Here is a 144,179-nt window from a genome sequence, read left to right on the forward strand (position 1 = left end):
AGCAGGATATCCAACTGGTGGATTTTGAATGACTCATAATGACTTCTTTATAAAAGACTGCAGTTCTGTATACACTGTTCTATTAGGCCTTTTTATCCCCCTTGCAGTTGCTGATACACTGCTTCTCTCTCTCTCTCTCTCTTCTCACTGAAGATTTTATAACTATTCACTTCCTAGGACAAACTTGGGTTTATTGACGTTTCAGCACTTTAAGGTTGCACCAACAACATGGCCCTCGCTCTCAGCAGGGGATGTCTTTTTTATCTTTCCAACACAGCTACTCCAAGCAGACACCTCATTCTCCTGCCTTTCTTTATCACACCATTTACACGTGAGACACATTTGCTCCAATATGTGGTCATAAAGTGACTCGAATTGCAGTTATAGCACCTAAGTAGGTCTGGAAGTGGCTTCAGAATCCGAGTCTGAAGCCTGTGAGCTGTGAAAATGGACTCGATTGAGTCAATTCCGGCTGGGAAAGACGACACAAATACAAGATGCCGGTTCAGGAATTGAGGTCCAAGCTCAAATGTTTTCAACAAAAAGAGCCAATTATATTCAAATCCCACTGGTTAAAATCCAGAAGATGATGGGTTCCCCTCAATGTTTCTTCCTCCTGTAGTCTCAAGGTTTTTTTGTTTGTTTGTGTGTTTATTTATTTATTTATTTATTTATTAATATTTTTGCCTCTATTGCCTCTGGCCTGCTCTTCAGGGATCTAAATGTACATTCAGAACCAATGATATCAGGAATTTAGGGTTTCCATCATTACATACTCATGAAAATTATTTTCATAACCATCAAGATCATAACCCAGAACCATTAAAGTAAGATGTAAAGATTCATTTTGCAGTCGTCGATCAGTGGGACGGGGAAGGCAACAACCAAGGCTAATGCTAGGGTTGCTCCACACTCAAAACAAACACCTAAAAACAATCCAAACATGCATCCTTCATCTGGAGCATAAACGTTGTTCTAAAGGACTTTGTGTGGTATTGTGTATAGATGATGAAGAATTTGACTGTGCAACATTCATATCGTCTTCGATGCCAAAGATAACCTCCACAGTTATTGTTTATACTCTGCATTAGTGAACTCTCCTCTGAGAAGTAACTAGAGTTAATTTGTTGAATGTGATTGAAAAAAAAATGTGAACAATGTAGGAGGTATTATAACGAACTACACAAACGCTACAGTGTTCATCTTAATAAAACAAGTTTCCTCGTGCTATCACTTACAGCCAGTAGTCACCCAGCCTCCATGTTTTCTCTTTCGTGAAGTTAAAATGACAAGATATATGCAAAATAAGTTTATAATTTTATCAGGAAAGTGGAAAGAGAAACACTCCTCTGGCCTGAAGACTTTCCCATGGCGGAAAACTTACTGACACTAATTAAAGTGCCGCCACTAGAGACTCCTTCATTTGAAGTTAAATAAACATCACCTAACACAATACTTTACCAAATCAATATGTTGTTAAATAACATTTGTTTATTATTAGTATTTACTGTTACTACGGAAACTATAATGTACAAAAAGCGTAATAACATACAATAACAATTGCGATTTAAAATTACTGCCCGAGCTGCTTTTAATCAACACCGTCCAACCAATCGGATTCGAGAATTCAAATATGCTGTGGTTTAGTGAGTAATATTACATATATTTGCCTATATTTAGAATGTTTTCACTAAGATAGCAATTGGATGGTTCTCAATCAATCGGAGATAAAACTTGGCGTTATTATTGTTATTACTCAACACTGTAATGAAGCCTCCACATACTGTAACTACTTAAACATTCTGCTCGTAAACCAATGGAAGTGCAGGACTGTTCTTACAAAAATCCTCTGGATCCCTAAAAAAAAAAAAAAAAAAAAACTATGTCAGTGGAAAAGGCGTATCTTTGGAGATGCCAGTAGCCTCTAAAGCAATGAGTGAACATCCAATTAAATTTTATCCAATTAAATCAAGAAACCCGCTAGGTATTACTTGTTATAGAGAGGATCCTAATCCTTGGGGTCATAAGTCTAGTAGTGATGGGTCTCAAAGGAAGAGCTAATACCGAGTTCCTGCCCCCTCTGCAAATCTCGGGCAGGTCCCGACTCGCATAGGAGCTGGCTAGGTATCTCCTACAAAATAATACAACTGATGGAAAGAGAAAGAGAGAGACAGTATAGGATTAGAAGGAGACACAAAGAGAAATAGAGACAGAGAGATAGAGGCAGAGAGACAGAGAGACAGAGAGAGAGAGCAAGAGAGAGAGAGCAAGAGAGAAGGTAGGCTAGTTGGGGGATTTTAAATCTGAGAAAAATAAAGATATTAGAAAGAAACACTGGTGTAAAATATGCATCAGTCAAAAATACCCCCCCCCCCCCCCAAAAAAAAAGCTGAATCTTCAGTCACATGGAGCCTCCAAGAATCTACCATGTAACTCAATACAGAAGTAAAAGTGCTGAAGGACACTACCTACAGGTGATGAGTGACACGGACACGGTCTGAAGGACACTTTAGTCTCTCATGTGTTTATTTAGGGCTGGTGGACTGAACATTTCCATCTGGCAAGAAGCAAAGCAAGGGAATGGATGCGAGACTAGAATAACAAACATGCCAGTGTGTGTTTGAAACAGAAACAAATTCCAAACTCTCTCTCTGTCTCTCTCTCTCTCTCTTTTTAATAAACTGCTATGCACATAGATGCACATGAAATCTGAAATCTGATTTGCTTTGGTTAATGTATTAAAACCGACCCGTATATTCTTCACCCGTATATTTGTTGCTCATCAGTTCTATGAACAAGAGATACATGATCAAACTAGTGTGCGTGTTTTTTTTTGGCTCAGTGAATACATCGAAAACATAAAAAATGCAAACCAGTTCAGATTTACTTTTACTTACACTAATGTTGGGTCAAAAAAAAAAAAGAAAAGATTTCCTTTAACAGCAGTATTTGGTATATAGACATGAATATAAAGATAAAATATATTAATATGAGGTTTATGTGCCATATTAGTATGATTATTAGGATATAATCTCTGCTCTTATATCCTAAAATTGTCCAGACAGCACCTGGATTTATGGCCGTGTTGATAAAGGGGCACAGGTCAAAGGAAACTGGAAACAATCGAGAAGAAAAGGAAGCTTTAACATGAATGCCTTTTAAAGATACTTCAAGAATGTCACTGTTAATGGAAAGATAATAACGTCTCGGTTTACAATATACTTGTATGTACAGAAATGTAGCAGTTTCTCTATAGCATGACAAGGAGATCGTTTTATTTATTTATTTTGTCTTTTTTTTTTGAGTGTTTTATTCTTTACTTATGTTGTACGCATTGTTGAAAGTACTGCTTTCAGGGAATGGAAATCTTTTTTTTTTTTTTTTAATTATTATTATTATATTGCTGACAAATAATGTTTTTTTTTTTTTTTTCCAATTGAGAAATACAATTTGACCAAATACTGTCTTCCTACTGGACTTTTAATTTTTTTTTATTCTTTATTCAATCTGAAACCTATTAAACAGAGCACACAGTTTCATCAGCACTGTAGATCTACGTTTGCGTTTGAATAGATATATTTAGTCATTATATCCTCAATGCAGACCTTTCATTACTGAACCAAGCATTCTTTAAAAAAAAAAAAAAAAAAAAAAGATAACATTTTCGGAATACTTTACTCTTGTCATAAATCTCATGAGGCATTGCAATTAGTGTAGTGCTGACATGAAGCATGTGACACTGATGGATGAGACTTTAAAAGCATAGTATAAAGCAGCATTTGGGCCAAGAGTGAAATGAGAAAAGAGCGAGCTAGCGAGAGAGAGAGAGAGAGAGAGAGAGAGAGAGAGAGAGAATCAGAAACCCAATTTACACACTCTTCATGGCAGATAAGTACCGGGCTTCATCCCTTGATGTTGCTGATGCATATAAAAGACTCATCCCCAGAACACCTTAGTAGTTCTTAACAAAAACACACGGGCCAATCTCCCTTCATCTCCTCTGTCCCACCCCCCACATTACCATGATATAATCTCTGCTCTTATATGCTAAAGTGGTCCAGAATTTATGGCCATGCTGATAAAAGGGCAAAGGTCAAAGGAAACAGACTACATTGTGAAGGAAAGGAAGCTTTAACACAATAACTGATGCTATTTCACTGCTGGAAAAGCTACATGTCTACCATCTGCCTGCTATAAAATGACCTGAATGACAACATTTTGCATATTTAGAAATGATCTTAAACTTTACTCTGCATGAGCACGGTACGTTTTCAACGCTGAAGCCGGATCCGAAATGTTAATACCGTACTAAGGATTGTTTTTATTTGATCAGTTATTGCATCTCATTTTACTCGGTCAACTTTAGTTACTTGACAAATCTTGTGAAAGGAAAAAAAAAAAAAAGATTGAGAGTTATACTTTTTAACATTTTCTTTTAAATTACTGAAGAATTGAACACTGTTAAGACCAGCTCTTGGTTAAAGTGCTTGTAGTACATGACTGCAGGCCTTATAGGCCATGTGACATCACGTGATGGATATTCCCTTTCGTGACCATAGAGTCGGTGTTTATAAAGCGAGCGAGTACGCGAGAGGCCCGACCTGTTCGATCGGTTCGACTATACGCCGTACTTCTTTGACATCCCCGGGGTTTGCGTCGGCTATGTTGGTTTGTTGTGTATTTTGCACATGAAGGCCCCAGAGGAAATGAAGGAAAGGAGAACTGCTTATTTGAAGTGACTGGTGCACTGCGGGAATTGCCAACATTCCAGATGGCTCCAGATATCTAGGGAAGTTACTCCAAAAACAAAACGATCTAAAAACGATCCCCATCTTTAAACAAAGTAAAATAAGAATCGAATGAAAAAGGTTTGTATTCAGTTTTTATAACGGATACAACACCTATTATACTTTTTGGCTCAGCTTTTACTCCAAGTTGGAATTTACGTCACTCAGTAGGAGCCAGTAACTCAGTTGTGAAGTCTTTTTACATACACACTGTGGTATTAGCTAACAGCAGCAATGCTCAGTAGCTTATCATAAATGACACACACACACACACACACATTTAGATCAACTGATGACACACAAGTTCTCTATTTTGCTAGAAAGTACACCAAAATCTGACTAGCAGTGTTACAAAGTACTAAAGTACCACCATACTTACTGACCTAACTATTGCTAGTTATACAAGACTTAAATGACCAAGACGATCTTGCAGTTGTTTTTTTAGGATTCTGCAATGAGCCATTACTACTAAAAAGAATAACAATGGTTATGCTCAGTGGTGAGATTAGTAGTCTTTAAAATGCAACAAAATTGCCCTCTTCCTTTAAAATACCTACAAACTTTGCGTGAGATCGGGTTGTTGTGACTGCTTACGTAATGTTATGTACATTTTCAGTACAGTTCAGCCTAAACAGTGACTCTATCCGGGATCTTGTCATGCTGAAAACATATATTTTTACTATTATGCCATATTAAGTCAGATCTCCCCAAGCAGTACGACGCAGAGTGGATAAGTCCGCACGCAAGTAGCGGTAACCAAGACACTGAGGAAACCGAATCTGTCCATCATCATCATTTACAAAGGCTAATGCTAGGAGGATTACAGTTGGGCCATGTGACCTAGCATTTGCCCACACACACACACACACGCATCCACACCCAAAGCAGCCTTCATTTTCCCACGAATGCTTAGAGTAAACAGTAATTCCTAAAACAGACGGCTGTGGGATGGCGTCAGACCGTCTCCTCAAAGTTAATTGTTTAGCTTCTGTTGGCATCATGTCAGTGTTCTCACCTTTGCACAGGTGCCAAGCTAATGGTAATGGGAGCTGAAGGCAAATAAACAAAAAGCAGGGAGTGCTGTTGGTGTTTTGGGGCATTTCCACTAGCAATCAGTTAGTCCATCTATTTACTGTTCGACAATTCTGTACTAGTTGGCTGCTAACCAAAACTGACACAGAATAACAATGTAGTAGTAACTCTTCCAGTGAAACCAGTTATGCTAAATAATATCAATGTAAATGGATTGTTGTACATATTTCAGTTGTTGTACATAATTGTTATAAGGTCTTCAGGTGCAAAACTAACGTATTTTAAGAGCCCTACTCGCTTCGTGGATGGCAAGAACAGCAACGTCCGAACGGCACTGTTTAATTGATGCATTACTATGTAACATTCTCGACATTTGTAGCAAGGAAATGTGTTGAAACAAAGAAATCTATGCAGCGGTGCTTTAGTCCTTTAGTCAGTCCTTCCAGGAATTTGCGATTTTGCAAATCACAGAAATCAACTCAAAATTAACTTGCAATTTAAAAAAAAAAAAAAAAGGACTGCAGATTTGGGCCAAGATTCTGATGGGTCATGTGACGTCATCAGAACGCTCATTCAGCCAAAGCCTTCTTCGATTCACGTGTGCTGAACATGAGTACAGCTCGTTTACAAACAAACATCACCGCGAAAGACAATTCTCTGCAAAAAAAAAAAAAACAAAAGCCCAGATAAGCATTAGAGATGAAGCTTTGGAGGAAGTTGTACAGAGTAGAATGTACAGATATGGAGTTGAGAAGGCTGGACTGACTAATCAATGTGACGTACTGGATTTCGCAGCGTTTTTTTTGATTGTTGCAGTCAGAAATCCTTGATTTGGCTACGGCTTTTTTTCAGCAGATTGGCCCAAATCTGCAGAAATCCTGCAGTAATTGTGAAAATTTGTAAGCGCCTACTAATATTTCCATGATTTTGCGTTCATTTCTCCGATCGCAAAACTGCAAAATCCTGGAGGGACTGGCTAACACCTCCACCTTGAAGATTACCAACTAGCCAAGCCAAGTCTCTGCCATACCTGGGTCAGGTACTTAGCTGAATTTACTCCAAAGTATCCTCTATTTCTAATAATAATACTAATAATACTACTACTACTACTACTAATAATAGATTTAACCTCAGGAAACTGAATTGATTGAAGCTAGGAGGGAAAACGTTTTGGGTAGCCTACCAGATGCGATCTAAAGTAATAATATGAACAGTGACACAAATGACAACAACTGTATACAACAAGGCATACATACAATTATAGAAATCTGTATATCCAGTGTTGCTGCCATATACAGCTGAGCCAGAGCAGACGGGGAAACGTAATCCCTGTGTGATCCGCAGCATTTTTAATCCTGGCAGCTTTAAACAAATCCAGGGAGGAAAGACGACTGTCCTAATGCTGCAATCTTCTAGAAGCTTTCCAGGCATTGACTGACTTTTCAGTCATCTTGTGGGCGCATGGTTACGGACGGAATTTCTGACTTCACTGCACAAAACGAACGTAACGGGAAGCTGAAATTACTCAGCTTACTTGAACAAAGCTGATCAAATAGGCTGTGTATACGTTTATCTCATACACAACCGTGAGTGCGTCAAAGCATTCAAAAGCACGGAAGCCTCGTCATGTCCAGGGTGTGTAAAGGATTTCATCAGGAGGAGGAAAATGGCTTTGTTGTTATAAAGAGGGCAAGACGATATTAGTTAACTAACTAATCATCTATACATCTATTTTCTATACCGCTTATCCTACACAGGGTCACTGGAGAGCCTGGAGCCTATCCCAGGGAACTCGGGGCACAATGCGGGGGACACCCTGGATGGTACGTCAACCCATCTCAGGGCACAATTGGAAATGCCAATCAGTCTTTGGAGTCGGGGAGGAAAGCAGAGTACCTGGAGAAAACCCCCAAAACATGGGGAGAACACTCCGTGCACACACAGTGGAGGCATGATTCGAACCCCCAACCCAAGAGGTGCAATGCAAACGTAGTAACCAACCAACTAACTAACCAAAGTGGAGGATCTGCTCCACTGCTGCTTGTCGAAGACGCATGCAGTGAAGAGTATTAGAGCAGACGATTAGAAGTGCAAATGGCGATGCAATCATCTTAAGGAAGCACGTGGATGCAGTCGGTCCTCAAAATGGCAGCGATCTTATGGTGTGAAGTATGACCTGAGCATGTCAATGAAACCTTTCTTATTTACCAACTGAACGACAGCTGTGTCGGTTAACCGCAGACACGCAGTTACAGCTCATCTGTAGCGTTTAAACCTACTTCGTCCCAAGGCCTTTCAGCGTCCTCAGCCCGTCCGCACAGTAGGCGACACCGGGAGGCGTCGAAAATCGTCTCGCTTCCTGTTAAGTGTTCCACAAAGAACCATGGTAACCCACAATGTGTCCTCCAGCCTGTAGTGTTTACAGAGACAATACCCACAGAGCCTATAAGCCTTCCTATGTGTGCCTTTCTTGAAGGGCTAACTCTTGTGTCTTCTTAAAAATGTTCGTGAATGCGATTCCTTTTGTATTTACATCGAGATGTCAGGTCATCACAATGGCAAAATAAATAAATAAATGAATAAATTAAAAGAAGTTTCTCAAGCACTAACCGGCAAGTGAGAACACAGCACGAGATGATTCTCGAGCTAATGAAGCATTGTAAGTCAAGCGAGAGAGAGATTTTGATCATGCAGAACGTAGTTGTATTTTTTCAACTGACTATGAAATGACCTACAGACTACAGTAATCCTGGTGTGCTTGGGCCTGCCTGTTCTGACAAGGTAGCATTGCAAACTATGCATTTAACCCTTCAGGAAAAGTGTTAACCCATCTCTGACAGCAATCTCTCTCTCTCTCTCTCTCTCTTTATTGTTTAATTAATCATCACTTTTCAACAATTTCAATAACAGGGTTGTACAATATCATTCAAAAATAAAGAAGAATAACTAAATGAACTTACTTTTCCTCTTACTCCATGACCTTCATGAATTTCAGATGATGCAACTTCCTGCTGAACATGTAACTTGTTTGGAATGCTCCAAATATTTCTTAGGGGTAAATGGGTTAATTTAGAGGTGTTAAGTTAAATGTTGTGAACGTGTGACAGTGGCTACGTGTCTTGATGTCTTATGTGATGTATATGCAACATGAATAAGATGCAGTTTACAAGTCAGCATGAGGTCATTTTTGTGGATTGCTAACAAGCAAAAAAAGGAAAATAAGTGGTTAATTAAGTGCTGCTGTTCTAAATTAGCATGATGTCAGGCGTAAACACCCTGCTAATTAACAACTGCTGCTTCTCTAAGTGATTAGCATGATGTCAAACACCACACACACATCCCACTCTACATTGCACAGCTTGATAAGCATCTGGTAAACTCCCATGCATGACCAGTTCTGGCTTGTGTATGTACTGTACAGTATATAATGTACATGTATATAACCAGATCAGACTGGTTTGAGCTGGCAGGAACGCAAATAATCACTCTGTACAACTGTGGTGAGCAGAAAAGCATTTCAGAATGGACAAAATGCGGAAATTGATTTCATTTTCTCTTCTCCTGAACAGCCAATCAGAGAATGTGCGCTCTCTCTCTCTCTCTCTCTCTCTCATTTATACCCATGCTAGCAAAACTGTTTTCCAAACACGCAAATACAGGAGCTGGAAAATTGCTGCGTTTGCTCCAGACATTCTGACCCAGCCCATGACTCATTCACTTTTCACCGTCATTAAGTCCTCGTGCTTAAAGACACCCCAACGGTCTCGCACGTAGCCTGGACACATTCAGAAACATTACCCTGGAAGCATTTTTTTTCCTTTTCTATCTCCACACTACAATCAGCTAACTCAGCTACCCAGGGGGTACAGCACATTGCACTTCAACACTCATTTACATGCAAACACGAGGAATGTACACAAACCTCCTCACTCCAAATACACCAATGTTTGAACCGATTGTTCTACTGTAAAACTATGAAGCTAACGATTTGTAAGACTTTCTCCAGTATTGACTAATTCTATAGACCCTCTATATCGAGCAGGTTTTCAATACGAGCTCAAAGCTCGTATTGTTTTTATTATTATTATTATTATTATTGATCAGAAAAGATGGCTTAGTTTTTCCTCCAAGATTTATTAACCTGCCAAGACAGCTATGATCTCATGGCTTTGTGGCTCTTTGTGACTCTGTGTGTGTGTGTGTGTGCGTGTGCGTGAGAGAGAGAGAGAGAGAGAGAGAGAGAGAGTGTGTGTTATCAGTCAGCCCCCATGCTGAGGTGCAAAGGGCAAACACGGGCTTTTTCCTAAATAAAAAAATAAAAATGATTAAAGCTAGTCCACACCCCCAGCAGCCTGCCCAGGAGGTCTGAGAGTTAACACATTACTGGAAGCAGTGAAGGAAGAGTAAACATTCACTCACTCTGACCAACACACACGTGTATGCCACAACCACCCATACTGGGTCTTTAGGTGTAAAATGTTAGCACGACTCACGCATACACACTTAATCACACTAAACTGCATGTTGTTATTTTTGCATCACAATAGCGCTGTTCACTTTTTGAACCCACCCACACACACACATACACAGACACACACACACCTAAATGGTATTTTGCTGCTCGGATGTTTTCGCATGCGAATATTGCTAACTTTAGTGTTGACAGAAGTCTTAGTGAAGGCATGTAATTAACTCTTTAGACATGTGCGCATGCACCTGCGTGAGCAAGATTGTTCACAGAGTCATCAGTGTATCTTGTGTGCAACTGGAGGATTAAAAGCTGTATACACTAGGGGGCACGGTAAATGGTCTGCTTTTATCCAAAGCGCTTTACACGGTGTCTCATTCACCCATTCACACACACACTCACACACCAATGGTAGCAGAGCTGCCATGCAAGGTGCTAACTCTCCATCGGGTGCAACTTGGGGTTCAGTGTCTCGCCCAAGGACACTTCGGCATGTGGGGTCGTGTGGGCCGGGAATCGAACCGACAAGCCACAGCCGCCCGTGGGTAGGGTCCAAACACTGGTATCGGTGGACCATTCAAACTTTTTCACCAGCCCAGATGTTTGATAACTAGTGGGCAAAGCTTACCATCAGTTCAACACTCCTTTCTCCAGCATTTTCCATCCATATTTTCCATGTCATGCCAAATGTTCTGTTCTGCAAGCATTTTTGTCGCCGTGACGCTGCATTTATTTACGAAGGCTTTATTAGCTCCCGTTCAGAACTTTCAGCCACTGACGTCGTGTGTACTGTGTAGTATTATGATGTCACACCGTTTACGTCGGTACTGCACCATGTATTGCGAAATATTTCGCCATTGCTCATCTTGCTCATTAGGTATTGACTCGAATTGAATCGATATCTTAACCATTTCAGGGATGGGACTACCGTTTCACAAGGCAGAATTTCACAGAATCACGTGGCTAGCAAAAGCGACAAACAGAAGCTAATAAATGTTTGCTGAGAAATGATGCGACGCCGCTAAGTCAAAGTAAACACAAAAGCGCCTCTGTTTTTTCGTCTGATCGTGCAAGGATACCACAAAACGCTCGGAAAAGCGTACGTTAACCGGAACGACCTTTTAACGTATTGGACGCTTGGATGAAACTCAGCGAGAACCGTTTTGGTAAGACTTTCTCTCGTGTCAGCCATCTCAAAACCGTTATCGAGAGAGTGTACGTTCTGAACAGCGAGTTTTTGGAATATATTAACATCAGCTCGCTTCCCACGTCATCCTCGAGCTGTGTGAGCTCGTACGGGACGTAAACGAGAGAAACGTGAACCGAGTCCTGTGACGTGAATGTCACGTATTTGAACCCAGACACCGATCTAATCTATATAATCGGAATCATCCAAAAGGAGTTCATCGTTCTTTCAAAACACGGTCGAGGTTCAGGAGCAGGTCAAAGGATTCGCCATTGTGAACACACCTCTTTAAGCTCCCGTTACACTGGTTCCAGTTACTTTTATTCCCCTATGAGAATTCTGATCTGCTTCTTTTAAAGAGGTCGAGGTGAGTGACCTATTGGTAGGAGCGTCTACTGCCTCCGAGCCCCTCTGGGCATTCTAAATCATGGGAGGGAGGAAAGAAAGATGTCTTAGCCGTTTCCTCCTGTGGACGTCCTTCATTTTCTGGGTAACTAGAAGAGCACTAAAAGTGAGCTTCGGTGATGACTCATGCAGGCTGATTGAGAGGAAATGCCCATGGGAGTGTTTTTGGCGAGACACACACACAGAGAATGTTGTTTTCTAGACTCTTAAAAACCTCGAGCTAGCAGGAGTTTAATTAAAGACAAGATTGTTAACAACTGCACTCTTAACCCAGCATGAGAGGAGTCACGGTATTGATTGCTGTCTGGTTGTTTAGCGCACACGCACACAAATAAAATGAGGCCGGTTGTCAACAAAACTGGAGCTATTATATTCCAAGGTTTTGGCAAGAAATTTACCACTATTATCACTGTTGAATTTTCAAATCTGAAGTGTTAATTGATTTCATATAACATAGAACATAAGGGACAGCAGAACTAACTTGATAATCTACAACATTCAATGTAACTATGAACAAATAAACCGTGCGTGTCGTTCTTTAATCAGTCCGAACAGGATTTCACTGAGGATTTTTTTTGTGATTGTTGTGGCCCAAAATGCTTTATTTATTTATTTTTTTACATTTGCGAAACAATTTGCGTATTTATTTATTCCTTTTTTGCGAAAATCTACTTGAATAGGCGGAATCGCAATCGCACGATATTGTTTTACACTCGTCTTTCGCGGTGATTTGCTGGTAAATGAGACCTTTTGGCTGTATTCATGTTAGGCGCGCACGAATCGAAGGAGACTTTGGCTGAATGTGTGTCGAGATGATGTCACGTGACACGTTTTGGCCCAAATCTGCGTACAATTTTGAAAAATCGCAAGGTCCTCCGAAGATTGCGGATTTTGCGTTCATTTCTGCGATCGGAAAATCCTGGAGGGACTGATTAATAAGGCAGTAAGACGTCCCAGTTCCCCAGGATAATCAGTGTTCGGAGACTCATTTTTGATGTTGACCCTCAACTGGGGAAAAAGTGCGGGGTGTTTAGCATGAAGGACATTTCAACCGATAAAGCAACACTAGATGAGGATATCTATAAACCATGAATACAATGGCATCCAATGGAAAACACATACACACACATACACACACACACGAACATGGCATGTTTAATAAAATAGATAATGTCTTGGGATCTGTGTATACTGTAGCCCCATCTCTGCCCATGTCTCTCTGCTTGAGGGTTTATGGCCCATGAAGCTGTAAAGCAGCAGACCTACTGAACCTGCTATGCATCGGGTCGCCTTTACGGTTCTGTTTCTTTGTCTAAAATCAGGCAGCCATGACATGAAGTGGTCTGGAATCTACACTATCACTGGCAGGGTAAAAATACTCGATCTCTCAATCCTCTTCCAAATTCAAAGATGATAACATTAAAATGGCATTAATTATTAATACACATGAAATTGCTTGTTTTTTTGTTTTTTTTTAGAGACTTCTATCTCATACAAACATCACAATAATATACAGCTGATCACCCTGTTCAAATTATAAGTTTACACCCAGTATACGTATAATTAATGCATCGTGTCGCCTTCTTGAGCATCGGTGAATGTTTGGACCTTTTGTAATAGCCGTGTACGAGTCTCTCAGTCGTCCTCAGCGTGAAAAGACGGATCTGAACATCATATAGACGCTGCTGGAAAGGGCTCAAATATGCAGAAGATGCTGGAAAAGTAAAGAATGTGCAGGACCTGGAGGATGTTTCTGAAGAACAGTGGGCAGTTTAACATCTCAAGACAAACATTTTTTTAAAAATTATTAACATTTTGCAGATTCTATGACCTCAACTGTACCATTATATCAGTTTATCACCACACTACTAGATATTTACTGTTATTACTGTTAATGAGGTGATGATTATGTGTGTAAACTTGGCCATAGATCAATGTCTGGGAGTGAAATAACAAGTTATTACATTGTTGTTGTGAAAATAATTTGGAGTATATGATATGCAATGAATTCCTGTAGAGTCTTGTTACAGACCACAGGATTTTCTTACTCACTCTCTCTCTCTCTCTCTCTCTCTCTCTCTCTCTCTCGCAGTGCTAAGTGTGAGAGCTCACTGTGGTTCATCTAAAGCTTAGTTTAAACCTTGGATGCCCTCTGGTGTTCTGATAATGTGTTTCTGTGTGTAATACAGTACATTTCAATTTATCAGCTAGATATAATATATTTTATTTAGTGTAATCATAGTCAGAACAGTGAAAAATAGCATTAAATTATCTGAATTTAACATGTGAATGTGAATGATATGTACTAAATATATATTTAATTTGACTTAAAGACATACCACCACGATGGATTGTTGATTATTTTCCTGTAACCGCATGCCCCTTTGTGTTTTATTGCAAAATTAAGACTCATGTTTGAATATAGTGTAGATGTATTTACGGTATCTAATAGATAGCAGGCTTGAGGTTTTTCAACATTTTGCAATGTTACAATGAGTGAAATGGATTTAATTGGGATTATATGTCATGAATCAACACAAAATCTAATGCTGAGTTGCTTGGGAAAGTATTTTCAATACATCCATGACACTCCTAGATAATTTCCGGAGCAATGATTTGCTATTATAATTTGCCAATAATTCGTTGAATGGAGTTCACCTTTGTGCGATTGTCACATGATCGCATGATGAGGGGAAGTGGTGGGAACGGCCATGGGAAAATGTATTTTACAGGAAATCACTTACATCACAAAGAGTAAAACACAGCATGAGATCTGGTGCATAGATATCTACATTTGTTTGCCACCAAACGATTAACAATAAAGTGCCGAATGACAATTCGATCGGAAACAAAAGTGTGATCTCTGAGTATTTCTCTCTGAGTGTTACTGTAACGTCGTTATAATCATGCCGTGTTGCAAAGTCAGAAACGGAGACAGAAATAGGCCATCTGATTTGCTGCATTTTATTAACGAGAAGCTTTTTACATCAATAAAACGTTTCATTCACGAAGAGTTTATGTTTGCCGCTTGTCGAATGCTTGTGCAAGCAGTTGGGTTAACGGGGAAATTAGTTTCAACCAACTAACAGAGCCGAAAGAACTTGTTACTGTGTGTGTATGGTTGTGAGTCTGAAGAAAGAGAGAGAGAGAAAGAGAGAGAGAGACAGAGAGAGAGAGAGAGAGAGAGAGAGAGAGAGAGAGAGAGAGAGAGGAAGAAGCCATGCTATTCCTTGACCTACCACCCCGACAAAGCTACAACAACAACGGCTCTGATGTCGGTGTCTGATACTGTAATTTACACGAGCAATAAGTGTTTGGTCCTGTTAAGCCTTCAGTGGAAAGGATCCTGAGAAATACCCAGTGCTATATTTGCTCCCTTAGGCATGGCCATACCTTTGGTGTTGCTGTCTAAAGCACAGTTTATCAATCGTTTTACTTGTAATATCATTCATACATACACTAAATGGCAGTGCGGGTTTCCGTTCGAATAAGATTAACCAGATACAGCTTGTTTTTATGATGCGAAGTATACAGTGGGAGTTTGAGTAAAGTTCAGCGTTGCTTTGATAATTAAAGGACGAGGAACAAAAAATATGGACAAACGAGAAATGCTCGAGTGGCAAACTTTCGAATGCTTATAACATCTGACATAGAGACATACCGCCATACAAGCAGACATGAAAGCTCATTACATCTACATTCAATTGACAATGAACGCATAATGAACTTAACAAAACGTCTCATTACGTGAGTGGAAATTACCCAGGAAGACGTGGGCAGAAAAAGAAAAATGTCTATGAGGGAGGAAAACTAGCCCAAGAGACATAAAGACGTATAGTTCTGAACATCTGATGCTTGTGTGCTAATGCAAAGATTTGTCACTTTTTATTTTAAATGATGGTACCATAGTATTATGTTGTGCTAACCAATAAACACAAACCATAGAGATCACTTCAGATTCCTTCCCATTTGCACGTACAAGGGCCACGGGAGAAAGAAAGAGAGATTACAAGCAAATATAAGGCTACATTACAGAAGTGTATGGTGTGTTTTTATGGTTAAAAGAGTCTGGCTTTCTTCTTCATGTCGTTGCGCTTCCATAGAGGTAACTTGTCGAACTCCTGAAGCTCCATCCCAAAGATGTCAAAGAACACTTCTGGAGCCAGGTGCCGCTGAAAGGAGCATGAAGACAGAACAGAAATCCTCTCAGAAATTCAGTCAGGTCGGGTAACGTTTGCTAGCTAGCGTTAGCAGTGAAGATTAGGAACATTTAGGAATGTAGCATAATACACCTGTCAGGTTAGTTAACTCTAGCTGGCTAGCTAGTGTAAGCAGGGAAGATTTATAAACGCTTATTTTAATCCAGATTAGCATAACTCCAGTGTTTCTTTAGGCTCAAGGCCTTGCCTTTCAGTCCTACTAGGGAATTGAACCCTGGGTTTCAGCACCATAGACATGTTGGCCCTTAACCCTCTCTGCTCCAGGGGCGCCGTATCATGGCTGACCCTGCGCTCTGACCCCAGCATCCTGACAGGCTGGGGTATGCGAAGAAAGCAATTTCACTGTGCTCTACTGTATATGTGACCAATAAAGACTCGTTATAGACATGCACTAAGGCCAAATTCAAATCAGCAACTGCAGGGATGTGAGGCAAGAGCTTTCTCACGAAACCACAAAGCCTCGCATGGGCCCGCCTGTTTTTAAAGAGTTTATCCTGAATACCGACAGGTAGACGCCCTACAAACTCTTTTTCAATTAGGAGGAACAGGAACATGCCTAGATTCCAACCAGCACGCTCAGGGAGAGGAGGCCAGAGCATTCCCACACAGCCCCAAAGCCCCATATGGTTAGGACTGTTTTTAAAGAGTTAATCCTGAATACTGACAGACTAACCCCACACAACCTCCTTTCATCCCGTTCTTGTTGAGGATTTGACCTTAGGCACGACTCATAACACTTGCTCTGTGTCTATACTGGTGGCTCAGGGTGATGATTATGGTTCAAGGCTGGGCTCAGGGCCTTCAGCAGCTATAAGTCAAGATTCTTTCTTTATAGGATAAATATAAAGAAAAATAGTAATAATTATGAGTGGATTGATTAGTTTGAGCTTCACTACCGTCAGAGCTGCTGTTATACAAGGAATAAAACACAATGGGTTATGCTGTAATATGATAATAATCAATGCAACGGTGAAGCAGGATTGCTGTTATGAAAGCCCTAAATGTCTTTACCGCTACATGAAACTTCCGTAAACACATTGGAGAACTGGAGGACCATTACCTCCAGTCGGGTTCTGTCCACGTCTCTGGGCAGCTTGGCTCGGCCACGGCTGGTGACCATGAGCATTTCGTATGGATATACCTTCAAAAGAGATACCCATCAGTCAAGAATCAGAAGTGCAAGCATTTCTTGAGGTAATGCTTGAATTCTAGACTAATAAGCTAATAAGAAAATGCAGAACAACATGGTTATGTTAGATGTACATGTTGGTATACAGTCTGAGCTTCATTTCATTATGATTATCCCCTTGGAGTTAATTTCCAGTCAGGAGTGATATCATGTGAACGCAATATTTTCAAAATTTTATGAATCGCAATTCTTGAGGTCTCCGACGCTATCCACCTCATCCTGGCCCCTGCTACTTAACTCTCCAAAGATCTGTATTTCCACCTGGACTCTCAGGCCCACCCCATCAACTTCTTGGAGCTGTCCCCCTGGTCCTCCCCTCTCAACCAAAGTTGTTTTCCTTCCTGGCCCTGTCCTCTCAGACCTCTGACTGTGTTTATCTGGCCCCACTCCCTCAACTACATGGAGCTGCCCTCTTAGCCTTATATATTTTTCCACCTACCTTGCCCTCTCAGGCTTCTGAACCTGTCCTCCTAGCCCCACCCTTTCAACTACCAGGGGCTGTCCTCATATCCCTGCCTTTTCAGACCTCTGGAAACCTATCCCTACCCCCTTCAAGTTCCAGGATCTGTTAACCTGGTCCCACCCCTTCAACTTCCTATCTCTCTCAGCCCTCTAGACCATTTCCCCTGGCCCTACCCTTTCAGCGATCTGAACCTCTCCCCTTGGCCCAATTCCCTTAACTCTCTGAAGCTGTCGAGCCCTGGTCCTCAGCTCTCTGGAGATGTCTGCTTGGCCCTATCCCTTTGGTAGCTTTGGAAGCAAAACCATTCATTTCTAAATGGTACCACTGATCTGTAAGTACTGGGGCAGAGATATCTCAGTTAAGAGTCCATGAACATGATGGGAAGATTGTGAGTTCAAATCCCAGGACTTCCAGCAAGTTGAGCAAGGTCCTTAAACCTTAGTTGCTTTGGCTGGGTCCCCACTTGAATTTAAGCCCCTTAAGATAAAAGCATCCATGATCTGGCTATAGTACAAGGATACAATCATATTCGTAGATTTAAAAAACTGCTTTCAAAAAACAATTTAAAAAAGATGTATTTTTATACATACAAATACTTTTGAAAGAAAAACGACTTGTTCAAGTCATATCTAGATTTCATGATTTCAAGATTTCACTTCAGACTAATTGTCTAATTGCTGTTATTTATTCACAGCAATAAGTACATTTTAACATTGAGAAATTGTGAGTTTGTTATTAATTGTAAGACCTTGTACAAGATAAAATATTCAAATATGGAGAATGTAATCATTCGTAAAGTTACATTTAATCCCACTAACCATTACTTATACAATTAGCTAGCAGACTATTGGCTAGCTACCAAATAGGGTACCGTAATGCAACTTATAGCATTCTCCCCTACACAGCAAAATCCCCGGTGTTGATTTAACACAGTGTTTATATAGTTCAATTGGACTAATTGGGGTGTTTATTCAACACTAGGGATTTTACTGTGTAGTAACAGAATATCTACGTCCACTGTTAAAGACATTAAAGACGTTATTTTAAGCTTGTATGATGATTTAAACAGCAGCATTTGGGCTAAGTCCATGACAGAAGGAAACTGGATGAGTAATGTGGCATTGTGGGTTATATGTGGGAACTTGTTTTATTATACTAGCTAGCAGTTTGCTAGCCATGGTAGACTACTAGATCAACTGAAAAAAACAACATTTGAACACCCGACATACATCCGCGTATCGATTTTAGGTAAGTGAAAAATGTTTGAGGTAAATGGAAAAGTTGAGACGATGGTTTTATTAATATTGATCATAAGGATGGCATGATTAATGGTAATATAGTCAGGTGTAGATGCAGGTTAGCTTATGGTAATAAGATTTGGGATAAGTTTGAACATTTTCCCTGATGATGATGATAATGATGATGCAGTACTATCAAATAGTTGTGCATGGAAGAAAGAGTAGTAACCAATGCACAGGTTTGATACTTGCTTTTGGTTCCAGCATATTAGGCATCGAAACCCCCCTGTCCATTCTGCTGACAGGCCGATGGCCATCCTGCAAGGGCTATGAACACACAAATGGACTGACTGTCAAAAACACCACAAAACTTGATTTTAACGTTCATGCAAGTCAGTAAATCCAAAAATGAATGGTGAAAAATTGTTTTTGTCAGAGTTTATTTGAGAAACAGATCTGGCAAGAACATTTTTTTTTTCGGGGGGGTGGACAGATCAAATGAAATGAATCAAAGTTATAAAAATGATTAACAGCAAAAGCTAAATAAAAAATAGATGCCAACAACTCTTCGACATTTGAGTACTTGGGCCATCCTCACTATAATGAGATCACTCACATAATGAGACACTGTCCATCACCAATCAACAAATTCTCTACTCACACAACCATATTAACTTGCATCTGTTGGTGTCTATAGCTGATTAATAGAAATGCTAAAATAATAATGGCTGATTAATAAAATCGCTAAAATAATAATGGCTGATTAATACAAATGCTAAAAATAAAAGTGTAAAGCTGAACACAGATTATATGTATATGTACATTAATCACAGTCATATCAATCACACTAAAATAGGCATATAAGTAAAGGCCAAATGTCATAAACGTGTAGAAAAGTTTCTGGTCTGAATGAGTCTGGTCATGTTACAGATAAAGACACAGTATAATGAGCTACAATGTTCAAGTCAAATCAGTCAAACGATGACAAAAATAAACATAAGAATAATTTTAAAAACAGTAGCAGAAAATTCACTCGAATCCATCTAACACCCTCAGTAACTTCCACCAAATTATTTTACCGTATAGAATTCATCTATACATGACAGCTGTCGTATCTTCGTTACTTATTTGTGCTAGCTAGTTAGTAACGACTGTTCTAGGTTTAAAGGAAAGAGGTTGCATCAATCGCAAACAAAACCAAACTGTTACATAATTAATCCTTTCATCATGTTGTGAGAGGAGGTCCATCAGGACATGTTATAATTCGTGTGGAATTGCAGTGTGTAGGTTTTGTAGCAACTGATGCATTCAGGACAACTGAGCCAAATAATTTCAGCTAGATTCAACTGAAATGAAATATGAAAAATAGCGGGATGTAAGGCATCTGATGCTATCACACTTACCTGAAACTCTGCAAAGAAGGAAAGCAAAGAAGAAAAAAAAAACACACATCAATTCAGTATTCAGCAAATTTTAATTTACTATCTAACGAACAGGATTGATCTATTTACAGGCAGTAAGTAGTTTGTTAACTAACCTCGTCCTCCGCCAGAGACGTCTCCGTAACTGTCGTACTGCGTAAAGTCAGTTGACTGAGGCTGCAGAAATGATGGAATGCAAGACCTTTAGTCTTCTCAATGAGGGGGTTAAAACAGAAACAGACTGACTGCGGTCTAAAAAAAGAAATATGTTGCTTACCCGATGCAACCCGCTTCGTCCATAGCCAGGGAGTGAGCCTGTTTTGGCAGGAGAATTTGGATCTGCAATTTCAAGAATACAATAAGTAAATATTAGGAAAACAAGACATCATTAAAAAAAAGGAGGGTTAAAATCTAATATCTATCAATAGCATTACAGTTACTGTACACTATAAGGGTTGCGCAACGCATTATACAACATTATACGAATCGATGTTCACTGTACAGTTCGGCTCAACCACACTCGAGCCGACCAGGACGGCCAGGAACCTTGGGGTGATCTCAACAACTGCACGGTCCTGTAGGTTCATCCTGTACAACGTCAAGAAAATCAGACCCTACCTCACCGAACAGGCTACACAACTACTAGTCCAGGCTCTTGTTATATCAAAACCGGACTACTGCAACTCACTACTCTCGGGCCTCCCGACCAGCTCCATCAAACCCCTTCAGGTGATTCAGAATGCAGCAGCACGCCTCATCTTCAACTAGCCCAAGAGAACCCATGTCACACCCGTCTTCATCTCCCTCCACTGGCTTCCTGTAGCCGCCTGCATCAAATTCAAGGCCTTGATGCTCACCTACAAGACCTTGTCTGGAACAGCACCCTCCTACCTCAACTCTCTCCTGAAGGCTTACGTTCCCTCACGCAATCTGCGATCGATTAACGACCGACGTTTAGTAGTGCCTACTCAGCGTGGCTCAACTTCCCTTTCAAGAACCTTCAAACTAACTGTTCCTCAGTGGTGGAATGACCTTCCAACCTCAATCCGGACCACAAAATCTCTCACCATCTTCAAAAAACAGCTAAAACCCACCTCTTCCGTGAACACCTATCCAACCCATAAAAAAATAAAAATAAAATAAAAACTCTGGCACTTACACCTCTACTCTGCGCACTTTGCTTCTTCTGGAACTCAATTAGCAGATCCTGTACGGTAGCACTACTCGTATTGTTCTCTGCTTGATGTATCGCTTTGCTTGTATTTTCTCATTTGTAAGTCGCTTTGGATAAAAGCGTCCGCGAAATGAATAAATGTAATGTAAATGTAAACGTAAACGTATGGAAATGTACTAATTCAACAGCAACTGAACAGTGATGCTGCCAGTTCAACACCGTGGGACTGAATTGAATTCACTTCTGAGTCTCCTTGTTTTGCTAATAAACATGCTCGAATCTACTATATTCATTCAGTGCTTTACTTTGTTAATATTCAAAGTATTTTTAAATAAGTAATGTGGTTATATACACCTTACTGAATATGTTTACATTTCGAGCATGGTCTGATTTGATGGTACAGCATCAAATTCTTCACTCGAGTTTAAGTAGCAAAGTATTAACTTTTAAATTTACTTCAAGTGTGACAGTAAACGTAGAAGAAAGTTTCACAAAATGAAAATGATTTTTAATTATCGATGATATGTTGGTGCCTGCGTCTTTGACCAAGGAGCATGCATTAACTAAGGCTAACTACTGTAAAAAATGTGAGCTAGCGTGACAATAACTCTGACCCTACAAACTAGCTGAATGCTAATAACTAGCTAGCGTTTGAGAGATTAGGAAGTAAAGCGGCTGCTACGTAGACTTTGTATTCGTCAAGGCGGTTTGTATTGAGACAGCTAGCTAATAACTTTAATCTGATGTTTTAGTCATGCTAGTTAAGTACAGCTTTAGTTTTGTTAAACTAACTAGCTGAACAGAATGCTAGCTGTGAAGTAATCAGCAGACAGATTACTGTGATGGTTATTCGTTCGAATAATCTTTGTTACAAGTTTAGATTTGTCAAAAATGTAGGTTTCCTTGAAGCTGTCTGATGCTAAAAAGTCATGTTATGGTTTTACAAATGTAGGATTCTAGTGAAAATGCAGTGGGTAGAATGTGGAGATACTGAGTGCACACCTGCGTTGCCATTGGTGTGCCTTTGTGCAGACAGACTTCGTGCGTGACGTTCTTGAAACAGCTGCTTTTCCTTTTCCTCCTTCAGGATGAGCTTCCCAAGACCGGATTGCATCTGTTCTCACACACCATACAGTTTCATGTACAGAGTTGAATTACGACCTATAGTTTATAGTGAATGAACCAGCTGAACACAGATGAAGGAAAATTTGATTTAAAAGGACAATTAACATTGGTAGAGTTGATTCAGTAACTCATTTCGATTAACGACGTGTGAAGATTTGATCAAATATTCATCATCTACCACCTCGTTCTGCGTTTATTGTTCATAGGTGGCTCACTATAGGGACAGGATAGGCAGAGCCCTATCAGCCATTTAACTAATGTTAATTTCATAAAGACCTCATTCAGAACTCCATAATTTTAAACTCCATTTATATACTAATTGGCGTTTTTGCATGACCGAGGATTTTAAAGAGTGCTTCTGTTAGACAGGTGTAAGCCGATGTTCTGTTGATTTGCTCGCCTTTCTAGATGTTGTGCAACTGTGGGGCAGCAACAGTACTGCCCCACTTAGCTTCCACAGAGTTATTACTGCATCTAGTGGTCAATTTGGAACTGCAACAAGTGTTAATAGAGGTCCACTGGGGAAGGGATACGCCCATGCTTTTCGGTAGAGGTAGAGCAGTGGACAAGACAGTTAACGACAGGGTTGCCAGATTGGGCTAGTTTAAAAATAAACGGCGGTGGACGTGATTTTATTTTATTTATTTTTTTACAAAAAAAGCAAAGTGTACGTGCAGACATACACTTTCTATTAGAATATAGTATATTGCACAGATTGGGATTGGAAAGAGAGATTATGGAGTAATGTCAACTGGTATTTTTGTTATTTCTGTCCATGTTTGAGGTTACCCTCGTGAGATGTTCTTCCTGGAGTTGTCTGCGTTTCTGGAGTTCCTCCTCATCCTCTTCTCGGGATCTCCTTCTCCCCCCTTCAGAGCCTGAAATAGTAACAGGAAATGTCACAAACCCTGGGTTCGATATGATTTTTAACACACCCTTGTCGTTTGTCCGTTTGAAGCAGATCATTTTAAGCGTTTGTGATTGGATTTGAAGTACTTGATTCAAAAAGAAACCGGCATCAGATAACAATTCCCATTTGGTTCTATAGTCTAGGGAGAGGACTAGTCCACAAGGGCATGTTAAAAAAAAAAAAAAGTACACTATATTGCACCTCACTCTTCATCCTAATTAACTTTCAAATCGAAATGCATAACGTTATCCCTACAGCTTTATGACAATGAATGAATGAATAAATGGACGAGTAACGACACCATAAGTGTGTTGGGGGCAGGGGGTGGGAGAGATGAAATAAAGACAAGCAGACTGATGATAACTTGGTGTTGCAGGAACTTCATGGAAACGTTATTTCTTGTGAAATAGTACAAAAAAAAAAAAAAAAACCCCGCAAAGCAGCTGCAACAACAAGAATACACTCTTAGGAAAAAAAAAGGAGTTCCTCAAAGGTTCCTTGCATGATTAATGTCTTTAACTGAAGAACCCTTAAATGTGTCAAATGCATTTTTTTTTTCTTCTAAGAGTGTGGGAGTTTTCCCGTCTCTGTCCTTGCACAATTTTTCCGGCAACTTTTGGTGTCACAGCCTTTAAAGTTTCACAAGTGCAGAGATTAAAGAAACCAGGTATATGTTTACACATGCAGTGATCAGTTTTCACCTTCAAATGAACTTGTTTAATACCTTTTGACTTTGCAACTGTCAGGTAAATACTAGTTAAACAAATCTGAACGTATTTACCAGACAGACTTTAATAATGAGATGCCATTACAGTGCCTTACATAAGTCCCCCCCCCACCCCCTTCGTTAACCATTCAACATTTTTCACTGTTACAGCCTGGGACTGAAATGAACTTAATTGGTATTATATGTCATGGAGCTACGTAAAATTGCCTATAATATTGAACTGGGGGATGAAAATCAAGGCAAAATAAACGTAAATTCTGTTTACTAATTACAACAGCAAACAAGAGGCCAAGGAAAACGCTCAACATGATGCTGCCATCACCATGCTTCACAGGATGGCCTTCTCAAGGTAGTGAGCAATGTTTTACTTGTAAATCATTTTGCCGACTATGTTGATTTTCTCACCAACTTCAACAAGTTTACTGTGAACATTCTTGACATAGTATACCAATTATTAAGTCCCTTTCAGTTCCTGTTGGAAACACTACCAATGGTGGTGAACGCATATGCAAGACACGGTACGTAGCATATAGTTTAATACATTTAATCCATGGATTCAAAGTCAAAATGAATGCACAATGGCATATGATTTCTTGATGATTTAGGTGAAAATGATGCGACAATGACAGCACAGCTGAGAAGGTTAATAAGAACCCGAAAACTCAAGTAAGATCGAAAAGAGATTTGAAGAAACTTTTCCAAACGTCAGTACATATGATTATACGAGCAACTGCTTTTCCAGTGCATTCAACAAAAAACAGAAGGAAAGTAAAGGGAAAGCCGTCACTCTTCGTCATCCACTCCATATGTGCAGAGTTGAAAGCCTCAGCGGATTAATCCATTTAATCCATTAAAACGGGGGGAGGGAAACAGCAGCAGCAAGCCAGGAGCGGTGGCCATAGCAAATAGGTGTATAGCGCTGACATACAGTACCTAGGGTACCACTGGTTGACAGACACAGCCAGCACTCTGTCTCTATCTTAGGTACGTCTTCAGGACCAGGAGCAAGTGCCGAGGGAAATTTGGCCGATTTGACGATGTCGTCTGCAGAACTGCTTTCGGCTGTAAAGGCAGCCGGATCTAGATCGTAAAGCAGGGGGAACTAGGATATAAGAATGAGGCTAGCCCAAAGGTTATTGAATAAATGATAGTGTCAAAGATGTATACAGCAGTGGGACGGGTTTGTTAATGATCCTATTACCCACTATGCACCTTGATTTGGTTTGATCCATCAGGATTTTAACTGGAACGCTACAATCCTGTTGCTAGCTCATGAACATAAGCACGTTTCATTTGAACCTTGTATTAGCGTAGAAGAGAAACTGTTCTGTCCCTACCATAATGTTTGTAGATGGGTGGCTTCCGGTACATGTTGACGCTCTGATCTGTAAGAGAAAGACAACAATGCTTTATTTATTTATTTATTTTTTGGAACTATTTTAAAGAAAAAACTCCACCACTATGAGATCTACTAACAAGAGATCTGCCATGCATCGTCACAAGACGTGGTAGAGAGTGTAGAGCGGTTTTTATGAAACGGTGAAATGGTGATTTTTAAAAAAAATTCACAGAACTTTTAAGACTTTCACTTGTCCCTCCAAGACTCCCGAGTTAACGACACACACGACTCGATCACGTGAACACACAATACGGCTCGAGGACGACACACAGAGAGTGAAGCATAACGATTGTGACTACACACACAGGACAGGAGGAGCTGTGTAATATCCTGTACCTGGCAGATGGAAATGTTTCGGGGTCAGGGGGAGGGGGGGCGTGCTGGCCCCAGGGGAGCTTCGCCCACTGGATGGCTCGGGGCCTTGAATCAAAAAGGTCATAGGTCAATGAGGGTGGAGAGACGTTTTTAGTCTTAATGACCAAAATAAGCGAATGACTGCTTGAAGTCAATATCAGCGGCAGAAGACAATTATTAAACTCGTATGTTAGAGGAGGATGTGTGTGCTACTGCTGAATGAAATACCAGGAAGCAAACTGAAATATTCAAACATCAGTTATATGTTATTGTCAGTCAGATATTCAATGACATATTTGTCAAAGATAATGCGTTCTTCATATTATTTTTTTTTATATTACTTATATTATATTATTTAAATACGTCCATTTATGTACATTTATAAAATAAGTTTAAACCAAGCGAGCTGAATGAACAAATAGGAGCATGTACAGGGTAGGGGCTGCCAAAATATACCGCTGTAATCACATACTGTGATGAGAATTAAAAGAAATTTTTTTTTTTAAAAAACATCATACATGACTATAGTAAGCATAGACTGTATAGTACATTTTCTAATGCCAACATGTGCATATTTTCTTGCCTTTTTTTTTTTTTTTTTTTTTTTCTTTAAAGATTCTCATACCCATAATGCAACTGTCCAGATGAAGGCAGAAGCTGGGTCTCACCTGGCCGGTGAAAGTGCTGGGGTGAGCGAGACATGGTTGGCGTGTAACAGTGGCGGTTATAAATGGGCGAGCCGATAGAGCCCTGACTTGTAGACCGCTGCAGGATGTGACCCTTCATGTCATAAAAACTCTAAATACACACACACACACACACACACACACACACACACACACAATTCATGTACAATCACACATTAATCATCATAAGCTGTAAACTGTTTAGTGTGTGATACTAAGCCGTAGGTACGTACATCTGCAGATGGGACTGGTGACATGGTTCTTGGTGTCTGAAAGAATTCAGATTTAACAACAACAACAACAACAACAAAAAACATTTTTCAGACACATCTTCAGAAAGGCTCATTGAATAAAATGAATTGCGGTGTTTTTTTCTAAACAGTGTGCAGTGTTGACAACTCAATGACTTTGGTGATTTTTTAGACCCCAGTAATGATTTCATTTAAAACAAATAAATAAATAAAAATAGAGCTCCTGGTTATACGGGTTGGTTATGGTTATGTAAATTAGTTGGTTCCAAAAAAAAAGGAAAAGAGTTGAAATGAGTTAGCAACACTGGACTGGGGATGGAGATGAAAGCATGAGAAGTGAAAGGGATTCATTTACAACCCTGACGACTCAGAACGCACTGAAGGTACGATCACACATACATCGACTCGCACGACCCGAGACCGCTCATTTTTAACGACTTCCGGCGACATGACCGACTAGATGTGGGCGTGTCCAGCGACGCGACAAAGTTGAGAAACGTTGAACTTTATGCAAATTTGCCACGACTTGGTGCAGCGACTTCCGATGGCGAGTGAAGATAGTAGAGCGCACGTGATACGTGATACGTGATCCGCCATGCTGCCTGAGCGTCCATATTATTTCGTGGACAGTCTGGCGTTTGCGCTTCCACGACAGATAGATGGCCACAATGGAGAGAGAAAGAGCACACGCTGCTTCCCCTTCATCTCGTAGAGTATGACGCAAATATACGCTGGTGAATTTTATATACAAACGAATTTTATATACAAAAGTGGAATGCTAGTTGCACCACTGAGAAAAGTTACTATGACGACCAGTAGTAGGAACGCCTACTGGCAACCTCATAGTACAGCGACTGGCGACTTGCAGCAATAAAATCGCTGTATGTGTGAACGTACCTTGAGAACACTATACTGTATAAAAATGTAGCTCTGATGTAAAAAAAAACAAAACAAACCCCAAACACTCTTGCGACATGGATGTGACTACTGACACACACAAACACACACATGCATAATGACTTATAATGGCGCTACAATGAAAGCAACTGTGACTTATAGACGATGTAAGCAGGGTAAAGGTCACACGTCTAGGTCGTCTAGCTGGAGCATGACTTACTCGGTCATCAGGCATGGGGGAGCGCTCGCGCCTCAAGGTCTGAAGCTGTTAACAAAGTGTAGGGCCCAAAAGTCTGAGTCCACTACCAAGAACTGCTTTTATTTCATGAGTTATGAAAAATTAACGAGTTATATTTCGATATAAAAAAAAAAAACAACAAAGAAAAACCAAGTGTAGTGCCAACAACTGATTTGTCTCAGTAAATAATATAATAACCATATTGGATAATAGATATCAACATAATTGATTATAATTAATGAAATAAGAGCAGTTCTTGTTATTGGACTCAGACTTTTGCACCCTACAGTTAAATTAAGGGGATATAGTTTGTATATATAGTGCAATTGTGTAGTGCTGTTCATACACACACACACACACACACACACACACACACACACACATACACACACATACACACACACACATACAATTAAACACTGTGCTCTTGGAGTGTTACCTCTCCCACACTCTCTCGCTCCTCCATCTCTTCCAGGGAAGTGGTGTAAAGTGGCTCGTAGTTGATCAGGTCAGGACGTTCGATGTCATAAATGGCTTTGACTTTGGGAATGGCGGCGAGATCCCTATAATCAAGGATCTCATTGTCTACTTTTGCCTGGAGGAGAAACACACCGCAAACACGTACAAGAACAGACAGGGCGTGTGTATTACAACAGGACTCCGATGCTAGCACAAACATTCACCTGTACAAACTGTTCATGTATACGTACAGCACGAAATCCAGAAAACTAAACAAAAACAAGAGCACATTTGAACCCAATCTTCCAAACTTTGCTTTTAATGCAAACAGAGTAACAGAGTTATAAGAGAGTAAGTAATATTTAAAAACTGGTTAAATTGCTGTAGGATAAGATTAAGGATTAAAACATGTTTAAAATGCTGTAAATAATCAACAATAAAGGGATATAACAATCAAAGAAAATAATCAACAATATCATGGCTTTTTTTTTCTCTTCTACCTCAGCAATTTGGAGACACTAACACTATTTTAAAAAAAAACTTATTAAAGAACATATTGTACTTTTTATCCATTTATAGCTACAATTAATGTTGTGGAATGCCCACAGAGCAAGATATCACTTATCACGTTACAGCAGCAATAAACGATCGTTCTGTCACAAAGCTCTATTTTTTTTCTCTCTCTTGAAGTTAATAAGAAAAACTAAACACATCTAAACACGTCTTTTAACCGAGAAAACGCAACGTCTTGAAGATTTTTCCTTGTTGGAAAAGTTCCAGCTTTTACCTCTGATCGTTACAAAGCGCTAAGACTGGAGACTCCTTCCACGAAGGTTCCATAAACGTCTCCTCAAAGAACGCATATCAATAATTATACATTTTTTTGTTTTTATTATTATTTACGTGGAGTGTCCACCATATACGTTCCTGGGTGAGTTGTTACTATAGAAACGATACGGTATTATTTTCCTTGCTTTTATAGAAAAAAAATACTCAACACCTTCTGACCAATCAGAATTGAGAATTGAACAGTGCTGTAGTATAAATGGGCTTTTAAAAATAAAAGGAAAGTTAAAGTGAAGCATTCATACTGACATATTCAGTAGGACAAAATATCATGCATCTTTATGGTACAGTCAATAAGTAGATGCTGTGTGGATGTGCATTTGAGTATAAGATATAAAGATATAAGTAGAAGATATAAATAAAGTGAGATGGCGTTCCAGTCTGCTTTAAGTTTTGTGTGTGTGTGGACAGCACTTACATATATGGTGTGACCCGGTGAGCCAGGTATGCTTGAACCAGGTCTGGAACACACACTCTCGGACGACGAGCGTGTCGGCTGTGGAGTGAGGTGAGCACAGGTTTAGAACCAGCAACCCGCACACTCACTGTCAAGGCCTATCCACCAGTTAGACTTTGGTTGGTAATGAAACACACACCCCAACAATGAATGACATGATAATCATCTGAGTGATAAGCAGAAGGAACTGGTACGATAAAAATGGTTAAACGAATCGAATCCGTCTTTAACTGGTTTTCATACTGTATCACCACTGGCAGGGGCGCCAAAACTTTCTTGTGTATTTGCTAAGATCTCAAATAAAATACGATTCTTGCCTGAGACGGGTTAACACATTTGGTAATGATTAACAGCGTCTTTGTAATCGATTAAAAAGCTCTCAAATAATAGAAAATAAGGTTTATGGGTTTTTTTTTTACGACTCGGTAAACCAGAAGGCACCGCAGCCAAGGAATCGCCCATGTACTTCTGAGTCATGAGAAATCACCAAGGGTGTGGTAAAAGTAATACAGGATCCCACCCATAGCAGGATAGTCAGCTGTGGGAGAAATACTTAATGTAATTATTAGACAGGTTGAACGAATGAGTAATGATGGCAAATGATGGAGCTATATTCCTTTAGCTAAATACGTTTCCAGTGACATCTTGTCCAAACTTGATCCAGCAGCACGATTGATGATGCTTATGACCTGGATCTCAGTGCCAGAGATGAACTCTATATACACCACGGGGTCCAGAAGTCTCCCAGGACTGAGGAGAGGTCTGAGTCTACCACCAACACCTTTTCCCATTTCAAATTTGATGACGTTTAAAACTAGCACTTCTCAGTTTGTCCCACTTGTGGAATCCTTACGAATTCATCGACAGAGGTTTTCCCTTTAAAAGGCCTTACAGGACAACACCTTTAGAAGATAGAACCATTAACCAAACAAGGAACCTTTTTAGGAACTTGTGTTACGTAGGACGTCAAGGAAAGTTTGAACTGATTATTGAATAAAAGTATTAGCAACAATAACACACAACGCAAGCTTACCTAAAAAGGTTCCTCAGTGGTCCTTTGGATGGGTAAGAATTCGACTCAAGCCTTTCTGAAACCCTGAAAAGGTTCTACGTTAACCGTTCCCCAGGAGCGACAAACCGGAGAACGCTTACAAGTTCTACGTTTAAACACCGGGTCAGGAGTGAAGTGGATATTTATATATGATTGATTTTCATTTGAAGTGCCATTTAAACCCTTGTAACTCTTAAAACTTAAAACTTTTATATCAAATTTTTAAAATAATTTTTACATATTGACTAAAAAAGATTAAAAAAACGTGTTAACCCATCCCAGGCAACAATTTTGTTCTTACATGAGAAACAAAGTTAAGTTTATTAACAAATACACAAAATGTGGTTTCTTAAAGTAAAATCGCATTATTATTATTATTATTATTATTATTATTATTATTATTATTATTATTATTATTTTTAAAGGAAAAGCAAATAAGAGAACTTATTTTTCTTCTTCCTATGATCTTTATGAAATACAGATGATGCAACTTCCTGTTGTGGAATATTCCAAATATTACATAGCTGTAGAGGTGTTCAGCTAGCAGGGTTAAGTGAATGCTGTGGGATACTAAAATGTGCATTTTACTTAACATTTAATTCCAAAAAATAATTTTTTACTGTATTATTTTAAGTATTTTACTGATTATATTTCAGTGTAACGTGTACTTTACTTTGGGCTAGAACAGCCGTATGCACTTCTCTAACTACTGTAAAGGTTTTTATTAAGGTTTCAAGTTATTGAACCTTCACTTTAGTTCCATATTTGTAAACATAATATCAACAGGAAATAAATGGCACCCCAATGGTGGAATCACCATCATAAAAAAAAAAAAACAAAAAAAAAAAGCTCAGTAGTGGACTCAGACTTTTGAACCACGTTGTATATATAGAGACAGTGTTTTGTTGTGCAAGCGGGTGCGCCTGGATGTGGCTGAATTGTTGCAAGTGTGTTGGCTAAGTGACCATCAGCATGTACACTTGATAGGGCAGCACGCATCAAAAACTCTGATAGATTGCATTAAAGGTGCAGTTTGTAATATTTCACTATTACTATGACTTTCTATAATAACCACATAATGTCTAAGAAACTGTGATTCAGAATCTGGACTAATAATTCAGAATATGAAGTTCCTTTCATTCACTTCATTCATATTAGGCTTCTGTTTAGATTTTTTTTTTTTTCTGGCCCACAAATAGGCTCCACCCCTTTCTGAAAAAGAGCTGGTACATTAGGTAACTCATTGGGTACACATGATTTCAGCTGAGGGAGTGGGAAGTGGAAGGATTTGTGGAAATGGAAGGCTTGTGGTTATTGTTCATTTTCTTAAAACTGCAATTCTACATGCAGGCAGCAGAGGGCTGTAGAAATTACAAACTGCTTCTTTAAGCACACTTTATACACTACATGACCAGTAAAATGGCGCATGAGAATCTGGAATGTATGAAGAGCTACTTTCAATGGCTATTACGATTAGATCACCCCGTAAAAAAAATAAATAAAAAAAAGTTATATCAATCACAATGTTATGTGAGACCTTTTCAGCCAATGGTGAGGAGAATCACACAAAGCTAGTCACAGCGTCGACGCCTGTGTTGCATCTCAATGACAAAATGCCAGTGGCGGATCATGGTTCTATGTGCGAGCATTCTGGCTAGCAATGGTGCTCCGAGCCGGGGAACATGGCGTCCGTGTGGCGCAGTCGATAGCAAATACAGTACCTGCCTTTCGGATATGGCGAGGAGAGCTAGCGACGCAGGCAACAGCTGTGGAGGAAGGCAAAGTGGAAGTTGGACAACACATCTGGGGTCTAGATATCAGGATAACCTAGATACGGAACCTTCATACCCTTATGTTCGGAGAACATGTATTTGACATACAAAAACATGGAGACAGGAGGACAGGATGAAGCGTGTCAGAACGGGTAAAGACACGATAAGAGGAGTCTCACCCTTTGTCTATCTTCTGTTCTTGTAGAGCTCTTGCAGCCCGGATGCCAAACGGTCGATCCTAAAATAAAAACACACACACACAGGCTGACTAAAGACTCATTAAAGACTTAAGGAACACAATAGGCGGAATCTCAGTAAACCGGAACCTCAAGAACCTGTTTGTTTAAGAAGGCTGAGAAAAAGCAACATTTCAATGTTTTCGAGTTCATCATGTTATTGTCACAGTCTGACCTTGCAGGTACATCTCCTCTCCTTCAGTGAACATCTGATTACATCTGCTACAGCGGGCACAGCTGGGATGGTAGTGTCTGTCACCTGCCTAGAAATCACACACACACACACACACACACACACACACACACACATGCATAGTGCATACCACATTAGACACAAAGATTTAGGGTAATCCATATTTTACAGCAGATCTACTTCATAACACTTGTAGTGTCATGAATCTTGGAACTTATGGTCTGTTGATCTTATTTCATACAGTGTGGAGTGAAGTCAAATGTCTTATGCATTAGCAGAGCCATAAAGCCATAATAGGCAGGGACTTATGGATTTATCTTCCGTAAACAAATCCAGTACATGGCCATGCGATATGCTAAACTATATAGCCAAATGTATGTGGACACTTGACTAGCACACCAATATGTGGGCCTTCACCAAACTGTTGCCCCACAGAAATGTTGAAAGCACACAAATATATATATATATGTGCCGTGACGTTACAATTTCCCTTTCCTCGTCCGACATCAGTACCTGACCTCACTATTGCTCTTGTGGCTGAATGAGCAAATCCCCCACAGCAATGCTAGTGAAAAAAAAACCTAGTGGAAAGCCTTCCCAGAAGAGTGGAGGTTAATATAACAGCAAAGGGTGGACTAAATCTGGAATGGGATGTTCAGCAAGGACACATGGCTGTGATGGGTCAGGTGTCCATAAACCTTTGCAAACAACAAATGTATTGCAATATACGGTACCTTACATGAGTGAATTTTGAATTGAATTAAAATTTACGATTGGCCACTGTGTTATTTTAAGCTTTACAAGTAGGAGTAAAGTGTACACACTACAACAGTAGGTTCTCTGTTAAGACTGTTAAGATAGAAACATGCAGAAGACATAAACTGAGAGTAAAACCAGTGTAAACTATGCAACAAAAATCGGATCAAATGTTGTTTTCCAACATTAATATTACGTAAATATACATCCATCCAGCCTGGAGCCTAAAGGGGACTTGGGGAACAAGGTGGGGAACACCCTAGACTGGGTGCCAAACCATCGCAGGGCACAATCGCACACACTCACACTACGGACAATTTAGAAGTGGCAGTCAGCCTACAACGCATGTCTTGGGGAGGAAACCAGAGTACCCAGAGGAAGCCCCGAAGCTCAGTGGCGGGAATCGAACCCCCAACCCTGGAGGTGCGAGGTAAACGTGCTAGCCACTAAGCCACCGTGCCCCCAGATAAGTAAAATATAAAATATAAAACAACAAAAAAGTAATAAATGTAAACAATAACATTACTCATGTATACATTGGTATGACTGGGTCTATATCAAGTCGCAAAATTCTAAAAAATAATCAAGGGCTGATGAGACCAGAATTATGTTTGCTTTGTGAAATTCTTCTTCTTCTTTAAAATAAATAACAGATTTGGACTACAGAAGCCGAGCAAAATAATAAACAAAAAAACCTAGCTATACACACTATAAACTAAGTAGCCAGGCCAAACAACAACAACAACAAACCCCACAATTACCCAACTAACACATACGAAGGAGAAAATGGAAGATACACAAATGGATTTGACTTCCAGCTCAGCACTATTTACAATGCATTTGTGTACACAAGAGTGTGTGTGCGTGCTAAATGCAATTCATATACAAAGGGAGTCACAATAAATGTCCATGATATTGACCATAAACCCTCAGAAATTAATATCACACCCCCATTTCTGCCTCGGCATGAACACTAAATCTGTGCAACCCCTTTGCCACACCTTATAGAAGGTTCTAGATCCATTTCTGGATAATCTGCATGCACACTGTCTTGCATTCATAGCATGCACTTATAAAGGTCAAATTTTGCATTTTACTTCCATATCCTTGGCTTCAACTGTGGAATATCTAGAGATGTTTTCTGCACATGGTCTTGTTTCTGTGTACTCACCTGCCTGAAGCTCTTAGGGTACTAGGCACTGTGCCGACTCCTAAACCAAAGTGCACTTTACATGTGCTTTCATGACTCTCAGAAACACAAGACCCTGAAGACGTATTCACTTTCAAGGAGCTCTTACATGAGAGAATGCCTCGAGTGTGAGAACTCTCTCACTCTCTCTCTCTCTCTCTCTCTCTCTCTTAAAGACGCCACTAAGTTATTACTCGTATAATTACAGGTAAAAGTGCAACAAGAAGTCGAGTATATATTCTTAAAATCACACTCATAATCACAGACACACCCATCTCTTGAGTTTGCACAAACACCGGCTTACCCACACACCCCATCGCGTCTAAAGTCAGTCCTGCCGCATGGCTGTGCTCCAATTTAACCCTGAATTAAACGATTTAAAGCATGTCATGTGGAGTGTAAATGTCTGTACCTTTCTACTTAGAGTAGGAGATGCAGAGGGGTGGAGCCATCCAATACTGATAACCAATCAGAGAGCAGGTGCTTGCAAGGGTTTGTTTTCCAGGTTAAATTTGAGAAATCAATTGGAATAAATGAACAAAAGGAACAAGGACGAGGAAAATCATTCTACCTCCAGCACTTTGCCAGTGATGAACTGGTGGCAGGCTTCGCAGCGGACTCCGAAATGGACCTGATAATCTTTCTCGCAGTACGGGGCGCCATCTCTGGAGACCAAACATAGTAATAACAACATAATTAGAAAAAGGAAACTAAGACAGTATTTAGGGCTAAAAAAACAAACGAAGTAAACTGTACTGTTTTGATGACTATGTCAGATTTTGTCAGTGTCATCAATGTGTTTTCAGTTCATTGCAACTCACATCACAGTAGAAACATGTCATGTTGCCGATATAACGTTGTTATGACATAGCAAGTATTATCAGCGCCTGACACATTTCCTGTGTCCTCCACTGACTTCCTTTGTACTTTAATGAGTCTATGTTACACATAATTATACCACAGCACTGTTGAATTCCCGAATCTGTTCAATAATGTAACTCTAACCTTGAAAAAAAAAATGTACATGTGGTTCTTCAGTTGATTCAGAAATGTCATTGTGGGCAAAGTGCTGTGGTATAAGAGGAATAAAACATTTTAGGATGTGGTGTTAAAGATAAATAATCAACATCCATCCAACCAGCCATCCATCTGTCTATCCATGTAGCCATTCATCCATCCATCCAACCATCCATCCATCTCCTCATGTAGCCATCCATCCATCCAGCCATCCATCCATCCAACTGTCCATGCATCCATCCATCCATCCATCTGTCCATCCATCCATCCACCCATCTGTCCATCCATACATCCATCCACCCATCTGTCTATCCATGTAGCCATCCATCCATCCACCCATCTGTCCATCCATCCATCCACCCATCTGTCTATCCATGTAGCCATCCATCCGTCCGTCCGTCCATCCATCCATCCATCCATCCGTCTGTCTATCCATGAAGCCATCTATCCATCTGTCCATGCATACATCCATCCATCCACCCATCTGTCCATCCATACATCCATCCACCCATCTGTCTATCCATGTAGCCATCCATCCATCCACCCATCTGTCCATCCATCCATCCACCCATCTGTCTATCCATGTAGCCATCCATCCGTCCGTCCGTCCATCCATCCATCCATCCATCCGTCTGTCTATCCATGAAGCCATCTATCCATCTGTCCATGCATACATCCATCCATCCACCCATCTGTCTATCCATGTAGCCGTCTGTCAGTCCATCCGTCCGTCCATCCATCCATCCATCTATCTATCTATCTATCTATCTAGCTAGCTATCTAGCTAACTATCTGCTATCTGAATGTTGAGCCCAGAAAATTGACCAGGTGCTTAACCCGTCTCTGAATACCCGTCCCTTTCCCAGTGTAAATATTGACATAACTTTTAGACACAAGTTGCTGACTCTTAATACAGCCCTGTTTTGAGTGTATTGACCACATTGTGCAAACCTAGCAGTCTGGATAACTGAAAGTCCATGCAAGAGGTTAGAAAGTGTGTTCACGTGTGTTCACGTGTGTTCATGTGTGAGCATCTTACTTGCTGATGTACTCTCCTGTCAGTACTTTGTCGCAGGCTTTACATTTGAAGCAGCCCAAATGCCACTGTCTGTCCAAAGCCAGCAAAGCCTGTCCGTTCTTAATGTCTCTGCCACAACCTGCACAGGCTGGAACACACACACAGACACACACACACACACACACACACACACACACACACACACATCACAATTCATGGACATCTGCACAGACCACAAGCTCATTCTTCAGTCTGGATGTGTTATTAGAAGGTCACACATGAGAACACTAGATGGCATCAGAGTTGCACCTGATACAATATTCCTCTTATCTGAGCTCTAAGGCACTATAGTTGTGTAGTTGTATAGTTGTATAGTGCGGTGCTATAGTTATAGTTTATGTGGCGTCTCAAATGTCTACCTTCGTTGACTCTCTCTCTATATATTTTTATTATTAAAGTCCCCGTGAAGTGCCTTGAAACTTGCAGGCCTATTCGATGTGTTGACGTAATTTCCACTGAAACAGGAAGTCAAATCGGGATATATCAAGTGGCTCCTCGCCCTTTTTAAACAGCCAATTGCGTTTAGCTTACCTCACAGCCCGGGCACAATTTTTATAATGTTGTGGGTGGGACACTTCAGATTCTAGAGAGCATTTGATTGGACAGAAGATCTGATGAGAAACTGAAGTACGGAATGATGTCATCAAAATTGCTGATCCATATTGGTGGTAGAGAGAGACTGTAAATTTTGAATGCGTATATCTTCCAAATGTGAATTTTGTCATTGTCTTGGAGCGAACTAGCTTATACATAACCTTAAGGCGAACATATTCAATTCTTGCCTTTTAAAAGTTAGTTTGTGTAAACACTGGTTTCATGTTCCGTAAGGTTTCTGAGTGGTCTATTATTTTGAGATGACTAGATGTCGTCAAAAATCCATATACGAACACAAAGTGTGACATCTTGTTCTACATGGAAAGTTGTGAAAGGTACTGAGCGCTATGGCATGTGGTTTGCAGTGTGTAGTGTGAGAAGTGTGTTTAGTGGTGACTCACTGCCAGGCCCAGTAATGTGCTTGGAAGGGACAAGGGACATGGGCTCAGCACAGTACTGACACAAGCAGTCCTTTCCATTGAACGTCACTCTGTCTCCGGCAGGAAACGGTCTTCTGTGGGACAACAACAAAAGACATAAACAAAACTGTTATGATGTAAGTGATAACGGGAGCTAACTTGTCTCATGGACCTTCCACAACATGAAATATTAAACACTTTGGGATGTTAGACATTCAAGGAGGGATATTGTGTTTGCCATGAATCTGAGATGCATACAAAGTCAATTCTTTTCGATAATCATGATGATTTGGCTTTTCAGCTCTTACTTGCAGACGGTGCAGACGAAGCAGGCAGGGTGGTAGGTTTTCCCCAGTGCAGTGACCACCTCACCCTCCACAAACTCGCCGCATGTGTTACAGCGAGTGCCGTGGATCTGCTGATAGTCCAGCGTGCACAGATAATCTCCATTTTTCATGAAGAACCCACCCTGTGCCAAGTCGCAACCACACACTAACGCGAAACACACAAACACACAACATTAAGGCTTAAATCTCATTAAGATACTGCACACTTCCATGTAATTTGAAGTACAGTCAGGTTTGCACAATGACACCATTTATTTTTGTGCAAATAAAAAAAAAATCACATACATTTTATTTGTGACCATACAGTGAGGGAAAAAAGTATTTGATCCCCTACTGATTTTGTACGTTTGCCCACTGACAAAGAAATGATCAGTCTATAATTTTAATGGTAGCTTTATTTGAACAGTGAGAGACAGAATAACAACAAGAAAATCCAGAAAAACGGATATCAAAAATGTTATAAATTGATTTGCATTTTAATGAGGGAAATAAGTATTTGACCCCCTCTCAATCAGAAAGATTTCTGGCTCCCAGGTGTCTTTTATACAGGTAACGAGCTGAGATTAGGAGCACACTCTTAAAGGGAGTGCTCCTAATCTCAGCTTGTTACCTGTATAAAAGACACCTGTCCACAGAAGCAATCAATCAATCAGATTCCAAACTCTCCACCATGGCCAAGACCAAAGAGCTCTCCAAGGATGTCAGGGACAAGATTGTAGACCTACACAAGTCTGGAATGGGCTACAAGACCATTGCCAAGCAGCTTGGTGAGAAGGTGACAACAGTTGGTGCGATTATTCGCAAATGGAAGAAACACAAAAGAACTGTCAATCTCCCTCGGCCTGGGGCTCCATGCAAGATCTCACCTCATGGAGTTGCAATTATCATGAGAACAGTGAGGAATCAGCCCAGAACTACACGGGAGGATCTCGTCAATGATCTCAAGGCAGCTGGGACCATAGTCACCAAGAAAACAATTGGTAACACACTACGCCGTGAAGGACTGAAATCCTGCAGCGCCCGCAAGGTCCCCCTGCTCAAGAAAGCACATATACATGCCCGTCTGAAGTTTGCCAATGAACATCTGAATGATTCAGAGGACAACTGGGTGGTCAGATGAGACCAAAATGGAGCTCTTTGGCATCAGCTCAACTCGCCGTGTTTGGAGGAGGAGGAATGCTGCCTATGACCCCAAGAACACCATCCCCACCGTCAAACATGGAGGTGGAAACATTATGCTTTGGGGGTGTTTTTCTGCTAAGGGGACAGGACAACTTCACCGCATCAAAGGGACGATGGACGGGGCCATGTACCGTCAAATCTTGGGTGAGAACCTCCTTCCCTCAGCCAGGGCATTGAAAATGGGTCGTGGATGGGTATTCCCGCATGACAATGACCCAAAACACATGGCCAAGGCAACAAAGGAGTGGCTCAAGAAGAAGCACATTAAGGTCCTGGAGTGGCCTAGCCAGTCTCCAGACCTTAATCCCATAGAAAATCTGTGGAGGGAGCTGAAGGTTCGAGTTGCCAAACGTCAGCCTCGAAACCTTAATGACTTGGAGAAGATCTGCAAAGAGGAGTGGGACAAAATCCCTCCTGAGATGTGTGCAAACCTGGTGGCCAACTGCAAGAAACGTCTGACCTCTGTGATTGCCAACAAGGGTTTTGCCACCGAGTACTAAGTCATGTTTTGCAGAGGGGTCAAATACTTATTTCCCTCATTAAAATGCAAATCAATTTATAACATTTTTGACATGCGTTTTTCTGGATTTTTTTGTTGTTATTTTGTCTTTCACTGTTCAAATAAATCTACCATTAAAATTATAGACTTATCATTTCTTTGTCAGTGGGCAAACGTACAAAATCAGCAGGGGATCAAATACTTTTTTCCCTCACTGTATGTTGTTGTTGTTTTTTTTTTTATGTGCGCTTATGTGAGAAATTGCACATGTGAACTCAAGTAAAGACATGCTAATAAATAAAACCATGTCAAAAACTAACATGTGAACATCAGTTAATCGTGTAAAATACAGTAAAATCACATGTAAAGAATCATGTGTAAAAAAAAATAGGCACACACGAATCGTGTGTGAAAATCACATGTTGAATGTGCGGTATATGAAAAAAAAAATCAAATGTGAAAATAAATGAACCGTGTGTAAAACAATCATATGGGAAAAGTAAAAATAAGATGAAAAAACACAAATAAAAGAAACACATGGAAAGAATCGCTTGTGGAAGATAAATGACCCATGTGGAAAGAATCACTTGTGGAATATAAATGAATCACGTCTAAAGAATCACTTGTGGAAAATAAATGAATCACGTCTAAAGAATCACTTGTGGAAAATAAATGAATCACGTCTAAAGAATCACTTGTGGAAAATTAAATCACGTGGAAAGAATCACTTGTGGAAAATAAATGAATCACGTCTAAAGAATCACTTGTGGAAAATGAATGAATCACATGTAAAGAATCACTAGTGGAAAATAAATGAATCACGTCTAAAGAATCACTTGTGGAAAATAAATTAATCATGTGGAAAAATTCACTTGTGGAAAATAAATGAATCATGTGGAAAGAATCACTTGTGGAAAATAAATGAATCACGTCTAAAGAATCACTTGTGGAAAATAAATGAATCACGTCTAAAGAATCACTTGTGGAAAATAAATGAATCACGTCTAAAGAATCACTTGTGGAAAATAAATTAATCATGTGGAAAGAATCACTTGTGGAAAATAAATGAATCATGTCTAAAGAATCACTTGTGGAAAATAAATGAATCACGTTTAAAGAATCACTTGTGGAAAATAAATGAATCACATGTAAAGAATCACTTGTGGAAAATAAATGAATCACGTGGAAAGAGTCACTTGTGGAAAATAAATTAATCACGTGGAAAGAGTCACTTGTGGAAAATAAATTAATCACGTGGAAAGAATCACTTGTGGAAAATAAATGAATCTCGTAAAGAATCACTTGTGGAAAATAAATGAATCATGTGGAAATAATCTCTTGTGGAAAATAAAAGAATCATGTGAAAAATGGCATCTAAAAATAAAAGAATCACTTGTGAAAATAAATGAATTGTGAAAAATTAGATCTGAAAAGAAAAGTATCATGTGTAAAGAATCACTTGTGAAAATAAATAAATCGTGAAAAATTAAATCTGAAAAGAAAAGAATCTCATGTAAAGAATCACTTGTGGAAAATAAATTAATCAAGTGAAACATGAGATCTAAAAAATAAAAGAATAATTTGTGAAAATAAAAGAATCGAGAAAAATTTGACCTGAAAAGAAAAGAATCACGTGAAAAGAATCAGTTGTGAAAAGAAATGAATCATGAAAACTTCGATCTGAAAAGAAAAGAATCACGTATAAAGAATCACTTGTGAAAATAATTATATAAATAAATAAAAATCAAGAATCATGTGTGAAAAGAAGACAATATGAAGAAAAAAATCATGTGAACATAAATCAGAAATAAATCATTTCCCCCTCCTCTCAGATAAACAAGTACAGAAATAAACATGTACAGTGGATGTTGAAAAGTCCTTGAGGCAAAATCCTTGATCTTTTTTTGCTTCTCTATTATCAAGAGATCTCACAAGGTTACCACTTATTTAGCTACGGTGTTGGCCATTGTTCTTCAAATAGGTTTGAATAATATTCTTCAGTGTTCCCAAAATTCAGCACCCAGCCTCATCAACCAAAGTCATTAACTTGGACAAGAGCTCTATCTCTGCCGCAATGTGCTTTATATAGTACAGTTAGTGAGTCATGCATGTGAAAAGTGTGTGTGTGTGTGTGTGTGTGTGTGTGTGTGTGTGTGTGTGTGTGTATATATATATATATATATATATATATATATATATATATATATATATATATATATATATATATAAATGTAACAGTCCCTCAGCACAGGCTGTAATTTATTTAATGACTTTATATAGGGCCAATCAAGCCAAGGTGCTCAGAGCAGGCCGTGTTGTGACACCTATTTGAGTGAATAACTTTATGCTGCTTTTCCAAATACTATACATGACAAGTTGTCGTACCAAAACTATTTATAACAACACAACTCCTTGAACTTTACAGGCAGGATGACGTGTGTGGGGGACAAATTCCATGGGAAATCATAATTCCATGGGAAATCATAATTCCATGGTCCAGTGATGTTTTTAAGCCTTTTAAATGACCGTTTTTATCCTCGATGATTTCCCCCCCTTTAAACACCAACTAAAATCCATTACTTAGCAATGGCACATTGGTGGCAGAGGTGGCAAATTCATGGGTTAAAATGTCAAAGATACATGGTTCTCATTTCAGACTTTTACTCAATGTGTATTCAAACTGGTATCAATAAATGGAGCGTAAATACATTTCTAATAAGCTCTTGTTGACATTTGCTAGTATTCACAGCAGCATCAGTTATTTACCTGGTCCTGTATACTGGCCATACTTGAACCATGTCTGGTTTCATGGTGCCTTCGAATGTGAAATTCTCAGCCACTTGCTGAGAGTAAATGAAACAAATGGTTTGTTAATTCCTAAAAGAAACATTCCACATTTCTCATGGAACGCTGGACGTTCAGAATCCACCGTATGTTTCGTTGACAAAGACATTGCTTCGTCTTTAGTAACTGCATCTGGGTGTCGATAAAAGCCATAAGTTGACAATTATCAGCTAAATCAGGAACTATAATGAGTTTTCCCCCCATATTTGACTCATCATTCCGCCAGAACAAACCATCAGATAGAGTTTAGAGGATCCTGAGTGGTGCAAGATAAAACTTAAAAGCATAATCATATGGAGCTTGTGAGTTTGAATCCATCTATAGCTGGGAACCAAGAGAGCAAAATTGGCCGTGCTATTTGGTTGGGAGAGATGGCATTCATTCTCTCTCTCTCTCTCTCTCTCTCTCGCTTTCTTGTCAATCACAGTGAGACTAGCTAAACTTGGACATATATGAGCTTGTGGATGTGAAAAAGGTCAGACAGCACTTTCCTCTGAGTGTGTTCCCCTGTTGGTAGCTGTCGTATGATAGAGAGATGGCTGGGGGCAGGAATTGGTAGGTGACTATATTAGGGAGAAAATGGGTGGGAAAATGACTAGAATAGACAAAGAATCTGCTCTTGTTTCACTAACAAACTACGTTTCTCCTGTATATGCAATATTGTGGGAAGCAGGTGTAGGTAGATATTGATTTCTAGTCAACGTGTCCATCATGTAGAATGTGGGCAAACTTACCAGCCCACCTGACTGGGAAGTGAGTGAAAGTGAGCAAGATACCAGTTATATTTGTGTTTCGTTCCAGAAAGAGGCTAAAAATACCAAAGATGCATGGAAAGATGGAAAGTCATGCCTGCATTTCTACCAGAGGAACCCTGGAGCTTCCGGATTGTCTAAGCTTACTGTAGGAAACTGACCAATTGCGTGATGGAAGTGATGGGTAGTGATCTTTGACACTGCAGAACCGTATAAAGCAGTGGTCACCAATTCTGTTCCTGGAGATCTACTTTCCTGAAGACCTGACCATCTAATCATTGCCTCAAGAAGTTCTTGATTAAGTAAAACAGGTGTGTTAGATTTTGGATGGAGATGCAACCTTCAGGAAGGTAGATCTCAAGGAAGAGGGTAGTGACCACTGGTATAAGGTGTTCCTCATGTCGCTGAAACCCTAGAGAACTGCTAATGTAACGACTTGTAGCAAGACGGCATACGTCTTCTGGAGGACGAGGAAGCAGAAGCAGATGTCCTGTTCCCCCCCTACGAGCGTGACTCACTGCTCCAGAGTGCGATCATGAGTCAAACACTGTGAGGAAAGTATAGCTGTCACCACAGAATTCCAACCTAAATTGATGCATCTCCGAGGGTTTCCTCCAGGTTCTCCGGTTTCCTCACACCTTCAAAACCTGCCAGGTGGATTAGCTACTCGAAGTGTCAATGTACGTGTGTGCACGGTGTCCCGCGATGAACACCCACCAACTCACCACGTCCGTAGACGGCTCGCGCAATGAGATTCCATTCGGGTAAAAGAAAAAAATACATCAAGAGGATAAATGTCACCGCTTGAAATTAATAATGAATTTTAGGACGCCGTGACTCCAAAGAGAACGAGTGGGAGAGAGATAAAGGGAAAAAGGAAGGGAGTAGTACAGAGATAACGAGCTATAGGCTTCATAGGAGATTACATTTCCTGAATCACCTACACAGTGATCCATTTCTGCAGACGAAGAGAGCCTACACACAGATATCCAGATTGCTATCTGTATCATAATAGTATCAGGTCTCCGTCTTCCAAATCCAAGGATCTGAACTTACTGCATGCGTAAATGATTTTGACAGAGCGTCAGACACAAAGGAATACATTATAGTAGTACGTGCTGTACCAGGGTTAACGGAAATGGTGTTTTTTTTTTTTTTTTAATGCAATACCTGCTCTCTTTTGAGAAGTTTCTGATGCAGTCATGTTCACAAGTCAGAAGCATTTGGTTTATGAGAGCAAGTGAGCATGCTGCTCTGGAAGATTGGCTCATAGATCGTTGTAAATCCTGAATCGCTCACCTTTGCATGTAAAGCATTTGATATGGAAGTGCCTGTTCTGCACTCGTAACACCTCGCCCTTGCATGGCTCGCCACACTTATAGCACTGGATGGCAGGCTTCTCCTGGCGGTGCTGAGCGTCATGTGCGTGGGTCACTGTGGATAACACAGAAAAGGCATGTCAGTGCGTGTTTAGTCCTGTCTTGACAAGCCTTATAACGGCCTAATATGGATGCCTGAGAAATGGAGGAGTCCTCAAGGATCGCCAAACACATATTTCACAAATAACAGGCAAGTAGGTATGTTCTAAAATGCCTTCATGTCATACCCGATGTAGTGAGAATATGCAGTTAATAGGAAACTATTCCGAAATGTGGATCCCAGGAGAAATGGGTAGTCTCCTGGGTGAGTAAATACGAACCAATTTTTAATAATTAAAGTTTATGAAATTGTTTCAGGTATTCATTTTCCACACACACTCACGTATATAAATCCAAGAATGTCCAAAGGTGACAGCCTTGGTTTAAAGTATGTATAAAGACGTAATGAGCAGATCGAAGCAGTTCAAGCATAGCCTAGGTACAGCATCTTCATCACGACAAACAGTGGATTACAAACCTGAAAGGCCTTGAACCATCATCGCTCTCTACCGTAACACAGTAATCAATAAAGAAATGTCGGTTCTGCAACAGGAACCACTGACAGCCATTTCTGATCCCCCAGGGACAGATTTCATCGCTGCATAGGCAGGCTCTAAATAACAATGCATTTGAACACGTATCTATTTGAAGTATTTGACATTGACTCCATGCCCACATTCACCGAATTCAATAGACTCTCAGGTTCATGACCTTTGTGTATGTTTTTAAGGAAGTCCTATTCATCAGCACACTCACATAACATGGCCTTTGAAGCCTCTGTTCATGAATATTCATCAGCACATTCATCTCCCCCGTCATGAGCCACACCCCCCACGCCGTCCCATGCCGTCTCAGCCCAAACAAAGCCTCAGCATGGAGCATAACAAGAGGACGTGACCCTATCTCGCTCTGCCAGACACAGTGTGCAATTTAACGCTCATCCAAATCCATTAGCGCATAGCAAGAGATTATGAAAACGACTACACTTATATGAAATGTAATAAAGCAACAGCACTCCGTTAAGTCGAGATCTTTGTACGTTCGGTACAAACGTACACAAGCAACGACGTTGGCTTTTAAACTGTCATAACAAAAATATTCAGTATGAGTGTTATTACTTTAAGTCTCAAATTTGATTGGTCAGGAGATCTAACAGTACTTCCAGCTGCAATTGAAATCACATGTTGATATTAGTCTTTCTTATATTTTATCGTTTCTGTAGTAAGAACGAACGCATTTTTATTATTTAACAAAGAACAAATGGATTATTGTTTATATGGTGAGATTTTCTGTAAGGAGTCTCCAGCGTCAGCGTAAGCGTCAGAGTCAGGAGTCAGCGCCCCAGTGTAAGTTATTCAGTCCGTACAGGATTTCGCAGAATTTTGTGTGTGATTTTTGCAGCCAAAAATGAGTTTTTTTTTGTGGGTTATTCATTTATTTATTTATTTATTTAATTTTGTTGCAGAAAACAACTTGAATTCGCAAAATCACAATTGCATTGTTGGTAAACAAGACGTTTTATCTGTACTCATGTTCGACGGACGCGAATCGAAGAGGGATTTGGCTGAACGTGCGCCGTGATGATGTCACACGACGCGTCTTGGTCCAAATCTGCAGAAAATCTGCGCTGATTTTGAAAAATTGCAAGATCCTCGGAATATTGCGGCGTTATGCTCGATTTTGCATTAATTACTGCGATCGTAAAATCGCGAAATCGTGTGTGAGAGAGAGAGAGAGAGAGAGAAAAGATGTGAGGAAACGACTGTTTGTAGCTGCTAGAATAGCATAACGTCGTATTTTATTCCTTTAATACATGCATGGTGATTCCAGGAAATAAAAATGAAGTGAAAAAAAAGGACGTCATTTTTAGGTTCCAGGAATATTAGTGTTTGGTTTGGTGGATCTGATGCAGAAACATAGTTCTCACAGCTACAGGACATACTGTAAATACTTACATTACTGAATTAATAGATGTACGAGAGAGAGAGAGAGAGAGAGAGAGAGAGAAATGATTTTTTTTCTCTTTTCACCAGCAATCAGTCTGAAGTCATTTAAAACATATTGAAAAGGAAACCTCGACCAAAAAGAAAGCATGATATAAGCAGAACTTTGCTCCTGTCATGCTCCTCTTTCCATCCATCACCTGCAGAATCTCACTGAGTCATCGTCATCATCATCCTCACAGATCTGCATCTATTCAATCCAGAGGCACGCTTGTTTTTAACCGACACACTCGGACAGGCTGTGTGTTTTACCGGGTGTGTGTCGACGAGATGTTCAAAGGGCCGTTTTGTCTAAAGGAGGCCGTCACAGGACAGCCGACAATGGACTGCACCTCTAAGGAGGGTGTGTTTCCATGGTTACGGCCGAGGGCCACCCCACGAGTGTGTGCGTCCCATTTAAAACCGCAGCACTGCAACGCAGCATCTCTAAAATTGCTTCAATCAGTCAGTCGGTCAGGATTTCTTATTAAAAGATGACTTTATATCTCTGGAGCATAAACAGCTCGATCTGGCACGACCCCGTGTGAACTTAACACGATTCAGAAGCAAAATGATATAAATGACAACTTGATGGAAAATTGTGCTGTTGTTTTTTGGTTTGGAAATAAATTTCATTTGAAAAGACATGAAGCAGCACTGCAGTATCGTCACTGACCATCACGTCTAACTGCTCGTGAAGTGAGCCGTCTTCCTCAGTCCAAAGATCCAGAACAAACGCATCGTCTAGACGTTTCGTTAGAAAGTGGCAACACATAAAAACAGCTGGATAAAGACTTCATGACAATCAGTGCTTACCTGACACACACACACACACACACACACACACACACATCACCTTTCTTCTTGACCATGACCATCAGCCGTGAGATGAAACCTGGGGGTTAATCCGTCCTGAAGCTTCAGTTGTCGTGATAATAGAAATCGATGAAATAAAAGATATGAATCAGGGACATGTGAACGAGACTGTGGGCATAAATGCAATGTGCTTCCACTCGACTCCCTGTGCTTCTTTCTCTCGCTCTCTCTTCTCCCTCCCTCTATCCGTCCATCCCCTCCCCCTCCCTCTCTCTCTCTCTCATCCCACTGTGGGCTCACCCATCTCTCTCTGCAGTATCGGGGTTGCAGGGGCTGCCATGTGACAAGACCAGAATATGCTACACAGATACACTCCTCTTAAAGGGCACACACATATGGAGCTTAGAAACTGACACACATATCTTACACATCTTCAAATTTTATATTCGAGTCATATACATGTCGCATTAATTCAATTTTTTTTTGGTAGTGTGTTTAAACAGTTTACATTACGCCAATGTTTATGTTTGTTTGGAATTTGCTTTGCATTTAAACGTTTGAAATGAGGGGGATTGAGATGAGAAAAAATTAAATAAAAAATCAGAACCTTAACTGTACAGTGGTAGCTCAGTGGTTAAGATGTTGAACTACTGCTTGGAAGGTTGTGAGATCAAATCCCAGCAATGCCAAGCTGTCACTCTTGGGCCCTTCAGCAAGGCCCTTAACCCTCAACTACTCAGTTGTATAAATGCTGTAAATACAAATCTAAAAAAAGAAATAAACTCCCCAAAAGTACAGGTTTTATGTAAATTAGGTCAAAGTTGAAGCATAAGGAATTGCCATGGGAAAAGTAGACACTTTCAGATGTCAGAGTAGATTTAAGTAAAGTCATCTACCCAAGTTTTTATGTTCAACTCACAGCTAAATTCTTATTAATCAGTAACGTGGTACGCCTCACACCTCCGGGGTTGGGGGTTCGAATCCTGTCTCCGGAGTTTGCATGCTCTCCCGGTCCTTCGGGGGTTTCCTCCCCCAGTCCAAAGACGTGCGCTGTATGCCGAGTGGCATTTCCAAATTGTCCGTAGTGTGTGAATGTGTGTGTGCGATCGTGCCCTGCGACGGGTGTGCACCCCGTCCAGGGTGTCCCCTGCCTTGAGCCCCAAGTCCACTGGGACAGGCCTCAGGTTTTCCACGAGCTCGTGTAGGATAAGCGGTATGGAAAATGGACGGATGGCTCTAGTAAGGATTGAGTGCTTAACATCACTGTAGAAAACTCGCTATTTATTTATTTATTTTGGGGGGTGGATGCGCAAATTAGTACAACCAAAAGTAGGTATTATTATATTTATAGATTAATAATATATCGGTTTATAAGAATTTTCAGATGAATATTACGCATGGCAGCAGATGCATATGGGTCATTTATGGATAGAGGTAAGTGTTCATACATATGCTTACTTAAAGTATCATTATAATACTTCTTAAAGGGATGGGTTTATGTATTAGGCCATTAAAGTCAAGCATGAAGGTTTTACTCTTAACTAGAAGACCCATCAAGTCACCAGTGCCGTTATATACTGTTGTATACATCTTTTAAAGAAGGTCATGTTCTGTGCTGAATCCTTTATATCTCACAATACATTACGAACAACATGATTTGTATTCTTTGCCTTGCATAATTACACAGCAATGAATAATTGAAAAAGCATGACTCAACGCTGTTTACAGAACATGGATGCATTTTGAAGTAAGGGTTCGGGAACTTCCAAACTATTCCATTAGCTGAACTCACTACTTCAACGTTCTGACCCGCAGCGCTTCACGGAACGATTGCATCATTTGTGCATTTGGAGAGAGTGTAGCTCCGGTACGCTTTATTACATATAATAAGTCGTGTTAAAAAAACCAGCAACAATCTTTTTGTACATAATGTAAAAACTTTTGGTTTAGTCAAGTAACTTGTGACCATTCGTAAAACACCTCTTCCAAGTTGCAATTCAAACCCAACCACTTTATCGATGTGCTAGAGATTTCTACAGCAACTTGAACCATTGCCTGACGACTGATATTTAAAATGTAATAATGGTACGTCGTGATGTATGGCCCTCGGTTATTTTACTTCCTAAACATGGGGGTGGTTCCTCTCCTGCACACTGATTGCAAGGTTATATAACTTGCTCTTTCATAAGCACCTCTTATACCGTATAGCAGCCAGTATAATTAATCACTTCTATCCTGTTAATAACAGCTAATCTCTGGTTGGTGCCCGTTAAATTCACTTTCATAATCTCCCTAAGTCCATTGCGGAGTAAACTGTAATAATAACGCGAGACATGGAGCAAAGATGTTAAAATGATTCACAGTAGATGTGTATGCAAGAAGAACGCAGCAAGTTTAAAATAGGAGGTCAGAGTACAAATCAATAGTTCAAAATAAAGATGCTATTTTTCTGGAACACAAACCCAAATATCTGAAAACACACGCTAACGGTGAACCATTCCGGTGTCGGTTTATAAGCTTTTGGGTGGACTTGAACGCTAATTCCCAAGGGGGCAATGGATTGATGGGCGTACCACCACCATGGACCACCGTGTTTACATGCAATGCAATGAGGTTCAACATTCCACATGAATTAATAAGTGAAATGCGAATAAGATGGAATGGTGGCATCGTTACCTCACAAATCCAGAGTCCATGCTTCGATCCTGAACTACCGTCTGTGTAGTGTTTCGCATGTTCTCCCTGTGTCTGAAAGAGTTTCCTCCGACCTCCCAAAAACATGCCCGAGGTCGACCAGCTACTCTAAATTGTCCCTAGTTGTGGATGAACATACGCATGGGTCATTGTGATGGACTTACCATATTACTGTCTGTGTGGAGTTCTGAAAGTTCACCCTGTGTCCATTTGGGATCCCTCGAGGTTCTTGTTCGACTGAAATGGTGGAATGTCTATTCAAAAACAGCCCTTGGTTTGTCAGTGTCATCATCTTGTCAGAGGTAAAGCTGCAACTACGTTCTCCACCACATTAAATTCGTCAGGACAGATTAGCTTGTTCTTACTGGTTTCTCGAGATCGTTTAAAAAAAAAAAAAAAAGTGTCATACTTCTTGAGAGAGAAGAAGAGACAGATTGGTGAGGGAACAACGGTTTATACCCGTTTTAAGTGATAACAGGAGATAACTTGATTCACAGAGACATTAAATGTAACTGTAAACGAATAAAACGCCATAAAATGCCATGTCATGACCTGTCCTTTAATGAATAAATAAGTGTAATATAAAAGTTGAGAAATTGCTGTGGTATAAGAGGAATAAAACACTTGCTGTTATAGGAAAATAATTCACATCAGATGGTAACGGTAACTCCGCCAATTCCATTCCAATCAGATTCAAAAGGTTTAACCTGCCGACTATTCTTCCACTACCAATAAATCGCTAAATCGTACGCGAATTTGATTCAGATTGGCCTGAGTTGGTTTACTCTGTTCTGATTGAGATGTTTCCATTCAAATGAAGCTAGTAATCAGATCATTAATAGTGAAAAATGGCTGCATGTAAATGTACCCCCTTGTAAACAAGGTAGAAAACACATACAGTATAACGCAAAGCCTCATCAGCAAAAATGTGAATAAAATGCAGACAACAGCAATACCAGCTAGAGTAAAGTGCAGAGAATCATTGATCAAAATAGTAAAAGTTGGCAGAGAGGGATGAAGATGGAGCCAGAGATGGAGAAACCTAGCCAAAGAGCTTAAGAGTCTATGCTGTACTCAGCACAAAAACCTGGGCACCATACTGAAAGCTAATTGTAGGTAGAGGTTGGGTGGATGAACCGTCTGACTTGGTAGACCATGCATGAACACAGGGTTGCCAGGATTGGCGTTTTAGGCCAAATTCGGATAGTCTGTGGCCATCAAGTTCTTGCTTGAAAGCGAAGAATGGGAATTAAATCAAATCTACTTCCACACGCATAGGCTATGGCAAACAAAGGGAAAGTGTAAGTGCAGACAGTGTAGCTATGATGTGCAGAACCATTTCTGTTGTAAAAAAAAAAAAAAAAATGAAATGAAAGGAGGATCCTGTACCAGGAGATGATAAAAAAAAAAAGTGCACTGCAAAATCAGAAATGCCTGCACACCATGGTGCAGACTGAGGGGAGAAAAAGCTCCCTTTCCCAGTGCGCAAACTTTTTGGGCTAGTTTCAAGTCTTTTCAAGTCTGGATGGAAATTTGGCTAAGATTTCGCAACCCTGCATAAATAACACTTTCAAGAAGTTGAGCCAAGTACTTGGAACCATTCATCACCATACCTGCAGCCAAATATGTTCTATATCCCATGAACCCTGGGTGTGAGGCGGGGATACACCCTGGATGGCATGCAAGAGCATCGTCGACAAACACATTCGCATACTTATTACATACAGAGACTATTTAACAGCTAATTCACCTCCCATCATGTTTTTGGGAGGAACACAGACACGAACACAGAGAACCGTTGCATCCGTTGCACCACTGCGCGATTTTCTGTAAGAAATATCATCTTTTTAATAAAAATAATAATAATAACCACCAATGTTCCAAGATAGACGGTCTATCAGATGTCACCATCAGAGCTCTGGCAGGAAGTCCAGAGAAATAGACCCAGAATAAGACCTATAAACTTCATCTAGAGCAGATAGCCAGACAGAACGTACTGTTTGAGTGCCCTTGAGGCTGCATCATGAGCTCTTTACCTTCCTTTAAGAGAATTACAGCTGAGATCTCTACGATTATCTCCAAGAACGCGATCAGATAATGCGGACACGGAAATATTTCCCAGGCTCGATCACTGTGATACTGTGAAAACGCTCCACACGCCGGGCTTATTCTGGCTCTAGGACAATTCCCAATCCTTGTTTAGATTTCTTCTTCTTTCATTTTACTCATCCATCATGATAAGGGCAGACCTGGGCCAGTATTTTGAAAGCTTCTGAGAATTAGTCTTTAAATAATTCATAGTTAAAAGCTGGGAGTAACAATGTGTTATAAAAGTCTTCAGCATGACTCATAGTGAGGAGTAGGACTTCACCTGAGGAGTAAACCAATCGACCAAACCCAATTTCTGTAGTATGAACCATCAGTGTTAAACTCTGTAGCTGAGATGGATTTGGGTCCAACCTGACTAGCCAGGACAACAGATTTCCAGGATATAACAGCGGCAAATAATGCCTTATATCCAGCTATTTTATGCACCACCAGAAGAGTGCGAGAAAACACGGCTTACGCTCAGACTACAGACAAACGAACGTCAATTATTTAAACGTAAAGCTGTATTTAAACCCATGCATAAAATGTAAATCCATATTAGTTTTGCCACGAGTTGCACATTGCTGAAAATGTCGGTCCGGCAAACAGAAGAGACACCATGATGACCATAAAGATCCGCACATTCTGAATTACATCCTGCCATTATTACTCGAGATCAAATGAACAGAGGAGCCGGATGACTACACGTAGCGTGTCCCAAATAGTTAGCCTCGATCAGCAATCATTACATAATTTCACGTAGTGTCGCTGGGGATATCTATTACAAATGAATTCTCTGATTTAAAAAAAATAAAACAACATCTAATAAACTGTTATACATTTTGACGAGCGTAGACGTTAATGAACGCCCTACATACTCGCCTATTTAAGAGTACTTTGTGCATTGATTTCATTCTTATGCTAAAGAGTAGGAGTAAATATCCTGCTTTCTAAGAACTTCAACGTGACAAGAGTATTTCGGCACAATATCTGGTTTGTGCAAAGTTTCACTAAATTTCCGGGTGTATGTAGTACATACATTCGCAGTAACTCATCACCAATTAAACAATCTGAAGCCGATCTGTCGACGTTCACATTGGCGACGGACTCCTTATACGTAAGCGTGCACAAATTTAAGAGCTCTTACAGGCAACATTTTCCAGAACTATCTGGAGATCATTTCCTATGGAAATGTTCCTGCAAACGATTTTTGAATAAATAAATTTGCATCCAGTTTGACAAACGAGGCCCAATATCTCTATTTCAGTAACTGGTAGTTGTAATACGAATGAAAATAGTGGAGTTGATGTAGTTCCTCGTGCTGTTCCACTACATTAACCGTGCTTAGGGAGCAACGAGGAGAGGAACCGAGGTTCACCGGGGATGCTACGTTCACATTCGATCATTTTCCATCACATGGCAGACTGATAAACTAGGCACCACTTCTGTGCTATAATCTCCAGTTGGCACGAATATTAGCTTAGCACTACCAAACACAGTTAACACTCCAAGAAAAGAGTCCCTGATGAGTGCTCATGTTTCACCTCAGCTCACTATAGACTCCATTCAATTCAGCTAGCATCTATCCCACTGTAGAGATTTAGGGACAGCTCCCAAACAACAGGGAATACACTCAAACACCAAACAACTGAGACATACACACACACACACACGCATGCTCGTCAAGGTCAGACTCTCATTCGCACGTTCACGGCATTTCCCAGAAGCCTTACCATCAAGTCCGAAGCACGAGGTGATTTTTTGGGCGTAGTTGCACAAGCCATCGTAAGCAGGCTGCTGCACTGCACTCCTTTCACCCATCTCTGCCGAGACATAAACACAGAGAGCGCTCGCTCCCACTCACGCACTCCCAGGACGGCCTTGGCAGGACATTCTGAGCATCCGTACTCATCAATAATTCAGCCACGAACGTGCACACACACACACACACACACGCGCACACTCAGAGGTATAAACACACTCAGAAAAGTGCTGAAATAGAGCGTCCTTGCTGTATGTGTTCTAGTGGCAGAAAGGTACAGGTAGTGAAGAGCAGGCTGGTGCAGAGGAAGGGCGGGGCTTTTACAGGAAGAACAATGCTAATGCTAGGATATTGACCCACCTCCTTACACACAAAGGATGCTCAGCAAGAAACAATGCGATTGCTGACCCAATCTGGATCAGTATTCAATTCAAACTCATTTATCACATAAATATTGGGAGAAGGAATCAAAAGTAATTGGACAAACTAACAATCATGAATTACATTGTCATTTTTAATACTTGGTTGCAAATCCTTGGTAATCGATGACTGCCTGAAGTCTGGAACCCACAGACATCATCAGACGCTGAGGTTGGTATGGTCCGTCTTCACTTCTTGCTTGCTCTTGTGGGCATTTTGTCTTCAGCAAGTGAAATAAAAGTGTACCAAATAGTATCAAATTTGGTCAGACCCATCTCTCCGATGGGTTTGCTTGGATTTTCAGCCTATCGATGACGTGGACTTGATCTTGAACGACTCTTTGGACTTGATATTGAAAGTTAACAACAGATTCCAAATTCAAACGCCACACTTACAAGTAAACAGATAAAAAGTCTAGATTTAAATTTGATGTGAAATAGTGAGGGAATAACACATGCACGCAGACTGGTACTGGGGATGGTTCCCTTGGAGCAAGGTACATCAAACAACTGAGGTTTGGGGCAGTCCATCTGCCCCTTAAGTTGTCTTTGCCAGACAACACCGTGACAGTCAGTTTTTTCAACCATCAGGATGGCACGAGAGCAAGTGGCTCTCATCTCCTTGTGCAGAATATCTTCGGTACACCTACCCACAACTAGTCTCGCTGAGCAGGCTGCACAACGGCATGATGGAAGCCGGTTGAGACCACCGATGGGACAGGGTTCATAGAAACACTTACATATATAACTAATGTTTTTTAGTTTCCCATATTATACTCCAGAAGTGCTACAAATATGGATCTCGTGTAGACATCTGTAGTCTTTAAATTGTTATGATGCCTACAGAGTGGTTTATTCCCACCCGCCCACTAGATAACAATCCAGTTTGGAAATGCCAAAGGAAGAGACAATTTGAAAAGATACCCAAGCTATAGATTTCTCAGAGAGTTAGAGAGATAATCGGACAAAAGTGAAAAGCAGGGACGGGTTTTCCGAGCCGTAAAGACGGCTTATGGATCCTTTGTTCAGATGAACAATGCATTATCTAACAGAATAAAAGAAATATAAAAAAAAAATATTCACAAAAATACAGACTTCTTGGAGAAAACGAATATTTTAATTGGGACGGAAGGTATATAAGAAACTTTTTTTTTTTTTTTTAAACATACAAAATAGATGAAAGGTGCAACAAGACGTGTTTGACGCTGAATCACAGCGTACAGTATGTCAGTGGGGGCTGTAAGAGTGCAACTCCCTTCCAATACACACTCATCCCTACTAATGGACTAAGATTGTGAGCATGCAACGCAATGATCTAAGCAACAGCTCATTGCTGCATCACGGCAGTGACTTGTGACATCATATACGTCAATCTGATGCAATGTCGTGGGCTACATTTTCGACAAAAACTGCCACCAAAAAACCGTCAAGCAGAACAGTGACTGGTCTGAGAGAATGAAAACCAGACAAAACACACACCTAACATTAATAAAATGGAGTTTGGTGGCTTTCTACTTACGACTACTCACAAAACATCACCAGTAAAACGAAAATACATTGCTAAGTGTAAGACTCAATCCGCCGCCAGGGCATAAATGCCGTCCTCCACTGCACCCAAGTAAGGCATTTGTCACATCTAGGCGTGTGTTAATAATCAGTTATGAGATTCCATTATATTTAACGTTAAGAAACATTTCCAGCTCACATTTTGTGCATCCAATCAAGAAAAATGCAGTTTCTTTTTTTGGCAGGCAGCACAATTTTAGCTAAACTAGAAAAATCTCAAATATTTTCCTCACAGCTATAATACAAATACATTAAGAGCGTAGTGTTTCGTATGCTGGTTAAATAGGTCTTAAAAGCAGCAAGCTATTTGGAAGGAATAAAGAACTTGAACGTGAAAGTATTGTAACTGCGTCTGAATCGGAAGTCAAGGATGAGGTGCCGAGGTGCCTAGTTATCCCCCCACCCCCCACTGTTCCAAGAATGGAGATGATCTTTTTTTTCCCTTATGCGTCAATGCCTAGTCGCTGCTGCATTAACTGTCAACCGAGAAGGTAAAAAGCATGGCAAAAAAAAACCTGATGGAAACAAAGAGGGGATACTTTCCTTTCTTTCTAGAAAGAGTGTGCATGCATTTTACATCACTGTACACACACACACATATACACACACACATATACACACATATACATATATATATATATATATATATATATATATATATATATATATATATATATACACACACACACACACACACACACACACACACACATATATACATACATACATACACACACACACACACACACACACACATATATATATATATATATATATGTGTGTATATATACACACACACACACACACACACACACACACACACACACACACAGGATTAGAGAAAACCTCTTATGAACTTTTATGGTATAAAATGTGCAAGATCAAGAAACAAGCCACTTAACATGACAGGACTTTGGTACTAAATGACAGAAAAATTAAAATAAAAGCCTTGTATAAGTCAAAGTACGATATATGTACAACATAAATAGGACAACGTTGTCTACCGTGAACGTGCAATTTAATTCTAGAATCAACTGAAGGTTTGACTAATTGGATCCATTTGCAAGGGAGAAGATATTCTCCAAGTTCAATGGAAATAAAAATTCCAAGCAAAAGAGCTTAAATAGGCATGTGCTGGTAATCACGTCTCAATAACACGTTTACTCACGTTTGGGATTTAGCTTCCGCTATACATTATAACGTCTAATGTATTGGAAATTCCAAAGTGATGGCAGGATTAAGGACAGAGACCTGACCTTTACTTCAGGAGCACTAACGTCAGCCAAAAATGCTGTCTGCATGCATAAGTAGCCTCCTTGCTGTGGTATAAGAGGAATAAAACACTTCAGGGCATGCTGTTGCTAAGCGCTAACAATCACATCCATGATTATTTTGCTAACACAGCACGCCCTGATATGTTGTAATCCTTACATAGTGAAGAACTGATTATCGACACATGCCTAGATCAAAAGTTACAGGAGAAGGGAGGAAAAAACAACGACAACAACAACAACAACAGCAAAAAAAAAAACATAGGTCTTAACTGTTTCACAAATCCAGCTGTATAGGAAATGGACAATTTCAGCATTGTAAACCTCTGTTTATGCATTTAACAGGAAAAAAAGAAATAAGAAAAAAAAAGTCTACCGGATAACACTTGCTGGTGTATGTTTCAATACAGCTGATAAGGGGGAAAAAATTAATAAATACGATAAACCAGAGGTTCTGAAATAATACTGAAATCAATCAGAAGAGGAGCAAGATTCTTGAATTCTCTAAAATTAAAAAAAAAAAAAAAGCGTTCACTTACCCACAATAAATAACTGTAAAATGTGTAAGAGTGACAAGAACAGCTCGATCCTAGCGAAGTACGAGGCGCACGCACACACACATACACGACATAAATTAACACACACATGTAAGGCAATGAAGAGGTTAAACCCCTAAAAATGAAAAGGTTTCCAAACGCTGTCATGAACGTGACGGCGCGGTTCTCCGAGGACGCTCCAGTGAAATCCGATTTCTGATGTGCAAACGCGCGCAGTCCCATTTGAACATTCAGAGTCCACGTTAGCCTTTTTTTTTTTTTGTTACAGATGAAAGAGGGATCAGGAGTGAGAAAATGAATAGTTTTTTCTTTTTTTAAGCACAGTTCGATTTCTGATCCTGAGTTATCAAAATATCAACATTACAGATAATGGTTTAGGTTGCATATGCATTGTTGGATACATAGTCCGTTCATTTGGTATCATGTCTCCTACAAGAACAATAATATAAGCACAGTATCCGTTACTGGAACAACAGCTTATTAAAATTAAATTTTGTACACAATTTTTTTTTAAAGAAAAAGCTGAGCTTTTTTTTTTTTTTTTAAATTAGCATATCTAATTAACGATTAAATTTTGACATTACGTAAATTTTTTTAAGATCTTACAGAACTAATGTTTTGGACAAGAATAAATAAGTGTGTTTCTATCCGAGGTGAAACAAACACGCTGCGGGTTAAAAAAAAAATTTAAAATAAAAATCTGGAAGTCAGCAGGTTCATGTGCAAAGCCAGAGGTACATAAAAAACAAAACAATAAACCAGAGGAACAATAAAAGGTAAATAAAAAACAAAAACAAACATAAAATGGCAAAATGAACAAAGAGAAGAAGAAGGGACGATTTGGATGAATCGAAAGAGGGATAAAGCACAAGAATATGCACCAGTGCTACAATGATCGCTTTTCCCAATCACACCTGTGCACGTTTTGACCTGTGGGCTTTATCCTCCATCCTGATCTACCTCTGGATCTTCTTCGGCAGGAGCCTGATCTGAAGGATGATTGGGATTCAGTTAGTGGTTCCTGTGCCAGCTGCCCGCTCCGTGTCTAGTCTGAACTGGGCTGAAATGAAGCATGTGTCCACGAGCTCAGGGGGACGAAGACGCAGAAGCGTGGAACTTAACAAACGCGATGGCTGCCAGCTCCTTACAGAACTCCTCCAGGACGATGACTCCCTCCAGCAACGTCACATGATCAACACTGAAGGGAAGAAAAAAAGCCCATATACCATACGCCCACGTGTATGTATATATATCGTATATGTGCGTCCATGTGCTAGAAATGTATGACATGATACACCGTCTGATGTGGATGCCTAAACTAAAACCTTATTTTGATGTCTGTCTATCCTTTTTATATTTACACCAGCCTCCCCTGGAAATCTGTACTACCTCGATCCTTCTGGTTCCATCCCGAGCAGCCTCTTCCTCACTAGCAGAAGTTTTGGGTTGAAATCTGGAATACGGTGGATCCTCAACATCAAGTCTCCGACCACCTGACCCCCCCCAAAAATAAATAAATAAAATTAAAAAATGCAGAGAGGAAGCATTAGCTTAGCGAATACTACAATGCAGTAAGATTTAAATGCAAATACACAAAAATGCCACAAATGCATGGGGGGAAGCTCAGAGAAACAACAATACCCTGACAATGACGGAGAAGAGGGATCTACAGCCAGGTGCTAGATTGATGTAGGGGTCCAGCAAATACTCGTGCAAGTGAGGATGGGGCAGCAGGGATAGCTTCGATAACACTGACGTGACCTGTAAGTTGACATCGTACGGCTAGGGAGGAGAGAGAGAGAGAGAGAGAGAGAGAGAGAGAGAGAGAGAGAGAGAGAGAGAAAAGAGAGAGAGAGAGAGAGAGAGAGAGGGTCAGCTTAAAACAGCTACAGTGCAAATTGAAAAAATTGCACACTGTAAAAGAATTCCTCGAGTTAAAACTGGTGACCTCAGATCGGGTATCATCACTAAGAAGACCATCCCGAGAGGACCTAAGATCTTAATTGAATTGTACAGGTGCATCTAAAAAATTTATATCGTGGAAAAGTTCATTTTTCCCCGTAATTTAATTACAAAAAGTGAAACTTTCATATATTCTAGATTCACTACACATAAAGTGAAACATTTCAAGCCTTTTTGTGTTTTAATCTCGATGATTACGGCTTCCAGCTCACGGGAATAAAAAAATCTAGCATCTCAAAACATTCGGATAAAGAATTTATAATACAGAAATGTCGACCTGAGAAGAGCTCTAATCAGCGAATTAAGGTTTCCTGAGGCTTTCATCTCTCCGTCTGGGTCAGTATACACTATTTTCAGATAAAGTAAATGCTGCATTTCATTTGGAAATCAAGGTCCCAGAGTCTGGAGGAAGAGTGGAGAGGCACAGAACCCAAGCTGCTTGAAGTCCAGTGTGAAATTTCCACGTAATCGGACACACGTTCGACTCCTTAAAAGATTTCCGTCTTTAGGATGACGAGCCATCTTTTAAAATTCAGAGAAATTCGCCGTTTTGCATATTCGGGCCTGTTGTAGAATAATGGACTCCACCATAATGCACATAAAGCAGTATGTCGTTTTAAGACTACAGCTAAAGCCTAATCGGTCCACACCAATAAACACACACACAGTAAAATGTTTTAAGGTTAAATAAAATAAATTAATTCATAAGCATTAACATAAAGTGAAAAAGGCATAACCCTACCTGGTCTAGGATACGTCCCATTCTGTCAAACAGCACTTTAAGGAAGTGTCCCTCGAAAAAGGGAATGTCCAGGTTACACTTCTCAATAGGCTTAGGGATGCTGCGCCAGTCCCACCTCTGGCAGATGCCACAGTAATCTCGGAACTGCACACACACACACACACAGTCCTGCTTAAACTGTACCTCTTCATTCACCATCACATTTCCTTCGTCTTGGGCTGTTAGATTATTTTTGTTTGATTATCTTTGTCTTATAAGTCGTTGTTCTAAGTGTAACGATCATTATTCGGTCAGATTGTAATTAGAGTCCGTTACAGACGTACACAGGACCTCATTTGTTTAGATGATGTGTGTGAATTGAGTACAAATGCAAGAACCAACGGGAAGGACGTTTCACGCCTCACCTGTCTGTGCGCATCTCTCAGGTAAGTGTCGTAGCCAGTGCCTTCAACCTGATAAGACGATTTGGCTTCATCCGGAACCAAGCACAAGAAACTGAGCAAAAGCCGAGGAGACAAGGGCATCGTCAGCAATATTAAGATCATATTAAATGTGCTCGTTATAACGTTATTGTTTTCATAAAAACAACCGGCTGCTCCACACAACCGAAAACTAAAATTAAACAGATAAATATTTTTTTTTTCTGTTGCTTAATTAAAACTGCAAAAATGTGTAATTGTGTATGATGTTCAATGTTCGTGCACAAGCAGATCGTAATACGGTGTTCACGATCACTCACAGACCTGTTCACGATTTTGTGGACCTCGGTTTTCCCATCTGGCTTTGCGTGCTCCGCGCTCGGTGGAGGCGAGCAGCTCAGCCAATCGGGGCTGGACAGCCTGGTATCTGGAGACAGGTCGGAGAACAGCGGGTCCTCTTCCAAATCGCTACACGGAGGCACGGAACAGCGGATGTCATTCGTACGAACGCTTCGATGAACAATAAAGTCGTTCGCTTGAGAGCGTTTCGCAAATCAGCAGTCTGGTAATTAGTTGGAGTTAATGGAGTTCACCTGCATGCAGTTAAAGTGTCACATGATCTCAATATAAAACACAACTTGTTCCAAAAGTTAGTGACTGGAGGTGCGTCTCGATCAGTTCAGGAACGAGGCAAGGACCCTGGCTCGGCACGCACCGGGACACCGCTGACTCAATTTCTGTTGACATGACTACGTACTCGCGTTGTAAGACGTCACCACTGGCATTTATCTTCGACAACAGGCAGGACCGATATCTTTCTGACATTACTGTATACGTCGTGCAAATTCGGTGGCTTAAATCACACGCGTTGTCAGTGCACTGGAAGGATTTTGTCATTGAGAGCTTGAGCCTTTAAAATGGCCGACTCCCTGATCAGGGACTAGACAGCTGATTGAGACGCACTCTGGATAAGGTGTATTTGTACTGCGGTCACATGACACTTCAACGGCACAAAAGGTGGACTCTGTTCAAATAATAATTACGAAATCTCCGATGGCAACTGATTGAGAGGTTTTACAGAAATGGGAGGGGGGTGAATACTTACGCAACCTAAAATGTCACATTGTCAAACTATAACGTCTATTTGTGGTTATTTCGTATAGATTCCTTCATTAGATCACAAATAAAAGCCGTTTCATTTTCGGACTGTGACCGATTGTAAAACGTGAACCGTGTCACTCACATGGCGTCGTGAGGCTGCCCGTTCTCCGTGTGCACGCGTTCCTCGGGCTCGTCTTGCGCCTTGTTCTCGATGTAGTTGCGCTCGTCGATGCTGCGCAGCACCAGGCTGAGCAGCACGTGCTGGCACGGCTTCTGCAGCAAGTGCTCGAAGAGCCGCAGAGTCATGATGCTGATCTGCGCAGAGGATCGAACATAACGGATTGGTGTTAGGTTCACTGCACACGCAACACGTGTACTCTGAATTTAATCGGACGTATTCATTATTAATTACCTCGAAACCACAGAAACGTCTATAGGTGTCAGTAAAAATTTGGAAGGTCACACAATAGCTTTCAAAAGCACACTAGTCTTTTCCCACTTGAGAAATAAAGTCAGTATTTGTATTGTAAAGCAGTTTATAGTGAAGAAGACTGAGAGTCAAGACCAAAAATCCCACTTACACAACCGCTCAAAAGTTTAGACACACTCATTCTTACTTTATTTATTTATTTTCCCCCTACATTTTAGAATAATAATAATAATAATAATAATAATAAAGTAATCAAAACTCTGGAGTAACACAAATGGATCTATGGGAATTATGTTGTGATAAAATAAATCTAAATAATTGAGTATTTTAGCATCTTCAAAGTCAACGCCCTTTTTGTCTAGAATTTCCAGAAATGTATTCTTGGCATTTTCTCAACCGATTTCTTGAGGAATCCCCCCCCCCCCCGGGATGATTTTTAAACAGTATTAAAGGAGTTCACACCTACGCTGGACTCTAATCGGCTGCTTTTCCGAATATTTCTCTCCGAGTCGTCTGTTAAAAATAAATATTTTTTTTATAAATAAGATGTTAGTTTTCCAATGAAAGAAATGAATATGCTGGCACGATTGTATTTTTGTCTACAACACCGATTTCAAACATATAATCACACATCATACAAGATCATGAGAAACATTTCAATCGAGTGTCCACAATCTTTTGACCGGTAGTGTGTATACAGTTTACTAATGAACGTGAATCACGAATCGATAATCATAGCTACGAATCTAAGGGGTACGACTGCATGCGTACCTCGTCTGAAAGGTGGTCGCAGTGCCCTATGAGTCTGTGCCTCAGGGGGTTTTGACTGACGCTGGCCGGCGTCTCTGGACTCAGTTCTTCTCCCAACAGGAAGTAGACCGTCTCCTGCAGCAAGGCCTCTGATGTGACCTGCCTGATGATCCTATTCAACAGTGCTGTGGAGGTCAGGATGCCCACCTCGGACCTACACACACAAACACACACAGGTTTTTATTATATTCTGTATTTGTTTCCGGGCATTTACCCACAATAATATTTTTGTGACCCCCAGACCCCCCCCCGCCCAAAACACCTCATCGTATAGCTATGTTATTGTGTGGGTCGCTTACGTTTGCATCAGCTGTGGCTCCATTACAGGTACAAAGAAGCGTTCTCTCACTGCTCGAGCTAAAGCTGCTGCCGTGGTCTACGGGTTCAACACGGAAAGAAGAAGTGCGTAAAACAAAGAAAGACACACACGCACACACACACTGCAACTCTGAAACGATCGTATGGTGAGCTTGCTGTTCGTTTGCGTTCCCGTCCCGATTACCTTCTGGGCCTCTTTGATCAGCTGATCGCAGTAGTCCAACCAGGAGAGGAAGGAAATGAGCGCCCGCTTCCCCACGAAAGCAGCAGCATCGTCCTTAAAGTTGTACACGTCCAGCCTGTAAAAAAAACAAAAATAAAAAGAAGAATATTGAAGAAACGAATATACGTATATATACTGTAAATATGTTCAAACGGAACAAAGACTCCGTCCTGAATTTGGGGTCAGAACGTGTGACCCACCCCCAGTTGACGGACTCGATGGTCTCGATGTCGAGCGGGTCCATGGACTGAGGCAGCGCCTGATAGAAGGTGCTGAGGCGAGCCGTGAGCAGCTCGCACAGCTCGGTGCTTTCCGTTAGCGTCTTCGCCGCGGCACGCTCGGGCAAGCTGACCAGTAGCATCAGACCCTCGCACGCCTTCACCACCACACGTGCGTCCTGGAGGGGGACGCGTACGGATTTTTAGAATAACAGCGTGCCTTCAGTAAATGTTCTTCGCTTCATCAACACAAGCACAAGCACACACTCGAGTGAACGAGAGGGGGACTCACTGGGCTCTTGGTCAGGTTGAGCAGAGAGCTGACCAGGTTGTAGCTGCTGCTGCTGTTGTTGCTGGTGTGTATCGCAGCTCCGGCCCCGTGCGCAGCGTTCGGCAGCTGCCCCGTATCAGGAGACGACGGATCCTCTTCCACCCCGTCAGCTCCCGATTCTTTATCGCCTCCTCGTTTTCCCTTATTCTGCACACGGCATGGGGAAAAAACAAAAAGCATCCGTGATGTCTTGATACAGCAGAGGAACTAGTTTACTTGGTTTTAACACATTTAATCTTAACATGCTAAACCTGCATGCTTAATCTGACAGCTACAATATAAACATACATAGTTTATGTCCTATTACATACACAAAAATAGAGACGCTATGGACTCGCTTCAGGAAGTCTTCAGCTACCCTGAGATTTATCCGAGTGTTTTCAGACACTGTATAAAAGGCACAATGCTTACCTCCAAGAAGAAGTTAACCAGGTAGGGGTCCTGTTTGAGTTTGGAACAGACTATGCAGAGAAACTGGATCTCTTCGTTCTCTGTAGGAGCAGCCAGAACCTCGCCACACAGATGGATGAGTTTCTGTGGAAGCCGGAGAACACTTTAGTACGCTTAACTAGAGATCCAGCGATATTTAGGCGTTTTTCCATACTCGGATATCGGTTTTGTAATACCGGCTCCGCCGATAAATGGTGGCCGTTTTGAGAATTGCATCCACGACCGCCATTGCAGCACTGAATCTGTTTGTTTTTTTCTCGATTGGTTAGAATTATTTTTATGTACTTTATTTGTTTGACCTGTTTGTTTACCAATCCGAAGCTTTTATTTTAAATAAACACACTTTCGTAACAGTGCACTTTTTCTTTTTTTCTTTTATGCACTCTTTCAGACCCCTCCATTCACTGGTGTATAAATAAAAGTTGTGTTTTGTATGCAAGGAGGAAGAGGAGAATTATAACAAAATCTGTTAGAAATAAAACAGTTTGTTCAGTTCAGTGGTGTGATCATTGTGTCAAAAACAGAGGTAAAACAATAAGTAAATGAATAAATATCGGTTCTGCATGTCGGTTATCGGGCACATAAACATGCAAATAATCTGTATCGACTATAAAAAAGAATTAAAAATCTATATCGGTCGATATCGACACAACATAGCTTTGAGTGCGTTTTGGGTCAAGGCCAAGTGACAGTTCCTTGGCTGGATTATCAGACAGGCCTTTGCCTTTCTTCTAACCAAATCTACTTCTACCCTGCAGAAGAAACAAATTGTGACTGGACTTAACAGTCAGCATAAGCCATAACGCCGTCAGCATAACGTGACAACTTACTTGTACGGGTCTATGCACGTTGATGTGAGGCAGGAGCGGCTGGCGGATCCGACCCAGGAGTTTGGTGTAGAAGTTCAGAACCTGCTGCTTCATACCAGGTGGACACTACAGACGAGATACATATATTTTATATATATTTTGAATAGTTAAACTTCACATCTTTACATCTAGAGTCCAAATAATTTGCCACTATTTTACAATCTAACCATAGAGCCAGGACACTCAATACTTGGATCTTTCCAGAATAAATATCCAGGCAATCCCAGTTGCCAATCATATCCAATACCACCAAGAGAACGATGCTCACATCGGCCTTGCCCAGAGTGTAGAGCGTCTCCAGGATCTTGTGATGGAGCAGGTACTCCATGCACGGCCCGGTCTCACCCGACTCCCTCTCTCCCTCCTCCTGGATCAGGATGTCCAGCATCTGCTCCAGGTGGGAAGGGATGTTAGTGTCCGTTACTGGGGCTTTATCATCTGCAAACAGGGTAGAAAGAAGGGAAAAAATAACGTTTTAAAGTTGTTTAGATAAGTCGCATTAATAATGCAGACTATATCGTGACAGATGGCACGACGTTATCGTATGTGTGATATGATGTCGTGTGTTATTACAAAAACTGCACGTGCAGGGGACTGACACGCTTTCGTATTTCCTTTATTCTCCAGGAGTTTGTCAGGCCGGGTGTAGAATTATTACCTGACGTTTCTATGTAGTAATGTGTGATGGCCTTCCAGTGGTAGACAAAGTCTTCCTGCAAGGGCAGCGATGGCGCAAGCTGCAAAAGAACACGAAAAGAATAAATAAATAAACAAACAAACACATTTTAATCTTTCATTATGCATGCACAACAACAACAACAAACATCAGAGTTTCAGTGTCAATCTAGTTTATCTAAAGCCTTCAACTAATGACGTTATTAATTCGTGAATGATTCCTGTCTTGAACATGTTTTGTGTTCCCCCCGATCCAAACACTCTCCAGGATTCGGGGTTCGAATCCCGCCTCCGCCCTGCCCCATGTGTGTGGAGTTTGCATGTTCTCCCTGTGCTTCAGGGGTTTCCTCCAGCAGTCCAAACACATGCGTTGTAGACCGATTGGCGTTTCCAAATTGTCCATAGTGTGTGTGATTGTTCCCTGCGATGGGTTTGCACCCAGTCCAGGGTGCCGTCCCCCCGCCCTTGTGCCCCGAGTTCCCCGGGACAGGCTCGAGGCTCCCTGCGTAGGACAAGCGGTATGGAAAACGGACGGATGGATGGATGTATATTATCAGGACGACGGATCATTCTCAGCACAGCGGTGACCCAGACACGATGGTACGAGTCTATCAGTATCTCTAATACACTCACACACTGGTGCAAATACTGTACGTGTGTAATATCGTGTTCATCATATTCCAAGTCCAAACTTCACTAGAGGCCAGCATTTCCACTGAGGTGTTTCAAATCTTAACCAACCATTCTTTATTTACTGTTTATTAGTCCTTTTAATCTTAAAAAGAAGACTTATCAAGTAGGAATGGTGCAACTGTAAGACAATGTTTACTAACAGTAACACTGCTAGCAAGAAAATTACTTAGCAACTCTGTTTAAACACACAGTTTGTGTTTAAAGGTGACGCATTAACAGCATGTTTTTGTTTTGTATTAAGCTTTATTCACAATACCCCAAGTTATCCCATGAAAACTTAACTACCTAACGTTAACCAGTTAGTTAGCATAGCCAGTTAACCAGCTAGTTAGCCAGGGCCGTTCGGACAACAACATTGGGCTAACACCTTGCAGAACAATAGCAGCTAATTATTTAACGTTGGTTCACTCCCAAATAACTCATCCCGCCTATCTTAGCTGACTACACCGAGCCCGAGCTGATAACTCATACACGCTATGCAAGTGCACTATATCTAGCAAATAAAGACGCTGATTGGGATTCAGCCTGTGACTCGCTGGCGGCCGTCGATTAGCTAAGTTGCTAGCCACATACCTAACAAAATGTTCCATAACTAACTAACTTTCTTAACTTAACTAACTAGACAGCCAGCTAAGTTAGGTTTATACCCGTATTCTAGCTAGATATACTAGCGTACAAAGTAGACGGGAAATATTGACCAATTAACGTTGGTTCTATCTCAAATTGCTACCTACTCTTAGTGGACGACACAGAGTAGAAGATAATCGCTCGTGCACCCTACGTAGTGCTCTACATGTAGTAAATACGGCGCTATTTGGGATGCAGCATATGACTCACTGGCGTTTAACCTCTCCGAATAGCTAGCTTGTTAACTAACTAGATAACGAGATACGTTAGTGGTGAGTATGAACCTAGTGTTATTCCGTTCTATAACTAATTCAATAACAGATTACTTAAAGAGACAGAGAAAGTAGGCTTGCAGTGGTATCTAGCTTGGCGAAGGCTATGTCAAGGTAAGCTAACCAGGTAGCCTAAGGCTAGTTTGCTAGTTTGGGTTTAGCTAGCTAGCTAGGCCGTCTGTCCTGATATACAAACCGCACTCGGGCTTTGTCCACACGCTGTCCTTTAAACGCAACGTTTCTCTCTCACACACACAAAGCTCACCGCTTCCACAGCATGCTGCAGAATCGATGTGAATTTGGAGAACATCTTGTTCTTGGACTGGACAAGTTTTTCGCGAGAAGACCGAGAGAATTCCTCTATCTTCTTCTTTCTGTTTCCGCCGCCGCGATCCAGATTGTAGCTTTCATAAAGAGACCTTCACACGAAAAAATAAACAAACAAACCCGGTAACACTGAAAACTAGGCGCTTAAGTCCAAACACGTGTTTATTTCAGTAAACACACACACCTTTGCCAGCTAAAGCCACCGTGGCATTTCCATGTCCAAAAAGCAGGAATCAGTCCTACAGAGAAGCACTAGAGGGAGCCAGCGAGCTCTGTGAGTGGGGAGACGATGGCTCGATTCCAAATACATTCATACTGCCTATATACGTGCACTATATAGGGTTTGAAATGATGACTTGTACATCGTAGTGCACTACACAATAAGTACAATAGGCAGTCAGTTGGGCTTCGGGCCATGAAAATGCACAAGAGTGAAGAACAATTCATACATATAATGTGTATATTATATACACTACCGGTCAAAAGTTTACACACTCATTCTTTATTTTTATTTCCCCACACATTTTAAAATAATAATAAAGTTAAACTCTGGAGTAACAGAGATGGATCTATGGGAATTATGTTGTGATAAAAAAAAAATTCCAAATAAATCAAAATAATTAAATATTTTATCATCTTCAAAGTAAACACGCTTTTTGCTTAGAATTTCCAGAAATGTATTCTTGGCATTTTCTCAACTGATTTCTTGAGGAATTTCCCTGAGATGCTTTTTTAAACAAGTATTAAAGGAGTTCCCTCCTACGCTGGACACTTATCGGCTGCTTTTCCAAATATTTCACTGCGAGTCATCCGTTTAATATCATATTTTTTTGGAAATTAAATGTTAGTTTTCTAAGAAAAGAAATGAATATGTTGGAACAATTATATTTCTGTCTACAATATCTATTTTAAATATTTAATCATACAACTTGAGATCAAAAGGTTTTTAAGATCATGGGAAACATTTCCGTTGAGTGTCCACAAACTTTTGAGTGGTAGTGTGTGTGTATGTGTGTGTGTGTGTGTATATATATATATATATTCCCCTTTTCCTCATGGTTATATAATGATACTTCCACTTCAAGTGAAATGTTACAAAGTAGAATTTGTGAGGAATATTTCTTATTTGTAGAATAAGTTTTATATAGTTTAGTGATGCATAATATTTGATCATTTCCTTTTTCTTCACTGCAACTTGTATTCCTTTTCTGTTTTAATCAGGTTCAGCTTTAAACAACGTCTTTATATAATAAATTTAAACATCATTTCGGTTTCTCTGACACTTAAAACACTACTACTATAAACGACAATATGGTCATGTCAATCATTTTCAGATTTATTATTATTATTATTATTATTATTATTATTATTATTATTATTATTATTATCACTGTTATTATCATATTAAATGACACAAAAACACACGTCATCTCTTTTACTACAGTAATAATAATAAAATTTTTAAAAATAAAAATCAAAGCTCAACTCCACTAGCTAGGGTGGAAACACAGATCACCCTTTTCCTCAGATGTAGTTTCTCTCTCTCTCTCTCTCTCTCTCTCTCTCTCTCTCTCTCTCTCTTCAGATCCAAAAAACTCTCAGTTCCCAGAAGACACATGACATTCATTACATTTTATAAGTGAATTTATAATCATAAGCTGCAGGATATTACAGAAGAATGTCTCCAAATGTTGATTATCCCTGCATCATTTATGTTCGATTTTACACTGAAAATGTTATCAAATGTATTTTTATATATATATATATATATATATATATATATATATATATATATATATATATATATATATATAAACTACAAACAACATTCTAACATCCAAAGACAGGATTTGTTTTTTCATATTTAATTAGATCAAGCATAATTTGCATTAATACATGTAATTTCGAAAAACGTTCCAATACAAAAATACTTCTGTCAAACGGTGAATATTGTTTGTGATTGTTTATTGTTTTAAAAAAAAAAAAAATTATGAGACTTGAGACGTCAGAGAAAAACAACACATTTCAAATGACTTCCTGTTTTACATATAGTGCCCTAGGTAGGGCGCACAATGGCACGATTTCATCCACTACGCAGTTGACATCTTTATTGGTTTGAGATTCGTCCAGCGTGATTGAGAGAAAAAAAGTGTCTGCATTCTCAAACGCGTCATTCTAGTAAACAAGGGCACTACATAGGGTGCAGAAGTTATTATGTGACGTCTTATAGAGTGAGTCTATGTAGGGAGTAAGGAAAGATTTGGGATTGAGCCAGACCCAAACGCGAGGCTAGGCGCACGGTGGTACTGCTTGCTCGCGTACGCAGATTGCGAGTGGAAGTGAAAAGATGTCAGCCGTGCCTGACGGCAAAAAGCTGGTGCGAAGCCCGAGCGGACTGCGCATGGTACCGGAGAACGGAGCGTTCAGCAGCCCGTTTTCGTTAGCCGAGCCCCAGTGGGTTCCGGATAAAGAGGTATGTAGTGAATTAGTCGTGCGCTCTGAACTCGACTGTTTTTGGGGCGTTGTTGTTGTTTAGCTAATTCGCGCTAGCACCGTCGGCTCAGTAAGAGACTCGTAGAAGCGGAAACTTGTGTTAAAATTATTATTTAATTAATTTCACTGAATATATTTTGTTTGTCGCGTCTCATTAGCGTGACAATATTTAATTAAATTTTTCAAACATGCAAATTGTATTTGGTGAAGAAGTCCTTGCTAGTCAGCTAACGGTTAAACCATAATAAACTGTCAAAAAAACCAAACAAACCCAAAACTAACCAAGTCTAAAGTGTGACATTTCAGGCAGTTATTCTATAATTTGACGTATCTCTTGGATTTGGTTGAAACTTTATGAGTCATACTTTTATGACTTTTAAATTAAAGAGTAATTGGAAATATGTATTGCACTACAGTAGTGTGGTATTTAAGTAGGGGTGTTTTCAAGCAAGGGTTTCTGCGCATGCGTAGTTCACCTCTAAAAAGAAAGCTTCATTCATTCCTTCATTCGGGTTGGGATCGGGGTTGTGGTGCATCCTGGGCTTATCCCAGGAACACTGGGCGTGAGCCGGGAACACGCTCTGGATCTCACATGCATTCACACACACTAACACCAAGAGGCTATTTTGAGAGGCCGGTCCACCAGGGAGGAACCCAGAAGGAACCCACACAAGAACATGCTGAGAAACTCCACACGGGCGGTACCGTGAGCTCAGGGTCAAACCGACGACTGTGAAAGTGTCATGCCGTGCAAGAGCTTCATGTATATTTGCTTGTCAATATGCAGGAGCCGTTTTGTGATCAAAACACAGGCTATAAAAATAGACTACATTTACTTTTTTATTCTGGAATTGGATAACTTGTACTTCTTAGGTGTTTCCGCTCCAGTCTCATATTTTTGTGTCTTGCTGTTTCAGTGTCCTAGATGCATGCAGTGTGACACCAAATTTGACTTCATCACCAGAAAGGTATGTAGTAACAGGATGTTTCTTTTCTTTTTTTTTTCTTTTCTTTTTCTGTTAAGTGGTCATGTCCATGCAGAGTGGACTCTTTTTTCTCGGCTGCTTCCTGTTGCGTAACTTTGAGCTGTTTTGTAATCCCATGACCTAAGATTTTTTTTTTTGCTTTTTTTTTTTTTTTAAATCCCCTTTGTTTCTTTCTATATCCTTTATTTTTCTTTATTTTGTTGTACGCACGTACATGTACATTTCTAACATTGTGCTGTTTTGTATCGTGTGTGCAGCAATGTTATAAGTTCATGTTTATATACATGCGTTTGACATTGTGTTTAGTGTGTGTGTGTGTGTGCAAGAATGCATGACCAGTCACATGTTTTTTTTTTTTGTTGTTTTTTTTTGTCTTCAAACCCTACAGTTAAAATTTCACTCAAACGCGGAAGACATGACTTAGGCGCTGTAGTGCCTTCCGAAAGTTTTCACCCCCTTGGCATTTTTCCTCTTTTGTTGCATTGCAACCTGCAATTTAAATGGATTTTTATTCAGAGTTCATATAATGGATATGGACATGCACAAAATAGTCCAAATTAGTAAAGTGAATTAGGGAAAAAAAGAACTCGTTTAAAAGAAGAAAAGAGGTGCATGCGTATGTAATCCACTCCCTTTGCTATGAAACCCCTAAATAAGATCTGGTGCAACTGATTACCTTCAGAAGTCACATAATTAGTTCAATAAAGTCCACCTGCGTGCAATCTAAGTGTCACGTGATCTCCGTGTATATATACACCTATTCTGAAAGGCCTGAGAGTCTGTAACACTACTGAGCAAGTGGCACCATGAAGACCAAGGAGCTCTCCAAACAGGTCAGGGACAAAGTTGTGGAGAAGTACAGATCAGGGTTGGGTTATACATTGATATAGAGACTTTGAACATCCCACGGAGCACCATTAAATCCATGATTAAAAAATGGAAAGAACATGCCACACAACACACATGCCAAGAGAGGACCCCCCCCCCCCCCACCAAAACTCACAGACCAGGCGTTAATCATAGAGGCAACAAAGAGACCAAAGACAACCCTGAAGGAGCTGCAAAGCTCCACAGCGGATATTTGTGTATCTGTCCACTTTAAGCCGTACACTCCGCAGAGCTGGGCTTTACGGAAGAGTGGCCAGAAAAAAAGCCATTGCTTACAGAAAAAAATAAGCAAACGTTTGATGTTCGCCAGGTTGTAAGGCAGTAAAATAGGAAAAATGCCAAGAGGGGTGAATACATTTGCAAGGCACTGTATTCGACCACACTACGATAGGAATAAATGTAGCTGTATATTTCCTGTGTTAACAAAATATTAGGTATTATCTTAATGGCATTAATATAATTTATGACCGAGTTTTTGCAATAAATACTCTGTCATACTCTGTCTTTGTGATTTTGTCGCAAGGTCTCGGCACAAGAAGGTATCCGAGCGATTCTCACAGCTCCTGGTAGTTATCCAGGATTCATAAAAACCTCTGTTACAAAAGTAGCTACTACTGATTTGTTCACTCCTGCATTTATCAACGGTGTATACCGTATAAGTATGTGTGCACTTGCTGTTACAAACGTTTGTGTGTCCGCAGCACCACTGTCGAAGATGTGGCCGGTGTTTCTGCGATAAATGCTGCAGTAAGAAGGTGGCCTTGCCCAGGATGTGCTTCGTAGATCCGGTCAGGCAGTGCGGCGAATGCGGCCTCGTCTCACAGAAAGAACTTGACTTCTACGACAAACAGCTCAAAGTGCTCACCGCAGGTGAGACGGACAAGTGCACGGAATCCACACACGTACATACTTGTTGACACGCTGTTGTGTATATAAAAAAAAAAGTTAATCTTTCAGTCTGTACAGGATTTCAGAGTTTTTTTTTTTTGTTTGTTTTTTTTGATTGTTGCAGCCAAAAATGCTTGACTTTGCTGCGGCTTTTTTCAAAATTTGCGACGAATCTGCGGTAGTTTTGAAAAATTGCAATCTCCTCTGAATGTTGCGGAGTTTCCTTTATTTTGCGTCAATTTCCGCAATCGCAAAATCACAAAATCCTGGAGGGTCTGATTTTTTTTGGATATTTTGATGGCCATGTTTGAATTTAAACCCTTATGCATCTTAATGCATAATTTGTTAACTGTTTATGGTATGTGTGGGTTTTGTATCCTGAGCCTCTTGGTTAAAAACGTGTGTATGATCAGATTTGAGTCTAAATTCCACGGATTTTGTTAGAGAACATAACTACACAGGTTTGCCAGTAGGCGTGTAGGAGACTTGACAAATGTGATAAAAGGTTGAGAACAAAATTGAAACTTTTTTAGGCCTTGGCGCAAAGCTCTTCATTTGGCTCCAATCGTCATGATGAAGCATGGTGGTGGTAGTTTCATGTTGGGAATAGAGATCGAACGGTAATCGGTTTTGCCGATATCTTTCCGATATTTAAGCGTTTTTCCATAATCGGTTATCGGTTTTGTAATATCGGATCCATCGATAAATGGCGCCATCTCATGCGCATTTTGAGAATTGCACGCATGACCCCCATAACAGCCATTAACGAACAAATAAGATATGTTACATAAATGCTTATATGCATTTTAAGCAGCTTGGTACTAAGACATAGAGACAAATGGACGGAGTCACGCAATCTGTTTACCTCATCGAAGACACTTTAGTAACAGTGCGCTTTATTGTTAATTTTTTGGACTCTTTCAAACCCCTCTATTTATTGGTGTGTATAAATAAGAGTTTTGTTTGTATGCAAGGAGGAAGTGAAATTTTGCATAAACATGCAGATAATCTGTATCGGTTATAAAAAATCAATAGTTGGGAGGTTTGTGTCCAATATTAAATACGCACTGCGGGAAATAACTAAACTAATGTTTGTGGTGAAGCTTCAAAATGCAGTTACCCGTAGGAACTTGAACACTGATGGCAGACATATTATTATTCACAAGAGCAAGATCACTTAATGTAATTTAATTTAAATGCAGGAATGCAAACAAAAAACAACAACAACAAAAACTTAATTATTATCAAGAGAATTAATGAGTATGAAACGTACCATGATTTGTACTCACAATTCCTGTTGTTCTAATGTTGTGTCTACATTAGGAGGCACATTCCTGGTCACAGTAGGCCTCTCGGAAAAATCAGAGACCATGGTGTGCCGGCTTTCAAATAATCACAGGTAGTGTACACGTGCACACACACACACACCTAAAGATACAAATCATTCTAACTATGGAATGTCTTTTTATTTTTTTTTTGTTTCACTGTTTCGACCTTGTCTTCAATCAGATATCTGTTCCTGGATGGAGAAAGCCATTTTGAGGTGGAGTTGTCTCGGATCTCCACCATGCAAGTGCTGACGGAGACAGAGGGCTCGGCCCCTGGAGGTAAGGATCGGGCCGAGGGTTTAGTCAGTTTGTTTATTTAAACGTTCTACGTGGGTTAGCGACAAATATTTGTAATGTGATCGATATGTTTTGGTTCTGTAAAAGATTAACGAGTCCTTTCTTATACTTGGAGATTTTGTCTTTTTATTTCTAAATATATATTAAAGGCTTATTTCAGGGAATTTAGGTCAGTTTTTTTAGCAAACCCACAAAGGAATTGGGCCATGATGTGGTGTTATTTCGCTAACGTTTTAAGTCATATCAGCACTCTGACCTTATTTCTTCCTAATCTTGGGTTTTTGACATTTACATTTAACAACTGTTTGACGTGAAAGCCGAGCTTGCTGCGACTCATGATGCTTAATAGGCTATAATGTATAACAATTTGTGACATACCCGAAAGCCATTATAATAAAATAGTCTGAGCAGTCCTTTTTTTTTTTTTAAATTTCTGTTAATATTTTGAATAATATAAAGTAAGTTATGAAGGAGGTTGATTTGCGTGTTATCGATCTTGCGCACCCATGTAGTATGAGAATGAACCTCAATCTAAGAGAAGATGAATACAATACAAGCGTGGTTACATATTACTTTAGATTGTATACATAAATGTGATCATGTATTTATATTTGCAGCGGTGCTTGAAAGTTTGTGAATTTTCTATTTATATCTCCATAAATATGGCCTAAAACATGAACGTATTTTCACACAAGTCCTAAACGTAAACAAAGAGCAGTTAATTTGAAGGTAAAATTAGTGTCAGGAAAAATGTTTTTTAGCTACAGATGAGACCAAAATAGAACTTTTGGTTTAAATGAGAAGCGTTATGTTTGTAGAATGGAAAACACTGCGTTCCGGCATAAGAACCTTATCCCGCCTGTGAAACATGGTGGTGGTAGTGTCATGGTTTGGGACTGTTTTGCTCTGCTGGGCCAGGACGACTTGCATAATTGATGGAACAATGAATTCTGAATTATACCAGCGAACTCTAAAGGAAATGTCTGGACATCTGTCTGTGAACTGAATCTCATGAGAAAGTGGGTCATGCAGCAAGATAATGACCCTAAACACACAAGTCGTTCTACCAAAGAACGGTTAAAGAAGAATAAAGTTAATGTTTTGGAACGGCCAAGTCAAAGTCCTGACCTTAATCCAATAGACGTGTTGTGGAAGAACCTGAAGCAAGCAGTTCATGTGAGGAAACCCACCAACATCCCAGAGTCGAAGCTGTTCTGCACTGAGGAACGGGCTAAAATTCCTCCAAGCCGACGTGCAGGACCGATCAACAGTTACCGCAAACGATTAGGTGCAGTTTTTGCTGCACAAGGGGGTCACTCCAGATACTGAAAACAGATTCACATACTTTTACCGCTCACAGATGTGTAATATCGCATCATTTTCCTCAGTAAATAAACGACCGAGTATTATAATTGTGTCTCATTTGTTTAATCGGGTTCTCTTTATCTGCTTTCAGGACTCGTGTGAAATTCTGATGATATTTTAGGTCATATTTATGCAGATATATAGAACATTCACGAACTTTCAAGCACCACCGTAGACACTGTAGACTACTTCGTTTAGAAGTAGTGAGTCACCCCATGATTCCACAAGGTCATGAATGCAACGAGCGCTGAAAGTCATGTAAAGTTAAAATGCTGGCCATTGAAACTAGGTCCAGGTAAAGATGTAAAAATTAGTTTTTGTTTTTTGTGGGTTTTTAAAAAAACATTTATTATTATTATTATTATTTTTTAAATCGACTATTCTGAAGTGCTCTAAAAGGCTGTAAAAATGTAATATTGCATTTTGCACATGCTTAGTATTCCTCACATATCTCACATTTGCTTTGTTTGCCAAAGAGCACAGTAGATTACAGTATTGGTCTCTGCGCTGTAAGAACTTCGAGTCTAAAAGCTAATTGTCTTCCGGACGTCATTCGGATATTGATTCAGGAAGTAATGTTTTGTTCCGGTTTGAAATGAACATGAGTCAGCACAGCTCTGAGGAATCTGTTCGGTTTTTCTGAAATGGTGTGCGCTTCCTGCATCACAATTACACAGTCTGTAATGGGGTGGGTGATATGATGAAAATATCATGATCTCTGATACCTGATGTGGATCATGATTTATAGGTTTGCTCACAAGCTACCGGCAAAGCAGTAGTTTTGCATGAAGATATATATTTATCCTATAAGTATCAAAATTTTAACATCACTTCAGCTGTTTGTCTGTAATGATTTTAAAGAGACAAAAAAGAAACCCATAATATCCATGATATTTCAGAAACGCATACCGTGACATAATTGATCACGATATCAACATTGTCATCATATCACCCAGCCCTAATCTGTAACGTTAACTTCAGGATTTACAGGACGCTAAAATTTACATTAATGCTGTGTGCACTTCTTTACAGGAATCCGACAGCTTTTATAATGTGTTAACATTTCTTGCGCTTCCTCCCCCCCCTTCGTTTTTGTTTTCTCTGGGCTGCTTGATGCCTCGTTTCTTTTCTGGGCCCAGAGAAAGATATTCACACTTACACCACTCTCCTGGACAGTCATTATATATCCGAAGGTTAGCATCTCTTTCTGTCTCTTTCTCTGTCCTTTACTTCCCAAATCTTGCTTGTCTTTACCGTTGCTTTTAAACGGATTTGCCTTTCCAAATCCATACGATGCAACTATATTAAGAGCCTGTTGTTTCTCCTTTCATTTTAGATTGTACACTACCAGTCAAAAGTTTGGAGACACTCGACTGAAATGTTTCTCATGATCTTAAAAAGCGTTTGATCTGAAGGTTCATGATTAAATGTCTGAAATCGGTTCCATAGACGAAAATATAATCGTGCCGGCGTATTCGTTCCTTTGGTTAGACAACTGACATTTTATTTACAAAAAATGCTTTTTTAAATGGACGGGTAGGAGCGAAATATTCGGAAAAGCAGCCAATAGGTGTCCAGCGTCGGTGTGAACTGCTTTGATACTGTTTAAAAAGCATCTCGGGGAAATTCCTCAAGAAATCGGGTGAGAAAACGCCAAGAATACATTTCTGGAAATTCTAAGCAAAAAGGACGTCTGCTTTGAAGACGCTGAAATACTATTTCAGTATTTTTATTTATTTTGGATTATTTATCACAATATAATTCCCATAGTTCCATTTGTGCTACTCCAGAGTTTTGATGACTTTATTGTTTTTCTAAAATGTGTGTGGCGGGGCATAAAATAAAGAATGAGTGTGTCTAAACTTTTGAGCGGTAGTGTACGTCTCAGCATGACTTGCATGGTATTAATGATGATTCATCAGTATTATAATGCGTCTTGTCGATAAACCCATTATCACGGCTTGGCAGAAAGTCCAGTGACGCAGTAATGGGTTCGGTGTCCTAGACCACTTTCTTGCTTATCAATAATGCAGTAGCGTAAGCCTTTACCACATGTCGTTACAGTAATTAAAGTGTGCATCACGAGACACCAAGATAATGAAATGGATGAACACGAGAACATTTCCAGGAGCAATGAGTAGATAAATATGTTGCATCGTAACTTATTTTTTTTTTCACCCCCAAATTCATTAAGAGTCTATGAATATGATTCCACACCTCCATCCCGATCTGCATACTGGGACATGATTGGCTTTTATAAGTTATGATGCAATAACACCTACGAGTCCTGTATCCAGTATGATCTTGGATATTGAGATGTTCAGTACATCAAAACTGTAAAATAAATAAAATAAATGTTGCCGCAACTTGACAAGTCAGTGAATTTAGTGCAAAAGTTTGTGCACCCTTAAGCCCAAATTATTATTAGCGTATTATTTTCGAGCTATAGCAATAATACATTTGCAGTGTTAAGTTTAACAGGTGTTATAATAACTATTAATGTATATTTACTAATAATAACTAACCACCTTTTGCTTTTATAGTATCGGTGTCATGCGTAAACTTTATTTTAATTTTTTTAACGACTTACTAAAAGCTTTCAGCTCTAAAGTTTATTATAATATGCGCTAACAGGTTTCTCTACCACTGTCACTGTCATTAAATGCTATATTTACTGCAAACCTTGATATTGGGTTGTACCGGTGTCGTACTGTAAATGATTCATCAGTCCATTTCAGAAAGATCTTGTTTTATTATTTACGTTTTATTCTTCCCACTTCTTTGCTACGTAAAGAAAAAAAAATGATTTCAGGACAAATCACTCAGCTCTGAACTCTTGCACAGGAGGCATGTCCCGTGCCACAGGAATGCTGCTGCACTATAAGCCCCCGGGCTCGCAGGACTCTCAGCAGCTCCGCATGGAGGCGGCCGACGACAAAAAGAGCGCCTCCTCCTGGCTCGCCGCCATGCACAAGGCAGGTTTTTTCACAGGGAACAGAAGGGAGGAATTGTGCATATACACATTACCAACTGGCCTGTTTTTATTTCATCACATATTAAAAGGAAGAGCAGCTTTTTCACGAAATAACGTGCAATGAGTGATCCTTGGTGCCATTCATTTTGGATTTTGCTCATTTGCATGATGGGTGCCATTAATTTTGAAGTTGATCATAAGGTCAAGGGCAAAATTAATGGCACTCATTATGCAAATAACATGCACTGAGTGATATTTGGTGCTTACACACATGGGGGCGCTGTAGTATTTATATTATATTATATAGTATTACTATTGCGTCTGTTTTTAAATGCATTTGTTTGCAGTTATTAGTGAATATTTTAAGCTGCTTTGGAGATTGCACTTTTATTTTTTTGCAGTGACCATATCAATCAAGGAATTGAATCCTGTTTGAAAACCTGTGGTCTGATCATAACAAGCACCACTAAATTGGTAAAAATGCAGCATCGATGACTAATTAAACATTTAATTATAAAATTAATGCATAACCAAGAGTTGTTCCTATCAGGTGATTATGACCCCATCGCTATATATATTATATATATATATATATATATATATATATAATATATATATATATATATATATGTATATATATATATATATATATATATATATATATATATATATATATATATATATAAATATATACTGTAGGTTTGCTCAGACAGCCTGCGATACAGTAGTATTGCATTAAAAAATGTTACAGATAATAATAAAGCTGTTCATTATTAATAAACAAATGTATAGAAATTTATATTTTAAAAAAGCACATTTTTATTTATAAACATGTATTTAAAAAATTATCACTGAACGAGAGGGGAAAAGCAAACTTTTTTTTTTTTTTTTTTTACACTTTTAAAGAAAAAAGTATAAAAAGATATCACAGCCTGGACGTAAACATTTCATATTATTTTATTTTTTAATGTCTCAAATTTCCTGCTACCGGTTCAGAGCATCGTGCTTGATATCCTACTGGTATCCATCTTGTCCAATATCTTATTCGATCTTCTCTGAACAAGATGTCCTGTGATTTATCTCTTTTCATCAACAGGCTGCCAAACTGCTGTATGAGTCAAGGGACCAGTAAACTAACTGATGTCAAGGCACAGCGCTGAAGAGGAACAGGAGGAGTGTTCAAACCAAGAGAGAATGATGCGTGTTTGTTAGAAACTCGCGTGTACTCCACTACGCCTACTCGCTTTCTATCGGACCTCTGCTTTCCGTTTCCCGTCTGGATGAACCGGATTGGTCACATGACTCGTCCGTCACTCCAATAGGGTGGACCAAGTTAACCATTGATTCTAGTACAATGTGTATATATGTGTATATATAACCTATATATACATATACACACATAGATGAGATATATATATGCACATGATCTACAGTGAATACGTTCAAATCGGGTCTCGCGTATGATTTATTATTTTTTTTCCTTTCTTAGCTTTACAAGTCAAATAGTCCTATTTTAACACAATACTCTGTATGTATGAGTGTGTATATATATCTACTTTTTACTGCCAGTATATTCACTTGTATCACTTTGTAACTGTGCCTCCAAATCACCAGTACACACTACAACAAGCAGTTCATAGGATTATCAAGTAAGTTTGACCATTTCTGCTTTTTTTAACCAAGTCTCCATATCTCGCTATTCACCACGGGCTCTATATGAAGTTTGTCGTGACACTACAGTTCAGCCCCGGTAAATGCAAACGAAGCTGACTTTCCAAGAAAATATTAGTGCTCGTGTGAAATCTCCAGACAAGGCTTCCTCGTGAATCCATGCCAGTATTCTCCCTTGAAAAACTTTTTTCTTTTTTTTTTTTGGTAATAAAAATGTGTTGTAATACAAATTTGTTTACAAATGTGTGCATGGTGTGCATATATATTATAATTTTTTTTCTTATTTACTGATTAAATCAGTTATTTGTAACCTGTATATTTGTCTGGATATTTTTTTTTGTATCAGTATGATTATTCTCAGGTTTTACATGATAAAGCAACGTTGCTGCTTTAAATTGAAATAAAAAGGAGCGTAATGATCACACTTCTATTTGTATTTCTTGTCGGAGAAATACTCCGTGCAGGTCCCGGTAAGAGTGGGATTAAACACGGAAATTTTATTCCGAAAGAGAATCGGCTATGTTCGCATTCTGACCTCTAGTAGTATAGTGGAAATGCAGTGACTAGAAATTGATTTCTTTTTGACTGTTCTACACAGACACTCTGTAGTGTTCAGTATGAGCACGGTCATGAGTTCTGCACCACTTCCTGTCCCAATTATGGTCACTTTGTCCTGTTTAGTCAAAAGAGTGAGGTTAAAAGCGTAGATATTTAAACATTAAGTACACAAAAAAAAGTATTTCTACTTTGTTACTTCACATCTGTCGAAATTTCGTACGGAAAGCAGAGGTCTATAGATGGAGTCCCCAGAGATGAGATTTACATAGTTTCCATTCATGCAGGCATCACTTCTCGTAACGGTTCATCTCATTTGATTTGTGTGTGTGTGTGTGTGTGTGTGTGTGTGTGTGCGCGTGCAGGGGGAGGAGAGCTTGTATGCAAGTGTGCTGTGTATCTTCATAAAGAGCAGTGTCTGACCGTGAGTGTGCGTCTTGCCCTGAAGATTAACCTCTGATCCTTTCTGTCCACCTTCTGGAAGAACATCATGATCGTCAGCACTCTGATTCTCCTCTTCACTCTTCCTGGTGAGGCCGTTCATCAGTCATGTCGATTTAGAAACATGAGCTCGAGCACATGAAGTTTTCTGTTGAGAAAAATAATATTTCTTTTACTTTAATATCATCTAATTTCAGAATGTGTTCTTTTCCAGCAGGTCTGGAAACTCTTGTGCTTACACAGGAGAAAGTGATGTCTGTAAAAGCAGGAGAGCATGTTAAGATTTCCTGCAGATCAGATGCTTCTACAGATTGGGTTTTAACATGGTACCAACAAAAACCAGGAAAAGCTCCAACCTTCTTGCTCTATGATAGCACCAGAGCAAGTGGACTGCCCAGTCGATTTACTTACAGTGGCTCTGGATCACAAGAATATCTGCATATTAACGGTGTTGAGGCTGAAGATGAAGCCGTCTATTACTGTGCTTGCCACGGCTGTGTGGGAACCGGCACGGTGCTGCAGTTTATTGACCCTCTCGTACAAAAACCCCAACACGACCTAAACTGGACATAAATCAGTCTAAAACACTCACAGTTCTACACACACACACTCTGTAGTGTTCAGTATGAGCACGGTCATGAGTTCTGCACCACTTCCTGTCCCAATGATGGTCATTTTGTCCTGTTTAGTGTGTTTAAGTTCTATAGTCGTGATCACTGAAGTGTTCAGTGTCAGCAGAAGCAGTGTGAGGTTTTTGTACTGAGCTCTAACACTGTGCTACACTGCGGTTTTCGGCGGAGGCACTGAAGTGTCTTTCGGTGAGTAAAATCTTATTTGTTTTTATCTTTAATTACACAGATTGTTTAAGTAGACCTGAACATAAATAAATATATCATTAAATACTGTTATAAATGTGACAGTTATCAATAGTGGACACGATTGGTGGACATTTTTGCACTTTTACACACTATTCTACTTTTCTTTTCTTTTATAAATAATGTCATATTTCTGTTTTTATAGTATATAGCTTTCCAAATAATATTTTAAACTCCAAACAGCAACAAAAAAGATCCTTAAAAAAATATCAGGAAATGCTAAAAGTGTAGGGGTTTGCACTCCCAAACTACAAATGAGCACGGGGGGGATTATTTCCTGACTTTCCCGTGATTTTTAAACCAAAAGTTCTAGCTTTACGTCGGACTTTTACGAAGTGCTGATACTGGAGACTCCTTCTATAAAGATCAAAGAAAAGTCTCCTCACACGAAGCTTCACCAATTACACACGCTTTAATCTGTTTATGTGGAAGTTGTTACTATTGAAATGATAACGTATTAGAATGAGAACATTAATAGAAACTTGTGATTTGTCCTGAAGAGGACTCTAGAGTCAGAGCAGCTGTTATAGAAAACTAATCAACACATTCTGACCAATTAGATTCGTGATATCGACAGCGCTCTGGTATAAATTGTATTTTTTCGTAATCGTTCGAGAACGATTTTTACATAAAAATTATAAGAATAATATCATTATGGTTTATAACTTTATTTTCTCTCTCTCTCCTCCAGCTATTTCATCTCCTCCGTCCCTCGTTCTGCTGGCTCCCTCTCAGTCTCTCTCCTCAGGTGATGAAGTCAGGGTGGTTTGTCTGGCGCAGGGTTTCCGTCCTGACAGCGCCACCCTGTCCTGGTCTGATAACGGCGACGCCGTAGCGGGTGCAGAGGTGCAGACGAGCTCGTCCGAGCGTCAGTCTGACGGCACCTTCATCCAAAGCAGCATGCTGAAACTCAGCCCAGAGCGCTGGAGCTCCGGACGAACCTACACGTGCCACCTGAACCACCCGGCTCTGTCAGCACCGCTGAGTCAGAGCGCCAGCGCTGAAAAGTGCAGCTAGACGGCTGGAGAAATGGACGTGCTGCACGTGTAGTAACGTGGTCATGGGCATGGAGAGGGGAGAAAGTGATTCAATCATACGTTTTCTGAACAGCTGCTTTTGCTTCATGTCTCAGTGTTTTCTACTCTGAGGTTTGCTGTGTTTCTGCTTGTTTTTAGAGACCATGTGGAATATTTCATGTTCCTGTAGATGCTTTGCTAATCACAACAGTTTTCCCCCAATAAAATGATGATGAGAAAATGGTGTATGGAACTCATTAAGACATATTTGAACATGGATTCAATTATTTAGTTTAAGCTCATATATTAAAAGAAAATAAATAAACTTACTGATAAATTGTTTTATTTTAACTTCATTTCAACTTTGAACTTAAGGTCAACCTATCAACGTCAAGACTTTGGAAAACAACACTGAATTAACAGATTGCAAAAATAAAATTCTCAATAAGGGATGGGAAAAAAAGTTTTACAAAATGTATGCATTACTTTATGCAGTACATACAGTATTATTGATAATTACTGATATTTCTTTTTTAAGTCTCATTTTATGGAGATTACAGTTAAAAAAAATAATTATATTCAGTATTTAATCCTTACACAATTTCCGTAAACCCACACCCACACACGTTGTTGTTCACCTTGAACAGGACAAATATGTATATAATGTTCATTAGTGGTGTTTCCTTTACTGAAGATGAATCTTTATTTCATTCTATGGTGTAATATTTTTATGTTCCAGGAGAGATTTATCAAAGTCTCCTTCTGGAATCCCAAGAGATCGAATTTACATACAGTTTCTGTTTAAGTTCCTTTTTTTAAATGAGCTCCTCTCCTCAGGTTTCAGTCTTTCTCTCACTTCTTTCTTTAGTAAGTAAAGATTAAACACTTGGGGGTGTGCTGTTTTAGGCAAATAATCAATGATCTTGTTTGGTGATGAAGTCTGAGGAACATGAACATGAGGCAGACTTACTACTATTACTCTGAAATCGATTCTTTTCCAATAACAGCATGTCTGAAAATATTTTATTCCTCTTATTTTACAGCAGTTTGCCAATGATTCATGTATTAACCAGTCACACTTGATTTTTATCTATTTATAGTTACAGTTAATGTTGTGGAACATTTGCGAGACAACCTACAGCTTTTATTTATGTTACAGCAGCTATAAATGCTCGTTCCCTCACCGGTATCTATTTTATCTCAGTTCTTGCAGTTAATAAGACAAAAGCCTGAAACTTTTCTATGTTGGAAAAACTTACTGACACTGGAGACTCCTTCCATGGACTGACTATTCTTAAAGCAGCTTATTTGCCCACTGCATTAAGAGGGAAAGCTTTGTGATAAATAACTACTGAAAATGAAATCTTTTAATATTTATTGTGTTTGTTTAGGCTGGTGATGGCTGATTCAAACATGAAAGGCATGCAGTACAAGTCAGCAAAGTCAATGCAAATGTATTGCATGTTTTGTGTGTGTGAACGCTCATGGAGGTGTGTCTTCTGTGAGTCCCTGCTATCACACACTGTTTATAAGGAGCAGTGTGTGAGTGTGTGCAGCTTGAGTCTGCTCTCAAAAGAAGCCCGAGTGTCTTTTCTCTCATTCTTTACAGACCTGAACATGATGCTCCTCAACACCGTTTCCCTCACCGCCATCTTGCTCACTCTCTCAGGTAACTTTACTCAAAATTTAAACCCATGTTCTAGTGCAGATTTTTTATTTTTTAAATCATATTCATCTAAGGGTGGAGTTCATCATAATCTCGTGTGATTTGTGAGCTTTAACAATGCTGCGTTAGAAAAATGCGGGACTCAAAGTGTTCTGTTTGTTTGAACAGGTTTGAAAGCTCTTGTGTTGACTCAGGAGAAGGTGATATCTGTTCAGGCTGGGCAAAATGTGAAGATTCTCTGTTCACCCAGTACGAGTAGCTGGGCCATAACATGGTACCAACAAAAACCAGGAAAAGCTCCAACCTTCTTGCTCTATGATAGCATCAGAGCAAGTGGACTGCCCAGTCGATTTACTTACAGTGAATCTGGATCACAAGAATATCTGCATATTAACGGTGTTGAGGCTGAAGATGAAGCCGTCTATTACTGTGCTTGCCCCAGCTGTGTGGTAACCGGCACGGTGCTGCGGTTTATTGACCCTCTCGTACAAAAACCCCAACACGACCTAAACTGGACATAAATCAGTCTAAAACACTCACAGTTCTACACACACACACACTTTAGTGTTCAGTATGAGCACGGTCATGAGTTCTGCACCACTTCCTGTCCCAATGATGGTCATTTTGTCCTGTTTAGTGTGTTTAAGTTCTATAGTCGTGATCACTGAAGTGTTCAGTGTCAGCAGAAGCAGTGTGAGGTTTTTGTACTGAGCTCTAACACTGTGCTACGGTGTGGTTTTCGGCGGAGGCACTGAAGTGTCTTTCGGTGAGTAAAATCTTATTTGTTTTCATTTTTATTTACACAGATTGTTTAAGTAGACCTGAACATAAATAAATATATCATTAAATACTGTTATAAATGTGACGGTTATCAATAGTGGACACGATTGGTGGACATTTTTGCACTTTTACACACTATTCTACTTTTCTTTTATAAATAATGTCATATTTCTGTTTTTATAGTATATAGCTTTCCAAATAATATTTTAAACTCCAAACAACAACAAAAAAGATCCTTAAAAAAATATCAGGAAATGCTAAAAGTGTAGGGGTTTGCACTCCGAAACTACAAATGAGCACGGGGGGGATTATTTCCTGAGTTTCCCGTGATTTTTAAACCAAAAGTTCTAGCTTTACGTCGGACTTTTACGAAGTGCTGATACTGGAGACTCCTTCTATAAAGATCAAAGAAAAGTCTCCTCACACGAAGCTTCACCAATTACACACGCTTTAATCTGTTTATGTGGAAGTTGTTACTATTGAAATGATAACGTATTAGAATGAGAACATTAATAGAAACTTGTGATTTGTCCTGAAGAGGACTCTAGAGTCAGAGCAGCTGTTATAGAAAACTAATCAGCACATTCTGACCAATTAGATTCGTGATATCGACAGCGCTCTGGTATAAATTGTATTTTTTCGTAATCGTTCGAGAACGATTTTTACATAAAAATTATAAGAATAATATCATTATGGTTTATAACTTTATTTTCTCTCTCTCTATTCCAGCTATTTCATCTCCTCCGTCCCTCGTTCTGCTGGCTCCCTCTCAGTCTCTCTCCTCAGGTGATGAAGTCAGGGTGGTTTGTCTGGCGCAGGGTTTCCGTCCTGACAGCGCCACCCTGTCCTGGTCTGATAACGGCGACGCCGTAGCGGGTGCAGAGGTGCAGACGAGCTCGTCCGAGCGTCAGTCTGACGGCACCTTCATCCAAAGCAGCATGCTGAAACTCAGCCCAGAGCGCTGGAGCTCCGGACGAACCTACACGTGCCACCTGAACCACCCGGCTCTGTCAGCACCGCTGAGTCAGAGCGCCAGCGCTGAAAAGTGCAGCTAGACGGCTGGAGAAATGGACGTGCTGCACGTGTAGTAACGTGGTCATGGGCATGGAGAGGGGAGAAAGTGATTCAATCATACGTTTTCTGAACAGCTGCTTTTGCTTCATGTCTCAGTGTTTTCTACTCTGAGGTTTGCTGTGTTTCTGCTTGTTTTTAGAGACCATGTGGAATATTTCATGTTCCTGTAGATGCTTTGCTAATCACAACAGTTTTCCCCCAATAAAATGATGATGAGAAAATGGTGTATGGAACTCATTAAGACATATTTGAACATGGATTCAATTATTTAGTTTAAGCTCATATATTAAAAGAAAATAAATAAACTTACTGATAAATTGTTTTATTTTAACTTCATTTCAACTTTGAACTTAAGGTCAACCTATCAACGTCAAGACTTTGGAAAACAACACTGAATTAACAGATTGCAAAAATAAAATTCTCAATAAGGGATGGGAAAAAAAGTTTTACAAAATGTATGCATTACTTTATGCAGTACATACAGTATTATTGATAATTACTGATATTTCTTTTTTAAGTCTCATTTTATGGAGATTACAGTTAAAAAAAATAATTATATTCAGTATTTAATCCTTACACAATTTCCGTAAACCCACACCCACACACGTTGTTGTTCACCTTGAACAGGACAAATATGTATATAATGTTCATTAGTGGTGTTTCCTTTACTGAAGATGAATCTTTATTTCATTCTATGGTGTAATATTTTTATGTTCCAGGAGAGATTTATCAAAGTCTCCTTCTGGAATCCCAAGAGATCGAATTTACATACAGTTTCTGTTTAAGTTCCTTTTTTTAAATGAGCTCCTCTCCTCAGGTTTCAGTCTTTCTCTCACTTCTTTCTTTAGTAAGTAAAGATTAAACACTTGGGGGTGTGCTGTTTTAGGCAAATAATCAATGATCTTGTTTGGTGATGAAGTCTGAGGAACATGAACATGAGGCAGACTTACTACTATTACTCTGAAATCGATTCTTTTCCAATAACAGCATGTCTGAAAATATTTTATTCCTCTTATTTTACAGCAGTTTGCCAATGATTCATGTATTAACCAGTCACACTTGATTTTTATCTATTTATAGTTACAGTTAATGTTGTGGAACATTTGCGAGACAACCTACAGCTTTTATTTATGTTACAGCAGCTATAAACGCTCGTTCCCTCACCGGTATCTATTTTATCTCAGTTCTTGCAGTTAATAAGACAAAAGCCTGAAACTTTTCTATGTTGGAAAAACTTACTGACACTGGAGACTCCTTCCATGGACTGACTATTCTTAGAGCAGCTTATTTGCCCACTGCATTAAGAGGGAAAGCTTTGTGATAAATAACTACTGAAAATGAAATCTTTTAATATTTATTGTGTTTGTTTAGGCTGGTGATGGCTGATTCAAACATGAAAGGCATGCAGTACAAGTCAGCAAAGTCAATGCAAATGTATTGCATGTTTTGTGTGTGTGAACGCTCATGGAGGTGTGTCTTCTGTGAGTCCCTGCTATCACACACTGTTTATAAGGAGCAGTGTGTGAGTGTGTGCAGCTTGAGTCTGCTCTCAAAAGAAGCCCGAGTGTCTTTTCTCTCATTCTTTACAGACCTGAACATGATGCTCCTCAACACCGTTTCCCTCACCGCCATCTTGCTCGCTCTCTCAGGTAACTTTACTCAAAATTTAAACCCATGTTCTAGTGCAGATTTTTTATTTTTTAAATCATATTCATCTAAGGGTGGAGTTCATCATAATCTCGTGTGATTTGTGAGCTTTAACAATGCTGCGTTAGAAAAATGCGGGACTCAAAGTGTTCTGTTTGTTTGAACAGGTTTGAAAGCTCTTGTGTTGACTCAGGAGAAGGTGATATCTGTTCAGGCTGGGCAAAATGTGAAGATTCTCTGTTCACCCAGTACGAGTAGCTGGGCCATAACATGGTACCAACAAAAACCAGGAAAAGCTCCAACCTTCTTGCTCTATGATAGCATCAGAGCAAGTGGACTGCCCAGTCGATTTACTTACAGTGAATCTGGATCACAAGAATATCTGCATATTAACGGTGTTGAGGCTGAAGATGAAGCCGTCTATTACTGTGCTTGCCCCAGCTGTGTGGTAACCGGCACGGTGCTGCGGTTTATTGACCCTCTCGTACAAAAACCCCAACACGACCTAAACTGGACATAAATCAGTCTAAAACACTCACAGTTCTACACACACACACACTTTAGTGTTCAGTATGAGCACGGTCATGAGTTCTGCACCACTTCCTGTCCCAATGATGGTCATTTTGTCCTGTTTAGTGTGTTTAAGTTCTATAGTCGTGATCACTGAAGTGTTCAGTGTGAGCAGAAGCAGTGTGAGGTTTTTGTACTGAGCTCTAACACTGTGCTACGGTGTGGTTTTCGGCGGAGGCACTGAAGTGTCTTTCGGTGAGTAAAATCTTATTTGTTTTCATTTTTATTTACACAGATTGTTTAAGTAGACCTGAACATAAATAAATATATCATTAAATACTGTTATAAATGTGACGGTTATCAATAGTGGACACGATTGGTGGACATTTTTGCACTTTTACACACTATTCTACTTTTCTTTTATAAATAATGTCATATTTCTGTTTTTATAGTATATAGCTTTCCAAATAATATTTTAAACTCCGAACAACAACAAAAAAGATCCTTAAAAAAATATCAGGAAATGCTAAAAGTGTAGGGGTTTGCACTCCGAAACTACAAATGAGCACGGGGGGGATTATTTCCTGAGTTTCCCGTGATTTTTAAACCAAAAGTTCTAGCTTTACGTCGGACTTTTACAAAGTGCTGATACTGGAGACTCCTTCTATAAAGATCAAAGAAAAGTCTCCTCACACGAAGCTTCACCAATTACACACGCTTTAATCTGTTTATGTGGAAGTTGTTACTATTGAAATGATAACGTATTAGAACGAGAACATTAATAGAAACTTGTGATTTGTCCTGAAGAGGACTCTAGAGTCAGAGCAGCTGTTATAGAAAACTAATCAGCACATTCTGACCAATTAGATTCGTGATATCGACAGCACTCTGGTATAAATTGTATTTTTTCGTAATCGTTCGAGAACGATTTTTACATAAAAATTATAAGAATAATATCATTATGGTTTATAACTTTATTTTCTCTCTCTCTCCTCCAGCTATTTCATCTCCTCCGTCCCTCGTTCTGCTGGCTCCCTCTCAGTCTCTCTCCTCAGGTGATGAAGTCAGGGTGGTTTGTCTGGCGCAGGGTTTCCGTCCTGACAGCGCCACTCTGTCCTGGTCTGATAACGGCGACGCCGTAGCGGGTGCAGAGGTGCAGACGAGCTCGTCCGAGCGTCAGTCTGACGGCACCTTCATCCAAAGCAGCATGCTGAAACTCAGCCCAGAGCGCTGGAGCTCCGGACGAACCTACACGTGCCACCTGAACCACCCGGCTCTGTCAGCACCGCTGAGTCAGAGCGCCAGCGCTGAAAAGTGCAGCTAGACGGCTGGAGAAATGGATGTGCTGCACGTGTAGTAACGTGGTCATCGGCATGGAGAGAGAAGAATATCATTTCTGTTGCACCTTTAAAGGCGCAGTGGAACATTTATCTGAAATTATATTCTGTAGTTTTTCATCAGCTTACTTCAATAAAATGATTTCCAAATAAAATATAATAAGTGGAATTTATTTGCACACATTTATCTTCCAAACATTATTGTTTGCCACCAGTAAATACTGACTGCCCGTTTGATTGAAAACAAAAGGGTGTGGTCTCTGACTTTGGCCCAGTAATATACACTCACCGTCCATTTTAATAGGAACAGTTGTACTCCTTCCCATTCATGAATGAATCTTGGTTTGAGTATGGGCAAATAAAGCTATTATGAAATAAATAACCACGCTTTACCTCAGTGCTGCGTGGAAAAGCATCTCAGAAAACACAACATGTCAAACAGCCTAAGCTCACATTAAATTCTACTCATTTCAGCCAAAACCAGAAATCTGACGCTACAGTATCCTCAAGCTCATGGAAGCTGAAGGTAAAGTTTAAACAATCTTCACCTGTCCAGAAACAAGTTTTTAATGTTACATTTACTCCTAAAACCCTTATCTTTGTGCTCAGAAAGCAGTAAGACTTATTCCAGATGGTAAAAGTTAAAAAGCCAGACCCTTCCCTCCAAAAGTATCTCAATACCATCACTGAACTTTCTTCTTTGTCTTTCTACCTATACTTTGCTCTCTGAATCTTAATTTTTCATTTTGTAAATCAACACCAAATGTAGAGAGCACTGTTTTGTTTTTTTTTGGCCTTAGATTTGCATGCAGTTTCAGTTCCCCGCCTGACCTTACACACGGCTCTTCATGCTTCAGCTCCTCTTTCGTATCTGTTTGCAGATGTCCGGAAGCTGAACTTTCTGCACCCTGCTCTTTCTTCCTGCTCCCGGTGCAAGCTGCATGACTTGAACAAATACGAGCATCCGAAACTATCCCCTTTTTCCATTCCATACTTTGCATGGTTTCTTCCCCCTGTAGGCCTCCACCTGAAGCTGTGTTGCATACTAACAAGGTGAATGAGAAAGTGAATAATTATAGACTGTAAGGCTATAATGTGTTAATTTGCAATGGAGCAGATGGGATAATGGGGGACTCTAATGGTGTAATAGGATATTTACTTTGCTTTAAAAAAGAGAGAGAGAGAGAGAGAGAGAGAGAGAGAGAGAGAGAAATGTCTTCCCACTAAGAGAACAATGACAGCAGATCCAATTACACTCTGTAGCAGCAGGAGCCTCTGGCAGCATTCCCTTATTACTGATACTGTCTTATATACACATGAAACATTCACTATGTGGAGAGGATTATACGTAGAAGAGACTGATAGCATCTTATAAATAACATTTTTTGTTAGACACCAGTACAATTCCCCTACACACAAGATCTTGTCAGTGCCATGCAAATGTAAGTAAGAAATCTGATTTGACATTCTCAGTGGTGTAATTATAATACGAGCCTATGTGAATTGGGATGCCCCATTACACAAATGAACAACAGTGGCATGTCAAGCACCATAGAGCTAGTATTGGACGAAAATAAACCAGATATCACTAGACGATACTTTAAAAACACATAAGTGAGATGCAAATGAAAATAAATCTATCAGAGATCGCAAGCAATGTTCAATTGCTGTGCAAGTGCTTTACACTAGGAGTCTCTGAAGTGGTTTGAGTGAAGCTTTAAAGCAATTAGAAACCTCTATTCAACATCTGTGCTGTTTGTTAGTGCGATTGCATTGATCTTCAGTAACCAAAGCTAGAAGTAACAACATAACATCTGCTCGTTCGGGAAAAACCCAACTGTACCATCTTGTGAATTATGTGAACCACTGGGTGGTGCTATTCAACTGCATATATCTCACCATACTGGACTGGCGTACATCGTATCAAGGCAGGAAAACCATTGTTAGGGTAGATGCTTATAGCAGAGGTTCTCCAAGTTTTTTTTTTTTTTTTGCATTCATCGGCCACTTTAACATGTAAACAACACAACAAAAAAATCTATGGACCCCCTCGATGCAAATTTGTTTCATGATATAATCCAAACGTTTAAATATCAGGCACTGTGTTAAGAAGCACGGTTGGGGGGCATTATGGACACAGACAAGCCTTCAACTACACACGTGTGTAGATTATCGTTCATTACCCACTCGTTCTCTACAATGCTAAGCCGCGTACGATTGGATGACTGTGGCATCATCAGGATTTGATAGAGCTTTTATTCCTAACTTAGTATTGATCTTAGTATTGTTTCATCGTTTGTTAAATTGCTAGTTAGTCGTCGCAAGTGTGCAATCAAGGTTGGTTTGCTTAACTAGAGCTTACTGAGATATAATGCAGATGTTTCCATCTGTAGCGGATAGACATGAATCACTTGGTCGGCTAGTGTTAGTTACACGTTCCATGCCAATCATATTTACGCTACCTTGACTTCACTCCAGAAGAGATTGGACTTCTGTATGGATTAAGTATTATCGCCACTTTTCTTCATTCGGCTTGTCTCTTTGAGATGCGGTCTCTGTCTCTTGCGCCGTCTCATCTGAACACCTCTTCCTTTGAGTGCCATGCTTTTACTGCCACCTCTCCTGTCAGTCTTTATTTTATTATTATCTATTTCCTCCCTGGTCCACTTGGAAACTTCACTGAAGAACTGGCCATCCCTATTAGTATCTTTCATACTGACGGCACCTCTGTCAATCTCTTTGAAGACTTTAACCTCCCCTCTGACAAGTCCTCTTTCTTTTGCACTCTTTTGACCTATCAACAGCAGCCCTCTGACACACAAGGGAGGGATTTTTCTGGACCTGGTTTCAGACAGACCTCCTGGCTGTGGACATCGATGTTGCCTCACTCCACCTTTCAGGTGATCATTTTGTATCCTTCAGCTCAGCCCTCCCTGCCCTGCCTGTCACCAACTGTTCATACATTCCCACTGCTTGCCACAACCTCCACCTGACCTCACCTTCCTCTCTGGCTTCCAGCATTCTAGCAACCATACCATACCCTGATGCTTTTTCCTCTCTACCTCTTGAATCAGCCAACGACACTTTCCTCTCTTCACTGTCTACAGCCTGGGAAGTCTTCAAGGACAGGGAGGGGATCCACATCAGCTCCATGGAGACTCTCTACCGATGTCCCACAAGGCTCAGTACTGGGTTCTCTTCTGTTCTCCCTCTATACCTGCTCTCTTCACGAGGTCATAACCTCACATGGGTTTTCATACCACTGATATGCTGATGACCCTCAACTCATCCTCTCATGTCGATGTATCCCCAAGTCAAGATCTTGAGGTCTTCTTGGACAGCATTCTGATCACGCCATCTGATAAAGCATGCAGCCTCGTGAGGCGTTCCTTTCCACAGAAGCCCTCAGGTGCTTGTTCAGTCCCTTGTCGTTTTGATATCGGACTACTAAATCAACAAAGTAATGGCTTCAGAAGAAGAAGATCAATGCACCGGAATGGCCCAGTCAGAGCCCAGATCTAAATCCCATCGGAAAACTTGGAACGTGGAATGACTTGAAGCTGGTCTGTGCACAGGAGATCCCCTGGAAATTTTTCATAGATCTGGAGCATTTTTGCAAGGAAGAGTGGAATAAAATTGCCGAATCAAGATGGCCTAAGTTTAAGTTGTTGGACTCTTATCCAAAAAGACTGACTGCTGTATTACAAGAAAAAGGTGCTTTAAGAAGTTATTTGATTTTTTTTTCTTTTTCCTAAACTATTTCTATGATTGTAAGAGCTGCTTTTGTAGAAAATTAATCAACACCTTTGGACCAATCAGACTTGAGAATTCATCAATACCGTTGCATAATTACAAATACTTTATCATGACTTATTCATACGTTTTCATTCATTTGACTTGGTTTACAACTTGAGACGGGTTCATATTAAACATATGTTTAACTTTAACCATGTTCGAAGCTGAACCGAGAGTGCTGAACACACACACACACACACACACACACACACACACACATTGCCATTATGCTAATACATGCAGCATTACTCTGCACCCTAAATGAGTTTGTGCATTTTAATGCCCCCTCTCCCATATATTACTGTGATTGAATAAGATATTCACTCTTCCATTTATTCATCACATTAGCATAGCTCCTATTGTCTGTGAATCTTCAACATTTAAAGGTCCTGGGTGAAGTCATGCAATCAAATATCTCCAGTCTATAGCCTCATTTGGGTGAAAGAGTTTTCTACTGTAATTATTGTAAAAAGATAAAGAAAATCCAAAGTAATCCTTTAAATCACGTATCCGGTTTCTAAAAGCGTACGCTGAGTAGTTTAAAAGCAATGAAGTCCTGTTGCCTGATTGGATCTTGTCGTATCTGGTTTCTTATATCAGCACAAGTTTTTAAACAAAATACTTTTCTTTATTTGGTTCTACATTGACATATTTTGTCTTACCCGGCTATAAGGCTTTCTATTTTCAGCATATACAGTGATTTCAAGTTAAACTTCAAGTTCCATGTAACAGCTATTTTATGTCAATCTACCAGAAAGGCCACGAATCTTCAGTTCTTCAAAACTTCCTTAGCTTCATTAATAGATTCAAAAAAAAGTATGATGCGTTGTACTTCACGCTTCATATGTGTTTTATGCCTTACATAGTAAGCGCTAAGCCGTATTCATTGGCTCTGTTGTGTATTTTCCTCAGAACTTTCTTGTCTTTCTAACTTTGTGAACTGGATTTCATTCAAATTCATATAAATGTAATATTACTAGTTCTCCTAGCACCCCTACCCACCCCCCACCCAAAAACTATTTCTGTTTTGACACGACTGGGCATTCAAGGTGCAGGTCAGTACTGGGAAGTAAATATCACATTCAGGATATAAATACATTTTTAAAACCTCAGTGTCCATTGCCCTTCCAGAATCTCTAGAGAAATGAACGTAATCGAAAGGTGATCCTTTCCTCTTGGCTGTCCCTTAGTGTCGGAGCCCAAGTATTTTTACTCATTTCTATGTACATGGCTTTAAACAAGCAGCACAGTGATGCTTTATCTCAAGCAAATAATCCATAATTTATCATTATCAGCGCCAATTATGGGGCAGCAAGGCACAATGCAATATCCAACAAATGTCTCTGAGGAAAAACAAATAACCACCCCTCTGTTTATGTTTCCTCCAGTCTGTTAGCCTCTTCTCACATGTACACACTCTCACTCTCTCTTGCACAGATTAATAAACCAAATTTAATTAAAAGACATTAAGCATGTTTATACAGAGAGGCTGTGATTACAGTTAGAAATGTCTATTGTCTGGTCGCGATAAAGACAACTTAATTAGAAGCAAATTGGTTGTTTACGATCCAGCAGAAATAACGATCACTTATTAAAACTGGTCATCACGTACTTAGATATCCAATTACCGAGGGCAGTATTCACAAAGAAACGTATCTTACCGCTAAGAACTTTAAAAAGGTATTGATTGAGTATTAACTACACAAAGGTGTAACTACTCACTCATTACCTGGTCTTTCTTTGTGGCTTTTGACCACGCCCTCACTGCCACATATAGGCTACACTGACAATTTGCCAAAGATACTGTACATATTTCATTCATTTTTTTTGTTTTTGTTGTTGTTGTTGTTGTTGTTTGAATGTCTGCCATCGTTTCGAGCAACGCGGTAAACCATGCCGGTAATTTTAGCTGATATATCTACCTAAGGGCGTTTACACACTTGGTCCGAACACTCGTCTGCGCACTGAGGAATGATCCTGGGCTCATTCGGGTGGTCATAATCGCAGGTGCACTTTTGTGCATGCAGATTTGCAGAATGGTAAACATGAAATTCATCTGTTTGGACCAAAAACGCCAAAACTATGAAACCTGGTTTAGGACCTGCTTTTAGAGCTTAGTGAATTGCTCTCAGACCGAAATTTAATATTAGGCTGTTAGAGCGAGAGTATTGAAGCTACTTTAGCCTTCTTTGTGAATCCAACACCAGGAGTCTATGTAGCAGACAGCACATCATTGTAATTGCAGACATCAAAGCGCATCCTTGTGCTGTGAAAGTGCTCTGGACATTTCTGATGTAATCAGTGTTGTCAAATTAAAGCATTGAAATCGAAATCGCAGCTTTGCAAGCAAGAAACCTAGCCAAATGCGTCTTGGGAATTTTGCCCCATATTGGCCATGAATCAAATGATGTCATTTCTTCCACTACCATTGTCCTCTGAAATGATAGCAAAGTAAACTGTGTGCTGGTGGTTGTTTCTTCCACTCTGCTAGACATGTGCTGAACTTATTGTAACATAAGCATCACATCATCTGTATTTATGTCTCTCACGCCAGTCTCCACCTCTCTCAAACCAAGATATGCTTAAATAAACTACCTCTACAATCAGTGCTCAGAAGAATAGGAAAGACAGAAGAATAGGAAATTAATTCATTCTCTTTCTCTCTCTCTCTCTCTCTCTCTCTCTCTCTCTCTCTCTCTCTCTCCGAGATGTCCTCCATCATTCTAATCAGACGTAATTGTACTCTGCTTCTCCAGCCATAGTAGAAGAGAACAGAAGAGCAAAGGTGGGTGGATGATGGTCTGATGTAGGCGTTGCTTCTTTCCCTCTCTTTCTCTTTCTTCTGATTGGATGCCACAAGCTCTCATCCCAGCACAGTCTTCCCTACCCACACACACATCTCAGACACGTCTCAGACACGCAGAGCTCGACGCCACTCTCCTCATACCTAAAACTGGGGGCATGATATACATCTCTTCACAAACCCACTTCTCAGGTTTATGTTAGTGACACATTTTTATCACATGGCATCTGTTGCATTTATAATGAATTTTAAGGCAAAAAGATAACCGCAGATAGGTTTGCTACAAAATGGACTGATTTCCTCTAACAGTAGTAGCGAATGTAATTCAAAATCATTCCAACATTGCAAAGTGCATGGCCCCCTTAATTGCTATTTGAAGCTATTATTATTATTATTATTATTATTATTATTATTATTATTAAAACTTCTCAAAATCATCATGCCAGAAACCATAGTTGTATTATAAAAGTAAACAAAGCTCTTCACATGATGAAACCTAATGGAGTAGCCAAACTCTGAAGGTAATACATGATCATTGTTGTTTAGTATTTGAAGCAGAAAGTACAACAATCTATTCATTTAATCTTCTTTTCGATCAAATAACTGTCAGCACTTATCTCTGAAACTCTCAAACATTAACAGCAATATCAAGGCTGATGAAATATGTTTATTGCTTACATACGCTGATTATAATTGCCATAGAAGCAGTGATTATTATTCCCTTGCTTTGTACATGTCCCCTGTTGTTTCTCATCTCTTATGCCTTCCAGTATTCATTACCAATTCCTCACGACATTCATCCGGGCTGCAAATCACATCCCCTCCATATCCATATCCTGTGGAGCTTCCAGTTATAAGGATTCATATTGTGATAAACTGGTCAGTAATTACTTATCCAGTTAGAACTGTGAAGTACTGTAGCCCTTTAGGCAGATTTCCATCGACGGGATTTTATGAGAAACGTTTTAGCGCTTTCAGATATTTCGAATGGGAAAGATATTAGTAAATCATTATGAATATCAAGAAGTCCATTTTATATTTGAGTTTGAGTTTGGGGATCAATTGCATGATATGTGAAATGCTGAATATTTATAGACTGGATTTTCACACACCTACCTTACAACAATAAAATCTATGGTAAACATATTTTTCTAACAAATAATGAATGGTCAAGCAATTTATCAGTGTGCTTCAAGTATATAACTATGCATACTGTATATCTAGGTGAACATCTATGCTACAACTCTGCAACGATTTCCCTATCTCCAACCATCCAGTTTCGGTGAGACCGTGGCCTCAGATTCCTGTTCTTGGCTTACAGACGTGGCAGCCAATGTGGTCTTCTGCTGTTGTAGCCCATCTGACTCAAGGTAAGATGTATTGTGTGTTCTGTGATGCTTTTCTACTCACCGTGGTGGTAAAAAGTGGTTATTTGAGTTACTGTAGCCTTCTTATCATTCCAAATCTGTCTGGTTTCTCTCATCAACAAGGCATTTCCACATGCAGAACGGCTGCTTAATGGAGGTAAAAAATTTTTTTTTGGTTTTGTTTATTTATTTATTTATTTTTGCACCATTCTGTGTGAACTCTAGAGATTGTTGTGCATGAACATCAACTTCTGAAATATTCAAACCCGCCCATCTGGCACCAACAACCATGCTATATTCAAAGATTTTTTGCAATTATAACGTGAATAATACTATTATAAATGATCTCCTGCTTCGGTATTCACCAGAGCTTCTGGAGAACATTTGGTTCAGGGTTATATCCACTCCAAGTACAAAGGAACATAAAAGATCCACAAACATAGAGCTTGTCTAGTGTCTGCTGGGAGACCACTCCATCACTGTCACATACACTGACCACACACACATGCAAGCATGCACACTAAAATGGTCTCTCTGACTCATTTTTCTTTTACATGATTTGTCCATGTGGCCACTGTGGTGGAACAGCTATATGTCCTTCGACCGACCCATCCATCATGTGGGGTGTGGCTATGATGTCATTATATCGCTGTTCATCCAGAACAATGCTGGGGTTTTTCTTCTACTTTTGCACCACCAAAAAAAACATATATATATATGTTGCAAATCCAATCACAATCCATAATCTAAAAATGAACTGAAACTGGAGAACATCTGTTGGTGCAGTGTAGGGTTTGGGGGACTGGCGGCCAGTGTGGTGATTGGGGGTCATGTAGTGGATGGGCTTGGTGCGGTGGTGATGGGGGGTGGGGGATTGTTAGTGTGGTGGCTGGTTGGCAGCGTGATGGCTTGGGGGCAGTATGGTGATGGGGTGCATGTGGTGGCTGGGCAACGCAGGATGGCAGAGGGGTGTGTACTAGTGTGGTGGCTGGTCGGCGGTGTGATGGTTTTTTGGGCAGACTGGGGGGCATTGTGGTGGCCGAGAGGCACTGTGGTGACTTGCAAATCTAATCAAAATACACCATCTAAAAATTAAATGCAATTGGAATAAATCTGTTGAAAAAATGGTCTGTGGCCTATAAGGGTGGTGGTGGCTTGGTGGCAGTGTGGTTACTGGGGGGGGTCGTGTGGTGGATAGGCTCGGTATGGTGGTGACAGGGTGGCAGTTTGTTAGTGTGCTGGCTTGGTGGCAGAGGGGTGGGTACTAGTGTGGTGGCTGGTCGGTGGTGTGATGGTTTTTTGGCAGTGTGTTGGCTGAGAGTCACTATGGTGACTTGCAAATCCAATCACAATCCGCACAATCTAAAAATTCCTTGCAACTGGGATAAATATGTTGATGAAGTTGATGAGGGTGGATGAAGTGCACTCACTGTAGGGTTTGGAGGGCAAATGATGGCTGGGGTGCGGTGTGGCGCATGGGGGGCAGTATGGTGACTGGGGGGCATTGCAGGCACTGCAGGACAGTGTTTTGGCTGGGTGTGGTGAATGTTGTGTGGTCTGAGATACTGTAATTAGTTACACAGAAAAAATGGTCTCATATGACAAGGTCTAAGGCTGTAACACTATACCGCTATTTGCATCAGTATCGGTTCAGTGTTTCAAATATTCCTATATGTATCTGTATTCAGAATGAATCCTGAAGTGGGCGTGGCCTAAACTGAAGGGGTTTCTTTAAAAAAAAATAAAGAAGATATTACCATTCTCACAACATTTATATAAATAAAATATAAGCAAACCTGTTGCCTAATGCTGTAAACGCATCGCTGTATATGCATCTTTCACGAATGTGGTCTTTCTTTGTCCCGTGAGCTTCCTATCGAATCACTCGCTCTAGACCCATGAGCTTCATATCTTACTGCTCGAACGCATGAAAATAAAAACGTCGGCAAAAAAACAACAACTTCAAAATAACCAAACCAACCAACCATACAAAAACAAATAGCACCTCCTATGCATACCTGTATTTGTTTCTGTTTTGAACACTTACATTATGAACAATGTATTCGTATTCGGTTTCATCCCTAACAAGGTCTTGATAGTCCTCCCTCGTCTTCTTCTGGCTAGGAAAGTTCTGGTTTGTGGTTATTCATGGAATACCCTATGCAGGGCAGCTGAAGGGCCTAGACGTGTCTCAGTGGGCCTAGACATGAACGAAATGTGCGAAATTGCCTTAAATCTGCTGGAAGCTGAGCAATTTGTGCAATGTGGTCCCAAGCCTATCTCCGAAATTGTGTGGGTTTCACACCTCTTCTTCACCCCTCTCCCCAACTGTTTCTTCAAAATAGAGCTAATACACTTGTTTACTGTTGCACAGGCCCTTAAAGACATACGTGTGTGAATTTATGTGAGAGAGCGAAGGGTAGCTGGGAATTACAGGACAATTTACTGCTCGGCCCCACAATCATTTTCAGCCATCCCGAGACTATGGATTTGGTAGTTAAACCACTTGGTCTTGGTCTTTGAGCTCATTATATCCAACCCCTGCTGATTTCTGTATTCTCCATCTCTCTGTAATAAAGGCAAATTGTCTGTTATGCCAAAAGATTCACCATGAGGTTGGAGTGCAACAAGGGCTGATAATCTGTTTAAATAAAGGTTCTGCAAAGCAAATCACAGTGCATCATCCACACACAGATTTGCTGAACTAAGGGCTCACATACAAACATGCATGCCCATACAGCACACACACACACACACACCTACACACGCACGCACACAAAAGCCACACTACGATTTAACCAATCCGTAAAAGCATCTGGGTTTATATTATTTTTTATCATTTGAGACCCTGATAGATGTTCATGTTATTTTTCAGATCATGTCATTTGTCATGATTCAATACATAGGTCAACGTCCAGAGTATTCATAGTCTCCGTGCAAGCCGTTCTGTCCAACCTCGCCAAATTCTGGAGCTGGAGCTTAGAAACCAGGAGGATGAAAAAGAGAAATGTCAGGCTCTGAAGTAAACCACAATGAAGAGGAAGAAGCAAAACGAATGAGTGCTGTCAGAGGCTGGGGGGAAAAAAAAGAGCAACGTAATCTCTATGTTATTTAGTGTTCCCTCAGGCCCATCCAAAACACCAACCTCTTTAAGCTATGACAGACTGACAGAAGAGAGAGAGCAGAGAACGGCTCAGGGGTAAAACGAGTGGTAGGAAACGAGGCAGGATCAAAGTGAACATGTTTTTCTCATGTTTGTGCATGCATATAGGCATAACAATAGGCTTGTACTCTCTTGTACTCATGAATACTGACATAATGCGTCTTCTAAAGAGGAATTTTTGTTCTTTCTCAGAATTAAAACTTGCTGTTAATAGAGGTAGAATTGTACGTTTGATTTTTTGACTTGGTCAACGCGCCAAAAGTGAACGAGGTAAACAAGGTCAAGTAAATTGTTCACGCATTAGACACTCCATACAGGATTTGGTTATTTTGTGATTGTTATGGGCAAAAACTTTGCTCAGGCTTTTTTGTGTCATTTTTTTGTTGTTGCAGAAAACGAATCGAATGGGCGAGAATGCAACTGCACAAAACTGTTGTTCACACTCAGTGCGTTTACACGGACGACAATAATCCGATATTAACCCGATTGAGACGATACTCTGATTAAGAAACTAGCATGTAAGCAGAGATTATCGATGACCTTAATCCGATTAAAGTCATACTCGAAGTAAACACAAACGGAATTAAGACGTGTGGAGTATTCCTGTTTTGGTCGCATTATCGACGTGCGTTACAGACACGTACACACCTTAATCACACTATTAACGTCGCGTGGGAGTTTTGCACCGCATTGTGCGACAGGACACGTACACACACGGCAGCGCTCGACCGTCTGACGGCAAACAAGAGAGCACGGCCGCGTCCGAAACCGCGTACTTACCTGCTACAGTATATAGCAGGTTAAATTCACGTATCTCGGCTACTGTACAGTAGGTAAGTACGCGGTTTGGCACGCGGCCCACGGCTTCAAGCGGTCGTCTATTTGCACGTACAGCACGACAAATCATTAACTGCACTCGAAGCGCTCGTAAAATTAAAAATGAAACAAAACTGTATACGGTTCCATAACGAAGACGAACCGTATGTCGATATGTGAAATTCTGGAGGGAACGTCGTGTTGTAATGACACAGTTGTAAACTTAATCTCACCTTGAAGGTACTAGGTAGACTACTCCGTCTGAGTTTGTAGCCTAACCTGAATCATCTTTACCTAGTGTATGCCTACATACGTATGTTTCATTTATTAATCTTTCAGTGATGACTAGTAGTCTATGTTTCTAGCTGGTCTCCAGATCTATTCTGCAAACCTGAGCGACTTGTCCCACCATTACTGGTTGCTGGTTGTATCCGACATTATATTATCTATCTGTTCGTTCCATAAATGTACTTACTTCATCCGAGGTTAATTACTCTGGGAACAACTCATTATTTCTCATGGTAATCTACTGATAATTAAGCTTGACTTATTAGCACTTGGAATATATTTTAATAACTTAATTGCTACCATTTGTTCATGGTGTGCTCTTGAGTAATTATTGAGTTCTTAAGGAACCTTAATGTATATATTAGCCAATATATATAATAATTCTTTGCCCTTGTTATAGAATGTAGATATTTTGGAGGCCTGTGATTTATTCAGCTCTTAGTGACTATGAAATCCTCGTTTTGATTTTACATAAAGCTTACATATAAAACATATCAATCTACGTGTACATTCGCTTAGATCTTTTTTTTTTTTGTTCATTCTTTAGTAAAACGTTTCAGTAATAAGCCGAGATAAGTAGTCGTACCGACAGAATTCATCAGTCGGCTTCTTCTTCCCATCCAGATTCATTGTGGTGTAGTTACATAATATCATAATGCGTCTTAATCTCTCTGAATGTGAGCAAAGCAGAACCACGACATGTATTCATCCCCTTATAAATCTCTGTACAGGTGCGAGATGAATCCATTTTCTTTGAGTGTCTTCTGTAGAGGGATGAATATAGCGAGAAACAAGGAGTAGCTGATGAATTCTCTTCTTTTGAATAGGCTGTAAAGGGTCTCGTCATCACTCGCGGTGTAATGGATTCAGATCTGAACAGAATACAGAGCCTTGTTGAGCCTCTTCGGTGTGAGTCAAGGTGAATCGAACATACAAGTGTAAATACACTACATCGGTATGTCAGGTAAAGACATACTACTCTACACGGTGTAGTGGCCTGGGGTCAAAAGTAGAGGCGCCCAAGTATATTTTGGCAAACAAGCATTAAGAGTTTACGACAAGTCGAAAAGTTATGTTAATGTTTACACGAGGAAAGAGTCGGCCGCGTAGGTCGGTTTCACTAGCAGTCGCTGTGACTTAATCACCGCAAGGTCTCGTATTGTAAAGCTCCGTTTCCTGATTGGTTAGCTAACTTGTCTGAAATAAAAGCCCAGACTGTGTGTAAGACATATGGACATATGATCATTTTCCCCAGCACAACAAATAGTTCAGAATGAGCACTGCGTTTACAAAGATAAGGCAGATAAAACCGGCCAGACTTTTGTTCGTGATTTTGAATAGGTTCCATAAATAATGCATGTAACATTTCTGTTAAGATTGACGTGAACGGTCGTAGCATCGAATTATTGTATTTCTTTCTTTGTGCTTGCATACGAATAGCATGTGTGTGATAGCATCTCCCTTTTGGGCAACTCAAATGCCACAAAAAGATGAACCGACAGCTGGAAAAGTGATAATGCTTTTCCACCTGTCGGAGAGGCGCTGAAAAACATGGGCCGTGAGCCAATGAAAGAGTGAAGGAGATTGGAAAGATTGTCAGAGAGTCGGCTCTTGCTCATGGGAAGTGCTCTTTTGAGCGTACATAAAAGCTTTGCTATTGGCTAGACATTACATACTATGGCCATTTTAGCATCTTGGTGGCAGCAGAATGGCCCTACTGTTGTGCCATACACATATAGGTTGTTTATATCCGGTATATGTTATCTCTGTGACTCTGAGGTTTGCAGTTCCTTGTGTATCAGTTGCATTTCTACTGTATCTTTTCAGGACTGTGAAGATGTGGATGTTTTAATGAGGGCCACAGATCAGGTCCTGGTATTAACATGTCCTCTCCGAAGCGCAAAAGGGCACGGTCATCGAAGCAAATGCCATGCTAGATGTGTAGGTACTGGTTTGTCAGTTCATTAAAAAGGTCTGAACACTACAGTACACACTCCACTGCAGGCGGCTTTTTGGGGGTCGGGGGTGGATTTAGGACATTGTCAGAGCCGTTGAAGATTTTCAAGGAGAGTAAAGGCAGCAAAATGCCAAAAACTCACAGTCTTCACCTTGTTCTTTGCTTTTAAACCCATGCCACTTCAAAGTCCTCTGATATCTCATAGGCTTCTTGTTCATACTATAAAAGCCTGCAATTAAATTTACATCGCTTTGAAAACGGTTCATCTGAAAATCTTGACGTTTTTCACTTTGTATGAGGCCTCGTTACGCCAAACTGTCACAGTTCTATCAACAGAATACGACGTACTCACTATGGACAGTTTTCACATCAACTACTACAGCATACGGCCAAAAAGTTGGTGAAGCTGTCCATCATGCCCGTGTGTGTGTTTTTTTTTTTCTTTTTTAACATCCCATTCCAGATTTAGTTCCTCTTTGCTGTTGTAATAACCTTCACTATTCTTTCAAGTCTTTCCACTGGATTATGGAGCACGGCTGTGGGGATTTGTGTTTATTCAGCAACAAGTGCATTAATGAGGTCAGGCGAGGAGGCCTGGGATGCAGTCGGCGTTCATCCCAAAAGTGTTCAGTGGAGTTCAGGTCAGGGCTCTGTGCAGGACGCTCGAGTTCTTCCACTCCAACCTCGGCAAACCATGTCTTCATGGGCCTCGCTTTGAGCATAGCAAGGTTACGGCATACAAAGACGCTATATACAGTCTTGTGCTTCCGACTTTGTGGGAACAGTTTGGGGAAAACCAACATATTGGTGTGGTGGTCAGGTGTCCATATAGTGTATTTATGGTTAACCATTAACGCCTAGAAGTTGATTCATATACAATAACAACATGCTCTGAATGTTTTCTTTTCTTTTTTTTTTTCTTCCTTTGTCCTGAAGTGATTTAATTTCAAGCTTCTGAATGGCATAGTGGTCATTCTGCTCTGCCCCCCCATGTGTCTAGAAAAAAGTTGTAGTCTAATTAATAAGATTTAATCAGATTTCATACAAATGAAGAAAAAAAACAACTTGAGACAAGATAATAACTGAATTTACACAAATGAACCAGTTCAAAAGTTTACACACGCTTGATTAGTGATCCCGTGTGTCCTTACCTGGATGATCCACGACTGTCTTTATGTTGTGTGAGAGTTCTTCATGAGTCCCTTGTTTGTCCTGAGATGTTAAACTGCCCACTGTTCTTCAGAAAAATCCTCCAGGTAGTTCACATTCTTTGCTTTTCCAGCATATTCTGCACATTTGACCCCTTTTCAACAGCGAATATATGATGTCGAGATCCGTCTTTTCACACTGAGGACGACTGAGGGACTCGTACACGACTATTACGAAAGGTCCAAAGATTCACCGATGCTCAAGAAGACCAACACGATACATAAAGAGCCAGGAGGATGTAAACTTTGTAGTTATTATCTCGTCTTGTGGACTATATGTAAACATCTGTTATGTGAAATAGCTTATTCAGGACGGCACTAAAAAAACAAAAAAAACAACAACATGGGATTTTTATGATCCGTCTTATCTTGTTAACAGTATTAAGCAGTATTAGCAGATTCTGCAAGGGGTACACAAACTTTTGAGCACAACTGTATAGTGCTTCTTTTTCACAGTCGCATGCTGTAATTAAATTCACGGACATCCATGTCTGTCTGTGGGTTCGTCTGGGTTGGTAGTCATTTGCGGGGTGAGTGCTTTTCCAATCTCTGTACTAGAGCAGTGTTCTGTCTTTTCTTCCACTTTGCCTCCTGTTCTCAATAATGACCGCCATTAGTTCTGATCGTTCTCTGTGAGTCTGACCTGCTTTGCTTTGTCCTGTCTGGCAGACGCCCAGCAAATTACATGAACTTTAACTAAGCTGTCATAGCAATATTCCCATACACACACACACACACACACACACACACACACACACACACACACAAACCCCATAGCAAGACTAATAAATAAATAAACAATGTTCCACTCATAATAGTAATAATAATAACAATAACAACAACAATAATAATACTCGTTTGAATAATAATAAAAAACTGAGTATACATTCAGTCTACAATGCGTTGCTTCTCATGTATTCCTTCAAAAATGACTAATAAGTGAATATAAACTTCTTATACGTCTATCAAATAAAATGTTAAAAACAAACGTTGGCTATGACTTTTAAAAGCTATCAAGTGTCCGATAAGTCAGTAATATTCTCTGTTTCAGTAACAGTTACATTAGAGCTGCCCGTCTAGGATTTTCTGGATACTTTGATTGATGTTGGAATGCTGGATTATTAAACTAGGGACATTTCCTACAGCTTCACCTTTAATTCACACAGCCATTACTTAGAAAGCAGCATAATTACTTCCGTGTAAGCAGAAAAATTCCAAAGTTCACCTTATTAGTGTTGTGATTACAGAGCAGACCCCTAGTTAATGAGGCACTCCAATCAGCTTCTCCCACACAGGCAATAAGCAAAAATAACACACCTGAAGCTTTTGCTGCTATGGTACCTAATGGAATTAGAGGTCCCTCATGTTTTCGACGCTGATTTTTCAATCTCAGGGTTATAACAGCAGAACGATGAGCTGGGAAACGGATGATTTCCAGTGGCATTTCCAGAAGCTGCTTGGTTATTTATTTATTTATTTATTTATTTTCAAAAGTTGCATGGTTTATGCTTAGGAGTTGTACAAGCTTGTTGTTTTCTTCTGCGCTATGTGGCATTCTTGTACGAAATCTGAGTTAGTATTGCCGTACAGTGTTATTGCATCATAGAGTATAAGCAGTGTTGGGTAAGTTACTCAAAAGAAGGAATCCACTACAGATGACTAATTACTACTTTAAAATTGTAATCTGATTACATTAGTGATTACTGCATGTAAAACGTAATCAGATTACTAATTACTCTACTTTCACGTTACTTTCAAAAACCTACAAAAATTGGATTTATCATAATCCAATTTGAGGGTTATGATAAATTTGAGGGCGCACGGTGGCTTAGTGGTTAGCGCGTTCGCCTTTAGATTACAGTAGATTAGATTACAGTAGATTAGATTACCGTAATGCGTTTGAGTATAAGAGCCAATCGTGTTCTAGCATGCAAATATCAGCTTAATTAGGGAAGGAGATGGGACGGAATATTTTAATATTTAAATGCTGATTGGCTTTTCCGAATTGTCCGTAGTGTGTGAATGGGTGTGCGTTTGTGCCCTGCGATGGGCTGTACCCCGCCTCGTGCACCGAGTTCCCTGAGATAGCCTCCATGCTCCCCTGTGTAGGATAAGCAGTCTGGACGGGTGGAGAGTTTACTCTGAATTGGCTCGGCTTCTATTCAGATCTACTTGTCTTATTTTAAAGTAGAATGTAGTAGTCAAAGGTCAAACGGTTAAATATTTCCAGAAATAGTTTGCAAGCGTTCCCTTAACTAGCGTGGTTTGCCTCATTTAGTTAACAAGCAGTATGTGTAATTTTGGCATCAATAAACCATCATAACCATCCAATGATGTGGGATGAAATTGACTCACTGATGGTTAAAGCAGGTGAATATCCCTCCCCATAAAACCTTAAATTATCACCAGTGTTAGTTACTTTGGTAATGTTACTTAAGGTGGATTAATGCTGAAGTTCAAATGTAACTAACTAGTATGTTAAATATATCTGTATAGTTAAGGGAACCGTAATGTAATGCACGGCCAGATTCTCTAACCAAATTCTCGTTGTACTTCTTCTTCGGAAAGAATGGCGAGAATGCAAAGGGTATTCAACGTTTATTGCTTTTTTTGTTGTTGTTGTTGTCATCCTATCAGGAAGGACCTTTCTTGACGTTTGTGGTTTCATGAGGATTTATTTCAGTTTTATCATTGCATGACCCCATAAAGTACTCACCGTACCGAGAAAGCTCCAATCAGAAACAGGATGATTACGGCCTAATATGGGCATTAGTGGTCAGGAGTGTCATAATGTCATGTGCTGGAGACGATTTTAAGCGCTAACCTTGCATTTGTCATGATATAAACGTCGTTAGTGCCGTGAAATGTGTGTCACGCTGCATTGAATAAAAAAATGTAAGTGTAATAAGAATATCCTTTGTAATAGTTTAATGGGTGGTCCGGTAATACGTTTATTCTTATGTATTTATTTATTTTTGATGTAACATATCACATGGCTGTTGAATTCTTGCTTCTGATTGGTCAGAAGACGTTGGCGGCAGCTCAGTGTTTTCAAGTGATTCAGAACACAGGTTTATATAAATGCACTCGTTCTAATACTTCTATTACGAGTCCAGAAACAGAGAAGATGTCAGCAAAGCCTGTTTATTTCTCTCGTGGCATGCTGGGAGACATTCACGTCAATGTCATTACTACAGAAGTAACTTAAGTAAATCACATACGAGAGATATTATGTCCGGAAACTGGGACGAAGGAAGACTAATAAAGGGAAGTGGACTGTAAAACGAGTATGGGAAAAGCTTGTCTCGGTGAAAAATCGATAGATTTCGAACATTGTCCATGCAGGGCGTGTCACAACAAATAAAAGTGTGTTTTAATCTTCAAAAATAAAGACAAGTACAGAAGTGTGTTGGCAGTTTGGTTGATTTAAAATTTGCTCTCTCTTGATCTCTCTCTCTCTCACACACACACACACACACAAACACATTCATTGTAATTACACCTGAGCCAATGTGAACCTGGCCCTGAGACTTATTGCAGTTGCTTCAAATGTCAGCAGCTCATTGCAGCCTTCTCTAATTAGACTGCAGTAAATGCTGGAGTGACGTCCCCCCACCACCACCACCACCCCCACCGCCATCGATCTCTCCTCTACTTCCTCACTTTTGTCATTTCACACAGTCTCGGCCTGACAATCAGCGTCCATCAGAGATGACAGCTCTGTCTTTTTTAGCTGTCTGGGCGTCGATTTCGCATTCAATCTGTCACGTAGAGTTCAAAGTCACGACTGATGCGAGCGGAAGTGAAATGTGACCGAACTAAACGCTTAAACGCCAGCTCCCATTTTATGAGCCAGGCGCAGTGCATCATGGAAGCCGGGTTTAGGTCGGCGGTTAAAAAGAAGCCGTCTTTAAGCAGACCTGAATGATCTGTGTATCTGTTTAACTGCAGAAGCAGCGTTAGGAATAAAAGAGACATGTAAGAAAATGAACGAATAATGAAAAGATGATATCATCGTGAGTCGGTGCTGAACGGCTACCACTGAGGGGCAGGCTTACCCAGCATATCAGTCTTTTGAACTATAGCCTCATCTGCTCAGGGCATGAAGGGGGAACAAAAAAAAAAAAAAAAGCAAAATGGATGGTTTTATTACACAAGTGGCTTCCAGGTCGTAGGTCTGGGATGCTATTTGACAAAGCAAGCAAGTGTAAATGATTGTTGACAGTCTGGTGCAAATACACTGCAGGGCTTGTTATAGGGGTCAGATATGATCAAGCAATTTTGTGTTCATTTTACAGTTGTTTAGAGGCTTCAGGACTCTGTACTTAAACAGGAGTTATTATGTGAATAAAATACAAGCTGAGGGCAATTTGATAGAGGTCGATAGACAGAAAAAAAAATTAAGAAAGCTGCAGATTGTTGATTCAGTTTTCAGAGCGAGCGTGTGTGTGTGTGTATGTGTGTGTTTTTGAGAATGCCAGTTGGTGCTCTGCTCTGCTCTGGTCTCAGGGTATGTATACATGGTGTCCCAAAAGTCTGCACACACAGGGGACACGTCGACTGTGCCTTCGCCAGCGGATGCTCGTGGACGTCCAGTTCTTGGTCCAGTTCTTTTTGAATTTGTTAATAAGTTTGGTAACAGTGTCGTGTGTGAGTGTGGGCTTGCCATGTTTTCTTGTTAAAGTCCATCGCAACCTTGTGACAGCTTCCTTCTCCAGCCGTGAGAATGACTTCAATACGTTGTTCTTTTGTCAAAAATGTTCTTAAAGGCTATCTGAAAAAAAAAAATATATATATATATATATATATATATATATATATATATATATATATATATATATATAAATTAAGTATGAAAGATTTTGGAAGACATTTCCCCCTATGTTTGGAGACTTTTGGGACACCATGTATTTTCATATTAGACTCGTAGTCCTCTAGGTTGGTGTCCTACAGTGGCTGGAGAAGAGGAGTCTTTACTGGCAAGTGACCAAATTGGGGAGAAAACTGGGGGGAAAAAACAAACAAAATAGAAAAAGCAATGTTATATTATTATAATCTAAGTAAATGATTTATTTATTTATTTATTTATTTATTTTGCTTCTACAGTACATTACTTTTTTAAATTTTAGCTGCACATAAAACTGGTTCCTACTTTAATTCACACAGTGTTTCTATCTAAAAGATGGGAATTACTGAATGCTTGATTCTAACTGGCCAGAAGTTGTTGATGAATTTATTCTGGCTGCAGTTTTTTTTTATTAATGCACTCCTAATACATTAAAATCTTACACAGGGACTTGTATGGTGGGTGCGCCACAGAATGTATGTCAAATAATAAACAGACTATTTCCATCCATCCATCCATCCATCCATCCATCCATTTTCCCTACACAGGGGTGCAGGGGAGGCTGGAGCCTATCCCAGGGAACTCGGGGCACAAGGCAGGGGACAACATGGATGGGGTGCCAATCCACACACTGGACAATTTGGAAATGTCAATCCGCCTACTGTGCAGGTCTTTGGGCTGTGGGAGGAAACCCCAGAAGCACAGGGAGAACATGCAAGCTCCGCACATACAGGGTGGTGGCGGGAACCCCACCCTGGAGGTGCGAGGAAAAACATGCTAACCAAGCCAGCAAAGTGTGCGGTTCGGTCTCCGTGGTGTCGTGTATACGATCGAGGTAGCGTAACGGTCATATGGTAGGGGCTTGACGAATCAGGATGATCCAGAAGACCCGATCAGGGGGCGAATGTGGGCGGCCACACCTTCGTTTTCAAAAGGTCTTCCTTTTGAAACGTTAGCCCGAGTTTTCAAACTAAAACGGGGTCCTTGGCGTTTCCGAAAGTCTCCGTTTTCGAGGGTCGAAAACGCCGGAGAAGCGGAGAATGCAAAAGTTATGCATTTTAAAACAAAAATGCACTCGTGTAAACAGGGCCTCAGTCACCTTGACCTTCTAATACATCTAATTAGATTAGATTTAGATTTATTAGATTACATCTAATAAATCAGACTATTTAACAAAGAAAAAAACATAACTGTTGATATGGTTAAACTTTCTCTTAGGGAGCGTTTATTTAGCATTTACAGAACGAGACTCTACTCTGTAAAATGCCATTTTTCCGCCACAGGAAAATCTTCCCGCTTTCGGTTTTCTTGGTAACATGACAAGCTGCTTTTTTTTTTTTTTTTTAAATTGTATTATTAACTTCAAGAGAAAGGAACTGAAAAGAAAAGGAATGACTGTGTACAGCTGCTGTAATGTAAGTGATAACAGGAACGAACATGTCTTGCATAAAACACTCTGCCGTTAATGGAAAGGGCACCGCGCCATCCTATCGTCGATTATTTTCCCCGTAAGAGCACACCTCATTATATTTCACTCCTGAGATATATTCAAGTAAATATCCATGTAAATACCCTGTTTAGTAAGCTTCAATCTTCTAAATACATTTCACTGAAACACTAGTTAATGCACGAATTTGCCTAATATTCGAGTAATATTCATAGTCTCCTTCTGGGATGAGAACAGTTTGACATCGATGTGCATCATTCAAAATTCAGCAGTCCTGCCTGAATCTCATTGGAGAAAATTGCTAAGCCATATTCACGTGCCTCATGCTGTCACGAAGTTATTACATCCCTGACATGGAGCAACAGTGCAATAGAATTATGCCAAATCCAAATCGCATTGGAGGTGTCATAATATCATTTGTATCGTTCAGTGGCGCTCTACTTATGGCGCTGTAAATGTATTATTGTGGAACTTTTGGTGAACGTGGGGGTCTAGTTAAACAGACGTTCATTCATTTTATCTCGCCATTGTTTTATGACTGCGCTGTCAGGTAGGAGTTAATAAGCACGGGAGACAGAAAGAGCCCTGTAATACCGGGATATTGACTTGGCTCAGTCCTGAGAGGGATGAAAGAATATACACAAGGCTCACTTCAGCTCGCCTCTCGATCACACTCACAGGACGTGACTGTACTGCAGATGCAAAGCTAACGTTAAGAGCACTGCTGACCCTGTATGTCTGTGTCTCTATGTGTGTATACTGGACCTGATACTGTCAGGTGCTGGAGGTGCTCAATCCTACATACATTTACTGTATGTTTCTGTCTACCAAGACACCCGGATTCAGCTATGGATGAGTTGAACGAGGTGCGTTAAATGCGGCGGAATGCTAAAGTGTGCACTATGGTGGACTTTTATGCACTTGTCACAGTGCATCTAGTTTGTAGAGCTTTAACTGTCCCTATTATTGTCCGCTCATGATAATTAACGGGGCTTAAATGGTGTGGAATAAATAGACGGGTAGAAATGAAGTGTTCGAGAAGTGGCTTTTGGGCTTGAGGACTTTATCCGTGGTGAAATGGCGTGGATGTTAAGCTGTTTTAGGATTCCCATGGTTGAATTATAGCTCAGAGTTGGGGAATGTAAGGAAATGTATGGCTATTGTTTCCTAAAAAAAAAATAATAATAAAAATACAGCCTTCTTTAGTAATATAATATATATAGAGCTTCTAAAATATTTTTTTTTGATGAAAACTGACTAAAGCTTCAGGGATTGCATTGTAGCAAAAACATCATTGATAAATCATCACATTGCTTAAGCACTCTTGACTTTAGAATGTTTTCTGGGAAATTAAACCCAGATTACATTGCCTTTTGAGACACCGTGAAGGCACTGTGCGCTGTCACTTGACCCTACATCATTACGCTAGTTCACGTTCCCATGACAACGAGCACCACGTGCTCATGTTTTTTTTAGTTTCTGTTCTTGATCTTGATTTTGCGCATGCCTTGTGATTGGCCTGTTTTCCTTACCGTGTGCACCTGTGCCTTGCTTCACCTTGATTAGTTTGAACATTTAAACCCTGTGTGTGTCGTTCTAGTTGTGAACTGGATTTTTCCACGATAGACCTGTCTATCTGTGTTTCGACCCATGATATGGACTCTGGCAGTGATTTCCTGATTTGCCCTAATATTGAGTTTATACGCGCTTGTGTCCTGTCTCTACAATCAACCACGAGGCGATAATAGTGGAGTGACCAATCGGTGACTCTTGCTGGTCCCGATGCCACCTCACTGCCAAACACAGAATTCCAGTAAGCCATGTCTCTCTCTCTCTCTCTCTCTCTCTCTCTCTCTCTCTCCATACCATCGTACAACTCAATTGAATTTCCCCATGGCTGCACCTAAAACATACAGCAGCCTTGAGCTCCCCCTGATTTGCTTCATTTTTCAGTGTGAAGAATACTCTCAGTATTGAACCCATGCTTAGCTCAAAGAGAGAGACAGGATTAGGTTCAGGCTGTCTCTGCTAATCTGCAGACGTTGTCTTCCAACCCATCTCTTGGGAGGAGTTTCTTCCAACAGCTCTGAAGTGAGTAGTATGATATTATTTATGTTGGTTGATATCTGTGCCTCAGACTGCAAAGACCTGGTTCCTGAGCTTCAAGAGAACGTAGCTGACATGATCCTGTACAGATTTCCAGACGCTCCAGATGACATCTGGATTCCTCGGTCCTCCTGCCACCTAGCTTGACCTACCGGTGACCCGAGCTCCCTGACCTGCTTCCCTGCTTCGTTAACCCGTCACCACATTTTATGCCTGTGTGATGAGCGAAGCCCATCAGAGCAAAGCGTATTCTGTCAGAAGATTGTAAGAACCATATACTTTCTTGCATTCACATGTGTGCACAAATACACAAGTATACTGTATGGTTTTTACAGTCTTCTGTCACACTACATACACACACACACACACACACACACACACATGCACACACTGTCTATCTAGATTCAGTATGTGTGTGCATTCTTTCTTATTTTCTTTTTTTGTGTGTGTTCTAGTTCAAGTAATGTAATTCAAGTGACTTTCTCAGACATCCCTGTCATACTTCACAGTCCACACAGCTCTTAAGGCAAGACTCCTTGTTTCCTATTCTACTTCTGGTGGCTGTGTGTGTGTGTGTGTGTGTGTGTGTGTGTGTGTGTACGCATGTATGTATGAGGAAGGGAGAAACAGAAAAGGAGACAGACAGAAAAGGAGAGCGTCTGCACACAGAATTCTCTTTCAGAGACATGCCGAGTGTCTTGGCTAGTGACAGAACAAGACAAACACTTCCTCTCTTTCATGCTGTGTCTCTGTCTGTCCTTCCACTTTCTATGGTTTCTTCTACATCAGCCTAAGTGGTATTGAAATTTATGCGGTAGGGTGACGCAAAAGTTGAATCCTAAGAATACTCAAAGAGGAGAGATTTGATTATGAAAACCTAATAGAGAATTTGGTAATACTTCTGTACAGGGGGTCAAATATTTGACCCGAATTCCAAGTGTGCGTGTAAGTAGTGAATACATCATTCCTTCAGTTTTCTCATTTTCATAATGTTTACTGTAGGCTTTACTTTGATAAGTGCTATTTTTGGAAACGCATATGGCATTTAATGTAAGGCGTTATCGATAGTCGTAATTGTTTGCGAAACACCTCCTTAACACTTTTCCTAATTGCTTGTGAAATTGAAAACGAACGATCTGAATATCCCGCTTACAAAGCATTTCTTTGCAATATCTCCTTTAATACCAAAAACCTGGAACGTTTACTGTAAGCTCTACCGACGGAGCCATTGATATATGTATTCTATCAGTTTGGAGTCAGTTTACATCTAAGTGGTCAATGGTCTGCGCTTATATAGCGCTATTTTAACCTTAGCGGGTCTACAAACACTGTGTCTCATTCACCCATTCACACACACACACACACACACGCACACACTCACTCACTAAAAAGTAGCTCCTTAGACTATTTAGACCGGGCATGATAAAAGCCGGGGTTAGGGTTAGGGGTTAGATTAGGTTTAGGCTTAGTATTTTGATAAGGGAATGCAAGTGAACTGTTTTCTTTGAACCCCTAGAAAAGTCAAAGACAAAGCATAAAATAGGAACGAACTATTTCCGAGGCTTTAACGAAATCAGCTAACTAGCTACTTACACTCCATCCGTAACTTCTTTTCCTTTCCTGGTTGAGGAACAACTATGTTCGAACCGACTTCTAACTCACGAGAGGCTTTCGCTGAGTCGGACTTTTCTTATAATCTTATAAAGTCTATTCTTATTAATACCTAACAACATTTGGATATCTGCGTGCCATAAAATACCAAGATGTTGGTAGGTATTCATTGAAATTACCACGTATATCGTCAGCTGCGTTGTGGCCTAACTGGTTGATATAAGATTTCCTGGTGAAATTACATTAACTGTGAGCGGCTGTGGATCAGGCGGTAGAGCGGGTTGTCCGCTAATCGTAGGGTTGGCGGTTCGATTCCCGGCCCACGTGACTCCACATACCGAAGTGTCCTTGGGAAAGATACTGAACCGCAAGTGGCTCCCGATGGCAAATTAGCGCCTACCGTTGGTGTGTGAGTATGTGTGAATGGGTGAATGAGAACCACTATAAATCGTCTTGGATGAAAGCAGACCATTTACCATAACTGTTATATAGTATAAGATTACTCACTGAACATACTGTTAACTGTTAAAGAGCAGCCCATAGGCTCCAAGTGGCTTGATAGAAACATGCTTATAGGATACCCCCGACCCCATATTTAATGTGCTCAGTGGCTGCATTAATCTGAGATTAACCTAAGATTACACAGACTCGGGAACCAGACTAATTAGTCAGTATAAACATTACTGTCAGATAAGAGCTGATTCAAGGAGGCACTCGGATTCAGACTCGTTCTTCCTTTAATTACGATGTTTCTTTTTGATGTTCCTTGTACTCTGCGAATCATTCCTTCTCTCTCCCTGGCCCCTGGGGATTTACCATATAAGCTTTCCCCTCTCAGTCAACATGTTCTCTCTGGTCTCATGGTGTATACTCTCTTGCACCCGGACTACCCCCAGGCCCAGATCTTATCTTTCACCTTTGCGGGATTTGTGGTCATGGGTCCTAATTAATAGTTTCGTCCACAGGTCTTCTGTATCATGCACACTACCTTGGCTGTGAATTCAGACTTTCGGACTCTACCGGTGTTGCGTATAATACGGTCCGCACTTATATAGCGCTTTAAACTGTGCCAAATGTTCTCATTCACCCATTCACACACACTCGCACACCAATGGTAGCAGAGCTGCCATGCAAGGTGCTAACTTGCCGTCGGGAGCCACTCGGGGTTCAGTGTCTTACCCAAGGACACTTCGGTATGCGGAGTCACGTGGGCCGGGAATCGAACCGCCAACCCTACGATTAGAGGACAACCCGCTCTACCGCCTGAACCACAGCCGCTCATGATAATAATATAAGGGGAACCTTCAGTTAGGGAATCTTTAGCTCTTTTTCCATTTTCTGTTCGAGTGTACACTGTGCGTGTTTCGTCTGCTTCTTCTCCCATATTTGAAACCGATGTAGAACCCCTAGTAGAACTTTTAGCAGGCAGGAAACATATTGCAGGGCAGTAAAACAATGGAGGATGACCTCATCTGCCTCTTCTCATACATTTAATTATTAGCTCAAGACTACGGAGTGACGGAGCCGCCACCCTGAGCTGTAATACTGTAGTGGCATGCACATATGTGAATGACAGTTAATATCCTCACGCTGTTTAGCATAGCGGAGAAATCCTGACAGCAGCCAAGACGCATTTCAGGATTCTTTCCTAGATCCAGTGTTCTGTTTCTGTCTATCAGGATGTGGCAGGCATGTGTAGAGCCAACATAGTGCCTACCTCACATATTCTCTCACATATCTCCCTCACTCTGCCTCTCTCAATTCAGTGGAATAAATGTTATTAGCAGAACCATATACAACTGCGGAACTGGCAAAGCATTACGAGACTGAGGACCGTCATTAACGATTCAAATTAGTTAGGCATATCAAAGAGCGTTCACGTCGGGGAATGGAGAACAATAATAACGATAATTATAAAAGAAAAACAAAAGAGGGAAATGAGTTACGTGGCTCTGTGTGTGTTGGGGGAGCAGTTAGTCAAAACTGGTGAGAAGACACAGTTGAAGAAGTGTGATTTAAAATTTCTCAACATTCATTTTGTGTAAGTGAAATTTACAGTTTCTCCTCATGAGGGAGCCACAAATTCTTAACTGTGTTCAAATATTTTGTCAGCGTGCTCAATTTTCATCACTCTCTCTCTCTCTGATTAATAACAATACTACTACTCCTACTCCTCCTCCTCCTACTACTCCTACTCCTCCTCCTCCTACTACTCCTACTTCTACTACTACTACTCCTCCTCCTCCTCCTCTTCCTACTACTACTACTTCTCCTCCTCCTCCTACTACTACTACTCCTACTTCTACTACTCCTCCTCCTCCTCCTCCTACTACTCCTACTAGTCCTACTCCTACTACTCCTCCTTCTACTACTACTACTACTACTTCTCCTCCTCCTCCTACTCCTACTACTACTACTTCTACTCCTCTGCCTACTACTACTACTCCTCCTACTCCTCCTCATACTACTACTCCTCCTCCTCCTCCTCCTACTACTACTACTACTACTTCTCCTCCTCCTCCTACTCCTACTACTACTACTTCTACTCCTCCTCCTCCTCCTCCTCCTCCTACTATTACTACTACTTCTCCTCCTCCTCCTACTACTACTACAACTCCTCCTCCTGCTACTCCTCCTCCTCCTCCTCCTACTACTACTACTTCTCCTCCTCCTCCTACTCCTACTACTACTCCTCCTACTCCTCCTCATACTACTCCTCCTCCTCCTCCTCCTACTACTACTACTACTACTTCTCCTCCTCCTCCTACTCCTACTACTACTACTTCTACTCCTCCTCCTCCTCCTCCTCCTACTATTACTACTACTTCTCCTCCTCCACCTCCTACTACTACAACTCCTCCTCCTGCTACTCCTCCTCCTCCTCCTCCTCCTACTACTACTTCTACTCCTCCGCCTACTACTACTACTCCTCCTCCTCCTCCTCCTCCTACTACTACTACTACTTCTCCTCCTCCTCCTCCTCCTACTACTAATACTCCTACTACTCCTCCTCCTACTACTACAACTCCTCCTACTACTACTAATACTCCTACTACTCCTCCTCCTCCTCCTCCTACTACTACTATTTGTCCTCCTCCTCCTCCTCTTAATACTACTACTTCTACTCCTCCACCTACTACTACTCCTCCTACTCCTCCTCATACTACTACTACTACTACTACTACTCTTACTACTACTACTTCTACTTCTCTTCCTCCTCCTCCTCCTCCTCCTACTACTACTCCTCCTACTCCTCCCCATACTACTACTACTTCTACTCCTCCTACTACTACTCCTACTACTACTACTACTACTACTCCTACTCCTCCTCATACTACTACTCCTCCTCCTCCTCCTCCTCCTACTACTACTACTACTCCTCCTACTCCTCCCCATACTACTCCTCCTCCTACTCCTCCTCATACTACTCCTCCTCCTCCTCCTCCTCCTACTACTACTACTCCTCCTACTCCTCCCCATACTACTCCTCCTCCTACTCCTCCTCATACTACTCCTCCTCCTCCTCCTCCTACTACTACTACTCCTCCTACTACTACTACTCCTACTCCTACTCCTCCTCATACTACTACTACTCCTCCTCCTCCTCCTACTCCTCCTCATACTACTACTAGTCCTCCTCCTCCTCCTCCTTCTCCTACTACTACTACTACTCCTACTCCTCCCCATACTACTACTACTTCTACTCCTCCTCCTCCTCCTACTACTACTCCTACTCCTCCTCATACTACTACTACTACGACTACTACTCCTACTACTACTACTACTACTACTCCTCCTCCTCCTCCTCCTCCTCCTACTACTCCTACTACTACTACTACTACTCCTACTCCTCCTCATACTACTACTACTACTACTCCTACTCCTACTACTACTCCTCACCCCAGAAAAAAACAGAACACTGTGTAGCGTTTGAGTTAAAGAGTATAAAGGATAAACAAGTCGAGGTTTTAAAGAGTGAATTATAGTATCACAATATGATACGTCTTTGCTGTCAAAGTGGAGAAAAAGATGATCAAAATGTTTGACACCAGTGGATGAAGGCCCTTACTTATTTCCTAAAATCCAAACACTACTGGAGAATTTGAAGCCCGATAATAACCTGCACAAAAATGTGGATTAAGCCGAGCAATAAAATAGGAATTAAAGCCGTGACCTAGCTCTAGAAAGCTTCTCATCCATCCATTCTGTGGCCTTATTTGTCATTTTAATGAAGGACTGAGGTAATATTGAACCAAAGTTAACCCTCCATGGGGCTTCTGCTAAATGTTCCACCCTTGGAGGAGAAATATTAAATTGGATATAGTTCATTTAAGCGACTCTTTATATTTCGTGTGAAAATGGTGATGGTCTGGCGCAGGCGTGGACTAGAAATGAAGCCGATTTCTCGGGAATAAAGATTGCTTTAAAGATCACGTGTCTACTATGTTGCTTTTTTGTGTTAGCCATCGGGACATGAACACGAACATGCCACCATGCCTAAGAACCAAGCTATGCAATATGCATGTCAAAATAAACCGAACCGAAGCTTGAAGCAATATTGTGCAACGTTTCCTCATCTGTTTCTTGGGTTATTCTTGATTTAACCCTTATTTCCAAATGTTAGAGGCAGGGTTTGGAGGCTATGAATGCAGAACATGACCATCACCTAGCCACCAAATGTGGAGGAGTAGAGGTTCATTATTTTGGATATTACAATATGTTGCAGCTACACAAACTGTCTATCCTGTTGGCTGAATAATTATTTAACTGCCTACGAGTTTGAAACCAGACTGAAGGGATTGGGTATTGAATAATTGGATAGCACATGTGTTGAGCATCTGGGGAGGTGTCCCTCCGGTCCCCCACACCCGGTGACTCCATTTATGGAAATCTTCACACTTTGACTCCCGATTACATTTTACCCGATAATAAGCGATTGAAAAGTCTCACAGCGTTATTCTCTCACGTCACTCGTCCGTCACTGAGAATGCACTGCTCGCTGTGGGAAACTGTCCGTGTTGTTAAAGGAAAAGTTCAGCCTGAAACACCTTAAATATATTTACACTGAAATAATTGTGACGTTTTTAATAACGGATTCTGGTTGTGTGCTCTGCTTCCTTTCTCACTCACCGTTTCCCAGTTACATCTAATGCCATATTAATAAAAAATCCAACATAGAAGTATCGGAGACAGCAAATGTTGGACTCCAAGTTCCAGAATGCATTGCAGTTATATAACACAAGTCACACCGATTTACAGCAGAGACTCAGCTTGGACAGTTAGTAATCTACAAGATGACAAGCTCGATGGTATTGCTGACAGTATTAGCGTGAAACTTGAAGCTTTGGCAGCTGGTCTGTTTGAACGGGGTGTGCAGACGAGGAGCCGAGAGAGCCGGACAGACTAAAGGATTGAAGCGCTGCCGCATCGCTCTCTTTAGCTGGATATGAAGCGAGAAATAAATCCCACAGGCGCCTCTGTCAGCAGGAAGTTGGGTCGTACTGTGTTGTGGGTAACATACAAAACCTTTAACCAAAGTGAAGACCGCGTTGATGAAAACGTAGACCCTTGGACCCTTGGAGTATATATCTTATTACGTATTAATGTGTCGATAAGTCTGTTGATAAGTCATTCAGCTTGGATTTTTACTTTCTGCTTTTCTGACCCGTTGTGATTGTCGATTACGTCCACACTCTTTTTCTTCTTCTTCCAAGAACCCATATTCTTCATCTTTGTCTTATTTTCTCTTTTTATGCTTATCCATGAATCATAGGCAAGGCCCACAGCAGGGGTCTTAACACAGGAGGAAATTCAATTTCTTCAGGCAGGTAGGCAGAAACACAAGATTTAAAAAAAAAAAAATACAAATAGAAATAACTTCAAAAAATGGAGGTTCGGATCACAGGAAATACAAACCGTATTCCTTTGCAAAGATATGGCATATATATATATACTTCCATAGCTTATCAAGAATTACTTCTGTGTTTGGGGGTGGGGGTTTAGCATGTTTAGTGCCAACTTAAAACCTTTAAAACTTAATAGCAATTACAATCAAAGCATGGTCAGAGTAGGACATTTCTCAATTGGTATCTCCAGTACAGCTTTTACTAGTTAAACATTGGTACTGAGACTGAGAGGTCGCGAGAAGTGAAGAGAAAAGAAGGGAAGAGAACTGATCTCACAGGTAATTCATTCCTTTCATAATGTCTTGTGGCTTTACAGTCTCTCCAGGATTTCACAATTCTGCGATCGCGGAGATTAACGTAAAGTCAAGCAGACTGTTCAATATTGAGAGGAGCCTGCAATTTTTCAAAATTACCGCAGATTTTCCACAGATTTGGGACAGGACGCGTCATGTGACGTCATCGCAAAGCGCATTCGGTCAAAGCCCTGTTCGATTCACGTGCGTCGAAGATGAGTACAGCTAAAAGGTCTTATTCACCAACAATTATCACTGCGAAACAAATTCGTGCACATGCAGTTAGGCCAATACAAAAAAAAAAAACCCACAAAAAACTCAGCAGCAAAACCAAGCATTTTTGGCCGCAACGATCACACAAAAAACTCAGCGAAATCCTGCACGTACTGGCCTGTGTATGCAAGAGCTCAGATCTGACATTCCCAACCTTTGCTACAAATGAGAAGCAAAGTAGGACTGAGAAGGAGTTTATTCATTTGGGGGAAATTTGTGGTCAAGGTCAGCAACATTACATACAGCATATTATAAGAATTAAGATTAGCATGTTTATGTATATTAAAGTGCACCTATTATGGTTTTTCAGATATTCCCTTTCATGTAATGTGTTATAGAGCTGTTTGTGAATGGAAAAAGGTCTGCAAAGTTTCAAAATCAAAGCGCACGCCAAACGGAGTTATTGACTCCCAAAAGAAGGAACCGACTCTGAACAGCTGAAACGAGTCGTTAGTAATTCCAGACTTACTTCCTGTACAAATCTGAAACTCGTCATGGTAGTGGACGTTTCCTTTTTGAAACACGCTGACAGCGCTAGACCGATCGCAGCAGACTGGGACATCTGACCAATCAGAGCAGAGTATGCTCTCTGAAAGGAGGAGTTTAGAACGAATCCTTTAGAACGGATCATCGAACGAGTCGTTTGTGACACTGCGGGTAAAAAAGGTAACGCTGCGATTTAAATTATGAGCACATTAAAGTGTTTTTTGACCTCGGACGCACGTAAATATATCGTATGAGACCTCTAAAACAAAATTAGGCACTTTTCAAAACCATAATAGGTGCTCTTTAAAAGTTTATCCACATTAAATACTTTGAACCCTTTATTCTGTTAGGTGTGTTCTGTATTAATTTTATATGATGGCGATACACTCGAACAAATATACACAGCTCAATTGCACATAAAACAACAACAACAACAACAACAAAGAAATGGTGGAATCGTGCTTCAATCACATTCAGGTCACACAGAGCTAGGTTTGCTATTTTAATTGCAAATGATTGATTTGTTTCATTACGAGTGCAATAACACTGTGCACGGAAATGTCTTCTCTAAGTGGGCAGTAAAATAATGACATTTCAAATTCGGGCTCCGTCACGTTAACAAAGCGGTAGACAAGTAGACCGAACAGATCCAGACACGATGCACAAAAAACGTGCACGTTCACACAAGCTGAACAAAAAAATCATGCTGGTGTAGTGGCTTCATGCTGACAGATGGTCATCAATATTGATTGGAGCTCAAGGGAAACCAAGAAGAGATCCGCCTTTGCTCTGCAAGCCAGAGAAACAAGGACAAGTGCTTAATAGGACAGTGGAATTGGAAACATGACACGGTTTCAGTCTTATACACAATACACAAAAATATTTTCATTAAATGTAAAGCTATTTCAACTAGACCAACCTTGCAAGACTCGCTTAGCACCACAACACACATACTATAGGATAGAATGCATGTGAAATCACAAATATCCCCAGTCCAAGTGACTTAATGGTTAATTGGCCAAGCCCCAATTAGGAAGAAAATGGGGACAATGTCATTAAATGCAATTGACCGGCGTCCCATCTCGGCCGTATTCCTGTCTCCCACCAAGATTTCTGAGGACCGGCCCCGGATCCAGCACAATTCTCACCAAGATAAAGCAGATACTGAAGATGAATTAATATATGAATGATGAATGAATGAATGAATGAATAAATAAATAAATAAATAAATAAATGTGATAAACTGGGGTACCATTTGGGCTATAGTCCCACTTTGCTTCCACTGTTGAATGAATAAGATGGCATGTCCCTGACTTGGCCAAGTATTCCCAGGATAGGACTTGGATCCAATGCAACCCTGACCAGGATAACTTGGTTAATGAAGATGAATGAATGATTGAATGAATGATTGAATGAATGAATCAATGAATGAATATGATGGACTAGCATCACATCTGGGGTGTATCCGCACTTTCTGAGATGGCTCCCTATCCACTGCCAGCTTGACCAGGATACAGCAGTTACTAAAACGAATGAATGAATTACTGAACAAACAAACAAATAAATATTCTATACTTTTTTTTCTGTTCAAGCTTATAACCTTAGTGATGTAATCGGTCTTTTATAGCTCTTGTATTAGTGGCTGATTGAAGACAACAAGCCTAGAGGTTGGTTCTCAGTTTAGGTTGACAGTGCAGATGACAAATTCAGGACTTGCAAGGACACTTTTTTTTTTTTTTTGCTGAGCTTATCTCAGTAAAGGACAATCTGTCAGACATTAAAGAAAAGGAAAAAAAAAACAAGATGCAACTTCACCCTGCTCAGAATAGAATGCTCATTTGTCTTGTACAAATGTTTTGATTGACAGTTGCAAAAGAAGTTCCGTGGAGAACATTAAGGCTAAAGTCAGAGAGGGATTGATTGACAAATTATGCATCGTAAAAGATTATGGGCAAACATGCCAGCTGTTGAATACAAGAGTTCATGGGACCCATGCTCTTAGGCATCTATGATGAATGAAACTGCCTTAAGATCGCGCGGCTGGTTTGTTGCAAAGGACAATGGAAGCTATGATCCATAACCGTGTCCGCGCAGGACAAAATATCTTCCCATGGTCAGTCCCTTACCATTATTTCCTGAAACTTGCTGAAATGCCCATGTAGCCAGCTTGAATAAGAGCTGCATTTTTTTTATGGCCCCCCCCAAGTGACTCATGGAGCAAAGATGTTCACCTGGAATGTCGTTGTGAGCCTTGCGATCAGGGTCTCACTCCCACCCGTCAAAGATTTATTTTGCCTCATCCTCACTCTGGGAATATATAATATTTTGGTCTTTATTGCTCTTGGGTAGCTCTGCTGGAACAGTACCAGCCATCTCAATCAACTCCCAACTTAAGGTTCTGGGTTACTGATCGGTAGGTCGGGGGTTCAAGCCCCAGCACTGCCAAGCTGCCACTGTTGGGCCCTTGAGCAAGACCCTTAACCCTCTCTGCTCCAGGGGGCGCCGTATCATGGCCGACCCTGCGCTCTGACCCCAACCTCCTAACATGCTGGGGTATGCGAAATAAAAGAATTTCACTGTGCTTTAATGTATATGTGATCAATAAAGACCCATTACCATTATTATTATTAGTTTTCTGTGAACGGACTTTTCTTGGACTTTTATGGAAGGAGTCTCCAGTGTCGGCATTTTGTAATAATTTATGGGGAAAGATGGTTCCTTTAAGTTTTCAGACATTTACTTAACACGCAGACACATGACAAGCATGATTTTTTGTTTGGCTTATTGACAGAGACGCTTGTAAGGTAATGACTGTTTAGAACTGTTATAACCTAAATAGGACAGTGCTGTAAATAGGATGATAAATCACGTGGTATCCGTCAGTGGCCATAATTAGTCCCCTTGTGCACATCATTTGTTCACGTAGATTGCATAATAAGTAAAGCTTTGATAAATGCTTGATTTAGTAACGTTTAGTTTAGTTTAGTTTCATTTAGTTTGATAGATAAATGATATACTTTCGTAAAAGTTAAAAGGTGGCTTATAAAGTTCATAGTAGTGTCAACCAACCTGGTTGCACAACATATTTTATGAACAACTGAGCATTATGTGGTTAGATGAGGTAAAACTCATATATATTCTTTAGAATAATCGACAAAAGCAGAGGTCTTAGACCTAGGCCTTGAGGAACACCTATCTAATTTTTTTTCCCTATTTCCATTTTTTAAAACACTATTACAGCTTCGGTTTGGGTATAATAGTGTTCAGTGTTGAGATGAACATTTACAACTGAAAATAAACTCAGAGATTTCTGGAGCTACAATTTTTGTGGGGATGATAATAAGGACCAAGCTAGTACCCTAGCTAAATGAAAGGACACTCTGTCAAACCAGGAAAGATACAAGAAACCCCTCTACCCTGCTCAGAACACAACGCTCATTTATTTTGTAGGAATGTGCTGGTCCACAGCCCGAGGCTTGTCTGTTACAGAAGAAAACTCAAGCTATAATCCAGAACCAACGATCAGTGTTACGTTATGATGTGACTTCATTATATGTTAAATATTTAGGACATGTCTGCAGCTCGGTCTGTGATTTCTATCCTTCCGGGTTTCCAGACATTGCTACATCATCATCATCATCATCATCATCATGGCCATCTTTATAATAAATATCTGCAAATTAAGTTACTTTTTAAATGGATCTTGCGATGTCATTTATTACGATTCAATCGGACAAGCTGTTGAAATTGTCATGTTTCCAGAGTACGCTGTCGTATCATAAACATGACACTGTAAATGAATTAATGTGCTAGAATTCAGTTACAGCGGCATAAGATAAGATGTTTTCCCAGGCCTCCACACATATGAACCTATTGCCTGCTGGAACTATTATTCTACAAGCACAACATCTCTGTAACGTATTAGGGAAGTAGTCATGTTTTTAAGGAAAGGAAAGAGTTCAACTTTATACTAGAGCCAAGGACGTATGGTTGGCTAGAGCTCAGATTGCACAATAAAACGAATAACAAGGAAGCCCAGATAAGCTAGAACACACCGATTACTCTTTACTAACGTTGTATTATGGCTTTCTTCATTTAAGGCGATACTTAAGCTGCAAGTACTATCGCACACTTATTTCTCTTTAAGGAATTGCCTAATGGGTATGGAAGGAACCATAACTACCTAGCTCTATTAGTGTAGCAGTGAGAGCAAGTAAATTTGTTAGACGTTTAAAAGCTTTAAACGTGTGCAGCAGTGCAAATAGGACAGATGTGCAGATGTGTGAATACTCTCCTCGCTGAAGAAGACACCGGAAAAAGGCTCTATGAATACCTTGCTGTCCACCTTCTTTTTAAAAAAAATGTATTTTCGAAATACATAAATAAATAAATAAATAAATAAATAAATAAGACAGTCAGATTTTTGGAGAACTCTTTTAAGGACACGGCATTTGTGAGACGTCGCATCACGACAGCTGTATTATCCGTGCATTCCGAATCCAGGCGGCCCAGAGCTCATCACACATTCATACGCACACTAGAAGCTAGCACTTCCTGGCCCATTAGTTATTTTTAAGAGGCTCAGCAGCCATCTGAATAGGACACTGTCACTCCTGGACGTTTGCTATTCAGGAGCTTCAGGGCCAGGCGACGGGCCCCGGGGAAAACATTGTCCAGATGCTGCTGGTTTTTTCCAGCCAAAATGAGCACTCTGCTCTCGTTTCCAAAGTGTGCTGCTGCTTCAGTGTGGTGCCAAACAACAGGACACACACACACACACATGCCAACCTTTATTTGACTTCACTCATTAGATCTTCTTTTCAGAGGTCCTGGCCAGAGAATGGCATGGGAACACTGATAAACTAGGATAGCACATTGAAGTTTTTGAACTTTAAACTCATTGTTTGAAATACAGAGAAAACCAAAGTATTTGGGGGCATTTTAAGTGTGTTTACAAATCGTAGGAAACGTATATATTTAAATTCATCTCTTGCTACTCTTACTACTTACTCTCTGTATGAAAACTAGGTGGAACAAAGTGAACTAAGCAAGTCACTCTATAGACCACATAGGAAAACTAGCTGAATTTTGGTTTGAGAGAAAACATATCATTAGAACTGTGGCTCCACAACTAGAAGTACAACAACAACAACAACAGCAACACAAACGCCACACAGTACATGACACCCGCAAGTTTGGCACACAATACAACACATGTTACAAAATGCTGTTTTTGTACGTTTCTACGCATTATTATTTTGCCTTAGTCCTGAACGGACCTTTATACTTATTCTTAGAATACAAAGATTCAGTTTGAGACATTTGACAGTCCTGTGATCTGTAATGCTGTAAACCATAACTACAGACACTGATCTTGTGGGAGGGGTCGGGGTACGGTGGCTGAGTAGTTAGCACGTTGCCTTTATCCGGGTACTCCAGTTTCCTCCCCCAGTCCAAAGACATGCATTGTAGGATGATCGGCATCTCTAAATTGTCTGTAGTGTGTGTGTGTGCACGTGCGATTGGGATAGGCAACAGGCTCCCTACGAGCCTGTGTAGGATAAGCGGTACAGAAAATGGATGGATGGATCTTGTGAGATTTTTTTTTTTTAAACATCATAAAATATTGCAATCGTTGTGTAAAAAACTGACAAACAGACAAGTTTTTCCACAAAGTAAAAGACTTGTTAGTACCATATCTCCATAGATATGTGCTTACAGTAAATGATATCAGTTAAGACTGTGATGGACGTGGAGTTTTTACAAGATTATGATATTACTGCTCAAAAGCAATCATTTAAACACGATTTATTTGGAAATCATAAAAAAATTATCTGGATATCATTTGTGACACTCAAAAGGGCAAAAAAGGGCATTTTTTTTCGCCATTTTATATGCCATCGTTTAATACAGAAAATATTTATTTATTTATTTATTTTTACTGTAAACCGACTTTATCCTTATTCTTGATTGGGTTCAAAATCACATTTTCAATCCATAAATCTAATTTTTTTTAAAAATCTAATAAACCTTCTATCTATCACAACCTTTCTAAACTATGAATCCCCCCCCCCAAAAAAAGGACTAGCTTTGCTCTTTAGGTGTGTGTGTGTGTGTGTGTGTGTGATGTAACCCAAATGTTATCTTACTGTCAATATTGTTACTATGTTCTTAGGTCTGTATTGTTTGATGCTAAGCTTTTTATCCTGATGCAAATTAGATACCTATATGCTCAATAAAATAGGGAGAAATCTTAACCAATCAGTGAAAATTCTCTTAATTTATGCATTTTAATGATGGGGGGGGGGGGGGGGGGAAGGCCCCTTAATCATGTGACGTCCATTACTACAGCTCCAAGCTGTGATTGGCTGAAGTTTCGAAATTGGGCGGGTCATGAACTCGCACAGGTGCAGGTCACGTGGGCTTGTTAAGCTTTGCTAACAGCCATAATGTCGGAAAAGAGTACATTTGATAGTGAAGTCCAAAAGAAGAAGAAGAGAAAGAAAAGGTGGGTTTTTATATATATATATATATATATATATATATATATATATATATTAAAAGACCTGATCAAGGACTTTACTGCAAAGAAGTCTTCACGACAGAATTTCTAACAGGTAACAGGTATGTTTGTTTACCGCAAGGTAGTTAGTTTAATTTTGGGCGTTTGCTGTATATTCGAGTTTCTTTCTAAAATATAACAATAAAAACCGATAAAACGTCTGTTTACTTCTTCTGGAGCGGACAGAGAGCCAGCTACAATCAAATATATTTTATATAACGCGTTATATTCGCTGAGTCTAAGCTTTCAGAAAAGCACCTGCGCTTTCTAATCAATGGCGTCAGTAAAGGGCTGGCTAATAAGATATCCCCCCTAATTGACGCTCCTAATTGACGCTCCTAATTAGTCTCAATCGTTTGTGCAGGTTTGTGCCTATAAAAGTTTGGTTTGTGCTGCTTCCGTTTATAAAATATTAGACAGTGACTTTTATATAGGCGCAAATCTCCTCGGTGTGAGCACACTTTTAGAGTCGAATTGCCGAAGACTTTTTCAAGACGAATAATATCATTTGTTCAATAACCAATTCTCTTTACTTCAAACACTGGTGTCTCATGATTGAACTTTTCACTTATTTACAAGGAGGATCATCTGCTACACTTCACTCCGACCACTAGGTGTAAGTGACACTTCTGGTCAAGATGCTCTTGTGGAAATTAGTGTTAAGTTAGTATAGGAAAAGTCGATATAGTTACTAAGTCAGAACTCTGGCCAGTGTAAGTACAATTATTTTAACTGTCAGTTACTCTATTAGTTAACATCAATCATAATGGTCGAACATTCAATAGAGCTAAGATGGTCAATGTTTATTGAACAGAAAACTCATTGTTAATACTAGTATGGGTAATGGAGCTATGGAATGCTAATTACAGCTGCACATGGTACCCATGTTAGTTAGTTTTTTTTGTTTTTTTTTGAATACGTTGTGCATCTAGGGGTTAACATTACCATATTGGTCCTAATATAAGATATAATCGTATTACTACATTATATTTTATTTATATTTTACTTGTATTCTGGCAGATACAGTAATACATGAAAACAAGTTTATACTGTATATGATGTTTTTTGTGTCAGGATTATGTCGGTAGGTAATTATGTTTTGTTTATGCCAGATGCCCAAGAAACCAGCAGGCGACAGGGATTCCATTTTCACAGTCCTTTGCTCATCAAAAGAGGCCATAGTCCAAAATGGCAACGTAGCTACTCTTAATCGGAGCATCTGGACAAAGCTTAGTGAGCAGCTAGAAGACAAGATCACTGTAAAGTGATTTTTTTTTGTAAAATTTTGTTAAATTGAACAGACACAACATCTGGACTGCTTTAGGGTTTATTTATGGACGTGATCATGAAACAAGTGGCAGTAGTGACGACACTGATTTTGAGCCGGGGTCCCTTTCCCCCAGACCAAAAGGTTGCTGGACTTTTTTGCAAAAACGAAACTTTTATCAGCACAAACGATTGAGACTGTTTGGGCTGAATTTGGAGCATGTGGGTGGGCTGGTGATGTAATCGCTAGAGCTTAATGTCTAATATCTTAAAAAACGGAAGCAGCACAAACACAACTTTTATCGGCAGAAACGGAGCATGAACGATTGAGACTATTTAGGGTGAATTTGGAGTATTGGGGGGGAGCTAAGTGGCCTCAGAATGACCTATATTCTTTTAATATCTCCAAATCCGAAGCAACACAAATGAGAATTTTTACGGCTCAAACTATTGAGAATATTTTGCCAATGTTTTGCGTTGGGTGGCGGGGGGGGGCAACTTCACACAGGTGCTAAAAAGTGCATGACGCGGACAACTGTGTGGAGAACGGCTACAGTATAGCTACGGTGCCCTGGGAGGTGTGGCTAAATGTGCAATATTTACATACAAATCCAAGAATAAAATATGTGGGGGGGGGAAACCCTGGAATTGTCTCAGATATTGAGAGGTGTTGACTGTGGCAAAGTTAGATTTATTTTATTTTTGGATAGTAGCACATGAACAGTACACCAAACTATTACACAAATACATGATTTAAGTGTCATCACAAGTTTAAGTAAGTCTAAAAACCCCATGATTCGGAGGTAGAGGAACTTTATCTGTGCCACTGAAATGTTAAGGACTGTTGCTGCAAAAAAGTCAAGTGTGAGAAGTTTGACATCACCAACCACACAATTTCAGAAGTGTCTTCTTGACTAGGAGCTATGCAGTGCAAGCTACCTCAAGTAACTACAGCCCATGCAGGAAACCTAGCTAAATATTGGGTAGAAAGAATTAAAACGCATCATATTAAAGCCAGTAGCTCTAAAGCTACAACAAAAAGCGCCGTCCACAGCGCAACATATTTGTAATTGAGGTTGGTTTATGAATGTAGGTTAGTTTCTATCAGAGAAGATCAAAATGCTGTTGATGTCAACTTTTTTTTTTTTTTTTCCTTCAAAGTCGGTTTTAAATGTTGATGTGCAAAAATAAATAAATATCTCTCTCGGTGGCATGCAGTCCATATAAGCTGCGAATGCTCTGCGTCCCCAAGCCATTTGAGAGCATGAGAGTGGTGATTGGCTAATTATTAATATTACTATAAATTTGTCATTTGAGGTGTAGCATAAAGCTTACATACTAAAATGTTAACTGTCAATAAACTATGTATTCGCCAAACGACTAATTTTCTGCCATCTGTTTCAGTTGTGGAGGGATTCAGGCGAGCGGATCCGCAACAGCTTTTGCGCCAAAGCTCTCTTGCCATGACTCGTTCTCATTGTTCCGTGTTCTCATTGGTTTGTTGGCATACGGGTGATTTCACGCGCAGGAAAAGCGGTCACCGAATCGCTCGTCCAAGTGGAAAAACAACTCGCCGTTGCCAGATCTCGATTAGCGAAAATCACGATGTATTTGAAACCTTACTAACGCTGCTAAATCGAACGAACAACAGTTGTAAGTCTATATTTTCATGTTTTCTCAAGCAAAGCAAGTGTTGAACGTCCACTGAAACATATCGCCTTAGATTTTATTGGTGTAGACAAAGCATGTTTAAAGTGTCATGAAACACTAAACTTCATTTTCTGAGATTGTGAGGGGGGGAAATTACTCACTTTTACTTTGTGATAATTTTGTTCTTGTTCTATTTCATTCTCATCAGGGGATTATGCCTAAGAAGGCCGTCATGTCACTGAGATCAGTACAGAATGTTTATCTGCTTAGAGACACAAACATCATGTTCTGTTCAAGGTTCGTCTGCACATCTTCTGAGACCCTTAAACAAAGCCTATTTGAACTGCCTCAAAACACTTCTTATCGGTACACAGAGTTGGCATCCTCTTTATTTATTTATTTGTTTGTTTGTATACTTTTTTAAAATTTTTTTTTATTTTTTAAATATAAGACTGCGTGAGTCTTTTCAGCTTTTCTGGACACCATGCAAACCGGAGTTTGCTGTGGAGAAGTTTTCACCCTGAGGTCCATGTTGCCACGCAGGCAGTTTGCCCTTTGTTGTGCAGAGTGAAAGACCGATGCAGTCTTACCACTGACCGTTAGGAATCATCACGAAACAGCCTTAAGGTAAATTAGAATTTTATGAAGTCATTGTGTCTTGCTGTCTGTACGGAAGGGAGTCGATGATGTGAGTATTACGTTGAGAGAGAAGTATTACATGGAGTGATTTTGTTATAAGGAGTTCCAGGAACTTTGCCTCTGTGACGGCAGAGATATTGGTGTTTCATAGATCACAGCTTCAAAACTAAGATGTATGGGGGAGATGTACATACATAATGACAGTAAAAAGATTTGCCAAAGGAAAGAGTCTGGTTCGAGCAATGAATAAGTAAAGAGTATTTATTAAGAGGCACAGTATTTTTGCGGCAGGTTATCAAGTGGCATGCCCCATTGACTCATTCCATCATATCAGCAGTATATGATGCATTTGGCAAATTTTATGCACAAGTACATTTTATAACAATAAAAAAACAAAAGAAGTGAAGAGAAAACTTTAAGTCCTACCAAATTGCTGTATTTGGACGTGTACTCACAGGTAAACTCTTTTACATTCTGAAGGTCTGCTCTATTGAACCTTGGGCTGCACGATTATGGCCAAAATGATAATCCCGATTATTTAGATCAATATTGAGATCTCGATTATTTATCACGATTATTAATAGTGACCACATTTTTATTGCTGTTTCACATTTATTACGTTTTCTCATGCCACAATATACCGCACGAGTAGGCAGAGAGAACTTGAGCTGGTCGATTATGACATAATTTAGGAACATGGTGTGAGCCGTGACAAATTAATTTACCTCCTGATAAACTAAATTTAATATTTTCGGTTAATTTTACAGACTGTATGCAAAAAAAAAAAGACAACCGTTAACCTGTCCCACCTTGTAAACAAGTACAATAAACATCAATGTTCAGTGTTTGAAGTCTGCTCCTCTTAAATATATTTAAAGCTACACTATTAGACATCTTCCACTGTCATGGTTCTGGGCTGGAGCCAGTTCTCGAACCGCTCTGTGTATAGTGTGTGTGTGTGTGTGTGTGTGTGTGTGTGTATCTGAATAATCTCATATAGGATGTGATTTGGGTGAGTTCATTTACCCGTCAGATGCAAAGCGGTTTAGCTTAATGTCGTTTGTTATGGATGTACCGATCGGACTTTTACAACCGATCCCGATACCAATCTCTTTTTGTTTAAGCTTAAATCAGGAGGTCTGACATAAACGGGTAAATGTAAGCTCTCTGCTCATGGTCACTGTTAATTGAGTTAAAATAATAGCAATGATACATACTGTTGGTTAATTGATAAATAAGCAAGCATAAAATATTTATTTTTAAACATCTTAAACAAGAGTCCTAATTAAAAGTAGATGAACACAAGCATGATCCATATTAGGAAAAAGGCTAATAGCTTTCTAATGAAATAGCAAATTAAGCTTAATGTCAAATTGATATTAAATGCAACCCATAGTAATTAAACATCATTTATTTTCTCATTTTGTTTATAGTTTATGAAGTTATTATAATATCTATTTTTTATATTAAATGATTTATTTATAACTAGCACATTTTCTGTCTTTATATTTAAGTAGTTTTATTTTTGTTTCAGTTTTAGATCAGTTCCCCAGTACAGTGTTGCCGTGTCTGCTGATAATATTGTGTTCTGGGGAGAGTACATCAAAACATGGGAAATGGAGTTGATTTTCTAGTGATATCTGGCAACCCTGGGTTTAAATGAATTGAATTAGTTAGTGAAGGAGAGCTGCAGTGTACTGTATGTTTATAGACTGTATATATTGTATATACTGTGTATAATATAACAGTTGCTACTCTTGCTTATGATTGGTGAGGAATTACTTAATGAAGAAATTTGAATTAAACCCACCTCGTAGCGTTAGCATTAATAACTTACTCCGCCCGAAGCCGCCGTGTCTACACGAGCAGGTCGCAGGTTCAGGTCGTTTTGCGGGATCAATAAAAGATGGCGGTTGTGAGATCAGGAAGTTGAGGGAAGCAGTTGATGTACAGAGTTACTTGTCATAATGGCTTCTTTGCAGTATTTCCACACTTGTTCAGTTGACTGAGGAGATGAAAAACAATGAAAATAACTGTTGCGTGGTGTGTATTCATTTTGGAGTTGTAGTTTTTATCCTGATTGTATTATACAACTACAAACAGGTCACTCGAACCAGTGCAAATGAGTATTTATTCACGGTCGCACAAAATAGCAAAAGGCTTTATTCACCCAGGCGAACAGTAACTGGTGTTTCTTTCTGAGGGTTTTTTTTTTTTTTTTAAATACTTAACTAGTTTTAGCACCGATTGTCAGATGGAAGCTGTAACTGTGCTTCCTTGTTGCTACGAGCTGTGTACACGTTGCTAGATTAAAGTGAATTCCGGTATTCATATTCGGTTTCGGTCCGGAGTCGCTCGTTCACGCGACTACTCTTGCTAATTAAAGAGGCGTGCTCAGCTGTGAAGCACAGCAGTATTTAAGAATTAAGAAACACCGAGGCATCAGCCCTTGTCGTGTGAAGACCGAGCTCGTGTGAAGACCTGCGAGTCTACCTGCGTGAGTCCACCGAACAAGGACGCTGACAAGACACCCCTCGCGCTGCTAAGTATACTTTCTTTTTCCCTTCTCCCCCCCTTTATTCCTCTTGCTGTTTACACAGGTACTAATGTGTCATCAGTTTATCCCTGTTGTTTGCCACAGGTGCAGACCTTGGCATACTCCCAGAAAAGTACGCAACTTTGACAACCTACGCTCTCTGAACGTGGCCTCTGCAGATTAGCTCTTGTTCTCTATCGGACTTTGAAACTGCCAATCTGCCGTCAACGAGGCAGGTTTCATTTCTGCCTTTGAATGAATGCCTTTTATTGTCACTATACACATGTACAATGAAATTAAGAGCCACTCCTTTTTGTTCTGTGCAAACGTACATTCAATAAACAAGATGAATAAACAAGATGAATAAACAAGATATTGGGGTGGATGGGGGAGGTACTATGAAATGCACAGTTTTGAGACACTATATACATATGCTGTGAACTCAGTACAGGTATGTGTTTATAATGGTAATAGCTTTCGGGAAGAAACTATTCTTAAATCTACTAGTCCTTGTTTTGATGCACCTGTAACGTCTCCCTGAGGGCAACAGATTGAACAGATCAAAGCCAGGGTGAGAACTGTCCTTAATGATGGTTTTTCCTCTGCTGAGGCAACGGGAAGTGTAAATATCCATCAGGGAGGGGAGAGGGCAGCCAATGACCTGTGCTGCTCTTACTACTCTCTGAAGCCTCTCCCTGTCTGCTGCGGTGCAGCTACCGTACCACACCGTGATACAGTATGTCAGCAGGCTCTCGACAGACGAGCGGTAGAAGATCAGCAGCAGATTGGAGTCCAGATTGTACTTCCTGAGAACCCTCAGGAAGTGTAGCCGCGTTTGAGCCTTCTTGATAACCGCTGTGATGATGTCCGTTCAGGAGATGTTTGCAGAGATAAGGACGCCAAGAAACCGGACGGTGTGGACCTTCTCCACACACTCACCATTAATGAAAAGGGGGGCCAACTCAGTGTTGTGTTTTCTGAAGTCTACAATGAGTTCCTTGGTTTTCTTGGTGTTTAGAGTCAGATTGTTCTTTGAACACCAGGCTGCCAAGTTTAGGACCTCCTCTCTGTAGGCTGCCTCATCTCCTTTTGAGATGAGTCCGACCACCGTGGTGTCGTCAGCAAACTTGATAAGATTATTGTTGTGGACTGGTCTACAGTCGTACGTGTAGAGACAGTACAGGAGGGGGCTCAACACACAGCCCTGTGGAGAACCTGTGCTCAACGTGCGAGTGGAGGAGAGGTGGGGTCCGAGTCTCACTGTCTGGGACCGGTTGGTGAGAGAGTCCTTTATCCAGGCACACGTGAGGCGGGGGAGGCCAAGGGTGACCAATTTGGTGATGAGAATGTCCGGAATTGTTGTATTAAAAACCGAACTGTAATCCACAAAAAGCATCCGGACGTAGCTCTGTTGCTGCTCTAGATGTCTCAACACGTAGTGGACGGCTACGGCGGTAGCATCCTCTGTGGATCTGTTTGCACGATGAGCAAATTGAAAAGGATCGAAATCTGGGGGGAGGTAGTCCTTGATGTGCTGAAGAACCAATCTCTCAAAGCACTTCATGATAACTGGAGTGAGGGCCACAGGACGATAATCATTCAGGCTAGTGGTGGGCGACTTCTTTGGCACCGGGATGATTATGGCTGATTTTAGGCAGGCCGGGATGACTGCTTGGGCCAGGGAGAGATTGAAAATTCTGGTAAAGATGTGGGCAAGCTGGTGGGCACGTGATCTGAGCACCTTACCAGGTACACCGTCTGGGCCAGCAGCCTTCCTGGGGTTCACTGCCAGAAACATCCGTCTAACATCGTGTTCCCTCGCAGTAAGTAGAGTGGTGCAGGAACCAGAAGGGGATGGAGGCAGGGCTGGACTGGTACGGGGGCCAGATGAGGGTGGAGGTGGGGCTGGAGCAGATGAGTGCTGTTGTTGTGATGTTTCAAAGCGAGCAAAGAAGCAATTTAGCTCTTCTGCCAGCGTCGCACTCGGGTCTCCTGTTGTCGCCTCACGGCCTCTGTAGTTCGTGATGTTCTGTATGCCCTGCCACACCTCCCGTTTATTTTTGCTGGACAGGTGGGACTCTATGCTCTATTACCAGACCTGAAGGCAGCGTCGCGGGCTTTGAATAGTGTGCGGACCTGTTTGGTCATTCGGGTTTTCCAAAACCAGAAACCACGGGTGTTTTTGCCCACAGTCACATTGCCGATACAGAACTCGATATAGTCCAGTACCGTTCCTGTTAATGTTTCTAGCTCTTGATGTTCAAACAAATCCCAGTCTGTCTGTTCGAAGCAGTCCTGTAGTTTGCAGAATGCATCAACAGGCCGGGTGGTAACAGTCTTTATAGTGGTCTTGACACTGCGTCTGAGGGGGGTGTAGGCAGGGGAGAGCAGGAGGGAGAGATGGTCTGATTGGCCGAGGTGGGGGAGAGGTATGGCTCTATACGCATGCTTAATATTGGAGTAAACATGATCCAGAGTGTTCGCCCCTCTAGTAAAACACAACATGTTGATAGAATTTCGGGAGTACAGTCTTCAAGTTCGCCTTATTAAAGTCTCCTGCAATTATGTGAACACCGTCGGGGTAAGCCCGCTGCTGTTCGTTTATGGTGTTCACGTTGGCGTCGGTTGGAATATACACAGCCGTGATAATCACTACTGTTAGCTCTCTCGGTAGAAAAAAGGGCAGACGTCTTAAAGACATGTACTCGAGGTCAGGGGAACAATGTTTATGTATCATTCTTCCGTTATTACACCAATTCTCATGCACGTACAACTTTGCAACCCACTCCAACCTCAGTGTGCTGTCTCTGACTGAGAACACTGCCACACTCGCTGCCGTAGCCTCCAACTTCAACTTCTCCCATACCTCACGTCCCAACAGACGAGGGGGTGATACAGGTTTGCTTCTCTCCAAAACATGGAAATTTACCTGTCCTTCCTTCTCTTGCTCCTACACTTCCTTTGAATTTCATGCTGTTAGTGACTGACCCTGCCAAAATGCACTTTCTTGTTGTTTACCGTCCTCCAGGACAACTGTGGAAGTTCATCGATGAATTTGACATGCTACTGTCCACCATACCGGATGATGGAACTCCTCCTGTGGTCCTTGGTGACTTCAACATTCATCTAGACAAGCCACATGCAGCTGATTTTCTTGCTCTCCTTCCCACATTTGACCTCAAGCAGTTCGTCACACCAGCGACCCACAAAACCGGCAAACGGCTCGACCTCATCCTCACACGTAATTGCACCACATGCGATCTTCTCGTTACTCCTCTCCATACCTCTTACCATTTCTTTATGTAGTTTTCTCCCCTCACCCCTTTCACTGTTTCCACACTCTCCTTTTTTTTTTTTTTTTTTTTTTTTTTTTTTTTTCTCGTCGCAGTCTTTGCTCCCTTTCCCCCCTCACATTTCTCCTCCGTTGTCACAACCTTAGTTCCCTCTGATAGCCACCTCTCCTCACTTGACGTAAACGCCGCAACTGACGTGCTATGATCCACCCTAACATCTTTTCTCGACGCCGTCTGCCCCCTAATCTCCAGACCTGCTCGAACATGACCCTCTAGCTCTTGGCTCTCAGAAGCTCTGCGTAACAACCGGGCCAAAGTGCATCTGAAAGGAAATGGCGTAAATCTGACAATCCAACCGACGTGACCGATTACCGAACTCTTCTCTCCTCTTTTTCCAGAGAGATTGGCAGTTCTCCCAACACCTGCACACTCTTCAAAACCTTTTCTTCTCTTCTCTGTCCCCCTCCTCCCCCTTCCCCTACCTCTCTCGCTGCAGACGACTTTGCCACTTTCTTTTCCGACAAGCTTGCCTCGATCGGGAACCGGTTCTCAACACCAGACCGGCTCCTCCTCCACGTACTCCCGACTGACTTCCTTCTCTCCCCTCTCAGAGACGGATGTCTCTAAACTCCTCCTCTCTAGCCGTCCCACAACCTGTCCTCTTGACCCTATCCCTTCTCGCCACCTTCAGTCCATCTCTCCCGCGCTATTACCTGTACTCACACACGTCTTTAACACATCCCTCTCTACTGGCACGTACCCTGCCTCATTTAAGCAGGCCCGGGTCGTCCCGCTGCTTAAAAAACCATCACTTAACCCTGCTGTGGTTGACAACTACAGACCTGTTTCCCTCCTCCCTTTTCTTTCCAAAACTCTTGAAAGAGCTGTTTTTAATCAACTCTTGTATTTTCTCATACAGAACAACCTCCTGGACACCAAGCAGTCTGGCTTCAAGAGCAATCGCTCCACGGAGACCGCTCTGCTTTCCGTCACTGAGGCCTTACGACTAGCAAGAGCAACCTCTAGATCATCTGTCCTCATCCTACTCGATCTCTCTGCTGCTTTCGACACTGTGAACCATCCGATCCTCCTGTCGACTCTCTCCAGCCTGGGCATCACTGGAACGGTTCTGCGCTGGGTGGAGATGGCCATTCAAGGCCATCTCTCGGACAGATCCTTCAAGGTATCGTGGAGGGGAGGTATTTCTGAAACTCGGCAACTCTCGACTGGCGTTCCACAGGGGTCAGTTCTGGGTCCACTGCTCTTTTCTATCTACACTACATCTCTAGGGCAGGTGATTGAGTCTCATGGCTTCGTATATCATCGATATGCTGACGACACCCAGCTCTGTTTGTCCTTCCGTCTCGGTCTGGATGAGGGAACGCCACCTTAAGCTCAACCTGGCAAAATCTGAGCTTCTCGTCATCCCAGCCTCTCCCTCAATCAACAACAACCTCGCTGTACAGCTCGGCTCGACCACACTCGAGCCGACCAGGACGGCCAGGAACCTTGGGGTGATTGACCTTGACAGACCACATCTCAACAACTGCACGGCCCTGTATGTTCATCCTGTACATCAAGAAAGTCGGATCCTACCTCACCGAACAGGCTACATAGATACTAGTCCAGGCTCTTGTCATCTCAAAACTGGACTACTGCAACTCGCTACTCTCGGGCCTCCCGGCTGGCTCCATCAAACACCTTCGAATGATTTCAGAATGCAGCGGCATGCCTCGTCTCCAACCAGCTCAGGAGAACCCGTGTCTCGTCTCCCTCCACTGGCTTCCTGTAGCCGCCCGCATCAAATGCAAGGCCTTGATGCTCACCTACAAGACCTTGTCTGGATCAGCACCCTCCTACCTCAACTCTCTCCTGAAGGCTTGCGTTCCCTCACGCGATCTGCGATCGATCGATGACGACGCTTGGTAGTACCTACTCTGCGTGGCTTAAGGTCCCTTTCAAGAACCTTCAAACTAACACTTCCAACCTCAATCCGGACTGCAGAATCTCTCAATCTTCCAAAAACAGCTGAAGACCCACCTCTTCTGTGAACACCTAACCAACACATTTAAAAAAAAAAATAAATAAATAAATAAAAAAATAAAGATAAATAGGTAAACTTGCTCTGGCACTTACACCTCTACTCTGCGCACTTTGCTTCTTCTAGAACTCAATTAATGGATCTTGTATGGCAGTTCTGCTTGATGTATCGCTTTGCTTGTATTTTCTCATTTGTAAGTCGCTTTCAATAAAAGCGTCTGCTAAATGAATAAATGTAAATACTTTTCAGTCACAAATGTGAGTGAAATGGTCGCACTGTAGAGCCCTGCGTTTATCTGCAAAGTTTTTTTTTTCCAGTTCGGCCACTCTATCCGAACCTGTCAGAACTGAGCCACGACCCCTACCGAGCTATGCGCCAGCCGTCCTAGCTTCACCGGTGGCGTTACACACGAGATCCCAAGTGAAGGGACCAACAACATTGCTTCCTGAGGGCTTCATACCAACAAAATCGGACAGAGGAGGGACGATGCACGCCGTGATAAATGCCCCAATGCTGGAAGTGGCCGGAGAAGGCGGCCCTATGCTAGTTCACAGACCCTGGACGTTGGAGGACATCAGGAGCAGCATGACTCCTTTGCCGGCGCTCTGCGAAATAGGAGGACGAAAGTTTGGGGATGAACCTCAGATATTCTGCAGAGATTTCAGACCCACCACCCATGGACTACGATGACCGCTTATGGCAAAACTTGGCACGGACTGGGTCGAGGTTTCACGTGAATTCCCAGAGGATGATGTCTGTCTGATCAACCCACAGTGGCATGACTGAGTCGACGCAAGGTACAGAGCACGAATCGCTGAGCTCCAGCAGAGGCTGACAAACACCTTTCTTGTGCGACTGGACATGACAAAAATAGCCAAGTGTAAACAAGAAGACCCTGAGACTGTATCGCAGTACCTGTCCACGATCGCCGAGATCCACGACGCAAACTCTGGCTTGGAGAAAGCCGACGCTCTGGCAGATGGGCGGGCGGCCGTCACAGCCCGTGAAGCACATCTCAGAAACCGCTTTATGAACGGCGTTAAACCAGAAATTGCCGCTATAGTCAAACGGCGACGTGTCACCTGGGACACCGGAAGCCTCGCACAAGTGGAAAGGTATGCGATCCATGCGGAGGAGCTTCTACGGGAGGCAAAGGAAAGAAAGATGGAGAGGAAAACCAAAAGGATGTGGACAAGGAAGGCCAGGTGGCCACCCCATAGGCGCAACTTCACGTGTCTTATCTGTGGAAAAGTTGTACATTTTGCAAGAGACTGCCCAGAGCAGAAGTGAACTGATGGGCAGAGTTAAGGGAAGGGTGAGGAACCTGGGAACAGAAGAGGTGACTTCAGACACCCAAACTATCAGTTAGCTCACAAAGAACAGGAATATATGCACACACCCACCTCCAACATGTGGTACAGCCCGACACAGGGAGTTTGTGAAAAAATCTTTCAGGAAATATGCAAGGTTAACTGGGATGTGATGTCATGACTAGGGAATGTTTCTGAACCTTGGGACAAGCCCCACATCCCTAGAGATAGACCCACAATTGAAGAAGGTGCCTCTCGTGCTGTGGGCCTGAGGGAAACGCGACGTAGGCCTGATTAGAAGTGCACCACCAGTCGTGACCATGCCCAAATCTGACTTTAGGCCCAGACAATCTCAATACCCTCTTAAATCAGAAGCTATTGAGGACATTAGACTAGATTTCAATTTGTTATTGAAGGCAGGGGTCATTGTTCCCTGTCCTGATTCGTCAGTGCGCACTCCAATATTTCCAATGAGAGAAGCAAAAAAAAAACAACAAAAAAACCTGGAACCTGATGAATGGTGACTTGTACAAGATTTGCAAGCAGTTAATGCAGCAGTCAGAGAGCTCCAGACGTGCCAAATTGTTACACTATATTAAGCCAGGTTCCAGAAAATAGTGAATGGTTTTCAGTCGTAGATTTAGCTAATGCGTTTTTTTTCAGTATATCTCTCGAGAACCGAAACTGTCTTTTGCATTCGTATTTGATGGACGTCCTTACGCTTTCACTCGCTTGTGTTAAGGGTGTTGTGAGTCATCGATGATGTACGACCAAACGCTAAAGGACAGCTTAGCACCTTTACCACTTTCTCCAGGGCACAGTGTG

General features: G+C 40.5%; 4 protein-coding genes and 2 gene segments (V, D, J or C); 4 read left to right on the forward strand and 2 right to left on the reverse strand.

The window, feature by feature from the left end:
* Positions 1-14,078: 14,078 nt before the first annotated feature.
* ablim1a (actin binding LIM protein 1a) lies at positions 14,079-55,321 on the reverse strand. Of its 6 annotated transcripts, none has more exons than XM_053620420.1 (22): positions 54,593-55,320; positions 45,161-45,295; positions 38,546-38,729; positions 38,220-38,332; positions 37,186-37,312; positions 35,701-35,794; positions 33,167-33,254; positions 32,935-32,993; positions 29,894-29,971; positions 28,610-28,765; positions 27,018-27,053; positions 26,767-26,896; positions 25,683-25,730; positions 25,279-25,425; positions 23,498-23,586; positions 22,586-22,697; positions 20,687-20,748; positions 20,526-20,586; positions 20,392-20,399; positions 19,241-19,315; positions 17,159-17,239; positions 14,079-16,050 (listed from the first exon to the last, which is right to left on the reverse strand). In XM_053620420.1, the coding sequence occupies exons 1-22, from the start codon at positions 54,678-54,680 to the stop codon at positions 15,937-15,939; spliced, it is 2,085 nt and encodes a 694-aa protein (XP_053476395.1). In that variant the 5' UTR covers positions 54,681-55,320; the 3' UTR covers positions 14,079-15,936. The 6 variants fall into 6 exon arrangements, 1 of the variants encoding a protein (XP_053476395.1); XR_008385512.1 differs by lacking the exon at positions 20,392-20,399 and adding an exon at positions 26,081-26,164 and having other exon boundaries at positions 16,022-16,050; positions 54,593-55,321; XR_008385513.1 differs by lacking the exons at positions 20,392-20,399; positions 54,593-55,320 and adding exons at positions 26,081-26,164; positions 48,118-48,208 and having other exon boundaries at positions 16,022-16,050.
* A 2,087-nt stretch (positions 55,322-57,408) lies between these two features.
* fhip2a (FHF complex subunit HOOK interacting protein 2) lies at positions 57,409-69,387 on the reverse strand. Its single transcript, XM_053620421.1, has 17 exons — positions 68,840-69,387; positions 66,966-67,044; positions 66,576-66,745; positions 66,269-66,373; positions 65,400-65,522; positions 64,950-65,135; positions 64,640-64,836; positions 64,401-64,515; positions 64,198-64,274; positions 63,860-64,052; positions 62,801-62,973; positions 61,882-62,025; positions 61,543-61,633; positions 61,139-61,282; positions 60,076-60,216; positions 59,824-59,927; positions 57,409-59,632 (listed from the first exon to the last, which is right to left on the reverse strand). Exons 1-17 carry the CDS (start codon positions 68,882-68,884, stop codon positions 59,521-59,523), a joined length of 2,199 nt encoding a protein of 732 aa, XP_053476396.1. The 5' UTR covers positions 68,885-69,387; the 3' UTR covers positions 57,409-59,520.
* On the forward strand, positions 68,308-82,107 carry zfyve21 (zinc finger, FYVE domain containing 21). Of its 4 annotated transcripts, none has more exons than XM_053620425.1 (8): positions 68,308-68,574; positions 72,312-72,362; positions 73,970-74,138; positions 75,480-75,555; positions 75,666-75,763; positions 78,286-78,339; positions 79,991-80,121; positions 81,217-82,107. In XM_053620425.1, exons 2-8 carry the CDS (start codon positions 72,324-72,326, stop codon positions 81,250-81,252), a joined length of 603 nt encoding a protein of 200 aa, XP_053476400.1. In that variant the 5' UTR covers positions 68,308-68,574; positions 72,312-72,323; the 3' UTR covers positions 81,253-82,107. The 4 variants fall into 4 exon arrangements, with proteins under 4 accessions (XP_053476400.1, XP_053476399.1, XP_053476397.1 ...); XM_053620422.1 differs by lacking the exon at positions 68,308-68,574 and adding an exon at positions 70,866-71,374; XM_053620424.1 differs by lacking the exons at positions 68,308-68,574; positions 81,217-82,107 and adding an exon at positions 70,856-71,374 and having other exon boundaries at positions 79,941-79,993.
* A 147-nt stretch (positions 82,108-82,254) lies between these two features.
* Positions 82,255-85,700, forward strand: LOC128605212 (immunoglobulin lambda-1 light chain-like). The segment is given in 4 exon segments: positions 82,255-82,876; positions 83,002-83,296; positions 83,568-83,605; positions 84,354-85,700. Coding segments are annotated over 4 exon segments (699 nt in total).
* Positions 85,701-86,073: 373 nt separating this feature from the next.
* On the forward strand, positions 86,074-89,413 carry LOC128605213 (immunoglobulin lambda-1 light chain-like). The gene is made up of 4 exons (XM_053620426.1): positions 86,074-86,347; positions 86,513-86,806; positions 87,084-87,110; positions 87,854-89,413. The coding sequence occupies exons 1-4, from the start codon at positions 86,077-86,079 to the stop codon at positions 88,177-88,179; spliced, it is 918 nt and encodes a 305-aa protein (XP_053476401.1). The 5' UTR covers positions 86,074-86,076; the 3' UTR covers positions 88,180-89,413.
* A 382-nt stretch (positions 89,414-89,795) lies between these two features.
* Positions 89,796-92,620, forward strand: LOC128605042 (immunoglobulin lambda constant 7-like). The segment is given in 4 exon segments: positions 89,796-89,847; positions 90,013-90,093; positions 90,593-90,610; positions 91,354-92,620. Coding segments are annotated over 4 exon segments (477 nt in total).
* Positions 92,621-144,179: the final 51,559 nt, after the last annotated feature.

Source organism: Ictalurus furcatus, chromosome 3 (assembly GCF_023375685.1).
Source record: "Ictalurus furcatus strain D&B chromosome 3, Billie_1.0, whole genome shotgun sequence".
NCBI classification, from domain to species: domain Eukaryota; kingdom Metazoa; phylum Chordata; class Actinopteri; order Siluriformes; family Ictaluridae; genus Ictalurus; species Ictalurus furcatus.

Excerpts from the sequence above, each read along its gene's own strand:
- ablim1a (XM_053620420.1), bottom strand. The coding sequence starts at position 54,680 with ATGGGTGAAAGGAGTGCAGTGCAGCAGCCTGCTTACGATGGCTTGTGC. Across the intron at positions 35,795-37,185 it reads ACAGGAGAGTACATCAGCAA|AGATGGCGCCCCGTACTGCG; the intron begins GTAAGATGCTCA and ends TTTGGTCTCCAG. Across the intron at positions 25,731-26,766 it reads CCAGCACTTTCACCGGCCAG|ATCAGAGCGTCAACATGTAC; the intron begins GTGAGACCCAGC and ends TTTCTCTTACAG.
- fhip2a (XM_053620421.1), bottom strand. The coding sequence starts at position 68,884 with ATGTTCTCCAAATTCACATCGATTCTGCAGCATGCTGTGGAAGCG. Across the intron at positions 64,516-64,639 it reads ATCGAGTCCGTCAACTGGGG|GCTGGACGTGTACAACTTTA; the intron begins GTGGGTCACACG and ends TTTTTTTTACAG. Across the intron at positions 64,275-64,400 it reads TGATCAAAGAGGCCCAGAAG|ACCACGGCAGCAGCTTTAGC; the intron begins GTAATCGGGACG and ends TTGAACCCGTAG.
- zfyve21 (XM_053620422.1), top strand. The coding sequence starts at position 71,249 with ATGTCAGCCGTGCCTGACGGCAAAAAGCTGGTGCGAAGCCCGAGCGGA. Across the intron at positions 75,764-78,285 it reads AGAGGGCTCGGCCCCTGGAG|AGAAAGATATTCACACTTAC; the intron begins GTAAGGATCGGG and ends TTCTGGGCCCAG. Across the intron at positions 80,122-81,216 it reads GGCTCGCCGCCATGCACAAG|GCTGCCAAACTGCTGTATGA; the intron begins GCAGGTTTTTTC and ends TTTCATCAACAG.
- LOC128605213 (XM_053620426.1), top strand. The coding sequence starts at position 86,077 with ATGGCTGATTCAAACATGAAAGGCATGCAGTACAAGTCAGCAAAGTCA. Across the intron at positions 86,348-86,512 it reads CATCTTGCTCACTCTCTCAG|GTTTGAAAGCTCTTGTGTTG; the intron begins GTAACTTTACTC and ends TTGTTTGAACAG. Across the intron at positions 86,807-87,083 it reads CTGTGTGGTAACCGGCACGG|TCGGCGGAGGCACTGAAGTG; the intron begins TGCTGCGGTTTA and ends ACGGTGTGGTTT.